Raw genomic sequence first — 144179 nt, 5'->3', positions numbered from 1 at the left:
GGATGAACCCCCAGGACCCCAGCTCGGCTGACCACACACTGCCTGAACAGAATTCCCAACTACTGCGATTAGCCTCGGTGACTCTGGATCAGTCTCGACCTCGAACACTCTCAACCGCTACGACAACTGTATTCATCAACGGGCACGAGACGTCCTGCTTAATCGACTCTGGGAGCACGGAGCGCTTCATACACCCCAACACAGTAAGGCTCTGTTCCCTCCTCACCCACCCTGTTAATCAAAAAATCTCACTGGCCTCCGGTTCCCACTCAGTGGAGATAAAGGGGTTTTGTGTAGCAAACCTCACAGTCCAGGGAAGGGAGTTCAAAAATTTCCGTCTCTACGTCCTTTCCCACCTCTGCGCAGCTACACTCCTGGGTTTAGACTTCCAGTGTAACCTTCAAAGTCTGACCTTCCAATTCGGCGGCCCTATACCCCCCCTAATGTCTGCGGCTCGCGACCCTTAAGGTCGACCCGCCTTCCCTGTTTGCGAACCTCACCCCGGATTGCAAACCTGTCGCCACCAGGAGCAGACGCTACAGTGCCCAGGACCGGATCTTTATTAGGTCAGAGGTCCAAAGGCTACTGAGGGAAGGGTTCATTGAAGCTATTAACAGCCCCTGGAGAGCTCAAGTATTGGTGGTAAAGAAAGGGAAGAAGCATAGGAAGGTCATCGACTACAGTCAGACCATCAACAGGTTTACGCAGCTGGATGCGTATCCCCTCCCCCGCATATCCGACCTGGTAAACAGGATCGCGCATTATAAGGTCTTCTCCACGGTGGATCTCAAGTCCGCCTACCACCAGCTCCCCATCCGCACTAGTGACCGCAAATACACTGCCTTCGAGGCAGACGGGCGGCTCTATCACTTCTTAAGGGCTTCCTTTGGTGTCACTAACGGGGTCTCGGCCTTCCAGCGCGAGATGGACCGAATGGTTGACCGGTACGGTTTACGGACAACATTTCCATATCTCGACAATGTCACCATCTGCGGCCACGACACCAAACTCCGAAAAGTTCTCCAAACCGCTCAAATCCTTAACCTAACATACAATAAGGATAAATGAGTGTTTAGCACCGACCGTCTAGCCATACTCGGCTACATAGTGCGAAATGCAGTTATAGGCCCCAACCCTGAACACATGCGCCCCCTTATGGAGTTCCCCCTCCCTCACTGCTCTAAGGCCCTAAAACGCTGCCTCGGGTTTTTTAGCTACTACGCCCAGTGGGTCCCCAACTATGTGGACAAGGCCCGTCCCCTGATCCGATCCACAGTTTTTCCCCTGTCGATAGAGGCCCGCCAGGCCTTCAGCCGCATCAAAGCAGACATTGCAAAGGCCACGATGCACGCCATCGACGAGTCCCTCCCCTTCCAGGTCGAGAGCGATGTGTCCGATGTAGCTCTGGCTGCCACCCCCAACCAAGCGGGCAGACCCGTGGCCTTCTTCTCACGTACCCTCCATGCTTCCAAAATCCGCCACTCCTCAGTCGAAAAGGAGGCCCAGGCCATAGTAGAAGCTGTGCGACATTGGAGGCATTACCTGGCCGGCAGGAGATTCACTCTCCTCACTGACCAACGGTTGGTTGCTTTCATGTTCGATAATGCACAGCAGGGCAAGATAAAAAACGCCAAGATCTTGCGGTGGAGGATCAAACTCTCCACCTACAACTACGAGATCTTGTATCGTCCCGGGAAGCTAAATGAGCCTCCTGACGCCCTATCCTGCGGCACATGTGCCACCGCACAAGTGGACCGCCCCTGAGCCCTCCACGAGGACCTCTGCCACCCGGGGGTCATTCGCTTTTTCCATTTCGTCAAGACCCGCAATCTGCCCTACTCCATCGAGGAGGTCAGGACTGCCACCAGGGACTGCCAAATCTGCGTGGTGTGCAAATCGCACTTCTACCGGACAGAGAGAGCGCACCTGATAAAGGCTTCCCATCCCTTTGAACGCCTCCGCATGGACTTCAAAGGCCCCCTCCCCTCCACCGACCGCAACACGTACTTCCTGAACATGATTGACGAGTACTCCCGGTTCCCATTCGCCATACCCTGCCCTGACATGACCGCCTCCACCGTCATCAAGGCCCTCCATAGCATCTTTGCACTGTTCGGGTTCCCCGCTTACATACACAGCGATAGGGGGTCCTCCTTCATGAGCAATGAACTGCGTCAATTCCTGCTCAGCAAGGGCATCGCCTCAAGCAGCACGGCCAGTTACAACCCCCGGGGTAACGAACAGGTAGAGAGGGAAAACGGACCGTCCTACTGGCCCTACGGTCCAGGAACCTCCCAGTGTCCCGCTAGCAAGAAGTCCTCCCGGATGCCCTCCACTCCATCCGGTCACTACTTTGTACAGCCACCAATCAGACACCTCACGAACGTCTCCTGGTCTTACCTAGGAAGTTCTCTGGGACCTCGCTCCCGACCTGGCTGGCAGCACCCGGACCCATCCTGCTCCGAAAACACGTGCGGACGCACAAGTCGGACCTGTTGGTCAAGAGGGTCCATCTGCTCCATGCTAACCCCAGTACGCCTGGGCGTACCCCGACGGCCGACAAGATAGACTCCCTACGGGACCTGGCGCCCGCCGGAACTCCACGCACATTCCAGCCACCAGTCCCACCCTCCCCTACACCGCAGCACCTTACAGGAGGCTCGGTCCTTCCGCTGCCCCTGTCTAGGCCCCACCGACGCCCCCCACAGGCGCTCCCTTCCCAGGTCAGCCGTTTTCCCCACCAGCGCCGTCTCGGGGTGACGAAGCTGCCATGGAGATCGAAGCCACGCTCCCAGAGTCACAGATGCCTGAGCCTCCACCGGAGTCACCACCGAGGCTCCGATGATCACAGAGGACGACCAGGGCCCCCGATCGACTGATTGCTTCATTTTAACTGTAATCTGTAAATATAAAACACCAAATGTACATAGCTACCAGACTTGTAAATAGTTACTAAACACTGTACGGAGGTATTGCGGTACCTCCATAACTAATTATACCATGTTATGTTTTGTAGTTTCTGGACACCACCCCCGCCGGACTTTTTTTTAAGAGGGTTGAATGTGGTATTATAGGTATTACAGTACCTGAGAGGCTAAAGTACCATTGGTAGAACCTGTATGCTTTCTATTGGCTAGAGTGTATAATAGCTCCGCCCTGATAGGCGGGGTATAAGAACCCGTGCCGCCCGAGCAGCCCTCATTCTGTACCTGAGCTGCTGGGGGAAACAGCTTATTAAAGCCTTCAGTTGGACTACAACCTCGCTTTAGTGGTCATTGATCGTGCATCAGCAGAGAATCGGCGCCATTGGTGCCAGCTTGGTTGGCGCGGCGCCGGTCAGGGGCCGCTCTACGCGGCCGGCTCGCCGATTCTCGGCCCGGGATGGGCCAAGCGGCCATCGTACAAATGCCGAGTCCCGCCGGTACCATCCACACCTGCTCTCAGCCGGAGGGAACTCGGTGTGGAAGGGTCGGGGGGTGGCCTGGGGGGGGGGGGGGGGGGGTCCGACCCCGGGGGGGCCTCCCATATGGCCTGGCCCACGATCGGGGTCCACCGATCGGCGGACTAGCCTCTCTGGCTGGGGGCCTCCTTTCTTCCGCACTGGCGCCTGTAGTCCTGCGTCATGTTGCGTCGGGGCTGGCGCATTGAAATAAGCCACTGCGCATTGGCGCCGGTGCCACTGAGCATGCACGGATCCTGCGGCGCCCAGTTGATGCCAGGATCAGCAGCTGGAGTGGCGTAAACCTCTCCAGTGCCGTGCTGGCACCCTATAGGGGCCAGAATTGCTGATCCTGAGGCCGTGTTGACACCGTCGAGAAACGCGACGGCGTTTCCGACGTCGTCAACACTTAGCCTCAGGATCACAGAATCCCGCCCTGAATTCCAGCAAAACTTTGCAGATTTAAAAAATTGAAAGATTTGTTAACAAGAAGGAAGGAAGGTTTACGTATACCACATCAATGTTACACTGCTAAAACAGTCATACAAAACATCTCCACCATCACCACATTTCTCCGATCCCCCCCCCAAAAAGAAAACCTGACTCAGTCAGAACACACAAGTTGAAAACACCTACGAGGCAACAGTACCTTATAGATTTTTTACTCTTAAAAATCCAGAAATGTATATCACACAAATTCTTAAACTCACTTCCACTCTGCTGTGGAAATCCCAAGAAAATTCCAGAACAAGATAGCTTTCTGAAATAAAGACCTCTGATTTATGGGTGGCTGCTTCAAATTTTGCACCTTCTCTCAGCATAGGGTTGTTCCCAGGATATCTTCCTCATACAGCCAACACAAGTCAGCACATCATCTTTCCTTAAATATCCTCTTTTCCTTTCATCTTCGGTTCCATTGTCCTCTGCACCTCTTTGAACTAACTTTTCCAAAATATAAAAATATTGTGGCATGACACTGGGAAGTTCTGAGTACTTCCATCCCAGGCATCATCCTGGCAAATTTCCCCTGCATTCCCCACAGTGCAATCACATCTCTCCTATAATGTGACCAGAATTGTACATACAGCTGTGGCCTCACCAAAGTTCTATACAACTCCAACAAGACCTCCCTGCTTTTATAATCTGTGCCTCAATTGATAAGGGCAAATGTCCCATTTACATTTTTCACCGCCCTCTTAGCCTGCCCTCCTGCCTTCAGAGATCTATGGACAAACATGCCTGTACCCCGATGAGCACTTGACACATCATAACATTCAAGTCTATGGGCCAAGTGCTGATAAATGGGATTAGGTAGGCAGGTCAGGTGTTTTTCATGTGTCGGTACAGCCTCGATGGACCAAAGGGCCTCTTCTGGACTGTATTCTATGTTTTCTATGTGATTCTATGTTTTCTTACTGCCTGTACTTTCAGGTCAAAAAAATTTAATGCTCTTCCCTTCTTTTCTTATGAAATCTTTAAATTGTAAAAGTTCCTTACTCCCCTTTGAAATTTAACAGCTGAAAAGATAAGTCCTTGTCTATTTCCTTGGCAGAATTACAAACTTTAAAAAAAAAATTTTTTTAGAGTACCCAATTCGTTTTTTCCAATTAAGGGGCAATTTAACGTGGCCAATGTAACTACCCTGCACATCTTTGGGTTGTGGGGGCGAAACCCATGCAAACACGGGGAGAATGTGCAAACTCCACACGGACAGTGACCCAGAGCCAGGATCGAACCTGGGACCTTGGCGCCGTGAGGCAGCAGGGCTAATCCACTACGCCACCGTGCTGTCCAAATCTAACTTAAACTTAAGTCTATTTCCCCATGGTTCTTATTATAAATGTATACATTTAGTACCTTTCCCCTTTCATCTCTCAACTCTCCCAAACAAGTTGTCTCTATTAAACTTTCTCTCGCTTAATTAAATCATTTCCACAGTCTTCTTTGCAGAATAACACAATATTCCCCCCAAAATATTTTCTAAATACACAGAATAACACAATATTCCCCCCAAATATTTTCTCAGTACAAAGTGCTGACACTTTTATTTCTGCATAGCAAGGTCCTTCTACTCTATTAAGAACCTAACTATTTATGATACACTTAAAAGGAAGACGAGGAAATAAAATATCTTATGTTGGCTCTTGCCTGCAAGTCAAATGTTGAGTTTTAAAGTTTCATGATGGGTTAGCATACATAATTTAGGCTGATTTAAGGGAATGCTGCATTGTTGGAGGTGGAACTTTTGGAATGAGGAGTTAAACTGAAGCCTCTACTGCTTGTTCAGGTGGATTTGAGAAGATTCTACTCTACAAATCAAAACTACAGCAAAACTAAACAGCTGGTCATTGACTTCATGAAATAAGTATCGTACACACCCCTGTCTGCATCAATGGTGCCGAGGTGGAAATGGTTGACAGCTTCAAATTCCTAGGCGTGCATATCACTAACAATCTGTCCTGATCCACCCACGTCGACGCTACGACCAAGAAAGCACAACAGCGCCTATACTTACTCAGGAAACTGAGGAAATTTGGCATGTTCACATTTTACCAATAATAATATTTGATAATAATCTTTATTATTGTCACAAGTAGGCTTACATTAACACCACAATGAAGTTACTGTGAAAAGCCCCTAGTCACCACAATCCGGCATGTGTTCGGGTACACAGTGGGAGAATTCAGAATGCCCAATTCACCTAACAAGCACATCTTTCGGGACTTGTGGGAGGAAACCAGAGCATCTGGAGGAAACCCATGCAGACAGGGGGAGAATGTGTAGACTCCGCACAGACAGTGACCCAAGCGGGAATCGAACCTGGGACCCTGGCACTGTGAAGCAACAGTGCTAACTACTGTGCTACCATGCCGCCCATAATGCACCATAGAAAGCATCCTATCTGGCTGCATCACAGCCAGGTATGGCAACTGCTCGGCCCAAGACTGTAAGAAACTACAGAGAGTCATGAACACAGCCCAGCCCATCACGCGAACCTGCCTATCATCCATTGACTCTGTCTACACCTCTCGCTGCCTTGGGAAAGCAGGCAGATCTCTCACAAGTCCCGAAAGACATGCTTGTTAGGTGAATAGTGGGCAGCATAATCAAAGACCCCTCCCACCTGGTTTATTCTCTCTTCCAGCCTCTTCCATAGGGCAGGAGATATAAAAGTCTGAGAACACGCATTCACGGATTCAAAAACAGCTTCCCCCGTTGCCAGACTCCTGAATGATCCACTTATGGACTGAACTGATCTCTCCCTGCATCTTTTCTACTGAGTAGTACTTCACCCGATGTCTATGTCAATGTGTTTACATTGTGTATTTATCGTATGTCCTATGTTTTTCATGTACGGAATGATCTGTCTGGACTGTACACAGAACAATACTTTTCACAGTATCTCGGTACACGTGACAATAAATCCAAACATTAAGGAATTATTCTCACGTCCTGACCAAAATTTCTTCTTCCCTCAACACACTTTTCCTGTACAATAGGGGAGGAGGCCCAGAATTATTACATCACCTGATGAAGGAACTGCGCTACAAAAGCTTTTTTTTAAATAAATTTAGAGTACTCAATTTATATATTTTTTCCAATTAAAGGGCAATTTAGAGTGGCCAATCCACCTAACCTGCACATCTTTGGGTTCTGGGGGTGAAACCCATGCAGGTTTGGGGAGAATATGCAAATTCCACACGGACAGTGATCCAGGGCCGGGATTCGAACCCGGGTCCTCAGCGCCGCAGTCCCAGTGCTATCCACTGTGCCACATGCTGCCACTTTGCGCAACGAAAGCTAGTGATTCCAAACAAACCTGTTGGACTTTAACCTGGTGTTGTAAGACTTCTTACTGTGCTCACCCCAGTCCAACGCCGGCATCTCCACATCAGAATTATTATGGTGCAGAAGGAGGCCATTTGATTCATCGTGTTTGCACCGGCTCTCCAAATAAGGGTCATGACTTAGTGCCATTTCCCTGCTTTTTCCCTGTGCCCCTGCACATTGTTTCTATTCAAGTAATCATTTAATGTCCTCTTGAATGCCTCAATTAAAACGCCTCCACCACACTTGCAGGAGGTGCATTCCAGACCCAAACCACTCGTCCTGTGAAAAAGCTTTTTCTCCCATCAAATTTGCTGCTTTTGCAAATCTGTGCCTTCTCATTCTTAATCCGTTTACAAGCGGGAACAGTTTCTCCCCATCTATTCTGTCCAGCCCCCTTATGATTTTGAACATCTCTATCAAATCTCCTCTTAGCTTTCTTCAATTCAAGGAGAAAAGTCCCAACCTCTCCACTCTATCCTCATTAATGAAATTTCTCATCTATGGAACCATTCTTATAAATCCCTTCTGTACTCTCCAATGCAGTCACAACTTTCCTATAGTATGGAACCAAGACCTGTACACAATATTCCAGCTGAGATCTAACTAGTGACTTGAATAAGTTCAGCATAAACCTCCATGCCCTTACATTCTATACCAGTGTTTTTCAAACTTTTGTTCCTGGGATCCAATTTTACCAACTGGCTGACCGTCGTGACCCACATTTTTCTCCCCGATACAAAAAGTGTACTCGAGAATAGATTTTTTCATGCTGGGGAAGGTGCTATTGGCTGGGGTTAGGAGGTCAGAGTACTTAGCAGTTGTGATTTTGGACCATGCTCTGCATTGGTTGGAGAAGGGTATGGCTCAGAGGCCAGGGTGGAGAATGGATGTGAGGTTGTTAGCGGACCGGAGTTTTGGTGATGAGATCGGGAAGGTGACTGATGAATACATGGGGTTTAATTGCACGGGGGAAATTCAGCAGTCGGTGGTTTGGGAGGCTCTGAAGGCAGCGGGGAGAGGGGAGATGATTTTGTTCAAGGCTAAGGTGGACAAAGAGGAGAGAGAGAACGACAAATACCGATAGAGGAGATTCTGGAGGTGCTTGGGAGGTACGTGGGAGACCCTTGGCCAAAAGGAAGGAGCTTCAGGCGAGGTTCGACTAGTTTTCCTCAGGGAAGGAGTGCGGCAGTTGCGAACGGTGAGGGGTGTGGTCTACAAGCGCGGGGAGAAGGCAGGGTGGATGCTGGCCGATCAGGATCGGAGGGAGGCTGCGGCGAGAGAGATAGATCAGGTACAGGACAAGATGGGGAAGCTGGTGGTGGCCCCAGAGCAGATCAGTAAATTATTTGAGGAGTTTTATAAGGAGCGAGATTGGTTGGAGCCACTGGGGGAGGAGCGTGAAATGAGGGAGTTCCTGGATGGGTTGGAGTATCCGAGGCTGGATGAGGAGGATAGAGCAGGCTCGGAGGGGCCAGTGGAGGCGAAGGACGCGATTGGGAGGATGCAGGCAGGGAAGGAGGGGCGGCCTGACGGGATCCCAGTTGAATTCTATGAGAAATTTAAGGATAGGTTGGCGCCCCTGAGGGTGGGAATGTTTGAGGATGCAATGGGCAGGGGTGTCTTGCCACAGACGATGGGCCAGGCTTCTATTTCGCTGCTGCTAAAGAAGGATAAGGCACAATGGAATGTGGGTCATATTGGCCCATATCTCTATTGAATGTAGATGCCAAGATATTGGCAAAGGTCCTGGCAGTAAGGTTGGAAGGATGTCTTCTGAAGGTGATTGGGGAGGAGCAGAAGGGAAGGCAGCTAATCGCGATCGTGAAGAGGTTGCTGAATGTGATCCTGTTTACGGCGGTTAGAAAGGAGACTGAGGTGGTGATAGCACTGGACACAGAGAAGGCATTTGATTTAAGTCGAGTGGGGTTACTTGATGGTGGTATTGGAGGGATTTGGAATTGGGCTGAGGTTTGTGGCATGGGTGCGGCTGTTGTACAAGGAGCCTATGGTGAGCGTTCGCACTAATAATATAAATTTGGGGTGCCCTATGTTCCCCCTATTGTTTGCATTGGCTACAGAACCCTTGGCCATTGTGCTGAGGAGCTTGGGGCTGTGAAAGGGGATAGCGAGGGGGTTGGAGCATAAGGTATCCTTATAGGCCGATGATAACGAGGGGGTTGGAGCATAAGGTATCCTTATACCCCCATGATAGCGAGAGGAGGTGGAGCATAAGGTATCCTTATACCCTGATGATAGCGAGGGGGGGGGTGGAGTATAAGGTATCCTTATACGCTGATGATCTGCTATTGTATATCTTGGAACCGAGCGCGTCGGTGGGGAGTATAATGGAGCTGCTTCAGAGATTCAGGATGTTCTCAGGGTATCAATTGAACCTAGGCAATGGCGAGTATTTCATGGTTCATTCGGGGTTGGATAAAGAAGGGTGAGGCCCAATGGGTTAAGATTGAGGAGGGCTCGTGTAGGGGGTCAGGGTTACGGGCGCTGGCAACGGTGCCGCTTCCAATGGCTCCAGGAAGGTACTCGGTGAGTCCGGTGGTGGTGGCCACTTTGATTTTGTGAGGTGCGCCCTATGCACGACTTTCAACTGTATCAGTCTCAGCCTCGCACACAAGCTTGAAGCATTTACCCTCTGCAGACCCTCACACCACAGTCCCTCTTCCAACCCCTCCAGCTGCTCCTCCCACTTTGCCTTAATCCCATCCACAGACACCTGGAAATGGTTCAAGCAACATTTTAAGCTGGGGGCCGGGTCAGTGGGGATGCCGATTAGGGGGAATCATGGGTTTGAGCCAAGGCGGATGGTTGCGAGGTTTCGGAGATGGGATGAGAGGGGGATCAAAGAAATGAAGCATTTGTTCTATGGGGGGCGATTCGTGAATCTGGAGGAGTTGGGAGAGAAGTATGGATTGGCGCAGGGAGAAGGGTTTAGGTACCTGCAGGTTCGAGATTTCGCAAGGAAGGTTTTCCCAACCTTCCAGATAGTGCCGACCTCCTTGTTGCTGGAGGTGATGCTGTCAGTAGGAGAGCTGGAGAGGGGGTGTTGTTTTGGCAATCTATGGGAGGATCCTGGAGGAGGACAGGGTGTCTGTGGATGGGATTAAGGCAAAGTGGGAGGAGCAGCTGGAGGGGTTGGAAGAGGGACTGTGGTGTAAGGGTCTGCAGAGGGTAAATGCTTCAAGCTTGTGTGCGAGGCTGAGACTGATACAGTTGAAAGTCGTGCATAGGACGCACCTCACAAAATCAAGGATAAGCCGGCCGTTCGAAGGGGTGGAGAATGCCTGTGAGTGGTGTGGGAGGGACCTTGCGAACCATGTTCATTTGATTTGGTCCTGCCTGAAGTGGGAAAGGTTTCGGAGGACGGTATTTAGCACAATCTCAGGGGTCTTGCACAGGGATGTGGAGCCAGGTCCCCTAGAAGCCACATTCGGGGTGTCGGACTGGCCTGAGTTGCATGGGGTATGGGTGCGGAGCTTTTAGCCTTTGCCTCGCTGTTCGCTCGGAGGCGGGTCCTGTTGAGCCTTACAGATCCTTACCTATGTTAAGAAATGTCCCTCCAGAACTAATGTGGTCGTGATTCTTTTGTATTTTTGTTGTGTTGGGATTTGTATGGTGTTGCCTAAATCCTGGATTGGTACAGACAGATATTTTATCCAAGAGAAGAATGTTATAAGGATGTTCTGGTGCCTCTGGTGTAACTTGAGATTGGGGAGCTATGTCTTGGCGCATGCCCAATTGTGGCGCGAAAATCCAAACCTATTTTTCTTCTGGTGGTCTGTGCAGTGGCAATAATTAATTTTAAACTATGTTTCTGCAATGAGCAGGGAATTCATCATCCCATCAAAAGGAAGAAGATCCTGGGTTGGATTCTCTGTCGGCGGGATCCTCCGCTCCGCCGGTTTCCGCGGAATTCCCGACAGGTGCCCACAATGGGGAACCCCATTGGCCAGCTGCCAGGACGGGGTAACTCACTGCCGGTGGGGGCACGCTGCACCAGCAATCCCACCACTTATCTTTTCCTAAGAAGGAGAAAGTGGTTTCACAGGTCGGCGCAACATCGAGGGCCGAAGGGCCTGTACTGCGCTGTTATGTTCTATGTTCTATAACTGTTTTACAGGAGACCCATTTGGATGACAAGGAGCACTTAAAGTTACAGTGGGAAAAGGTGGGGCAGATATTTTTTGCCTCGTTTCCGATGCGCTGCAGAGGAGTAGCAAAAATGTTTAATTCAAGGTGGAGAATTGTTATGCCAGAATTGATTATTTCTTTGTGCCAAGGCCAAACCTAGATTTGGTGTCCTCCTGCTCTATAGATAGCATTGTGATCTCTGACCATGCTCCTGTCTTCCTGTAGTTTTTGCTCAAAGTCTTTGTAATGTTCTTGTCGGATGGCCTGATTTATATTACAAGAACACTTGTAGCTAAAGCTATAAATGATTTATTAACATTAACTGTGGGTAAACTATATGCAAAACAACAGATGAATAACAGTAAGATCAAACACAAGCAACCTCTCTCCAGCTTCCTCTAGCCAGTCTGAGGGGTCACCTGACTCTAACATTCACTTATATACGAGTGAAACTCCTAGTGGGCAGTTGGTGAATTACAACACAACCATGATATCACTACAGGCTTGCTCCCTCGATTAGGTCATGGCATTTTGACGCCTCCCTGCTTGGATAAACCCTTTGCTACGTGTTTAAAGAAGGACTTTGAGTTTTTTTACTCAGTCAATTCTGATCTTACCCCCCTGCGAGGCTTATGCTAGGCGGTTGTTTTTCCCTTATCCAGTCAACAAAGGTGCAGAATGCTGGAGAACCAGCGACGGTTGGCATTTAGATTGGCTGATGTGGAGGAGGAATATAGGAGGATGTCTAGCAGACAACTGTTGAGGGAGGTTAATGCAGCTAGGGTGACGTTTGATCCCTTGCTGACATAGCTGGTTGAAAGGAGTATAAAGTTCACAAAGCAAAAATTCTATGAGTTTGGGAATAAACCGAGTAAATACTTGTTTTTTTTTTACTGAGAAGAGGGCTGGCTTTCGGGCTGTCCACTCTGTGCGTAGCTCTTGGGGTAATAGGTTAATGAAAACTGAGGACATTACTTGGGCGTTCAGGGATTTCTATGCTGAATGATATAAATTGGGTCAGTCTGGTGATGTGTTGACATGAATGGAATATGGAGCGCTTGTTTCCTTCATTTGAGCTTCCTGTGGCTTCAGAGGATCAATTTTCGATCCTTAATGCTTCTATCTCTAACAGTGAAGTGGCTGTGGCTATTAGAAAGCTCCAGCCGGGCAAAAATCCTGGGCCAGGTGATTTTGGGCATGGGTTTTACAGGGAATTTAAGGACCTGTTAATAGATCCATTAGTTGGTATGTACTGTCATTCTTTTGAGAGGGGTCTGTTATTACTGACACTCCAAGAAGCAAGTATTTCCCTGATTTTGAAGGCAGGCAAGAAGCCGGAGGAGTGTTCCTCCTGTAGGCCAATCTGACTTTGATTTGTAATTGTTGATTGAGGTATTGGCACAACGGTTACGGGGAATTTTCCTGATAATCATCTGGGAGGACCAGATTGGTTTCATCAGGGGTCGGTTTTCTAGCAATAATGTGAGAAGGTTATTGTGTGATTCAGGTTTTTCAGAAGCGGACATTGGATGGGTTAGTGATTTCCTTGAATGCAGAGAAAGCTTTCGACAGAGTGGAATAGAATTGTTTAAATTATACTTTGTGGAGATTTTGGCCGGGTGGGTGGATATCAGGACATTTGGAAAGCCAAAGCGTATCAGGATATTTGGAAAGCCAAGTACTATCCATCAGATTCAGCATGGCTTTATGAAGGGAAAATCAGGTTTGACTAATTTGCTTGAGTTCTTCGACGATGTAAAGTAGGAGCAAAGTGGATAATGGGATTGGTGTAGATGTAGTATATCTGGACTTCCATTTTTTTAAAAAAATAATTTTTATTGAGGTTTACACAAAATATCAACAACAAAATGAAAAAGGAACCCAATAGAATTAAATACAGAACAAAATCAAACAATCCCCGTGCCCCCCTCCCCTATACATAAATAATAAATAAACACCCCGAATTAACACAAAGCAAACATAGCAAATATATACACCCCCTCAGATCCCCCGTGTAAACAAACAAAAATAAAATAGAACCCCCCCCCCCCCCCCCGGGTTGCTGCTGCTGACCATTGTCTACCGTTCTGCCAGGAAGTCTAAGAACGGTTGCCACCGCCTGAAGAACCCTTGTACCAATCCCCTTAAGGCGAATTTCACCCTTTAAGTTAATAAACCCCGCCATATCGTTGATCCAGGATTCCACGCTTGGGGGCCTCGCATCCTTCCCAGAATCCTTCGCCGGGCTACCAGGGACGCAAAGGCCAGAATTCCGGCCTCTTTCGCCTCCTGCACTCCCGGCTCCTCTGCCACCCCAAATATTGCGAGCCCCCAGCCCGGTTTGACCCTGGATCCTACCACCCCCGACATCGTCCTCGCTACGCCCTTCCAAAATTCCTCCAGCGCTGGGCATGCCCAGAACATATGGGTGTGATTTGCTGGGCTCCCTGAGCACCTAACACACCTGTCCTCACCCCCAAAGAACCGGCTCATCCTTGTCCCGGTCATGTGTGCCCTGTGCAGTACCTTAAACTGTATGAGGCTGAGCCTCGCCCACGAAGAGGAAGAGTTTACCCTCCCAAGGGCATCTGCCCACGTCCCTTCCTCGATCTCCTCTCCCAACTCCTCCTCCCACTTACCTTTCAACTCCACCACCGAGGCCTCCTCCTCCTCCTGCATCACCTGGTAAGTTGCCGAGATCTTCCCCTCTCCAACTCACCCCCCCTTGAGCACTCTGTCCTGTACTGTGCGTGGCAGCAGCCGCAGGAATTCTACCACTTGCCGTCTGGCAAACGCCCTTACCTGTAAATACCTAAAGGTGTTCCCTGGGGGAGCCCATACTTCTCCTCCAGCTCACCCAGGCTCGCAAACTTCCCATCCACAAACAGGTCCCCCAACCTTCTTATCCCTGCCCTGTGCCACCCCAAAAACCCTCCATCCATTCTCCCTGGGACAAACCGGTGGTTCCCCCGTATTGGGGTCCACACCGAGGCCCACACTTCCCCCCCTGTGCCGCCTCTACTGCCCCCAGACTTTGAGGGAAGCCGCCACTACCGGGCTCGTGGTATACCTCATTGGAGGGAGCGGCAGCGGCGCCGTTGCCGCCAACGCCTCCAGACTCGTACCCTCACAAGACGCCGTCTCCAGCCTCTTCCATGCAGCCCCCTCCCCCTCCATCACCCACTTGTGCACCATCGCCACATTGGCGGCCCAGTAGTACCCACAGAGGTTGGGCAGTGCCAGCCCCCCCCCCAACCCTACTCCGCTCCAGGAACACCCTTCTCACTCTCTGAGTCCTTCGCGCCCACACAAACCCCGTTATGCTCCTGTTGACCCGCCTAAAAAAGGCCTTCAGGATAAGAATGGGGAGGCACTGGAACAGGAACAAAAACCTTGGGAGCACCGTCATCTTAACTGACTGCACCCTACCCGCCAGGGACAGCGGCAACACATCCCACCTCTTGAACTTCTCCTCCATTTGCTCCACCAGCCTCGTGAAATTAAGTCTATGCAGGGCCCCGCAGCTCCTGGCCACCTGGACCCCCAAATACCTGAAGCTCCTCTCCGCCCTTTTTAGTGGGAGCTCGCCAATCCCCCTCTCCTGGTCCCCTGGGTGAACCACGAACAACTCGCTCTTCCCCTTGTTGAGCTTGTACCCTGAGAAATCCCCGAACTCCCTGAGGATCCTCATTACCTCTGGCATTCCTCCCACCGGGTCTGCCACATATAGCAGCAAGTCGTCCGCATAGAGTGACACCCTATGCTCCTCCCCACCCCGCACCAACCCCCTTCAGTTCCTCGACTCCCTCAGTGCCATAACCAGGGGTTCAATCACCAGGGACACCCCTGCCTTGCCCTCGATGCAACTGGAAGTACTCAGACCTCCTCTTGTTCATGGCCACACTCGCCATCGGGACCTCGTACAACAGCCTAACCCACCTGACAAACCCCTCCCCAAACCCGAACCTCTTCAGCACCTCGCACATGTACCCCCACTCTACTCTATCGAAGGCCTTTCACACCACTATCTCCCCCTCCCTCGCCGGCATCATAATAACGTTCAGGAGCCTCCGTACATTTGCGTTCAACTGCCTCCCCTTCACAAACCCTGTCTGGTCTTCGTGGATCATGTGCGGCACACAATCCTCAATCTTCGTGGCTAAGACCTTCGCCAGCACCTTGGCATCTACGTTTAACAACGAAATCGGCCTGTAAGACCCACACTGCAGGGGATCCTTGTCCCGCTTCAGGATCAAGGAGATCAGTGCCCGGGACATCGTCAAGGGCAAAGCGCCCCCCCCCCTCCCTTGCCCCATTGAAGGTCCTAACTAGCAACGGGCCCAACAGGTCCACATATGTTTTGTAGAATTTGACCGGGAAACCATCCAGCCCCGGTGCCTTCCCTGCCTGCATGCTCCCTATCCCTTTGGCCAGCTCCTCCAGCCCAATTGGGGCCCCCAAACCCGCCACCAGTCCCTCCTCCACCTTCGGAAACCTCAATTGGTCCAGAAAGCGGCCCATCCCTCCCTCCTCCATTGGGGGCTCGGACCGATACAGTTCCTCATAAAAGTCCCTGAAGACCCCATTGATGCCAACCCCACTCCGCACCACACTCCCTCCCCTATCCTTAACTCCCCCGATCTCCCTAGCTGCGTCCTGCTTCCGAAGCTGATGCGCCAGCATCCGACTTGCCTTTTCCCCATACTCATAAATCACCTCCTGGGCCTTCCTCCACTGCACCTCTACCTTCCTGGTGGTCAACAGGTCGAATTCGGCCTGGAGGCTATGCCTCTCCCTCAACAGTCCCTCCTCAGGCACCTCCGCATACCTCCTGTCTACCCTCACCATCTCCCCCACCAGCCTCTCCCTCTCCCTCTGCTCTCTCCTCTCCTTGTGGGCCCTAATGGAGATCAGCTCTCCCCTAACCACCACCTTCAGCACCTCCCATACCATCCCCACTCGGACCTCTCCGTTATCGTTGGCCTCCAGTGATGCACGATCAATTAAACTCGAAGACGAGGTTGTATCATAACTGAAGGCTTTAATAGACTAGATGTGTTCCCCAGCAGCTTCGGTACAGAATGAGGGCTGCTGGGATGGCATCTGTTCTTATACCCCGCCTGTCAGGATGGAGCCACATACCAACATCCAATGGCAAGCTGCTAGGCTTACCCAATGGTCTACAGCCTCTCAGGTACCGCAATACCTGATACTACCACATTCACCCCCTGTTAAAAAAGAATCCGGCGGGGGTGGTGGCCAGTGGTTGCAATTGCATTTAACATGGTATGATCAGATATGGAGGTATCGTGAGTATTTACAAGTGTGGCAGATATATATATAGTCAGTGTTCATGTACAGTTACAGTTACAGTGTAGCAATCAGTCGGTCGGGTGGTCTGGTCGTTCTCCTGGATCGTCTGAGCCTCTGTGGTGGTACTGGTGGGTCCGGGCATCTGCGACTCCAGGAGCGTGGCTTCGTCGTCCATGGCAGCTTTGTCACCTCTAGGCGGCGCTGGTGGGGAAAATGGTTGACCCTAGAGGGGGGCACCTGTAGGGGGCATCGGTGGGTGGGATGGCCTAGGTAGGAGTGGCGGGAGGACCGACCCCCCAGTGAGGTGCTGTGGGGGGGAGGGGGTGGGGGTAATGGTTCGGGTGCGCGTGGTGTTCCGGTGGGCGCCAGGTCCCGGAGGGAGACTGTATCTTGCCGGCCGTCAGGGAACGCCACGTAGGCGTACTGGGGGTTAGCGTGCAGCAGGTGGACCCTCTCGACCAACAGGTCCGACTTGTGCGCCCGCATGTGCTTCCGAAGCAGGGTGGGGCCGGGTGTCGCTAGCCAGGTTGGGAGCGAGGTCCCGGAGGAGGACTTCCTGGGGAAGACAAGGAGACGTTCATGAGGTATCTGATTGGTAGTTGTACAGAGCAGCGACCGAATGGCGTGGAGGGCCTCCGGGAGGACTTCCTGCCAGCGGGAGACTGGGTGATTCCTGGACCGCAGGGCCAGTAAAACGGTCTTCCAGACCGTTCCGTTCTCCCTCTCTACCTGCCCGTTTCCCCGGGGGTTGTAACTGGTCGTCCTGCTTGAGGCGATGCCCTTGCTGAGCAGGAATTGACGCAGTTCGTCGCTCATGAAGGAGGGCCCTCTATCACTGTGTATGTACGCGGGGAACCCGAACAGAGTAAAGATACCCTGGAGGGCCTTGATGACGGTGGTTGTTGTCATGTCGGGGCAGGGGATGGCGAACGGGAACTGGGAGTACTTGTCAATCATGTTCAGGAAATACGTGTTGCGGTCGGTGGAGGGGAGGGGGCCTTTGAAGTCCATACTGAGGCGCGCGAAGGGACGGGAAGCCTTTATCAGGTGCGCCCTCTCTGGCCGGTAGAAGTGCGGTTTGCACTCCGCGCCGATTTGGCAGTCCCTGGTGACTGACCTGACCTTCTCGATGGAGTAGGGCAGTTTGCGGGCCTTAATGAAGTGGAAAAAGCGAGTGACCCCCGTGTGGCAGAGGTCCTCGTGGAGGGCTCGGAGGCGGTCCACTTGTCCGGTGGCACACGTGCCGCGGAACAGGGCATCGGGAGGTTCGTTTAGCTTCCCAGGACGGTTGTAGGTGGAGAATTCTATCCTCCACCGCAAGATCTTGTCGTTCTTTATCTTGCCCCGCTGTGCATTATCAAACATGAACGCTACCGACTGTTGGTCAGTGAGGAGAGTGAATCTCCTGCCGGCCAGGTAATGCCTCCAGTGTCGCATCGCTTCAACTATGGCTTGTGCCTCCTTTTCGACCGAGGAAAGGCGAATTTCTGAAGCATGGAGGGTACGGGAGAAGAAGGCCACAGGTCTGCCTGCTTGGTTGAGGGGGGCGGCCAGAGCTACGTCGGACGCATCGCTCTCAACCTGGAAGGGGAGGGACTCGTCGATGGCCGCATCGTGGCCTTTGCAATGTCTGCCTTGATGCAGCAGAAGGCCTGGCGGGCCTCCATCGACAGGGGGAAGGTTGTGGACTGGATCAGGGGTCTGGCTTTATCTGCGTAGTTGGGGACCCACTGGGCGTAATAACTGAAAAACCCGAGGCAGCGCTTCAGGGCCTTAGGGCAGTGAGGGAGGGGGAACTCCGCATGCATTCAGGGTCGGGGCCTTATACTCCATTTCGCACTACGTAGCCGAGAATGGCTAGGCGGTCGGTGCTAAAGACGCATTTATCCTTATTATACGTTAAATTAAGGATTTTCGCGGTCTGGAGAAATTTTCGGAGGTTGGTGTCGTGGTCCTGCTGGTCATGGCCGCAGATGGTGACGTTATCAAGATACGGGAACGTTGTGCGTAAGCCGTACCGGTCAACCATTCAGTCCATCTCGCGTTGGAAGACCGAGACCCTATTAGTGACACCAAAGGGAACCCTTAAAAATTGATAGAGCCGCCCATCCGCTTCGAAGGCAGTGTACTTGTGGTCACTAGTGCGGAGGGGTAGCTGATGGTAGATGGACTTGAGATCCACCGTGGAGAAGACCTTGTATTGCGCGATCCGGTTCACCAGGACGGATATGCGGGGGAGAGGGTACGCATCCAGTTGCGTAAACCTGTTGATGGTCTGACTTTAGTCAATGACCATCCTATGCTTCTCCCCGGTCTTTACCACCACTACTTGAGCTCTCCAGGGACTGTTGCTAGCTTCAATTACCCCTTCCCTCAGTAGCCTTTGGACCTCTGACCTGATGAAGGTCCGGTCCTGGGCACTGTACCGTCTGCTACTGGTGGCGACGGGTTTGCAATCCGGGGTGAAGTTCGCAAACAGGGAAGGCGGGTCGACCTTAAGGGTCGCGAGGCCGCAGGCAGTAAGGGGGGCTATAGGGCCATCAAATTTAAAAGTGACACTTTGCAAGTTACATTGGAAGTCCAACCCCAGGAGTGTAGCTGCGCAGAGGTGCGGCAGGACATAAAGGCGGAAATTGTTGAATTTCCTGCCTTGGACAGTGAGGTTTGCTAGGCAAAACCCCTTTATCTCCACCGAGTGTGACCCGAAGGCCAGGATGATTCTTTGGTTTACAGGGTGGGTAACAAGTGAACAGCGCCTTACCATGTCGGGGTGTATAAAGCTCTCCGTGCTCCCAGCGTCGATCAGGCAAGACGTCTCATGGCCATTGATGAAGATCGTCGTCGTTGCTGTTGCAAGTGTCCGAGGTCGATTTTGGTCCAGCGTCACCGAGGCCAGATGGAGCAGTTGTGGGTTGTGATCGGGCAGCATGTAGTCGGCTGTGCTGGGGGCCTGGGGCCCCATCCAAGATGGCGTCTCCCATGGATCGCACATGGTGGTCGGCGATGTACAAAATGGTGGCGGGGATGGACAAAATGGCAGCACCCATCTGTTCAGCGTGGTGTCTGAGGGCAAGATGGCCGCGGCCGTGGGTCGGATGTAGTTCTCAGATAGGGGTGTGGCCGTGAGTGCTGGCCGCCTGGGGCCCGAAGGGAAGGTTGCCGCGGCGGTCTAGAGTCGTTGGAGACCGTGGCCACGGCGCGTGCTTGGCAGACCCCCACAAAATGGCCCTTCTTGCCGCACCCTTTGCAGGTGGAGGTGCAGGCTGGGCAGCACTGGCGGGGGTGTTTCGCCTGCCCGCAGAAGAAGCAACGGGGCCCAACGGAGCTAGCGGGCCGTCTTACAGCGCAGGACTGCGGGGACACGGGGAAGGTCAGTGGGGCTGCCGCTGCGGGATGCCATGCAGCCCAGTGGGCCGCCGCGCGGTCGGGCGCATAGGACTGCGCGTTTCTGGAGGCAACATCCATGGACCCTGCCAGGGCCCGTGCCTCTCTCTGTCCCAGGATGTCCTTTTCTAAAAGTCTTTGTCGGATCTCTGAAGAGCTCATACTTGCTATGAAGGCATCCCGGATTAGAGGTTCCGTGTGCTCACTGCCCGAAACCTGCGGGCAGCCACAGTTTCTGCCTAGCACTAGTAGCGCCCGGTAGAAGTCCTCCAGCGATTCCCCTGGGCTTTGCCGTCTAGTTGCAAGCAGGTGACGTGCGTAGACCTGGTTCACAGGGCATGTATAATGTCCCTTTAACAGTTTGATCGCATCATCATAGTCCTCCGCCTCCTCGATGAGGGAGAAGATTCCAGGGCTTACTCTCAAGTGCAGAAGATGCAGTTTCTGTTCTCCTGAGGGGGTGCCTCCGGCCGTCTCGAGGTAGCCTTTAAAGCACGCCAGCCAGTGCTTAAAAATCGCAGCCGAGTTCTCCACGTGGGGGCTGAGTTGTAGTCACTCCGGCTTGATTCGGAGATCCATTCTTTCAGCTCAAGAGTAGTCTATTAAATTGATGCACGATCAATTAAACTCGAAGACGAGGTTGTATCATAACTGAAGGCTTTAATAGACTAGATCTGTTCCCCAGCAGCTTCGGTACAGAATGAGGGCTGCTGGGACGGCATCTGTTCTTATACCCCGCCTGTCAGGGCGGAGCCACATACCAACATCCAATGGCAAGCTGCTAGGCTTACCCAATGGTCTACAGCCTCTCAGGTACTGCAATACCTGATACTACCACATCCAGGTATCTCTCTATGCTTCCTCGGACCCGCTCACTCACCTCCTCGTCCGCCAACAGCCCCACCTCCAAGCCCCACAACGGGCGCTGGTCCCTCTCCTCCCCAGCTCTAGGTCTACCCAATGTGGGGCATGATCCGAAATGGCTATCGCCGAGTACTCGGTATCCTCTACTCTCGCTATCAGCGCCCTGCTCATAATAAAAAAGTCGATCCGGGAATAAGCCTTATGAACATGCGAGAAAATGAAAATTCCCTAGCCCCCGGCCTTTCAAATCTCCAAGGGTCCACCCCTCCCATCTGGTCCATAAACCCCCTCAGCACTTTAGCCGCCGCCGGCTTCCTACCCGTCCTAGACCTGGAGCGATCCAGTGCCGAATCCAACACCGTGTTAAAGTTTCCCCCCCCCCCATTATCAGGCCCCCCACTTCCAAGTCCGGGATCCAACCCAACATGCACCGCATAAAACCCGCATCGTCCCAGTTCGGGGCATACATGTTGACCAGCACCACCCTCTCCCCTTGCAGCTTACCACTTACCATTACATACCTGCTGCCATTGTCTGTCACAATGCTCGACGCCTCGAACGACACCCTCTTTCCCACCAAGCTCGCCACCCCCCGATTTTTGGCACCCAGCCCCGAATGAAACACCTGACCTAACCACCCCTTCCTCAATCTTACCTGGTCTGCCACCTTCAGGAGTGTCTCCTGGAACATGACCACATCCGCCTTCAGCCCCTTCAGGTGCGCGAACACCCGGGCCCGCTTGACAGGCCCCTTCAGTCCCCTTACATTCCAGGTTATCAGCCGGATCAGGGGGCTACCTGCCCCCCTCCCCCGCCGACTAGCCATAACCCCTCCTCGGCCAGCCACGCGCCCGCAACCCACGCCCGGCCCGTTCCCCACGGCGGCAGACCCCCGTCCCAACCCCCTCTACTCGCTCCAGCTCCCCCTTGACCATACCAGCAGCAACCCGGTTCCCCCCCCCCACCCCCCATTCCCCCCCCACCCCCACCCCCAGCTAGGACCCCTCCTAGCTGCTTTGCTCCCCCCATTGCACTCCCGCAAGTCAGCTGACTCCTGCTGACCCCGGCCACTCCTGCCTCTCCTTCGACTCCTCCCATTGTGGGACGTACCCCCTCCTCCATTACCCGTCAGCAGGCTCTCCGCCTCCCCCTTCCATCCCAAGCGCGGGAAACAACCCTCGCTTCCCCACCCCGGCTCCGCCCCCTCCAGCCTTCAGCGCGGGAAAAAGCCCGCGCTTTCCACCTGCCCGGCCCCGCCACCTCTGATGCAGCTCCTTTTACAGGCCCAGTCCCCTCACCCCCGACGCGGGCCTCACCCTCCCCGCGGGGCCCCATCCCCCCTACCGGCCATCCACCCCTACTCCATTTACTTACCCCCTTCCAAGAGCCCACCCTACAGACCCAACCAAAACAGTGCCCAACCCACCCTAACCACCCACACCGAACCAAAAAGAAACAAGAGCAAAGAACCCCCACTCAAAATGTAACACACCAACAGTAATCCCCGACCACCCATCCCGACCCTCAGTTTGTATCCAGCTTCTCGGCTTGAACAAAGGCCCACGCCTCCTCCGGGGACTCAAAATAATGGTGCCGGTCCTTGTAGGTGACCCACAGTCGCGCCGGCTGCAGGATGCCAAACTTCGCCCCCTTCCTGTGCAGCACCACCTTCGCCCGGTTGTACCCGGCCCTCTTCTTCGCCACCTCCGCACTCCAGTCCTGATATATTCGAACCTCCGCGTTCTCCCACCTGCTGCTCTTCTCTTTCTTGGCCCACCTGAGCATGCACTCCCGATTAGCGAACCGATGAAACCGCACCAGCACCGCCCGCGGCGGCTCGTTAGCCTTGGGCCTCCTCACCAGCACTCTATGGGCCCCTTCCAGCTCCAGGGGCCCCTGGAAGGACCCCGCTCCCATCAGCGAGTTTAACATGGTGACCACATAGGCCCCCACGTCCGACCCCTCCAGCCCCTCCGGGAGGCCCAGGATCCACAAACTCCTCCGCGTCGACCGTTTCCCCATCTTCTTGAACCGTTCCTGCCATTTCTTGTGGAGCGCCTCGTGCTCATTGAGGGTCCCATATAAGCACCTGTGTAGGCTTTGTGAGGCAGTCTTAAGTTGACTGGAATGCTAGCAGCACTGTTTGGAGCTGCTCCTGTATATAAGTTATTGCAAAGGAAGAGTGGTGTGGTGACGGAACCCCTGCCTCCTGTGGATTATTACAGTGGCGATGAGGTAAACAAAGAACCTTGCGGAGACCAGCTGCCGCACTCGGAGGGTAAGCCTTGCTCTTTCGAAAATGCCTCTTTTTGGGAAGTTGGATGCATTCGACCCGACTATTGAGGACTGGTCCCAGTATGTGGAGAGAATGTGTTACTTTTTCCAGGCCAATGAGATAATGGAGGACGGAAGGAAACGGGTTATACTGCTGTCGGTGTGCGGACCCTCAGCCTTCGCCATTATACGTAATCTAACTTATCCCGATACGCCAGACACGATACCTTTCCAAGAATTAACAAAATTGGTGGAAGAGCACTATGACCCAAAACCACCCCTCATTTTGCATAGGTACAGATTCTACACAATGAAGCGTGAAGACAGAGAGTCAGTCACAAATTTCTTGACCCGCCTGAGAAGGCTGGTGGAAAAATGTGAGTTTGGCCCGACGCTAAATGAAATGCTTCGGGACAGGTTAGTGTGAGGCATAAATGACCTCCAAATACAGAAGCGCCTGTTGGCGGAAAGGCAGCTAGACTGCAGGCGGGTGTTACAGTTTGCACTGTCCCTAGAAAAGGCAGCAAGTGGGGTGCAGGAACTACAGGGCACGCCAATGGAGGTAGATACCTGGGAGAGGGACTACCACAATGGGTCCAGCTACCAGATAGTCGCCCTCAGGAAAAGCCTGAGGAACAGAGGGCCAAAGGAAAACCCCAGAACTGCCCCAAGTCTGCTAGGACTAACTGGAGACAGAGGGAACTACCGGCTGAGGCTCCCCCAACAGAGAAGGACTGTTTCTGGCACCAGACAGAGTGGGGTAACAGCGACAGAAACCCTAGAAGGAGGTGGCAAAAGAGGAATAGCAGGTGGGGACGCAGGGAAGTACACAACCTAGATGCCCCATCCTCCTCCGAAGGGGAACAGTTATATAATATTGCGACGAAGAAAGCAGAACCTATTAAGATTACCCCACGGGTGAACGGTCGGCCGACAATAATGGAAATAGACACGGGTGCGGCCGTATCAGTAATGGGAGTGGCAGCATTTTAAAAAATCAAAGATGGACTCCAGCCACTAACCCTAACAAAAACATCAACAAAACTTAAAACCTACACGGGGGAACCCCTGGAAGTTCTAGGCACGACTCATGTACCCGTGGAATATGACAAACAATTGCTCAGATTACCATTGACGATAGTAGAGGGCTCCGGACCGAACTTAATCGGACAGAACTGGCTGAAAGACCTAAACTTAGATTGGATGAAAATTTTCCAGAGTGGAAGTGGGCAGTTGAGTGGAGTACTCCAAAAATACCCGGAGGTCTTCCAAGAAGGTTTGGGGGAAATTATAGGCGCCAAAGCAACTTTGCAAGTGGACCCAGAAGCCCTTCCGAAATTTTGTAAGGCCAGGCCAGTACCTTTTGTATTAAGGAAGAAAGTAGATGTCGAAATAGAAAGGTTACGGCGTGACGGCATTATCAGACCAGTACAGTTCTCGGAATGGGCAGCGCCGGTGTTACCAATTTTGAAGCCAGACGGCTCGATACGTCTCTGTGGAGATTTCAAACAGATGGTAAACAAATACGCACTGCTGGACAAATACCCAATCCCGAAAATAGATGACCTACATGCCAAATTGGCAGGTGGGCTTTTGTTCACGAAACTGGACATGAGCCACTCCTACCTGCAGTTAAAACTGGACAAGGACTCCCAGAAGTTCGCTACAATCAACACCCTGAAGGGACTTTTTCGTTATACTAGGCTACCCTTCGGAGTGTCATCAGCCTGCGCTATATTCCAGCGTACGATGGAAAATATTCTGCAGGGACTACTGCAGGTGGCGATTTATTTGGACGATGTCTTAATCACGGGTAGGACAAACAGGGAACACTTAAGGAACCTGGAGGAAGTGCTCAGGCGTTTCGCAAAGGCAGGCGTACGGCTGAAAAGAGAAAAATGTGTTTTTCTGGCCCCACAAGTGACGTACCTGGGATATAAAGTAGACGAGTCGGGCTTACACCCATTGGAAGACCGAGTAAGGACAATAAAAGAAGCCCCAGCTCCCACCACGGTCCTGGAGCTACGATCATTTCTAGGATTGGTATTATGGCAAATTTATTGAAAATAGGGCGTCCGTCCTAGAACCCCTCCATCAGCTACTAAAAAAGGGACAAGAATGGAAATGGTCCGCCCGCCAAAACCGAGCATTTCGGGACATTAAGGAACAGCTGTCATCCGAAAATGTCCTAGAGCATTATGACCCGAGGAAGGAGTTGGTGGTCACATGTGACGCATCACCTTACGGGGTAGGAGCCGTCTTAGCCCATAGAGGAAGGAATGGGGAAGAACGGCCAATAGCATATGCTTCGAGGACCTTGGCGATGGCTGAGAGAAAGTACGCCCAAATCGAGAAGGAAGGACTGGCGGTGATATTTGCAGTAAAAAAATTTCACCAGTATCTGTACGGGCGGAAATTCACCAAAGTGATGGACCATAAGCCGTTATTAGGGTTATTAAAAGAAGACAAGTCAATACCCCCGATTGCATCAGCTAGAATCCAACGCTGGCCATTGCTACTGGCGGCGTATAGATACGTTCTGGAGCACAGACCGGGAAGGCGAGTAGCAAATGCAGATGCTTTGAGCAGACTTCCCCTCCCAGACTCCCCACCGCTAATACCGAAAGTAGAGGAGACAGTAATGACTCTAAATTTTTGGGACACCCTACCAGTGGACGCACAACATATTCGGTTGTGGACGCAGAAAGACCCAGTTTTAGCCAAGATGAAGCATTTACTGCTAACAGGGGAACTGGGAGACCAGTGGAGCACCAGATGCACCCATACTGGAGCAGAAGGGACCAAATAACGTAGAAGACGGTATCCTATTATGGGGAGCCCGGGTAATAGTCCCAGCTCAGGGTCGTCGGGCAATCTTAACCGAGTTACATCACGGACACCCAGGGGTGTCTAAAATGAAGATGCTAGCTCGAAGCTACGTTTGGTGGCCAGGATTGGACACAGACATAGCAGCCTTGGTACGTTGGTGCCAGGTGTGCCAACAGGGGCAAAGAGTGCCACCAGCTGCGCCATTGCACCCGTGGGAATGGCCAGGCAGACCATGGACCTGCCTGCATATTGACCACACCGGCCCTTTCATGGGCTCAATGTTTTTGGTGATAGTGGACGCCCACTCCAAATGGTTGGACGTCCACAGCATCGACAATTGGCTCAGGGCCTCGTTTGCAACACATGGACATCTGGAGGTATTGGTGTCGGACAACGGAACGGCATTCACAAGTGGGGAATTTGGAAAATTCCTAAAGGGAAACGGAGTCCGCCACATTAAAACGGCCCCTTACCACCCAACGGCCTGGCAGAGAGAGCGGTCCAGACACTAAAAGCGGGACTCAAGAAGCAGCCGGCAGCGTCAATGGACACAAAGCTCTCCCGCTGGCTGTTTCGTTACAGGACCACACCACATTCCACAACGGGCATACCGCCAGCTGAACTCATAATGGGAAGGCGGCTGTGAACGAGGCTGAGTCTCCTTTTCCCAAATTTAACGGGGAAAGTGGAGAAACAACAGGAGGTCCAACGCAGGGGGCATGATAATAGTCAGCAGCAGAGACATTTCCAGGTGGGGGGCACTGGTTTGGGTCAAGAATTATGGGAATGGACCAACATGGGTCAAAGACACAGTAGAGTCCCAAACAGGGCCCATATCATATAAAGTTTCAATAGGAGGTAAGGTGCTGAAGAAACACCGAGACCAAATAAGGGCAGCGGAACCACACCTGGAGGCAGTCAAAGCAGGACCGCCTCAAGCTGGGATAGCTCAGATGGGAAAGATACCCACATCCCCAGCCCCGAGCAATTTCTCCAGACCCCGTCATCCAGTCATCAGTCGGAGATGGACACGTTCGACGAGGCCGCCGCGACACCTCTCCCCGAGGAGGAGGATGTACAACTTCCAAGGAGGTCGTCAAGGAAAAGACGGGCACCTATAATGTACACTCCACCCATGTCGGAGAACGACCCGGCGGACGACACAGAGGTGACAGACCCGGACAGGAGGAGCAGGAAGAAGCTCAGAGGAATGCCAGCTGGCAGGAATTCCTCGGACCTTGGGGGGGAGGGGTGTAATGACATCCAATTGGCATTATTGGTTGGCCAATTGGAGTATGAGCTCTCTCAATGATAGCTCATTTGAGGGGGCCCATATAAGCACCTGTGTAGGCTTTGTGAGGCAGTCTTAAGTTGACTGGAATGCTAGCAGCATTGTTTGGAGCTACTCCTGTATATAAGTTATTGCAAATAAATACTGGTGTGGTGACGGAACCCCTGCCTCCTGTGGATCATTACATGGTCCAAGCCATACACTGTCGGGGGAATATTGCAATCTTCTTCCCACACCGGGAAATGTCGAAAGAATGCCGTTGGGGACCCTGAAAAGAGCCCAAAAGTCCGTTCCAAGCGGGAGCTGCCGAACGTGCGACTTGGCTCTGCATAGCCGCAACCGGAAGTCTCTGGACTTCCATTTGATAAGGCGCTGCACAGAAGGTGGATTCACAAGCTGGGATCACATGGGATTAGGGGTAATTTATTAGCTTGGATAGAAGACTGGCTGATGGATAGGAGACAGAGAGTTGGGGTAAATGGGTCTTTTTCTGGATGACCAGATGTAACTAGTGGGGTGCCACAGGGTTCGGTCCTTGGGCCCCAGCTATTTACATTCTATATTAACGACTTGGATACAGGATAGAAGGTTCTGTAGCCAAATAAGCATGACAGTAAGTTGCAATCCAATTGGTCTTGTGTAGTTAAGGAGCTTGAGAGGATATTTGATAGGGCCTTAGAATTTGATTATTTTTTCCTAACCCTTGGTCTTCCGGATAGGAGAATCATTGACGTTAATGAAAAAAGGCTTTACAACATCCTTACTTTTGTTGCTTGTAAAAATATCCTCTGCTGCAGGATCAGTGACCAGTATCCTTCAATTCAAAACTGACATGAAATAGTCATGGAGTGTATCCCTATAAAATTCCTGACATCTATGCTCTGCTCGAAATCTGTGCATTCCATAAAGCGTGGGACACCCTGTCTCAAATTTATAGGCTCCGCTTTGTCTAACCTGCCCCTACTAGGATTCCCATGAGCCATATTGCAAGTCATAATCTCGCTATATATATATAAAGGTGTGGAGCTTGATATATTCTTTATATGGCCTTATTGTCTTTCACCCCCATTTTCTGATAGATCCGGTGTTAAAATTGGAGGCATTACTTCTTAAGGGTGGCTGTTGTGAATTTATCCTGTTTTGCTTGTTCTTACATTTGCAGAAATGTTTGTCCTGTACCGTGCTGGTTGTGCTTTGAAAATCCCTTGGGCTCCGTGGACCCCCGTCGCGACAAACCCCCCCCCCTCCCCCCCACCCCACAGGCTTGCGCGGTTCAGACGCCAAGTCGTCCTGGGGGAGCCCGCTGCTATTTCTGCGGCCAGGCGAAACACCCCCGGCAGCGCTGCCCGGCCCGCGCAGCGACTTGTAAGAGCTGCGGGAAAAAGGGCCATTTCGCGGCTGTGTGCCGGTCCCGGGAGGTCGCCGCGGTCCCCGGCGAACAAGGATTCCTGCCCGCTTCTTACGCTCCCCAACCCCCCCAGCGCCCCATGTACGACCCGCAGGCGCAACCAGTTTGGGTCCCGGCCACCGTTGTCCAGCGCCCCATGTACGACCCGCAGGCGCAACCAGTTTGGGTCCCGACTACCGCTGTCCCCGGAGAACAAGGCGATCTGCGCGTTTCTGACGCTCCCCAGCCCCCCCAGCGCCCCATGTGCGACCCGCAGGCGCCGCCATTTTGGGTCCCGGCTACCACGAGGGGAGGAGGGGCGCCGCCATCTTGGGATCCCCCAGACCTGTGCGACGCATGGGGACGGCCATTTTGTCCACCCCCGCCACCATCTTGTGACCCCCCAGCCATGTGCGATGCATGGGAGCGCCCATTTTGTTCACCCCCACCGCCATCTTGGACGGCAACAACGGACCCCAGTGTCGACGGCTCCACGGGGTTCGAGAAAGAAGCTCAAACACTACGATCACGTCTGGCCTCAATGACGCTGGACCAAGCACGGCCCCGGACGCTCCAGGCGACGACAACAACGGTGCTGATAAGCGGGCACGAGACACCATGCCTGGTCGACTCCGGGAGCACGGAAAGCTTCATCCACCCCAACACGGTAAGACGCTGTTTTTTGACCATCCGTCCCAGTGCGCAAAAGATTTCCCTAGCTGCAGGATCCCACTCCGTACAGATTAAAGGCTTCTGCATAGTGACCCTAACGGTGCAAGGGAGGGAGTTTAAAAACTACAGGCTCTACGTCCTTCCCCAACTCTGCGCGCCCACATTACTGGGATTAGATTTCCAGTGCAACCTGCAGAGCCTAACGTTTCAATTCGGCGGCCCAATACCCCCACTCACTATCTGCGGCCTCGCAACCCTCAAGGTTGAGCCCTCATCCTTGTTTGCAAACCTCACCCCGGATTGCAAACCCGTCACCACTAGGAGCAGACGGTACAGCGCCCAGGACCGGACATTCATTCGGTCCGAAGTCCAGCGGCTACTGAAGGAAGGCATAATCCAGGCCAGCAACAGTCCCTGGAGAGCACAGGTGGTAGTAGTAAAGACAGGGGAGAAGCAAAGGATGGTCATAGACTATAGCCAGACCATCAACAGGTACACACAACTAGATGCGTACCCTCTCCCCCGCATATCCGACATGGTCAATCGGATTGCCCAATATAAGGTCTTCTCCACCGTGGACCTCAAGTCCGCCTACCATCAGCTCCCCATCCGCCCAAGTGACCGCAAGTACACAGCCTTCGAGGCCGACGGGCGATTGTACCACTTCCTAAGGGTCCCATTTGGCGTCACAAACGGGGTCTCGGTCTTCCAACGAGAGATGGACCGAATGGTTGATCAACACGGGTTGCAGGCCACGTTCCCGTACCTCGACAACGTGACCATCTGCGGCCACGATCAGCAGGACCACGACGCCAACCTCCAAAAATTCCTCCAGACCACTAAAGCCTTGAACCTCACATACAACGAGGACAAGTGCGTGTTTAGCACAAACCGGCTAGCCATCTTGGGATATGTAGTGCGCAATGGGATAATAGGCCCCGACCCCGAACGTATGCGCGCCCTCATGGAATTTTCCCTCCCTCACTGCTCAAAAGCCCTAAAACGCTGCCTGGGGTTTTTTTCATATTACGCCCAGTGGGTCCCCCAGTACGCAGACAAGGCCCGCCCCTTAATACAGACCACCACCTTCCCCCTGTCGACAGAGGCTTGCCAGGCCTTCAGCCGCATCAAAGCGGATATCGCAAAGGCCACGATGCGCCCATCGACGAGTCCCTCCCCTTCCAGGTTGAGAGCAACGCCTCCGATGTAGCTCTAGCGGCCACCCTTAACCAAGCGGGCAGGCCCGTGGCCTTTTTCTCCCGAACCCTCCACGCTTCAGAAATCCGCCACTCCTCAGTGGAAAAGGAAGCCCAAGCCATAGTGGAAGCTGTGCGACATTGGAGGCATTACCTGGCCGGCAGGAGATTAACTCTCCTCACGGACCAACGGTCGGTAGCCTTCATGTTCGATAATGCACAGCGGGGCAAAATTAAGAACGACAAGATCTTAAGGTGGAGGATCGAGCTCTCCACCTTCAACTATGAGATCATGTATCGTCCCGGAAAGCTGAACGAGCCGTCCGACGCCCTATCCCGCGGCACATGTGCCAACGCACAAATTGACCGCCTCCAAACCCTCCACGAGGACCTCTGCCACCCGGGGGTCACTCGGTTCTACCACTTTATAAAGTCCCGCAACCTCCCCTACTCTGTGGAGGAGGTCCGTACAGTCACAAGGAACTGCCACATCTGCGCAGAGTGCAAACCGCACTTTTTCAGGCCGGATGGTGCGCACCTGATCAAGGCTTCCCGTCCCTTTGAACGCCTTGGGCTGGATTTCAAAGGGCCCCTCCCCTCCACCGACCGCAACATATACTTCCTGAACGTGGTGGACGAGTACTCCCGTTTCCCCTTCGCCATCCCCTGCCCTGACATGACAGCGGCCGCAGTCATTAAAGCCCTTAACACCATATTCACACTGTTCGGTTGCCCCGCATACGTCCACAGCGACAGGGGGTCCTCCTTTATGAGTGACGAGCTGCGCCAGTTCCTGCTCAGCAACGGTATAGCCTCGAGCAGGACAACCAGCTACAACCCCTGGGGGAACGGGCAAGTAGAGAGGGAGAACGGCACGGTCTGGAAGACCGTCCTACTGGCCCTACGGTCCAGGGACCTCCCAGTTTCACGGTGGCAGGAGGTCCTCCCGGACGCTCTCCGCTCCATCCGGTCGCTACTGTGTACTAGCACTAACCAAACGCCTCATGAGCGCCTCCTTGTCTTCCCCAGGAAGTCCTCCTCTGGAACGTCGCTGCCGACCTGGCTGGCGTCCCAGGACCCATCCTGCTCCGAAAACATGTGCGGGCGCACAAGTCGGACCCGTTGGTCGAGAGGGTTCGCCTCCTCCACGCAAACCCGCAGTACGCTTACGTGGAGTACCCCGACGGCCGACAGGGCACGGTCTCCCTGCGAGATCTGGCGCCCGCCGGCAACACACACCCCCCCGACACCAATCACCCCCTCCCTGCCACCGGCGCACCCCGCGAGCGCCCCCTTCCCGGGGGGATCGGTCCTCCTCCCAGGTCCGACCAGAAGTGAAGCGGAAGCAGAAACCGTAAGGCTCCCGGAGACGACAACACGGGAACAAGCACCACCACCGGGGCCGAGGCGATCGACGAGGACGACCAGACCGCCCGACCGACTGGTGGCATCAATGTAACACTACTATATTGTGGACTGTAACAAGAACGTTTTCCTTTTCCCCTTTTAATGTAAATAGTTCAAAACAAAAAAAACAACCTCTGTACATGCAAAAGTTTTCCTCCCAGGACCAGCCTTGTAAACCCTTACCACCATACGAAGCACCACCCCGCCGGGTTCATTTTTAACAAGGGGTGAATGTGGTAGTATGCATTAGGGGTCATGTGGGACTGTGAAGCCGTGATGTCATTGGCTGACAGATCCCGGGTCCTGGTTGGCTGTTGACCTCTAGCTCCGCCCTGAAGGTGGAGTATAAGAACCTGGAGTTCTCCCCCGCAGGCCAGTCAGCTACTGAACTGCGGGGAACAAGTCACGCTTAATAAAGCCTCATCGACTTCATCTCTCGTGAGTCTTTGTGCGCTACAATTACATAGGCTTAATTTAACGCGGTTGGTGGAACAGATGGAGGAGGACTTTAAGAGATGGGACATGGTGTCCCTGTCACTGGCAGGTAGGGTGCAGGCGGTTAAAATGGTGCTCCTCCCAAGATTCCTTTTTGTGTTTCAGTGCCTCCCGGTGGTGGTCACGAAGGCTTTTTTCAAAAGAATCGAGAAGAGTATTATGAGTTTTGTGTGGGCCGGGAAGACCCCGAGAGTGAGGAGGGGATTTTTGCAGCGCAGTAGGGACAGGGGGGGGGGGGGGGTGCTGGCACGACCGAGCCTAAGTGAGTACTACTGGGCCGCCAATATTTCAGTGGTGTGTAAGTGGATGGGAGAAGAGGAGGGAGCGGCGTGGAAGAGATTGGAGAGGGCGTCCTGCAGGGGGACTAGCCTACAAGCTATGGTGACGGCACCGTTGCCATTCTCACCGAAGAAATACACCACAAGCCCGGTGGTGGTGGCTACATTGAAAATTTCGGGGCAGTGGAGACGGCATAGGGGAAAGACGGGAGCCTCGGTGCGGTCCCCGATAAGAAATAACCATAGGTTTGTTCCGGGGAGAATGGATGGGGGATTTGGAGCATGGCAAAGAGCAGGGGTAGCACAATTGAGAGATCTGTTCGTAGATGGGACGTTTGCGAGTCTGGGAGCGCTGACGGAAAAATATGGGTTGCCCCAAGGGAATGCATTTCGGTATATGCAACTGAGGGCTTTTGTGAGGCAACAGGTGAGGGAATTCCCGCAGCTCCCTACGCAGGAGGTGCAGGATAGAGTGATCTCAGAGACATGGGTGGGGGATGGTAAGGTGTCGGACATATATAGGGAAATGAGGGACGAGGGGGAGATCATGGTAGATGAGCTGAAAGGGAAATGGGAAGAAGAGCTGGGGGAGGAGATTGAGGAGGAGCTGTGGGCTGATGCCCTACGTAGGATAAACTCATCGTCCTCGTGTGCCAGGCTAAGCCTGATGCAATTTAAAGTGTTACACAGGGCGCATATGACTGGAGCACGGCTCAGTAAATTTTTGGGGATAGAGGATAGGTGTGCGAGATGCTCGAGAAGCCCAGCGAATCACACCCACATGTTCTGGTCATGCCTGGCACTACAGGGGTTTTGGGTGGGGGTGGCAAAGGTGCTTTCGAAGGTGGTGGGGGTCCAGGTCGAACCAAGCTGGGGGTTGGCTATATTTGGGGTTGCAGAAGAGCCGGGAGTGCAGGAGGCAAGAGAGGCTGATGTTTTGGCCTTTGCGTCCCTAGTAGCCCGGCGCAGGATATTGTTAATGTGGAAGGAAGCCAAACCCCCGGGTGTGGAGACCTGGATAAACGACATGGCAGGGTTTATAAACTTAGAACGGATTAAGTTCGTACTAAGGGGTTCGGCTCAAGGGTTCACCAGGCGGTGGCAACCGTTCGTCGACTACCTCACAGAAAGATAGAGGGAATGGAAAAGAAGAAGACAACAGCAGCAACCCGGGGGGGTGGGGGGGGGTGGGGGGGTGGGGGTGGGGTGGGGTGTGGGGGTGGGGGGTGGGGGGGGTGGGGTGGGGGGGGTGGGGGTGGGGTGGGGTGGGGGGGGTGGGGTGGGGGTGGGAGGGGGGGGTGGGGGGGGAATCGGACGGACTCTCAGGGATGTTATTGTATATGTATAGGCACTTGTTTTAGGTAATGTATATTGGACTGTTGGATTGTATCTTTGGAGAGTATTTATTTTTGACAAGGCAGTTGCCATTTAGTTTGGTTTTTGTTTCTGTTCATATATTATTTATTTATTTGTTTAAAACTGGCCACTGTTATTTATATTGCTCTATTGTTGTTTAAAAGAAACACTACGTACTGTTATGTTTGGCCAAAAAATCTTGAATAAAATATATATTTTTTAAAAAATGAAAACCTAGCAACATTGATTTTAAAAAGCTTTATGAATAATAATGCAGAATTATATCAGCTACAAGCTGCTGATATATTTACATTATTTACATTAAATATTTAAAGTTAATATTAAGCAATTTATTATGGATGTCATTAATGTTCATACTTTGTAGAAAATCTTTATGAGATTATGTATCCCGAAGGGATATTGTTCTCACTTCCTGAGAGCTTCTTGGTCCTTGTTGTTTCTCCATTGGAATGATGATTGACAGGATTATTCAGGACTCGGGAAAGGAGCCAAGAAAATCCTTTAAATAGATGATGTAATGTCCATTATTACTGAGTACCGGATTTCCTCTGCAGAGGAAATGAGCATGTCTTGTTAAATTTAATTAATCATTCCATTAATTATAATACAAATACCATTTATCGTTATAGCTACTTGGTTTTTTTTAAATGTCTCCCATTCCCCGTCCAATTTCCCTCCTTTGCTTTGCTGAACGTTGAGGAAGTGCAGTTCCAGAAGTGGCAGTTGCATTTCGTTACCTCATTCAAATGGGCATTTTTCTATGGAACAACCAAGATTATAGGCAGGATTTTCCTTCTGGGACAGGAAATGGAAGATCGAGGAAACGGTCATTGGCCCCGATGTTCACACAGGCTGTAAACTTATTTGGCTGTGATTTGGGTTTGGCAGCCAATTAACAGCTACTGAGTTGGGACAAAGGCAGGACTGTTCAAGCATGAACCGCAAACAGATCATAGTTGTGGCCTCAATTTCACTGCCTCACCTTCAGGTGCAATATCTCAGGGGAGGCAGAGACCCGGAATCTGGTGCAGTTCGCAAGAGAAGTGAAGGGAGGTCCTTTTCCTGGATGGTAGCAGGAAGAAGCTACCCATCCAGATGAATCAAGTCTGAATGGAGGTAGAAGATGGTCAGCAGGAGTGTGGTACATAAAAACTGGATCCGTGTAGGAAAACACCCTGTCTAGGTGAAAGCAACCTGCAGCCCTCAGGACATGTCATTTACTGATGCCTGAGAATGGCTCAGATACATACTGCTGCTGAGTGTCTCTAACCATTGATACATGCAGCATTTAGTGAATCGAAACAGCTGCCATTGGCCATATAGGACACAAGTGCATTATTTCTCTTTTTCCCTACAGGGGAAATGGCCACAAAATGACTGGGAGAGCTGGGCCCAGACTGGAGGAGGAAAGGGGAGATTGTGGCATTGTCAATGGACTAGTAACCCAGAGACCCAGGGCCCATGTTCAGATCCCAACAAGGTAGATGGTCCACGGGCAGCACGGTGGCACAGTGGTTAGCATTGCTGCCTACGGCTTTGAGGACCCGGGTTCAAATCCCGTCCCTGGGTCACTGTCCGTATGGAGTTTGCACGTTCTCCCCGTGCCTGCGTGGGTTTCACCCCCACAACCCAAAGATGTGCAGGTTAAGTGGATTGGCCACGCCAAATTGCCCTTAATTGGAAAAAAATAATTGAGTACACTAAAAAAAAAATTTTTTTAAGTAGATGGTCCACCAAAGGCCTAACAAGCCATTCAGTTCAAGGGCAATTAAGACTGGCCCAACCAGTGACACCCACATTCCAGCACTGAATTTTAAAAAAAGAGATCCCTACCTTCTCATTACTGTCATGGAGGTGGAAACCATGGATATCATCAGGGCGCAGAACAAGAGGAATTTGGGCAAGATGTGTATCTATGGTGCAGATGATAATTAGCGAGTATGAGGTCAGATTGTAAGAGTGTATGCACCACACACCTGCTGACTATCTCCATCCTGCGATGAAACTGAAATCCATTGCCTTTATGCCTATGAGGCCCCAACCATCTGGAATTGAATTTACTATCCATCTCGCTCAAAAAGGGCAATAGTAACCTGCAAAATGAAGTGGTATACTGCTGTTTTCAAAGTGCCACCAAGACCCGCACCTCATCCTTGGAAGGAGCTCAATTGGGTCTTTAGCCAATTACTGTAATCAAAATCACAAGGCAACAAATCCGAATGACTTTAATTAACGTTTAGATGGGGTGTCTGAACCAACAAGCTATTGCAGTGTTTTTCAAACTTTTTTTCCCGGGACTCACTTTTACCAAACTTTGCTGGCCAACCTTCGCAACACACCATTTCCGCTTACCTTCAATGCGAAAGGTGAGCCTGCTTGGTCCTCATGATCTCATTCCAATCAGGTTCACAGAAGGAGAGGGCAACCCAACGAAGAAGGGCAAGTGGGTGAAGTGACAGTTGGTGACCATAGTGATCACAATTCAGTTAGATTTAGTATGGCTATGGAAAAGGACAGTGATCAAGTAGGAGTAAAAATTTTGAATTGGGGAAAGGCAAATTTTCCAGAAATGAGAAGGCACTTGGCGGAGGTGGGCTGGCCAGCACTGCTAGAGAATGAATCTGTGGAAAACCAGTGAGAAGCACTAAAAAGCGGGATCCGAAATATAGAAAGTAGACATGTCCCCTGCAAAAATAAGAGTGGTTTTGCCAAATCTAGATCCCCTGGTTGTCTAGAGGAATACAGGGGAAGATCAAACAGAAAAAGAAAGTGTATGATTGGCACTAAGCACTGCAGATAGCCCAGACAAGCACGGTAGCATTGTGGGACAGCACGGTAGCATTGTGGATAGCACAATTGCTTCACATCTCCAAGGTCCCAGGTTCGATTCCGGCTTGGGTCACTGTCTGTGCGGAGTCTGTACATCCCGTGTCTGCGTGTGTTTCCTCTGGGTGCTCCGGTTTCCTCCCACAGTCCAAACATGTGCAGGTTAGGTGGATTGGCCATGATAAATTGCCCTTCGTGTCCAAAATTGCCCTTAGTGTTGGGTGGGGTTATGGGGATAGGGTGGAGATGTTGACCTTGGGTAGGGTGCTCTTTCCAAGAGCTGGTGCAGACTCGATGGGCCGAATGGCCTCCTTCTGCACTGTACATTCTGTGAAAAAAAAGTATAGAACGTGCAGGGACCAAGTGAAAAAGGAAATCAGGAAATCAAAGAGAGACCGTGAAAAAAGATTAGCAAGTAAAGTTAAAGAAAACCCAAAGATATATTAATGGTAAAAGGTTAGTTGAGGAAAAAGTGGGATCTTTCAGAGGTGAAGAAGGGAACTTGTGTGCAAATGCAAAGGCGGTGGATAAGGTTTTAAGTGAATATTTTGTCTGTGATTACAAAGGAAATGGATGGCAGACATAGTAGTCCAGGAGCAACATTGAGAGATACTAGGTGGGATAATCATAAAGAGAGAGGGAGTACCTGAAGGGTTGGAATACTTGAAAGTTGATAAGCCACCAAGGCCAGATGGATTGTTTCCGAGGCTACTGAAAGAGGTCAGGGAGGACATTGCAGATGCTCTATATATACAGGGGAGGTACTGGAGAAATGCAAATGTGGTTCCATTGTTTAAAAAGGGATTGAAGGAAATGCCGAACAATTATGGGCCAGTAGCCTTATGTCAATGATCGGCAAATTAGAAGATTCAATCCTGAGAGATAGGTTTAACTGTCAAATAGAAAGGCATGGACTAGTCAAGGATAGTCAGCATGGATTTGTTAAAGGAAGGTCTTGTGTCTCAAATTTGATTGAATTGTTTGAGGAAGTGACAAGACCAATTAATGAAGGTAGTGCAGTGGATGTTGTGTACATGGATTTTAGCAAGGTGTTTGACAAAGTCCCACATGGCAAATTAGTCAAAAACGTAAAAGGCCATGGATACAGGGCAATGTGGCAGACTGGATAAAAAGTTAGTAACTTGAAACAAAGGGTAATGATCAATGACTGCCCTGCAAATGGAAAGTTTTTCAAGTGGTGTTCTATAGGGCTCGGTGTTGGGACCCTTACTGTTTGTGTTATATATTACTGAATTGGATAGGAACGCAGGGGGCATGATTGGGAAATTTGCAGACAACACAAAGATTGGCTGAGTGGTGGACAGTGTAGAGGATAACTATAATCTCCAAAATGATATAGCTGGGTTGGTGCAATGGGCGATAAAGTGGCAGATGGAATTCAATGCAAAGAAATGTGAGGTAATGCATATAGGGGGGGTCAGACAGTTATAGGGAATACACAATAAATGGGAATACACTAAGAAGGGTAGATGAAGTGAGAGATCTTGGTTTACACAGGTCCCTAAAGGCGCAGTTCACGGTAGACAAGGTTGTAAAGAAAGCATATGGAATGCGATCCTTATTTGGGAGAGGTGGAGAATATAAAAGTAAGGATATAATTTTAGAATTGAACAAAACACTGGTGAGGCCACAACTGGAATATTGTATGCAGTTCTGGTTACCACATGACAGGAAGGACGTAATTGCTCTCGAGAGAGTGCAGAAGAGGTTTACATGAATGTTTACAATAAAAGTGTAGCTACGAGGAGAGATTGGATAGGTTGGGGCTATTTTTCTTAAACAAAGAAGGCTGAGGGGTGACTTAATTGACATGAGCAAAATTATGAGGGGAAGAGATAGAGTGGACAGGATAAAATTATTTCACTCGGTGGAGAATTCTAGAACTAGGGGACATAGATTCAAGATAAGTGGCAGAAGGTGTAGAGGGGACATGAGGAAGAACGTTTTTATACAGAGGGTGGTGGGAGTCTGGAATTCACTGCCCAGGTTGGTGGTGGAGGCAAGGACCCTAAACTATTTTAAAACGTACCTGGATCTGTACCTTAAGTGCTGTAAGGTACATGGACCGGGTGCAGGAAAGTGGGATTAGAAAGGGCACCTGGTTATCCTCGGGCTGGCATGGGCAAGATGGGCTGAATGGCCCCCTTCTGTGCTGTAATTTTTCTGTGATTCTATGTGCAGATCAGGTGGAGAGTTCAGCTGGTTCCTTTGTGCTGTCTTCATCTTTGTGAGGTCATAAAATACAACGTCACACATGTAGGTCGTTGTGAAGGGCAACAGCAACAAATGCTTGTTTTATCAGCATTGGATGCTCCTTAGAGACTCGACTCCAGAATGCTGACAGCCTCATGGACTTGTGTTTTTAATGTGCTGTCACAGGTGAGGTACAACAGCTGTAAGTTAATAATTGACTCAGGGGTCTCAAACTCAAAAGGATTTTTCACCCACTTCTTCTCTCTGGAAAGTAGCGACACAAACCGTTGATCAGCGCAGCCAGATGTGACTAATGATGCTTGCCTGGCTATATTGACAGTTCCCTTCGTAACATTGTTTTCTTCAATGTGTTGTAGCAGTGTGGGGAGCATGGGGTAGTTTTGGTTTTATACTCGCACTTGCCAAAATTTCAATTACTTTTGGAAAGCATCCATTTCTTCACAGTACCAAAAGCAATCTTCATCCTTCCCTTGTAATTTGTAGTTCAGTTCATTTAGAATTGAAAAGATGGATTTGACTTCCGGCGGCAGAGGGGAGCGGTTGCACATAGAGGAGCTCCGGAGGGGGGAACATAGTCGCGCCCCGTTCTCCCACACGAAGAAAGCGCGCCCGGGTGCGCGAGCCAGGCCGAATTGGCGCCCGCACGGCGGGAGCGAAGGAAGAGGAGCGACCCGGACCCCGAGGTGGAGGGGGGCCGAGAGACCCGGGCGCTCAGGAACGGAGCGAGCGACAGGAGAGGCACGTGGGGAGAGCCCCCCCACCGGGGAGAAGGCCGCAGGGAGCCGGAGTGAGGAAAGGTACGCGGGAGGAGCCCGGGGCCAGAGGCCAGGAAGCGACTGGAGAGAGTCGCCCCCCCCCCCCCCCCCCCCCCCCCCCCCCGGTTAAAGGGACAGAACACTCTCTCCTTTCACGCTTCTCAAAAGAGATAACCAAACTTACCTGAAAGGGGTCTCCTCAGAAGGGAGGGGGGAGAGAAAAAAGGGGAAGGGGAATTAGGGGGAAAAGGAAAAAAAATTGCCAGAAGGGAGCCAAAGCAGAGGGAGAATGGGCACCAAGAGCAAACGGGGCAATACACAAGCCCACTCAGACGAGCTAATTGGCACACAAAGCGGCGGAATGGAAGCATCGCCGCAACTAAAAGAACTGGGCAGACAGGAGCTTCAACCCCCTGGGCCTCAGGGGAACTGGAAGGCAGCCTTAGCCTTAGCCGAGGCGCTGAGGGAACACCGGCAAGAAAGCAAGGCAGGGACCAAAGTAGACGTAGAGGCCGCAGTACAGACAGCAATGGCCAAGGCCCTGGTGGAAGTGCAGCTTGCCCTGGGCAGAGCAGAGAAGAAACTGGAAGCCCAGGAGGAGGAACTGGAAACCCAAAAGGCGACCATTAAGGAGCTGGAGAGGGCTGCGACTGACATGAGCGACCGGATCACGGCTCTGGAGAAGGAGGTGGCGAGACTGGGCACAATGCAGGGGAGCCTGAAGGGCAGGGTGGATGACCAGGAAAACCGCTCAAGAAGACAAAATGTCAGGATAGTGGGCCTACCAGAGGGGATCGAGGGTAGAAACCCCACGGCCTACGTGGCCGAGATGCTGGGCAACTTAGTGGGGAGGGAAACTTTTCCCAACCCACCAGAAATGGACAGAGCGCACCGGTCACTGCGCCCGAAACCCAGGGCGGGGGGACACCCATGGGCAGTAATAGCCGAACTGCACCGGTACAAAGACAGGGAAACAATCCTGCGCTGGACCAGGCAAAACAGAGCCTGCAGATGGGAAGGACACCTCATTAGAGTGTACAAGGACATTGGGGCAGACCTCGCCAGGAGACGGGCCGAAATCAAAAGAGTAAAAGCAGCTCTTCACAGGAACAATGTGCGATTTGGTATGCTGTACCCAGCGAAACTCTGGGTCACATACCAAGAAAGAGAGTAATTCTTCACATCCCCCGCCGACGCAAACAAATTTATTGAAGAACATGGGCTGGAAAACCAACAGCGAGGGTAGACACAGGGCCCCTGGTAAGGGGCAACAACGTGCCGATGGGGAGGGGGGGGATGAGGCAATGCCGGGGCCCCCCCCGCCCACACCCCCAACATGGCAAGCGCACCCTGAACAAAAGGCAAACCGCTACCCAACGAACCGACATAGGTTGGAAACCAGGCCCCAGCACAAGGTTGGAAACCAGGCCCCAGCACAAGGGTATGAGAGTAGCGGAGAAGGGTGAGCAAACAGGGGGAGCGCAGGGTAGGGCGGGGGAAGAGCGGGCAGAAAACCACAGGGGCTGGGCAGGGGAGAACCAAGACAGTAACTCCCATGAGGGGGGTCGCCGCACTAGCAAGAAAGCTAGCACCGGGGTCATGTAAAAAAGCAGGGCCGCAGCGCGCCCCCAACAGAGGGGACGGCGCCAGGCAGAGGGCAGGTGGGACCACTCAACGGGGATGGGAGGGCGAATGTGGTCAGGAGCAGGGGGAAGAGGGACAAAGGAGGAATATACGGGAGAGGGGGAGAAAGGGGGAGGGACTGGGGGGGCACGGGGGGGGTGGAGAACACAGGGACGGAGGGACAAATCAGGCTAGAAAAGGAACAGCAATAGGGCTACAGAATGCTGCAACCAAGGGCTCGGAACAAGGAATCGCTGCAAGCATCCACCCAGTATAGCCTCTGGGCGAAGGGAAATCCCAAAGTGAAGGGGGCTACCCACGTGGCGGCCGCACAGCAAGCGACCATGGCGTGGGCCCACTTGCCGGAGGGAAGCCCCAGAGCGCAGGGGCCCAACCGCATGGAGAGAGCAGAGACAGCGACCATCCAGGACGGCCCCATAACAAAGGGGAACCCCAGAGGGCAGGGGCGCGTCCACCAGGTGAATACGGTTAATCCCACAGGAGCGAGGGGGCAGAAGCCCCCCACCAGGATAGTCACCTGGAACGCAAGGGGACTCAACGGCCCAGTGAAAAGACCCAGAGTCCTCAACCACCTAAAAACATGAAGGCAGACATAATCTTCCTTCAAGAGACGCACCTGAGAGAGCAGGACCGACTACGGGTAAGAAAGGGCTGGGTGGGACAGACCTACCATTCCTGTTACTGGACGAGGGCCAGGGGGGTGGCAATACTGGTCAGCAAATGGACGATGTTTAGGGCGACAAAAGCGGTTGTGGACCCAAGAGGACGGTACGTCATGGTCAGTGGGGCCCTGGATGGGGTACCGGTAGTGCTAGTTAACGTGTACGTGCCCAACTGGGACGACCCGAGCTTCATCAAGAAGACCATGGCAGAAATCCCTGACATAGCGACGCACCGGCTAATCATGGGTACTTCAACTGGGTACAGGACCCAACGACTGACAGATCGAACCCCAAAACGGGGAAAACCTCAAACATGGCAAGGGAACTCGGTCAGTTTATGGAACTGATGGGAGCGGTGGACCCCTGGAGGTTCGCCCACCCAGGGGAGAAGGAATTTTCCTTCTTCTCCCCAGTACACAACGTTTACACCAGAATTGACTTCTTTGTGGTGGGGGAAACGGTGCTTCCGGCGATGGACAAAGTGGAATACTCCGCAATTGTGATATCAGACCTCGCTCCACACTACATGGACATGAGGCTGGAGACGGGCAGGGCCCAACGCCCCACATGGGGAGGTTGGACGTCGCCCTACTAGCTGACAAGGCTTTCAGTGAAAACATATCGCGGGCCATAGCAGAGTGCACGGAGAACAACCAGAACGGGGAGGTCTCACCCTCCACGTTCTGGGAAGCGCTAAAGCCCGTACTAAGAGGGAAATCATCGCTTTCAAAGCGCGAAGAGATAGGGAGGAAAAACGACTAGGGAGCAGCTGGTTGACTCCATACTAGAGGTAGACTGTAAATACTCTGAGGCCCCGACCGTAAAGCTCCTGGCGGAGAGGAAAGAGTTGCAAAGGAACTTCGATCTGCAGTGCTTCAACTCCGCCAAGCACATGAGACCCTATACGAACACGGAGACAAAGCCAACCGTCTCCTACCACACCAGTTGAGAAAGCAGGCAGCCACCAGAGAAATTACGCAAATCAGGGATACCAGAGGCGCATTACAAACAGAGCCAGAAAAGATCAACAAAACATCAAGGCCTTCTACCAAGGGCTGTACACCTCAGAGCCCCAACGGGGGAGGCCGGGATGAAACGGTTCCTTGATGGACTGGATATACCAGTCGTGGGGGAGGGCAGAAAACAGGGCCTAGAAGCACCACTAGCACTGGGAGAGATCATGGACAGCATCCGCTCCATGCAGGCGGGGAAGGCACCGGGACCGGACGGATTCCCGGCGGACTTCTACAAAAAATTCGCGACAGCACTGGCCCCGCACCTGCGGGAGATGTTCAGACTCACTGGCCAAGGGCACACTGCCACCCACGCTAGCACAGGCCTCAACCTCGCTGATACCTAAGAAAGATAAAGACCCAACGGAATGTGGGTCATACAGACCCATCTCGCTACTGAATGCAGATGCCAAAATACTGGCCAAGATTCTAGCCAAAAGGCTAGAAGACTGCGTGCCGGAGGTGGTCGCAGAGGACCAGACGGGCTTTGTCAAAGGTAGACAGTTTACCTCCAACATCAGGCGCCTGCTGAACGTGATAATGACCCCCTCCGGGGAGAGAACACCAGGGGTGATTGTCTCCCTAGACGCAGAGAAGGCCTTCGACAGAGTCGAATGGAAATACCTCAGAGGTACTGGAGCGGTTCGGGTTTGGAACAGGATTCACCTCCTGGGTAAAACTCCTATACAACGCTCCCATGATGAGCGTACGGACAAACGACACCAACTCCCGATACTTCCAGTTGCACAGATGTCCCCGCTGCTGTTCGCCCTAGCCATCGAGCCACTAGCAATTGCGCTCAGAGCGGCAAAAAGCTGGAGGGGGATCTGAAGAGGAGGCAGCGAGCACAGAGTCTCACTCTATGCAGATGACCTGCTCCTCTACATCTCGGACCCACAAAGCAGCATGGACGGAATCAGCGCGCTCCTGAAAGAGTTTGACGCCTTCTCGGGCTACAAACTCAACATGAGCAAAAGCGAGATCTTCCCGGTACACCCACAAGTAGGTGGGGCAGCACTAACAGGACTGCCGTTGATGCTCGATCAATAACTCGTGGGACGAGATTGGAGACAATTAAAGGCTTTATTGCACTAGATGTTTCCCCCAGCAGCGTAGGTACAGAATGCAGCTGCTGGGGAGACTCAGGCTCTTATACTCCGCCTTACTGGGCGGAACCAGCAGGCAGGCTTCACCAATGAGATTAGCAGTCTCAGGTACCTCCCACACCAATGGTTTTACAGCATTATTCAGGGTACCGTAATACCCCTGATACCGCCTACCACATTCACCCCCTGTTAAAAAAAGAGTCCGGCGGGGTTGGTGGTCTTGCGTTATACAGTGGTAGAGGTGTAGGTTATGGGTACCTGGTATACATTAGCACAGTGTTTTTGCCTCATTACATGTCGCAACTATTTACAGTCCGAGTAAAGCAATTCGGCGATCGGGGGCCCTGGTCGTCCTCTGCGATCGTCGTAGCCTCAGCGGTGATGCAGGCGTTGGCTCGGGCATCCGTGGCTCCGGGAGAATGGCTTCGGCTCCTTCAGCAGCTTCATCACCCCTAGATGGGACCAGTGGAAGGACCGATCCACCTGGGAAGGTGGCGGCTGTGGGTGCGCCGGTGGGAGGGAGGATGGGGTTGGTAGTAGAGGTGTGGGTGGAGATCCAGCGGGCGCCAGGTCCTGTAGGGAGACCGAATCCTGTCGGCCGTCGGGGTACGCCACGTAGGCGTATTGAGGGTTAGCGTCCAGAAGGTGGACCCTCTTGACCAATGGGTCCGACATGTGCGCCCGCACATGTTTGCGGAACAGGATGGGTCCAGGAGTTGCCAGCCAGTTTGGGAGCGAGGTCCCGGAGGAGGACTTCCTAGGGCAGACAAGGAGACGTTCGTGAGGGGTTTAGTTGGTCGTGGTACACAGGAGTGATCGGATGGAGTGGAGAGCATCCGGGAGGACTTCCTGCCAACGGGAGACTGGGAAATTCCTGGACCGTACAGCCAGTAGGACGGTCTACCAGACTGTTCCGTTCTCCGTCTCCACCTGTCCGTTTCCCCGGGAGTTGTAACTGGTCGTCCTGCTCGAGGTAATGCCCTTGCTGAGCAGGAATTGATGCAGTTCGTCGCTCATGAAGGAGGACCCCCCCTTTCGCTGTGTATGCAGGCAGGGAAACCAAACAGCGTGAAGATACTGTGGAGGGCTTTTATGACGGTGGCTGCGGTCATGTCAGGGCAGGGGATGGCGAATGGGAACCGGGAGTACTCGTCAATCACGTTGCGGTCGATGGAGGGGAGGGGCCCTTTGAAGTCCATACTGAGACGTTCAAAGGGACGGGAAGCCTTTATCAGGTGAGCTTTCTCTGGCCTGTAGAAGTGCAGCTTGCACTCCATGCAGATTTGGCAATTCCTGGTGGTGGTCCTGACCTCCTCGATGGAGTAGGGCAGGTTTCGGGTCTTAATGAAATGGAAAAATTGAGTGATCCCCGGGTGGCAGAGGTCCTCGTGGAGGGCCTGGAGGCGGTCCATTTATGCATTGGCACATGTGCCGCGGGATAGGGGATCAGGAGGCTCGTTTAGCTTCCCGGGATGATCCAAGATCTCATAGTTGTAGGTGGAGAGCTCGATCCTCCACCATAAGATCTTATCGTTCTTTATCTTGCCCCGCTGTGCATTATCAAACATGAAAGCAACCCACCGTTGGTCAGTGAGGAGAGTGAATCTCCTGCCGGCTAGATAATACCTCCAATGTCGCACAGCTTCTACTATGGCCTGGGCCTCCTTTTCAACTGAGGCGTGGCGGATTTCTGAAGCATGGAGGGTATGAGAGAAGAAGGCCACGGGTCTGCCCGCTTGGTTGAGAGTGGCCGCCAGGGCCACGTCGGACGCGTCGCTCTCGACTTGGAAGGGGAGGGATTAGTTGATTACGTGCATCGTGGCCTTTGCGATGTCCGCTTTGATGCAGCTGAAGGCCTGTCGATCCTCTGCTGACAGGGGAAAAACTGTGGATTTGATTAGTGGGCGGGCCTTGTCCGCATAGTTGGGGACCGACTGGGCATTATATGAAAAAAATCGCAGGCAGCGTTTCAGGGCTTTGGAGCAGTGGGGGAGGGGAAACTCTATGAGGGGGCGCATGCGTTTGGGATCTGGGCCATTAACTCCATCATGCACTACGTAGCCGAGGATGGCTAGGCGGTCGGTGCTGAACACGCGTTTGTCCTTGTTATATGTCGGGTTAAGGATTTTTGCGCGATGGAGGAATTTTCGGAGGTTGGTGTCATGGTCCTGCTGGTCGTGGCCACAGATGGTGACGTTATCGAGGTACGGAAACGTGGCCCGCAAACCGTACCGGTCAACCATTCGGTCCATCTCCCGTTGGAAGACCAAGACTCCATTTGTGACACCGAAGGGAACCCTTAGGAAGTGGTAGAACCGCCCATCTGCTTCGAATGCAGTGTATTTGCAGTCGCTAGGGCGCTTGGGGAGCTGGTGGTAGGCGGATTTTAGATCCACCGTGGAAAAGACCTTGTATTGTGCAATCTGATTGACCATTTCAGATATGCGGGGGAGAGGGTACGCATCGAGCTGCGTATTCCTGTTGATGGTCTGACTATAATCGATGACCATCCTATGCTTCTCCCCGGTCTTTACAACCACTACTTGAGCTCTCCAGGGACTGTTGACAGCTTCAATAATACCTTCCTTCAGTAACCGCTGGACTTCCGACCAATGAAGGTTCGGTCCTGGGCACTGTACCGTCTGCTCCTGGTGGCAACGGATTTGCAATCCGGGGTGAGGTTCGCAAACGGAAGGCGGATCGACTTTGAGGGTCGCGAGGCTGCAGACAGTGAGGGGGGAGTATAGGGCCACCGAATTTAAAAGTTAAGCTCTGGAGGTTACATTGGAAGTCTAACCCTAGGTGCGTGGCAGCGCAGAGGTGAGGAAGGACGTAGAGCCAGTAATTTTTAAACTCCCTTCTCTGGACTGTGAGGCTCGCTATGCAGAACCCTTTGATCTCTACTGAGTGTGACCCGGAGGCCAGGGAGATTTTTTGGTTGACTGGGTGGATGGGAAAATAACAGCGCCTTACTGTATTGGGGTGTATGAAGCTCTCTGTGCTCCCGGAGTCGATCAGGCAGGATGTTTTATGCCCGTTGATGAGCACGGTCGTTGTCGCAGTCGAGAGTGTTCAGGGCCGAGACTGGTCTAGGGTCACTGAGGCAAGTCGTGGCAAAATTTGGGTGTTTTCCTCGAGCGGTGTTTGGTCATCCGAGTCGGGGTCCTGAGAGTCCAGCCAAGATGGCGGCGCCCACTGGTCGCACATGGCTGGAGGTGCACAAGATGGCGGCGCCCATCCGTCGCATGTGGTCCCCGGGGGACTAGATGGCGGCGCCCGAAGGCCGCACGTGGCCCTGGAGAAGGAAGATGGCGGCGCCCGCTGGCCGCATGCAGCTGTTGGAGAGAGTTGTGGTGGCGGTCCCGGTTCACCCCCGGAGACCGCATCGACCGCCCGGGCCTGGCATACTGCCACGAAATGGCCCTTTTTGCCGCACCCTTTGCAGATGGATGAGCGGGCCGGGCAGCACTGCCGGGGTGCTTGGCTTGCCTGCAAAAATAGCAGCGGGGCCACCCGGGGTTGCCTGGCAGTCTCGCAGCGCAAGCTTGTGGGGGGATGGGAGATGCATCGGAGTCGGCCGCGGGAGGTGGGGGGGGGGGTTCCACGCTGCCCAAGGGGCCACCGCGCGGTCAGGGACGTAAGCGCGGGCGTTTCAGGGAGCTAGCAAGGGCCTGTGCCTCCTTGAGGCCTAGTGTCTCTTTCTCCAGCAATGGCTGGCGGATTTGGGAGGACAGCATACCTGCAACGAAAGCGTCCCGGATCAAATGTTGCATGTGGTCGCTGGCCGAAACTTGCGGGCAGTCACAGTTCCTCCCTAACACCAGGAGTGCACGGTAGAACTCCTCCAGCGATTTCCCCGGGGATTTGTCGCCTCGTCGCTAGCAGATGTTGGGCGTAGACCTGATTTACAGGGCAAATATAGTGTACTTTCAGCAGGGTCATTGCGGTCTTGAAATTGTCCGCATCCTCGATGAGGGTGTAGATTTCTGGGCTCACCCTCGAGTGGAGAACTTGCATCTTCTGGTCCTCTGTAGGTTCAGTCGTGGCCGTCCTTAGGTACCCTTTGAAGCACGCCAGCCAGTGTTTGAAGGTTGCCACTGAGTTTGCCGCTTGGGGGCTGAGTTGCAGACACTCCGGCTTGATTCGGAGCTCCATTCTTTGAAATCTAGTGCAATAAATTGATGCTCGATGAATAACTCCCGAGACGAGATTGGAGACAATTGAAGGCTTTATTGCACGAGGTACAGAATGCAGCTGCTGGGGAGACTCAGGCTCTTATACTCCGCCTTACTGGGCGGAACTAGCAGGTAGGCTTCACCAATGAAAATAGCAGTCTCAGGTACCTCCCACACCAATGGTCTTACAGCATGATTCAGGGTACCGTAATACCCCGAAGACCGACTACCACAGCCGTTTAAACAAGCCCGCCTCAAATTCCGCTACCTGGGGATCCACATAGCCCACGACTGGAAAGAGATCCACAAATGGAACCTCACAGTCTGACAGAGGAAGTAAAAAAGGACCTGCAAAGATGGAACACACTCCCACTCTCCCTTGCGGGGAGAGTACAGACGATCAAAATGAACGTGCTGCCCAGTAACCTCTTCCTATTCAGAGCCATCCCGATCTACTTCCCCAAGGCCTTTTTTCCAAGTGGTAGACAAACTAATCATGGTGTTCATATGTGTGTGTGTGTGTGTGTGGGGGGGGGGGGGGGGGGGGGGGGTGAAGAGGGAGGAGAGGGAAAGAGAAGAATGCTAGGATCACAAAGAAGGTCTTAAGAAGGTGCCCGCAGCTCAGAAACCTGCTACGAAAGGAGACAAGGACTTACCCACAACCGCCACGACAGACATTACTGGAAGAGTTACTGGACGCAAGCATATTAGAGAGAGGAAACTGCAGCGACATGTACGGCCGACTGGTAGAAGGGGCCGACACCGTACTGGACGCAACAAGAAGGAAATGGGAGGAGGACCTGGGGATCGAGATAGGGTGGGGACTCTGGAGCGAAGCACTGCATGGGGTCAATTCCACCTCCACCTGCGCAAGGCTCAGCCTGACACAACTAAAAGTGGTACAGAGAGCCCACTTAACAAGAACCCGTATGAGTAGGTTCTTCCCCGAACATAGAACATAGAACATTACAGCGCAGTACAGGCCCTTCGGCCCTCGATGTTGCGCCGACCTGTAAAACCACTCTAAAGCCTATCTACACTATTCCCTTATCGTCCATATGTCTATCCAATGGCCATTTGAATACCCTTAGTGTTGGCGAGTCCACTACTGTTGCAGGCAGGACATTCCACACCCTTACTACTCTCTGAGTAAAGAACCTACCTCTGACATCTGTCTTATATCTATCACCCCTCAATTTAAAGCTATGTCCACTCGTGCTAGACATCACCATCCGAGGAAAAAGGCTCTCACTGTCCACCCTATCCAATCCTCTGATCATATTGTATGCCTCAATTAAGTCACCTCTTAACCTTCTCTCGAACGAAAACAACCTCAAGTCCCTCAGCCTTTCCTCATAAGATCTTCCCTCCATACCAGGCAACATTCTGGTAAATCTCCTCTGCACCCTTTCCAATGCTTCCACATCCTTCCTATAATGTGGCGATCAGAATGCACGCAATACTCCAAATGCGGCCGCACTAGAGTTTTGTACAGCTGCAAAATGACCTCATGGCTCCGAAACTCAATCCCTCTACCAATAAAAGCTAACACACTGTACGCCTTCTTAACAACCCTCTCAACCGGAGTGGCAACTTTCAGGGATCTATGTACATGGACACCGAGATCACTCTGCTCATCCACACTCCCAAGAATCTTACCATTATCCCAGTACTCTATCTTCCTGTTATTCCTTCCAAAATGAATCACCTCACACTTTTCTGCATTAATCTCCATTTGCTACCTCTCAGCCCAGCGCTGCAGCTTATCTATGTCCCTCTGTAACTTGTAACATCCTTCCGCACTGTGCACAACTCCACCGACTTTAGTATCATCTGCACATTTACTCACCCATCCTTCTACGCCCTCCTCCAGGTCATTTATAAAAATGACAAACAACAGTGGCCCCAAAACAGATCCTTGTGGTACACCACTAGTAACTGGACTCCAGTCTGAACACTTCCCATCAACCACCCCCCTTTGTCATCTTCCAGCTAGCCAATTTCTGATCCAAACTGCTAAATCACACTGAATCCCATGCTTCCGTATTTTCTGCAGTAGGCTACCGTGGGGAACCTTATCAAATGCTTTACTGAAATCCATATACACCACATCAACTGCTTTACCCTCATCCACCTATTTGGTCACCTTCTCAAAGAACTCAATAAGGTTTGTGAGGCACGACCTACCCTTCACGAAACCGTGTTGACTATGTCTAATCAAATTATTCCTTTCCAGATGATTATACACCTATCTCTTATAAACCTTTCCAAGATTTTGTCCACACAGAAGTAAGGCTCACTGGTCTATTGTTCTGGGGTTGTCTCTACTCCCCTTCTTGGACAAAGGGACAACGTTTGCTATCCTCCAGTCTTCTGGCACTATTCCTGTAGACAAAGATGACTTAAAGATCAAAGCCAAAGGCTCAGTAATCTCCTCCCTAGCTTCCCAGAGAATCCTAGGATAAATCCCATCCGGCCCAGGGGACTTATCTATTTTCACCCTTTCCAGAATTGTTAACACCTCCTCCTTATGAACCTCAAACCCTTCTAGTCTAGTAGTCTGAATCTCAGTATTCTCCTCGACAACATTGTCTTTTTCCTGTGTGAATACTGATGAGAAATATTCATTTAGCACCTCTCCTATCTCCTCGGACTCCAAGCACAACTTCCCACTACTGTCCTTGACTGAGCCTACTCTTACCCTAGTCATTCTTTTATTCCTGACATATCGATAGAAAGCTTTAGGGTTATCCTTGATTCTACCTGCCAAAGACTTCTCATGTCCCCACCTGGCTCTTCTTAGCTCTCTCTTTAGGTCCTTCCTAGCTAACTTGTAACTCTCGAGCGCCCTTACTGAACCTTCATGTCTCATCTTTACATAAGCCTCCTTCTGCCTCTTGACAAGTGTTTTGACTGCCTTAGTAAACCATGGTTCCCTCACTCGACCACTTCCTCCCTGCCTGACAGGTACATACTTATCAAGGATACGCAGTAGCTGTTCCTTGAGCAAGCTCCACATTTCCATTGTGCCCATCCCCTGCAGTTTTCCTCTCCATCTGATGCATCCTAAGTCTTGCCTCATCGCATCATAATTGCCTTTCCCCCAGATATAACTCTTGCCCTGTGGTATATACCTATCCCTTTCCATCACTAAAGTAAACATAATCGAATTGTGGTCACTATCACCAAAGTGCTCACCTACCTCCAAATCTAACGCCTGTCCTGGTTCATTACCCAGTACCAAATCCAATACGGCCTCGCCTCTCGTTGGCCTATCTACATAGGAGGTGGGGGACAGATGTGAACGGTGCCAAGGAGGCCTGGCCAACCACGCCCACATGTTCTGGTCCTGCCCCAGACTTGTGGAGTACTGGACTGCCTGTTAAGTAATGGGGTGAGAGACATTGCAATTAGTTGTCTCATTTATGTTAAGTAACCATTAATTGACACTGATATGTAAAGGTGCTTCAGGTGGCCTCTGGCAGGTGATGTATAGTTAGAGTTTTGTACAAAGGCTGTTGGAATGAAATAAATGTGTTTGTGAAAAAGGAAGAGAACTTTAGACTCTTCATTTCACAGCAGCTAAAACGTCTAACAATTGGTAGCAGAGGATGGTTGCTGTGTAAATGTGAAGGGTTGAAAGAAAGAACCAGTGAGTGAGAAAAAAAAAAAGGGATATATGGCTGAACCAAGGATAAAGATGGCTGGATATGACTATCCTCCCTTATTTTCTGAAAGGGAATTGTACGACCAATGGAGAAGTGCAGTAGTTATGTGGACTAAGGTAACTGCTTTGGGAAAGAGAAAACAAGGTATGGCATTGGCTCTTTCTTTACCATATGGCAGTAAAATCCGAAACAAAGTGCTTTCTGAGCTGGAATTGGAAGAGTTAGACTCAGAAGAAGGTCTGGAGACTTTATTACATTATATGGATAAGATTTATAAGAAAGATGACTTGTTAAGTGCGTATGAAGCATGGTCGGATCTTGACAAGTTCCGGAAAATGGAGGATATCTCCATGGAAGACTATATAATGGAATTTGGCAGACTATATAAAAGGCTGCAGAAACACAATCTGGAATTTCCACAGTCTGTGTTAGCCTTTAAATTACTTGACTGTGCTAGAGTGAGCAACATGGCTCCTGGTTTTGACAGGAGTTCAGTTTACTGATAAGGATACCTTATTCGAACAGATGACAAAAGCTTTACAAAAGTTTCTGGGGAAACATTCGATTCCGATGGCTCTGATGACCCGAATAGGTCAGCCTGCAATAAGGCAGAATATGGAAGATACACTACTAACAGGATGCCGAAATTGTATGGCTACGAACAGGGCTCAAGACTATAGAAGGAGACCGAGACAAGGAAATTATGAAGACAGAAACCCAGTTAGAACCTACGGAAGATGAACCCCAGAAATGCACGGTGCATGATAAATCAATGTTTTCGATGTGACTCTCAATACCATTATGCTTTCAACTGTCCAACTCGTTATGATAGAGTGTATGAAGCGACACATGACACGGAAGAGTCAGAAGAGGAAAAAGACAGTGACCAGAAAGAAGGCATTGTCCTATTGACAAGCAGTTTTACACCGGTAATGAGGGTGTTGGTTGCAGAATCCTTCTACTGTGCTGTATTGGACAGTGGCTGCACATCTACTGTGTGTGGAATTGACTGGTTAAAATGTTACCTGGACTCTTTGAATGCTGAAAATTGTAACAAGGTTAAGGAATTTGAAAGTTCCACAAGTTTCAGGTTTGGGGATGATAATACTCTGAAGTCGCTGAAAAGAGTGGTGATCCCTTGCAATATTGCCGGAGTGAATCATTTCATTAGCACGGATGTTGTATCAAGTGAGATACCTTTGCTTCTGAGCAGACCGTCGATGAAGAAAGCACACATGAAACTGGATATGGAACAGGATAAGGCAATAGTTTTTGGAAAGACGGTGGACTTACAATTTACACAGTCGGAACACTATTGTATTCCATTACTGACAAATAATATTTCAAGTAGAGTGGTTAAGGATGTGTTAATGGCAGTTGAAAATGGGACTTTCGCTGATAAAAAGCTTGTTGTAAATTTTATTTTTATTTAAAAACATTTTTTTTCCCCCCCCATTCGGAAACAGTGCCCTTTTTATTCTTAACCTTTATACAGAGAATTTCCAATCGAGAATCACAATGGGTACAGGTAGCCCCTGGTAGGTGTTGGGGGAGGGGAGTTCAGGGGGTAGCCCAGGCAGCCTTCCTCCCCCTCCCCACTCCGTCCATCGAATGACCCATAGGCTCCGATTTCATTCTCCTGCTCCGCCCAGTGCCTGGAGAGCAGCTGGACTGATGTGGGTGGGTTTTTTTTGGGGGGAGGGGCTGGTGACAGGGGGGAGAGTGGTGGGGGGGGAAGGGGTTGGTGACAGCGGGGAGAGTGGTGGGGGGGGGGGGGGGGTCATGCACTGCCATTTGTGGTGGGGGCGAGTGCCCCAATCCTCTCGTTGATGTGGCCGTTGGCCCAGTCCCGCCGAATGTCATCCAGGTGGTCGTCAAAGTTCACCAGCCTGCCGTACGCCCGAAGCTCCATCAGCTCGCTGACCAATGCCCGCGTGCCCACTCAGTCCTGCCACATCACCATGTTCTTGGCCTTGGGCGTCCACTTGCCATCCAGCCGCTCGTGCACGATCACCGCTGGCCCACCATACTCGCCCGACAGCTTGGTGTTGTCCAGCTGGTGTCCTTGATGTGACGATTGGCCTGGTAATAGCCGACTATCACCTGGTTATTGGCAGCGCTCCACAGGTCCACCTCCTCCAAAAGCAACCCCCCCCCCAGGAAAGGTTATTTTAAAGATCTTCTTGGCTCTATTAGCCACAAAGGCATGGGAATGCAAATCTAAAGATATAAAAGCTGCCTTTTTGCAGTGGCATCAGCTCCAGAGAGACATGTTTTGCTGTCCTCCTAAAGAATCAGCTAACACAGAAGGGGTACTCTGGAAGTTGAACAAATGTGTATATGGGTTAAATGATGCATCTAGAGTCTGGTATTTTTCAGTCAGGTCAGTTTTGTTAAAGTTTGGCTGTTGCCAGTTGAAAGCAGATCCTGCAATGTTTTACTGGCACTATAAAGGAAATCTTTCTGGCATTTTTATGATGCATGTCGATTTTCTTTGGGGTGGGACTAGTGATTTTGAAGCTATTGTAATCTCTGGTTTGAGGAAAGAATTCAGGGTTGGAAGTCAGGCTTCTGGTGCATTTAAATATATTGGACTGGAAATTGGACAGACTAAGTTAGGGGCAACTTTACGTCAGCAATCTTATTTGGAAAGCATCAGCCCAATAGCAATTAGTCGTGGCCGAGTTTCACAAAAAGACGCAATGGTTTCAAAGATAGAAAAAGAGCAACTGCGAAGTTTAATTGCGCAACTGAACTGGTTAGGTAGACAGACTAGACCGGACGTGAGTTTTGATGTCTTAGAGTTGAGTACAAAAATGAATGATCCCAAAGTGGAAGACATAATAAGAGCTAATAAAGCGTTGGCCAAACTAAAAATGCAGCAGTGTGTTTTGAAGTTCCCGGCTTTAGGTGACCTTAGGCACTTGAAACTCATAGTTTATAGTGATGCGTCCTACACAAATTTATGTGATGGGGTTTCAAGTGCAGGAGGTTTTATAATTTTCCTTTTGGAGAACAATGGTAAATGTTGCCCGCTTGTGTGGGAAACAAAGAAAATAAGGAGAGTGGTAAAAAGCACTTTGGCTGTTGAGACGTTAAGCCTTGTAGAGGCGGTGGATATGGCCTTTTATATAAGTATGATATCGACAGAAATTTTGGGATTAGGGGATTTGGATAATATACCTATTGACAGTCACATTGACAATAAATCCCTGTGGGAAAATGTGCACTCTACAAAAAGTGTCAATGAAAAGAGGTTACGGATAGACATCGCAAGTTTGAAGCAGATGTTGGACAGAGGGGAAATAACAAAAATTAAATGGGTCAACAGGAGCTATCAACTGTCAGACTGTTTTACGAAAAGAGGGGCAAGTTCACAGAAACTTTTGGATATTGTTAATGAAGGGCGCTTGTTTCTGTGACTGTTTTTTATCTTTCTCGTCCAAAAAAAAAGGGGGGGGGAATCATGTGTGTTGTTTTTGAGTTTCTTGAAATTTTGTTTTCACCTAATTATTTTTTTTCTCCAAGGAAGGGGAGACTGTTAAGTAATGGGTTAAGAGACATTGCAATTAGTTGTCTCAATTATGTTAAGTATCCAATAATTGACACTGAGGCTTCAGGTGGCCTCTGGCAGGTGATGTATAGTTAGAGTTTTGTACAAAGGCTGTTGGAATAAAATAAATGTGTGTTTGTGAAAAAGGAACAGAACTTTAGACTCTTCATATCACAGCAACTAAAACCTCTAACACTGCCTTCTCAAGGCAATGTCCAAAATGGTGGGGGTGAGGGTGGAGCCATGACCGAAAGTGGAGGTCTTCGGGGTTTCGGACCAGCCAGATCTGTTTCTGGGGAGGAGGGCAGACGCCCTTGCCTTTGCCTCCCTGATCGCCCGATGGAGAATCCTGTTCGGCTGGCGGTCAGCAGCACCACCTAAAGCTGCAGACTGGCTGTCCGACCTCTCGGAATCCCTCCAAGGGGAGAAAATTAAATTCGCCACCTGAGGGTCAGATGACGGCTTCCACAGAACATGGGAGCTATTCATCCGATTGTTCTGGGACTTGTTTGTGGCCAACAAACAAGCAGAAAAATAGCCAGGTAGCCAGGAACCAGGGGAAAGCAACCAAAGCATGAGAGGGGGAGATAGAACGGGAGGGGGGGGACAACTCACTATAAGAGGAAGGAAAGGCAAACCACAGCGGGGGTGGAGAGAAGAGACAGGGAGCAATGGAGGAGAGCCAGGGAGCTGGTGCGGGGGGGGGGGCGGAGAGAATGTTAACCAACCTGACATCCACAGGAACAGAGAAAAAGGAGAATACAGGCGGAGGACGGGAGGGCCGGCTGAAGCGGAAGCGTGCACGAGAAGACAATGCCGGCGAAATCCAACCGGGAGAAGCGAGGGGCAACACCGGCACCAGACCCACTCGAGGATTGCCGTCCGGAAGTGCCTCACCGGCACGAACAGATGGCTACTTACGTATATATAGATATATCATATCCTGTGTAAATAACGGCAAAATATACTCTATGCAAAAATCCAATAAAAAACATTTTTTAAAAAAAGAATTGAAAAGATGTCTGCAAGGTAAGACATAGTTCTCATCCAACTCTCATTAGCCAGTATTTCCCTGCACATAACATACATGGGCTTTGCATCCTATTTGCATTAGCACAATTAATAAAGCCATACCTCAAGGAATCATCTTTATACTGCTTTGTTCCCAATTTCAGTTTCTTCTTAATGGGTTGTTCATGAGAGGGCCTGGAGCTTTGTATACAGCTCACACCAGCACTGCTTTGTCCTGCAGTGGACTCCCCTGGGCAGCTTTCTCCAGCAGATTCAGTTGTGAGATCCTGGCCTATTTGTGTTTCTGGCATTCTCTTCCTTATTACAAAATGATCCATCTTCAGTTCTTCACAGTCATTTTGCTTGCTTGTAGCTACAAAATGGATTTTGCGGCTACAGCATGGACAGGGAAGGTGATGTCAGTGTACGTGCCGGGCGCGTGGCCTGTTCTTTACCGCTGCTTCTGGTGAGAAGACTCCATTGTTCGTATTTAAAGGGCGATCGTGGCGACATCCTCTATTTGAAAGCTGGTCATGATCGTTGGGTGCTTCGCCCATAATCTGGAATGCTGCCACTGATCACTTTGCGACCATTTCAACAGCGAATGTAGCCACCTAAAATGGCTGATTCCAGATTAATTTGGCCAAAGCCCAATATAAAATGGCTAACCGAAAAGGCTGATGGGAAAAGCAGCCAACAGGGCACAAACGGACAGCTGCAGACAGAATAGCATATTCAGCTCTGGGGAAGTCGGCCCAGATCGATACCTGCGACCATTAGCAGCACACCAACACAGACATCTGCAGTTTAATCGGCTATCCCCGGGAACAATTGCAACATATTAGTAATTGAATGCCGGGCCAGACCTCTCGGCGCCAGCAGTGGCCGAGACAAAGTCAGGTGAATGACCACCCCCCGATCAAGGAATCGCCCCATTATTGGAGCATATCGAACCCAGTGATTGGGAACAAGTCCAATCACTTGGGACTCAGGGTCAAGGTCTGCCCCGAGAGGTGGGCAGCCCCTGGCCCCTATAAAAATGGGGGCCAAGTTCAGATCGGCCCTTCTCTCCCTTCTTCTCCTGCTCGCAACCTTTGCAAGAACCATCGATCAGAAACCGTAAGTTTGACTCCAGCGATCGCTACCCGATAGAGACTCCTAACCATCGACCTGCATCAGCCTTTTGAATCCCGCAGGCCAGACCCAATTCGATAAGCCATTCATTTCCCTGACCTGGTGGGCCATTCCCAAAGTTAAGTATTGGCCAGTAGTGGTAGGTAGTGATACGGAGGGTAGGATTATTGTGTAAGTATTTATTGCTGTACATAATAAATGACCGTTGATTTCAATCTTACTAAGCGGTGTGCTGTCTTATTAATCATAACTCGAGCTTGAACCACGTGGCGGTATCAGAACGATACCTGGCGACTCGTGAGCAAAGGTGACATAATCAGAGCTAATAAAACTAAGGCTAATAAGAGCAACATAATTGGCGACTCCGCCGGGACCCGAGATAGAAGTGGAAAACCACTCCGGGAGAACCCCAGAAATTTGAATAGAATCCAATTGGAAACAAAAACAAACAAAAAAAACCCCACAAGTGTTCAAGCGGTTCTGGTTAATAATTCACAATTCGGAAGTGTGTGTATGCATGCGTAACTAACAGGGTTATAAGGTAAAACTGATAGATTTTGTTGTGTCAAAACTGTCGGAAGCCGGTATTTTCGGAAATTAGCGCAAGCCATACCCGCATCTACGACACCACCTTAGCCCCCTGTTCCAAATTCGAACAAACAAGCAGATAAGAGAGATGGCCATGCAGACAATGCAACGCCTCATGAACCCCGAAGAATTTGCGGTCGCACCGATCAGCAGCTTTAAAGTGGGACAGTGTCACATTTGGGAAGTGGAAATTCGGAAATTTCTACAGGGCAAAGGATGGCCCGTGTGGAGCGGTTTCTGCAATAATGACGACTCAGGTCCCGGAAGTATAGGGCATACTTGGTGGGAGAACATGAGTGAAATCCATAAGAAGAGCTTAGCAAAAGCGCGCAAGCCGATGGCAATTGTGGCCTGTCTGGCACAATTGCGAGGCACAGAGGAGGTCGTCAGGACGCTCCGGAAAGAAATAGAAGGCATACATCGTATGAGTAAAATCGATGTATGCGAGATAGAGAAAGAGAACCTGGAATTGAAAAGGCAGTTAGCGGCAAAGGACGAAGAGGTGGCTGACACCAAATGGGGTCACCAGTCTTGTCTGGCGCATTCAAGCAGTTTTCAATCCCAGTATGAGAAGGCTTATCAGGACACGCAGCGTGCAGTCCTGGTTAAGAAAGAGACAGAGAAGCAGGTGGAGACGCTACAGAAGCAATGTAGTGATCTCAAGGCAGCCTTGAGAGCGCTCCACGCTGCAACCACGGAACAAAGGCAGAGTACCAGAGACCATGCGAAGTGCCGAAAGCAAATTGCAGACCTGCAATCACGGCTTTCTGTCCAAAAAGGATTCCAAGAAACCTTTGGGGAAAGTTTAGAACAGGAAGACGGCCCTGATTGGGAAGAATTACAGGAGACAGCACAGAGATATGTTCAGGGAACATGTGCGCAGGGAAAGCCCCAAAGGAGGAAAGCACCCCCACCCCCCACACAGCAGGTTGTTCAGGCTCCTATGAACCCTGTAACAACCCACCGCACAGCCACAGCAGACGAGGCGGAATTCCTATATTCCACCCCCCTCACAGTGACCCAATTACGGGACGCGTGTGCTAAAATCACACCGTTGTTCCCCGTTTCAGACCCACACCATTTCTTTGCCAGCGTCAAACACCAGGCGACCTTGTATGGCCTGGATGAGAAAGAGCAGGTAAAGCTCATGGTCCTCAGCTTAGACCCATCGGTAGCAGCAGCCCTCCCCTACCCACAGAACGTAGGAGGAGGCACCCTTGCAGAAATGCATACCGCGATCCTAGATGCGATCGGGTATAACCGGGGTGACCACTTGGGACTCAGGGTCAAGGTCCACCCCAAGAGGCGGGAAGCCCCTGGCCCCTATAAAAATGGGGGCCAAGTTCAGATCAGCCCTTCTCTCCCTTCTTCTCCTGCTCGCAACCTTCGCAAGAACCATCGATCAGAAACCGTAAGTTTGACTCCAGCGATCGCTACCCGATCGAGACTCCTAACCATCGACCTGTATCAGCCTTTTGAATCCCGCAGGCCAGACCCAATTCGATAAGCCATTCGTTTCCCTGACCTGGTGGGCCATTCCCAAAGTTAAGTATTGGCCAGTAGTGGTAGGTAGTGATATAGAGAGTAGGATTATTGTGTAAGTATTTATTGCTGTGCATAATAAATGACCGTTGATTTCAATCTTACTAAGCGGTGTGCTGTCTTATTAATCATAACTCGAGCTTGAACCACGTGGCGGTATCAGAAAGATACCTGGCGACTCGTGAGCAAAGGTGACATAATCAGAGCTAATAAAACTAAGGCTAATAAGAGCAACACCACCCACGACACACCTGAAAAACCCTGTGTTATAGTTTGATATTATATAGTGGCCATTCACAATTATTGCCACTGCATGAATTCTACGACTATTCATTACAACTCAGCAAGAGTCATGGCCAACTTAAGATGATGACTCCACTTGCAGAGTGTGGATTGGTGATTGCTGTGGGGTGGGGACAGAGTGTTACCAATTCTACTAACTGCTGACAGTGGAGTTTGGTTTAGTTCAAACGCTATTTTATTTTTAATGAGATTTGTTACAGGCTTGACTATATTCCAATGCTCGGTCAATGCAGCTTGGAAACAAGCAGCTAAACATGCTCGCTATGAGGCTTTGCTCCCATTAGGTTAAATCGTGCCCAGAGTCTCAAGGCCATCCAGACTTGAAACATTAGCTCTGATCTCTCTCCACAGATACTGTCAGGTCCACTGAAATTTGCCAGCATTCTCTACATTTGTTTCAGATTTCAGCATTCGCAGTAATTTGCTTTTATATCCGTCAGTTCACTCTCCCTCCATTCCCAGACACCACCACCCCCTTCCCAGGACAAGAGAAAGGGAACAAAAATTCAGCACTGCCATTTGCGGCGGCCCGGAAGTTGAGCAAGCCGGAGCATTAAACTGACAGGACCGGAAATGACAGCTATCCAGAGGTACCGGGAGTCGAGGCTGGATTTGCTCTGAGGATGAAGCGATGATTTATTCATGACTGAATGTATGGGGTTTCGTCTGGCAGGTCGGCCTCTCTCTCGGGTTAATTTCATTTGTTCTGAGGGGTAATGTCTCGGGTTTTGTTGTGGGACTTCGTGCCGTCCTGTCGCTGGGACCTCACATTCCCGGCCAGCCATGGTGTCTGACTTTGGACAGGGAGAACCCCATTCACCCCCTTTTCCTCCCCTCCAGCGCCTACCCGACTTTGATCCCGCGACCTAATGACCAGGGCAGGAGCCGCGCCTGACCTTGTATTTCCTTCTGCGGCTCAAGTCTGGTGGGATCATTGCACCCAAGGGCAAAAATATATTCGTTACAATACTGATTCAGTCCATAGGTTGGATTGAGTTCATTGACCTGAGCTGCGACATTAAAATCATTCTCAATGGGAGAGTCGAGGGAGGTCAGTCAGGGTTCTTGGTCATGTCAATGGTTTCTGCTGGAAAGTGCGTTTCAGATGATGCTCCCAATGTATGAACAGTGTGCAAGCACTCGCTGTCCCGGCCAACAAATGAAGAAACCCCATTACAAGATGTTCCGCGCCTGTGAAACCAGATTCTTGCATACGTCAGAAGCTCCAAGATCCTAGTGCAGAAAGGGGAAACAATGGAGTTAACATGCTACGTCCTTACTAAGATGATATAGACTTGGGAGCAGGAGTAGACATTTGGTCCTTTCTGCCTGCCCTGCCGTTTGATAAAATTATAGTTGATCTGATTGAGGTTTCAACTCCTTTTCCACTCTGCCAACCACAATAACCCTTGACTTCCTTGCTGATCAAAATCAATTTAACTTGGCCTTGAATAAATTCAATGCCATAGCCTCCAGTCTCTTCCTGGGGAAGAAAATTCTACATTAACAACCGTCTGAGAGAAAAAAAATTCTCATCTCTGCTTTAAAAGGGGGAACCTTTATTATTAAAATGTGTCCCCTGATTCTAGTCACCCCCACAATGGAAAACGTCCTACCAATATCCAACTTGTCAAGTCTCCTCATGATCTTACAAGGTTCAGTAAGGTCACCAATGGGTACAGGCCCAACTTGTTCTTTTTTTAAAACATTTTCAAAAAATGTAATCAAAAATTTAGACTACCCAATTTTCTTTCCACTTAAGGGACAATTTAGAATGGCCAATTCACCTACCCTACACATCTTTTTGGGTTGTGGGATGAGAGCCACGCAGATACAGGGAGAATGCGCAATCTCCACACAGACAGTGACCTGGGATCGAACCCGGGTCCTCGGCGCCGTAGGGCAGCAGTGCTTGCCACTGTGCTGCCCTGGCCCATCTTGTTCAACCTTCATAAGATAAACCCTTCATTCCAGGAATGAGTCAAGTGAACCTCTGAATTACTTCAAAAGCAAGTATATCCTAATGAGAACAAAAATGTCCACAATACTCCAGATGTTGTCTCATCAAGACCCTGAACAGCTGTAGTATAACTTCCTCACTTTGATATTTCATTCTTCTTGCAATAAATGGCAGCATTCCATTTGCCTTCCTAATCACTTGCTGCATACTAACTTTGTGATTCATGTGCCAGGACATCCAGATCTCTTTGTATTGCCCTGAGGCTGTTACCACACCACCACCTTAAACATTTCATTCCCTCTACCATGAAAGCACAGCGGCAACAATGTGTACTATCCATTAGATGCACTGCAAGAACTGACCAAGGCTCCTTTGACAGCAATTTCAAAACCTCTATCACCTCTTGGAACAAGATCAGCAAATATGTGCAAACCCTACCATCTGCAAGATTCCCTCTAAGCCACATACCATTCTGTCTTTGAACTATGTTGTTTGGTCAGAATACTGAAACTCCCTTTGTAACGTATTGTGTGCCTTAACATGACATGGAGTGTAGCAATTCAAGAAGAGAATTCTACCACCTTCTCGAGGGTAATTAATGCTACCCTAGCCAGTGACCCCAGACCCCTTAAAAAACTTTTTTAAAAGAGTACTGCAATCTCTTGCCATTTAAAGATAATTCTGTTTTTCTATTCTGCCTGCCAAAGTGGTCAATTTCCCATTTTTCCACTCCATCTGCCAGATTCCTTCCTACTGACTGAACCTACCCTTTGTGGATTATTATTAACCTCCTCTTGGCAACTTACTTCCCCTCGCCCTGCGCCCGCTGACACTGGTTCACGGTCAAGGTTAATTTAGTCTTCTTAAAATTCTCATCCTTGTTTTCAAATTTCTTCATGGCTTCGTGCCTCCCTATCTCTGTAATTCCTCTCAATGTCACAACTTGACAAGGTGGCACAGTGGTGAGTGGCATGGTAGCATAGTGGTTAACACTGCTGCCTCACAGTTCAGGAACCCGGGTTAAATTCCGGCCTAGGGTGACTGTCAGTGTGGAGTTTACATGCTCTCCCCATGTCTGTGTGCATTTCCTCCGATTTACACCCACAGTCCAAAAATGTGCAGGTTAGGTGGATTGGCCATGCTAAATTGCCGCTTAGTATCCAAAGATGTGCAGGTTAGGTGGGGTTATGGAGATAGGGCGGGGTAGGGGGCTTGGGTAGGGTGCCTCTTTCGGAGGTTGGTGCAGACTCAATGGGCTGAATGGCATCCTTCTGCATGTAAGCATTCTATGATTCTGTTTTGTCAACAAATATTGCTTTGTAGAACATTCAAAATATAGAGTGAGGTTTGTGATGGTAAGTGAGAAATTGGAGGGCACCAGTGGTCCCAGTTAATGTTTATGCTCCAATTTGGGACGATTTGGAGTTTGATGCGAGTATTGGGGAAGGTCCCGGACCTGGACTCGCATCGGCTGATTATGGGGGGGGGGGGGGGGTACTTTAACACGGTCAATGTTCAAGTTCGAGATCGGGGAGGGTTTTGCCGGTGTCGAAGGAGCAGAAGGGGTTTGTGGGGTGCATGGATGGAGTGGACTCGTGAAGGTTTGGGAAGCCGAGGTGGAAGGAGCTTTCATATTTCTCGCGGATTGACTATTTTGTGGTGGGTAAGTGGCTGGTGGAGGTGGTGGACCCCGGGGAATTTGGCGATTGTGGCCTTGGAATTGCAAGTGCATTGGGTGGACTTGCGAGTGGATCGGGGAGGGCCAGCGCCTGCAGTGAAGGTTGGATGTGGGGCTGCTAGCGGAGGAGGTGTGTGAGAGGGTGAGGGCTTCCATCCGTGGGTACGTGGCGGTAAACGACATAGGTGAGGTCTCGGCCACAATGCTGTGGGAGACACTCTAGGCAGTGGTCAGGGGGAGTTTATATCAATTCAGGCTCACAGGGAGAAGGAGGAGCGGGTAGAGATGTCAAGGTTGGTGGACGAGATTAAGCGGGTACATAGAAGGTACGCGGAGGCCCTGGAGGCGGGATTGTTGAAGGAGTGGCCGAAGCTCCAGATGGGGTTTGAGTTGGTGTCCACAGGGAAGGCAGTGGGGCAGTTGTGGAGGGCGAGAGGGGAAGTTTAAGAGTACGGAGAGAAGGTTGGCAGGATGTTGGCCCACCAGTTCAGGAAGCAGGAGGCGGCGAGGGAGATTGTCAGGGTGAAGGATGGCAAAGGTGGAGTGTATTGGATCCGGTAGGGGTGAATGGGGTGTTTGAGTTCTAGAGCAGGCTTTATGAATCCGAACCCCCAGCTGAGGGAGAGGGAATGTAGGATTTCTTGGATGGGCTGGGAGCTCTCATTGGATTGTAGGAGGTGCTGAAGTGTATGGGGGCAATGCAGACAGAGAACGCCGTGGGCCCGGGTGGCTTCCCAGTAGAGTTTTATAAAAAAAGTTTGGGTGACCTGGGGCCCCTGTTGGTGAGGACATTTAATGAGGTGAGGGAGAAGGGTGAGCTCCCCCCTACTTTGATGCAGGCCTCAATATCTCTGATCCTGAAGATATGTAAGGAATTCTTGGACTAGGAGGGCGTCCCGATAGTAGTTAAGTGAAAGTGGGAGGAGAAGCTGGGGGGTGAGTTCGAGGCTGGGTTATGGGAGGAAGCTTTGAGGAGGGTGAATGGGTCCTCTTTGTGCGCCAGGTTGAGTCTCATTTAATTTAAGGTAGTCCATAGGGTGCATATGACGGTGGCTAGAAATAGTAGGTTCTTTGAGGGGGTAGAGGACATGTGGAGGCGGTGAATCATGTTCACATGTTTTGGGCCTGCCCGAAGTTGCAGGGATTTTGATGGGGGTTTGCTGGCACGATGTCGGAGGCACTGGGGGTGAAAGTGGTCTCGAGTCCAGAATTCGCAGTGTTTGGAGTGTCGTAAGACCTGGGAGTCCAGGGGATGAGAGAGGCCAAAGTTCTGGCCTTTGCTTCTCTGATAGCCCAGAGACAGATCCTGTTGTGGTGGAGGGACTCGGCGCCCCTTAGCCGGGGATGTAGGTGAGCGACCTTGCAGATTTCCTTAGGCTGGAGAAAATTAAATTTGCCTTAAGCGGGTCGATGGAAACCATTCATTGACTTCTTCCAGGACAGTTAAGTCGGGGGGGGGGGGGTTAGGATTAACAAGAAAAAGTGGAGGCAGAGAGGGTGGTGGGGGGTATGGTAGGGAGGGTGGGCTGTGGTTGTTGGCTCTTCATTGAGTTATGCTGTGATCTCCTGTTTGTTATCTTTTGATTATCCTTTTTATCTTGATTATGGTTTCATTTGATGTTTATTTATAAATGCACGAATAAAAATATTTTTTTAAAAAGAACATTCAAAATATGAGGTGTCACTGCATCTTTGAGAATTAGTTTCCTCTACAGTTTTTAATAGTTGCCTGTCCTTTTAATATAATATTGGAGATACATTGGGAAATTTTACACTCAGATTTTGATGCCTGCAATGTTTTGGAACTGGGCGAGCCTCTGATTATTGCTGTCGGTTGAGTTGTAATGCCATCAAATGCCAGGTATTAATTTTGACATTCAGATATGGGACCTTCAGTAACTGAAAGTCAGCTTGAAATCAAATATACAAAAGAAAATAAAGTTAATAAAAAATATATAATGAGATAATTAAGACCAAATATGTAGTTTAAGTGATTCGGGAACTACAATAAATTTGTTAATACTTGACCCCATTGTTCAGTCTGGCTCATATGTTACTAAGTGTAATTCTGCATCCATACTTGCCTGTGTAAATTGTAACAGTTTGTGCAGTCTCATAGTCAATAATAAATGCAGCAACAACACAGTTGTGAACTCAAAACAATCAGTATCCCTCCAACCATAACAACTAATGAAAAACAAGTTTCAACCTTGTCCTAATGTTCTGTGGTAAACTGAATTGCAGAGGGTAAGGATATATCAGATTTGGTCTTTGCCCAATTTTAAATGGGCCAATGATTGGATGCTGCAATTGATCATTGCCCTTGGGTGAGGGAGGAGAAAAAATTCCTGCTTAATATTTATTGCAGTGATCATCCTGGCTAGACTGCATGTCGGTGTCATGAGAAAAAGATTAGCCTGAACTGTGATAATTAAGCCGTGCTTGGATCCAGGTTCATTATCCAGACACCTGATTGCTGAGTTAATACAGTACCTGTGACTACTTCAGCACTGATGCACCTTGCTGCATTTGTCTCGGCTATTTCTGGGACCCAAGCAGTGAGTGGAGGAGTTGTGATTGAATGTGGTACTAGTAATAGTGTTAAATTTGTGGTGAAGGAATGAAGGTTTTAATTCAAGATTTGGTTGTGTTTCAGGGCAATGAATGAGCTTTGGACTCCGATTGCAAAGCAGTATAATCCACTAAAAGCTGGAAGCATCGATAGCACGGATGAGGAGCCCCATGACCGAGCTATCTCCAGGGCAATTGCAGCCAAGTATAAACCAAACAAGGGAGTGATAGGAGACCCCCACTTGACACTCTTTGTAGCCAGGTTGAATCCCCAGACATCTGAGGAGAAGCTAAAAGAATTTTTTTCCAGATTTGGGGACATTCGCAGATTGAGGCTCGTGCGTGACATTGTCACTGGGTTTTCCAAATGCTATGGTTTCATCGAATACAAGGACGAGCGCTCATTATTGAAGGCGCATCGGGACAGCAATAAATTAGTGGTAGACCAGCATGAAATATTTGTGGATTTTGAATTGGAGCGCACTTTGAAAGGTTGGGTCCCACGGAGACTTGGGGGGGGATTAGGTGGTAAAAAAGAATCTGGTCAGCTACGGTTTGGTGGGCGAGATCGTCCGTTTAGAAGACCTATAAGTCTCCCAGCACTGAAAGTTGAAATGTATACAGAGGGACAAGCAGACAAACTGGATAGGTCAAGTTCCAGAGAGCTATCAAGGGATAGCCGGCAGTGGGAGAGAGGTCGTGACTGGGAAAGGCGAAGAGAAAGAGAAGAGAGAGGTGAGGAAAGAGAAAAACGTGAGCGAAATCGGGAACGATACAGAAGCAGGGAAAGAGATCATAAACGACAAAGAGATGAAGATCGATATAAAGAGGAAGATAAAAACCAAAGGAGGAACAAGCATAAAACCCGACGATAGAAGCTATAAAAGAGGCTTACCTTCCATGGGAAATGAAAGTTAAAATATCTTGTCAGGCGCTATTTAACCAGTCATTTTTCTGGCATAACAGGAATGTAAAGTCTGTTGTGTATTTTGACTGGAAATAATGTTCACAACGTTCTCATAAGCTGCTACATTTTATTGAGGAGAAAGGATTGTGTTCTATTAAAGTTCTGTGTTTAAAAACAAAAATACGATGGTAATTTTCCTTAGCAGTGTTCTGCCCTCCTTGCTGGGTACTAGCCACCCTCTAGTATCTTTTTAAAATAAATTTGGAGTACCCAATTCATTTTTTCCAATTAAGAGGCAATTTAGCGTGACCAATCCACCTGCCATGGTTGTGGGGGCAAAACCCATGCAACACAGGGAGAATGTGCAAACTCCACACGGACAGTGACCCAAAGCCAGGATCGAACCTTGGTGCCGTATGGCAGCAGTGCCACTGCGCAACCGTGTTGCCCTCCCTAGTATCCCTCGTAACTGGCCACTCTTGAAAGACCCGAGTGAGTAGGATGATCAGTCCTCATCTAGCATCTACACAGCAGGAACTATGTCCAACAGCTGCCTTCCCCACCCAATAATCCAAGAGAAGTGAAGCTAATTGTTACAGGTACCTATCAAGCAGGAAGCATGGACCTTTGTTGTTTATATTGCTCAATGCTTGATTGTATATCCAGTGAATCATTGTGTGGAAATCAATCATTCTTTTCCGACATATTCATGTAATTCTCACTGAAGCTATAGGCTTCTGGCTCTTGTATTCACTTAAAATGCTGATTTTGTTTTACACGCCTACAGATTTTACAGTATTGTTACCTGCCAAATCGGAATATGACACATTTCTGTTTAGCCTGAAGTGAGTGTAGACGTAATTGCAATAAATGGATTTTCTAATTTTCTTTGTGTAAAGTTGAATATGGGTGGTATTTCCATGATGTAGGTGACCACTTCCTTGCTAGATAGATTCTCCATTACCATCTCATTGTATTCCAGCAGTGTTATTTCCCTTCCGTTTTTAGCTTCTAGTTTGTTGGCTAATGCTAAAACATGATTTTGTGGATGCACATAGCCTGTGTACCTGATTTACTGTGTCATAAACTCAAGAGTGTTCTGATAGGCTGGATCTGGAATTCACTACCTCAGAGTGCAGTGGATGCTGGGACAATGGGTAAATTTAATGAGTTCGACAGATTTTTAATTGGTAATGGTTTGAAGGGCTATGGAGAATGGGCAGGATGGTGGAGTTAAGGCCAGGATAAGATCAACTATGATCGAATGGAGAAGACTCGATGGGCCAAATGGCCTAATTCTGCTCCTATAATCTTATGAACACCTCTACCAATCAGCACACTCGTGCAGTTTAAATTGGTATTCCCGTTACTATTTGTTATTCTTGAAAACTGAGTACACGATGAAAAGCTGGATTTTCATCATGGGCTGGATTCTCCGCAGCCCCGCGCCAAATCGGAGAATCGACTTTTGCGCTGAAATCGGGCATGGCACCGCTCTGGCGATTCTCCAGGATCTGAAACTCGGCGATGTCGCGATTTACTCCACACGGCTGGGGGGCCATTGCCAGCGACCCGCCCAGAGATCCTCCACTCCTGACTGGCTGAGTTCTCAACGGTGTGGAACTAACATCCTATGACCGGTCGGGACTCTCGCGTGGTGGCTGCGAACTCAATCCGCAGCCACCCTGGTGGGGGGCGGGGGGATCGGGCACCGATAGGGGGGTGCTTATGGGTGGCCGGGGGAGAGATTGGGCCAGACGGATCCTCGGGCGTGCAGCCGATCGGAGGGGCCGACATCTTCCAGATGCCTCCACGGTCCGAGTCTGCCATGGCGCTCGGCATGGCCATTGGAGGCCGCCACCGTGCGCATGCACGGACTCGAAACCGCAAGTATGGGGGGGGGGGCCCATATCTGCAGCCAAAGCTGCGTGAAGCATCCTGTCTGTTCGCCCCCTGCAGGGCATTGAATCGGCTTGTATTTTCAGGAAATGCAGGAGTGCAACGCCAGCGTTTTTACGCCGGCGTGGGGAACATAGCTCCATTTTGGGAGAATCCAGCCCCCCGTCATTTTCGGCAACATTCCCACACATCCAACACCCGTCAGTGGTGGAGTTTGCGGGTTTGACGAAGTGATAGTAAAGAAATCCTGTAGATATGCACAAGCCATTCATGGTGTGCTGGTAGTAAAGGGCGCCATCATTCAGGCTGAGATACTGATCATGTGGACTGCTTTATCCTGCTATCCACATAACCCTGACATACCTTCACTCCTCCAATTCTGGCCTCCTGCATGTCCCTAGTTTTAATCATACCATTGATGGCTATGCTTTCTGCTGCAAAAAACATCGATTGAAAACATAGAATTCCTGCAGTGCCGAAGTAGGCCATTCAGCCTATCGAGTCTGCACTGACCCTCCAAACAAAGCTCCCATACTCCCCTGCACCATCCCTGTAACCCCAGCTAACCTTTGGACACTTGTGGGAGGAAACCCATGCAGACATGGCGAGAATGTGCAAACTCCACACCACACACAAGGTTGGAATCAAACCCAGGTCCCTGGCACTATGAGGCAGCAGAGTTAACCACTGTGCTACCATGCTGTCCCCTAACTCTGAAATTCCCTCCTAAAACTCTCTGCTTCTTTCCATCTTTAAGATTCTCCTCGTTAAGTACTTTTGATAATCTGGCACAATATCTCCTATGTGGCCCAGTGCCAAATTATGTTTTATGCTGCTCCACTAAAACACTTTGGTATGTGCTACTATATAAAATAGATCTACATAGAAGTTCAAGTTTCTAAACTGCAGCTGTACTCATCTAGGCAAGTGGAAGGTATTCCTTCACAATGCTTCAGTGTGCATGTATAGTTCATTGATGAGGACAAGGCAAGTCTCAGTTGTCATGCACTCTAATCAATTAACCTGCTGAAACAAATTGCTACATTCGTACTTTTAAAATTCTTCCATGGATAGCACGGGTATAGAGGGATACCGCACTAGGAAGCGCTGAGGGTTTTGACCAAGGGTGATACCAAGCTCACAGGCTTGGAGGGCCGAAGACCCTGTTCCTCTGCTGTATTGTTCTTTGTTCATTGAGCTGCTATCACCAAGAAGATTGTTTTTAAAAGTACCAAGCCAGAAAGAAACAGCAGTGTAAATAAATTTCAAACATGGTTGTCACTTGACAAATATTCATATTTTACAGAGCCCTTGAGCCAGTATTATTGTCCTGTTGATAGAGAAAACTGATCTGTTGGTCCTAGGACCAGAATAACCCAAAACATTATTATTGGATGAGAATGGTTTATATAATAGATGAGGTCCAGCTACTCGTCTTTAGAAGTGTGACTGGAGTAATGCCAGATTGTTTGTGCTGAAGTAGAAAAAGTGATGATCACCATGTGCATAGCAATTGTTTTTGAAAGTTATGCAGAAAGCACAAATGGGTTTGTTTAATAAATAAATCCATAGATTAAAAAATCAATTTATATTTTTATTGATACAGGACACTACAAAAACACATAGTATGTACAAGTTATGCAATGACAAACAATACAAAGTTATATACAAACAAATGCACAAACCATGAAATATTTACAGTCAATTTCTCCCATTTAAATAAGACCATTAAAAAAACTGATGCCCTCAAGTTAACAATGAAACATAATCTATTACTGTTTAAATTTTGAGAAAATCATTGAAGAAATCATTAAGTGAACAGCCTATAATGGAAGACACAACTTGATACACAAAATATTCCAAAGAAGCAAAATTGTCATTTGATAATATTTTCTTTGGTCACAATGTAGATATACAAATTCCACCACAAGCACCTTCCTTTTTAACCAGCACATCCACTTTAGTGAAGGCTATATTAAGAGAAATGTAATACCTGTGGTCATTCAAGGTTAGCAATATTAACTTTTCAAATCAGTTTGTGTTCGCTGTTATTTTAAAAAATTGCATTGAAAGGTTTAAACAATGATACATATAATCAAGTATCATTACTTCAGAGTAATGCTGCTCTGGATGAAATATTTCTAAATGAAGGACATCAGATCATGTCATGGTGAATCCTTTGCACAATTGTGTCCTGCATGCTCACTGAATAAAATACAGTCCCTTTCCCACCACAGGTCCACTATTGTGCTAATTCAGTCAAACTATTTCACCCATTTGCTCATTTAATTCACAATATTCTGTTTAAAATATCTATTTTTAACAAGTTATAACTCATCGCTTGGTCACCGTTTGAAGTTTCTGGGTTAGATTTTCAGCTTGCTGTCCAGGCATAAAATTGGCACCACTGATTATCGGCTCATTATGAAGATTCCAAATTTTAATTTCTAATGATTTAACTTGAGCGGATTCTATAACAGTTTTGCAACACCAGTTTCACATTCTGGTAGCAAGCTCAAAATGTACCCCATTCTTTCTCAATTCCCAGCCTTAGACTTGACACTTGAAGAAAACCAACTGCCTCTTCCCCACAAGTCTTTTGGCTGTAAAGTGACAGATAACATTTATAAAATACCAGGACATTTACATAAAAATATAAACAACCAAGCTGGTGTCTCTGCATTCAAAAAATACACTGAAAAACAAGTAACTGTCATATGAAACAGCTCAAATATCCGAGTACCAGCAACAAATTGAAAAGACATTCTCATCAACCCTCTCTCACACAATGTACTATTACGACAGTAAGCATAGTCATGGTAGAGAGAATATAAACTGGATGCAAATACATAAGCCTGGCAGCGAATATTTAGCAAGTTTGTTTCACTGACACCCACATTTTACTTTCCTGTAAAATAGTCATGATATTCCACTATTAATGGTTTAACTAAACAGTAATATCTATACTGGTCGAACCACAAGAATACAGGAGCCAACTTACAGCAAGGAATCCTTCTCCAGGCTGCGGCATGTGATTCATTACTAAGTGGTTGAGATGACACCATTCAGTTTAATAATCCACTTCCATAACAAAACTCCCAACTGTCCCATTTATACTGCAAATCTGATGCACCAAATACCAGATCCACTGGATATTGGATGTACAGTTATTATAAACTTGCTCGGTCAGGTCTTAAACTTTTTTCATAGTGTAAAGCAGTTCCTCGATGGTTTGTAATGTTAAAATTCAATTTGTGTAGGCAGAACGAGAGCTTAGTCACAATCCAGTGTGTTCTGTTTAAATAGGTCATCTTTACAAAAATTGAAAAAAAAAATCTACTGATAAACCCCTGGCCAACAAGTCTTTGAAAAGCATCCCCAGCAATGGACTCCAAGTATAGCTATGTAACAGTGAATCAATGCTGGCCTGAGTGTAATTCTGTTTGTACAGCCCATTTGATAACAGTCTTAATCACTCAAACAGAAGTTTAAAAAAAGACAAATATTAATGAAAACAGCTGGTAAGGAAATGTACATTTTAGCAATGGGAATAGGGATCACTCCGTTCAATTTTTTTCCTTTCATGCTGTTGATACTTCCTTATTTTTTTCCGTAGATAGTAGAGTGCTGAAGTCAAGCATTTTATCCATTTTCTCTTGGCTTGCCAGGTTCACAGGAGTAAAAGAGGATTTCTGGTTCTCAGAGCTGTTCCAAATTCCATAACCAAAGTAAATGACAAAACCTAGAGAAATGAAAAGTTAAATGTAACTTCATACAATAACATTTTCGTAGAACCGGAAGATGTCTCAAAATACTTTATATTAATAGGGAAATATCAAATATTTCAAAAAATATCAAAAAGGTTTAGAACCCATCCGCCACATGCAAATCTTTATGTCAACTTTAAAGATAAATAATTTTCAATCTATAAAGGAACTACACCAGCAACATGAAACACATTACAATAACCTCAGGATTTTACCAAAATCATGTATTTATATTGTGCTCCTGACAAACCGTTAATCATCCTGGAACACCTTACAGGAAGAGGAAATAGATAGAACAAGGGGTACATTTTTAAACTTCCATTCCCAGCAGGAATGGTCCTGGAGGGTGGTGCGGTGGAGGGGGTTCAGATGCCGGAGTCGTCACATTTTCACCCTTCACCATCATAACGTCATAACTCAACTAAGAACAAGCACAGGGGTGCCACCCAGCAGGGCAGTTCACTACATTTATGAGGCCCATGTAGGGTCAAGCTTGATGGCACAATCATGGTGAAAGTCCATGGAGTCCAAAGGAGTTGGAAAGTATTACTTTTGGGTGGAATTCCAATTGAGCACCTGTTTTCCTGGCATCCCTTCCTTGGGCGCCATTCTCCGACCCCCCCCGCCGGGTCGGAGAATCGCCGGGGGCTGGCGTGAATCCCGCCCCCGCCGGTTGCCGAAGTCTCCGGCACCGGAGATTCGTCGGGGGCGGGAATCGCGGCGCGCCGGTTGGCGGGGCCCCCCCCGCTCGATTCTCCGGCCCGGATGGGCCGAAGTCCCGCCGATAAATTGCCTGTCCCGCCGGCGTGGATTAAACCACCTTTTGAACGGCGGGACAAGGCGGCGTGGGCGGGCTCCGGGGTCCTGGGGGGTGCCCCCACGGTGGCCTGGCCCGCGATCGGGGCCCACCGATCCGCGGGCGGCCTGTGCCGTGGGGGCACTCTTTCCCTTCCGCCTCCGCCACGGTCTCCACCATGGCGGAGGCGGAAGAGACTCCCTCCACTGCGCATGCGTGGGAAACTGTCAGCGGCCACTGACGCTCCCGCGCATGCGCCGCCCGGGGATGTCATTTCCGCGCCAGATGGCGGGGCACCAACGGCCGTTTCCGCCAGCTGGCGGGGCGGAAATTCCTCCGGCGCTGGCCTAGCCCCTCAATGTTGGGGCTCGGCCCCCAAAGATGCGGAGCATTCCGCACCTTTGGGCCGGCGCGATGCCCATCTGATTGGCGCCGTTTTGGGCGCCAGTCGGCGGACATCGCGCCGTTTCGGGAGAATTTCGCCCCATATTCCTGATCTGCACCTCAAACCCCCAAACTTAATTTGCTGTTTCTATGCGAGAATCTTGTATAATAAAAGGCATTTGTTTTTACTATTTAAGATCAAAGAAGCAAGAATTTTGGTGTGATTACTGACAATCACTGAAATGCAAAGATATTTTCAACCGAGCTAGTCAAACAATAATGTGCAACTTAAAGGCCCGGTGATTCATTTCAACAAGTTTCTTGGCTTTGGAGTCTTGGATTTATACAAAATGTTTCAAGAGGGCATGATATTCAAGACTGGACTAGTTGTGTATGGTCTGTAGCAAGAGATAGGCTTTGTGTTCTGTGGTTTTACTTATGTTTATCCACTACCTTAAATGGGGTATTAATTGTATATTTATCAGAGTGTTATTTTTCGGCTCAAAATTGTATAAATATATTTACCTATAAGCATCCAAATTCCAAACCGGGCCCAAGTGCCCACATCCATCATCACCATAAGGTAAATGTTCACAAAGATACTGACAATAGGTAGCAAGGGAAGTAGTGGTACCTGCAAAGAAAAATTAATCTAAGTATGTTTTCCACTAAACTGCAAAACATTTTATTTTTGTTCCGACGATCATCCATAACAAAAAAATATAAAATCACAATTTATTCCCTCTTCAATTTTACTAACATAGTAGTTATCACTGTTGCTTCACAGTGCCAGAGTCCCAGGTTCGATTCCCGGTTTGGGTCACTGTCTGTGCGAAGTCTGCACATTCTCCCAGTGTCTGCTCCAGGCACTCCGGTTTCCTCCCACAAGCCCCAAAAGACATGCTTGTTAGGTGAATTGGATTGAATTCTCAGTTCTCAATTCTCCCTCTGTGTACCTGAACAGGCGCCGGAGTGTGGCGACTAGGGGCTTTTCGCAATAACTTCATTGCTGTGTTAATGTAAGCCTACTTGTGACACTAATAAAGATTATTATTAATTTTTGCTATGAGACGGTTAAATAAAGTGGGTAACCATTCCTGCCAGTGACGGGCATTGTCAAGGGCATGATGGGAAAATTTCGAGCAGCTCCTGGTCGCTCTCCAAATTTTTTCGTCCCACATATGATGCCCACCGCTGGCAGGACCGGAAAACTCCGCCATGTGACCATTCGTCATGTGCCATTGCGTGTTGGCAGACTGTCCACCATCTCAGGCGACACAGTTCCAAATATCACCTGAAATCTGCAATTCCAGTCAGAGCTGGTGAAGGGTAATAATTGCAATTGTCTTCTTCCTAATCTGGGGCTACTAAAGTAAACTGTACCAACTGCCACTCTTTCTGAGATATAACCAGAGACTGAACCAAAATAAAAATAAATAAAATGTTGTAAAAACTCAGCAGCATATGTGGAAAGTGAAACAGAGTTAACGGATGAAATGTTCCATTCTGGCTGAGCTCAGAAAACCACATGCAGCTCGTAGGCTGCACAGCTGGCTTTTCTCTCCAGATAATCCAGCACTCTGTGTACAAGAAAATCTGGAGTGGTGGCTCTTTTTAAAGGGACGCCCAATCTCCAATAAAACAAAAACAGGAACCACCCCCTTACAGAAACCCACTTTCCTACGTGGACACAGGGAAACATCCGTCCACCCCCACCCAAAACACACGCACAAGGGGGCCCCACTAATTATATTTACGTTTATTGATACGAGGTTCCCGACCTTCCTGGGCAGGAACCTTGTATGTCACCAGTGAGGGGGAGGAGGGGGGTGGCGGGGAAATCGGAAATGAGATTTTGCCAGCAAGATTCTTGTTCTGACAATCTGGTTATATTTAGCACACGTCACCGTTTTGTGCTCAGGGGAATGCGAGCGAAAAATCGCAGCCAATATTTTGAGTCCATATGACTCTGCTTCAGAACCTGCTAGCTTACTGGAACGTATGGTCAAGTAGACAAATTTAAATAGTGATGCAGAATCCATAATCATTTTAAATGTTGGAGCCTTCTCATGCCCTGCCAATTATAAGGATCTGGACAGTGTTTAGGACAATACATTGACATTCTATACTTGGACAGGTTAGCTGTAGGGTAGGAGTGCAACTCAAGTTGTTTTGAGCTTACTGGTATTCTTTATGTGTCTTTCTCCTCCACCCCAAATAAATAATTAATTACTGCAAAAGAATATTCAAAGTATTAAGCAAAGTGAAGGAGCATTGTAAAATAATGTGTTAATCACAGGATATTACACAACCCTGATGTAGCACATTATTACTGACATACTGAAGAACACCAAGCAGCTATGTAATTGTACCCTTGTAGAAACTAGCTCTTTTAGGAGAAAGAGAAATAGAAGTATCTTCTGCTGTTCCTAATGAGTCAGAAATAAAAGATTTACCTTAAAAGTAAGTGACATTTTGTTCTGTGGCTGTTTCCACATAATGGAAATAATAACAGCAGCAGCCAGGCAGAGCATCACAAGTGGTGCCACACAATAGGCATATCCATTAGATAATTGCTCATAACATTTCGCCAGTATAATGCAAATGCAGGTCAAAATACTCGCTAGAATGGAATAAAAAACAGAAAACTTTCAGAAAATACTTTGACTTCATTTAATGAAAAATAGAAATGGGCCTGGTGTTGAATCCAGGCTGACTGGATTAAAGTTCCCCCTGCAGAGTAAGGTATGTGTTAGACACAGAGCTATATTCCCTCTACTCAAATCCTAATTTAATTTCTAACCACAGTAGTAGGTATAGTATACGCCATTCCAACAGATCTTACGGCTTCAGACTGAAACTGTGAGCAGTAACATGCACAAGCAGCTGTAAATGCCCAACAGGAAATATGGTAATCTCAGAAATCTTTATTGAGCTCCATATCCACTGCACAATTGCCTATTGATGGCTCATAAGTATCAGTTCCAACATGTGCATACCCACAATGAGGCTACATTTATTGTTAGCGTATTTAATAGGACTGCTGCCAACCAAGACACTGAATATTTTTATCAGGCTGAACTATGGCAGGAAGATTTTTTTAAATTATCCCTTCATTCTGCAGCTACACCCTTTGTGCACTTTACCAAACTTCCTGATTAGTTTACTCCTAATGATCCTATCTATGATGGTGTCAAATACTGTTGAAAGTGGACGTCACTGCTTTTCCAAAAAAGCTTCAGCAGTTCATTTTGAAAGGAGGACATGTTGAGCAATGAAGGAATTTATATTCACGTCTCTGACAATTATCCTATTATAAGGTACAGCCTTGCCCACTATCAGAGTAACCATTTACGTAGTGTCTATTGCACACATCACAAAAGTTATGTCATTCATCCCAGGATACTTACAGAGGATTCCAACACTGATATAAATAATTAATCCGGAACATTTAGAGGGAGATTGTTCGTCTGGGTAAAATAGTAGTTTTAAGCTCACTGAGGTATTCTCTTCAGCCTGACAATCTTCACTGTTAATTTGACTCGTCAGGCTGCTTTTGATTTCTGAAAATCGAGTCATTTCGTACAAATCACTATTGAGGTGCTCAGAAGGTTGATATCTGCGAACAAAATACAGCCAAGATTAATTGTTTGTGCAATACAGTGGGGTGGAATGATAAATCAATGCAGTTCTCTATACATGTGGAGAATAAAATTGCTTCCACGAGATGGGGAAGAAATCAAATTGAGGATGTCCTCCTCAGCAGAGCAGTATATTCCAAATTTATAAAGAGACAGAACAGGAAAAAAAAAGCCCAGGGGCGGCACGGTGGCAAGCACTGCTGCATCAGAGCACCAGGGACCCAGGTTCAATTCCGGCCTCAGGTGACTGCATGGAGTTTGCACTTTCTCCCCATGTCTATGTGGGTGCTCCGGTTTCCTCCCACAGTCCAAAGATGTGCAGGTTAGGTGGATTGACCATGTTAAATTGCCCCTTAGTGTCCAAAAGGTTAGGTGGGGTTAGGGGTCTGGGTCGGTGCAGACTTGATTCTGCACTCTAGGAATTCTATGATTCCCATCCAACCAATTATACAACTTCAGTCCGGTTTCTTCTGGACCCAAATTCATGGCGCAGCAACCCGAATATGTTGCCAGCCTGCATTCTTGGCTGGTAAAGAAAGACAATAATAGTCATCAAGATTTTTTGCTCACCTGAGGATAAGAACACAAGCTGCTACCAGGGAATAGGCAAGTAGTGTACCAATAGACATGAGGTCAACCAGAACATCCAGGTCAAACAGGAGCGCCATGATAGCTGGATAAAAAACAAAAAACAAATATACGCACAGGCACATCACACTTCAATTCAAAGTCCAATTAAATTCCAGAAACCAGTTGTCAGTCCACAGGAAAGTTAGTTTTGCTGTTCAATTTATTTATTTCATTCTTTCTCTCCTTCATATAAAACCAAAGAACATTTCCCAAATCTCTGAGTGTACACAAAAAGTATCCCAACTCAATTAATTTCTTTCTTTGGCCCAGAGCAGTTGGAATGATTAGAAGTATTTCTTCTTCAGAATTATTGCCTTTTATGCAAATATATATGAAAATAATAGCGATGAAGAAAGATTGGATAAGCTGTGGTTGTTTTCTTTGGAATAGAGGAAATGGAAGAGAGGTTTGATTTGGGTATAAATTTATGGGGTGCCTAGAGAGAGTGGATAGAAAGGATCTATTTCCCTTAGCAGAGCTGACAATAATCAAGGGTATTGATTAGAGGAGAGTACAGGAGAAACCTTTTTCATCTAGAGGATGTTAGAGGTCTGGAACTCACTGCCTGAAAGAGTGGGAGGTAGAAATGCTCATTGTATTTACAAAAATAGTTGGATGTACACTTAAAGTACCACAACCTTCAAGAGAATGGACCAAAAGCTGGAAAGAGGGATTAGTTGTATAGCTCTATTGGGCTAGCACAAAAATGATAGGCTGAATGGCTTCCTTTTGTGTCATAAGTTTCTATTATTCTATTAATTCAGTGAAAGAATTCAAAGAGACAAATTGACATTAAATCTCAATAAACTATTTACAACATTAGTCATAAAAGATACTCACCAGCAACAATGCCAGAAACAATGGTCGCATGCACTGGCGTCTTGGTTTTTTTGTGGGTGTTCCCCAGAAAACGGAAAAGCAATCCATCCTCAGCCATTGCGTATATGACACGGGGCATAGGGAACATGGAGCCCAGCAGGCTGAATACAAGGGAAGAAAACAACCGATTAGGAGCCCAGCCCACTTAGTTTTACTTTTCTTTGTGTGTTCTTCATGAAGAGTGATTTATGAAACCTGTTGGATTACATTCCACTTGTCCGATCTGAATTACTAATTCCAAATATTCTGCAATCACAGCTATCAGTATTATTTGGCGGCCACCAATATATTGTCCATGTTTACTTGTCTGCTCTGGTTTGTAAATGTAATTTGTAATGCTGTAAAAACAAATTATTTTTGTAGCTTTCCTCCCCATTTGTTCTGAAGGTGCTCAGCCTTGCTGGAGTACAAAGATCTTCAAATAACTGCCCATTATTCACATGCAAGCCTAGTGAGGGCAAGCTACATAACTGGAGAGGAAGTATCAGTCTAGCTCAATCCTATCTTTTCAATAACATGGGCACATTTTCACCAATGGACAGGGGAGCTCTGGATAGTGAATCAGGAGCAGAAACTCTCAGCAGATTGCTGCATAATCTTAGCCTCAGGCGTAGTGTGCCTTTTACCATTCAGCTAAATGCCATCAACTCAGCCCAAAAAAAGTTTGGCTATTTGACCTTTGTCTGTTTGATTTAACTCCTAATTGAGCAGTCTTCACCAGAAGCTTATTTAACATTTTTAAGACTTAACATAAAACATAGAATTTGCTTGAAAAAAAGTCTAAATACCTGGTAGAGAGAGCACAGAGAGAGCCAACAGCCACAATGTAACGCGCAGGTTCCCAGCCAACATACTGGAAGGCCTCGGGCAGTGGGCTTTTCTTGTCCAGTTTATAGTAAGGCATCATGAGTGTCAGAGCAGCAGATACACCAAAGTAGGCCACAAAACAGACCAGCAAGGAAACCACAATCCCAATAGGAATTGACTTCTGAGGATTTTTTGCTTCCTCACCTGAAACCAACAGTAAACACAAATTTATGTTAAAAAAATTGCAGTATTTAAAGTGGAAATTCAGAAATGTTTCAAAATATTATCAGTAAATTAGGTACCCTTGAGGAATGGTACTATTTTATTTCAAGAATTTGGTTTAAAGCACCATCTTTGGTTCACCATTACCTGCCAAACCATGGAGACAAGTAAGCTCCCAGATTCAATTTCTGATCTGGGTTGAGTTAGTTATTCTCAGCTGAGGTAGGGAGGGATAGAAGTGCTACAATTACATCATTGCCTTTGATGTAGGAGGCATAGAAAATCAGCCTGGGGTTCCTGCTTGGATCATTCTTCAGTGTTCCCAGCAGTCAGGTGACTTGTGCGGCTACCAGTAAATACAGTATTAAATTGCAGTTTCCTCCAAGATTAATTAGGTTGCCAACAACTAGGTTCATCGCTATTAAGATAACATAGGTAGAAGTGATAATCACATGGTTCTTGCGCAAACAAACTCTTGTCTCCATTGCAAGGAATCCCTCCGTTTAGATTGTGGTACGACCACTGCGCTAAATGGAAAGGACTAATGACAGATCTAGTAACCCAAATCTGGGCCTTGGTGTGTTGCTGTGGGCCATCAGCAGCCGAATTGTCCACAACCACAATTTGCAATCTCAAGAGTCTAGCATATATCCCACTCCTTGATCACCATGAAACCATGAGGCAAATCCTGGTTCAATGCAGAGTTTAGACGAACATGCTGAAGCAGCACGAAGCACACCTTAAAATGATGTTTCAACATAATGAAGACACTAAAACGAAGCCACCTCAATGCTAATTCCCAAAAGGAGCTAAGTGGTCTCACAACCAAAAGGTCAGAGAATTCTTGGTGGCTTTAACACAACCAGTCAAGGATGGTGAACAACCTAGGCAGCTGACAGGGGCGGGAGGCAAGTCATCAGGGTTATTCTCTTCCCTACAATAGCTACTAACAAAACAGACAAGAACTGCAAAGTTGCAGAAGCACTACCATCTTCAAATACCTCTACAGCACACTATACTGCTTTGGTTATAAATCATTGATCCTTCATCACCATTGGACCAATATCCCAGGTGGCACGGTGGCTCACTGCTGCCGCATGGTTCTGAGGACCCGTGTTCGATCCTGGCCCCGGTCACTGTCTACGTGGAGTTTGCACATTCTCCCCGTGTCTGCATGGGTTTCACCCCCACAACCCAAAGATGTGCAGATTAGCTGAATTAGCCGTGCTGAATTGCCCCTTAGTTGGAAAAAAATAATTGGGTACTCGAAATTTTTTTTAAAAAGCATTGGACCAATATCCTGGGATTCCCTTTCTAACATAATCATGGGGGACATCAGCACCCAGACTGCCTCAGTTCAAGATGGTCCACCAGAATGTTCTCATGGCAACTAGGGATGGGATACTGTATATATATTACCTTTTCATTATTACTCACTTTCTGAAGACAAAAAGAACAATAAACCACATTTGGGTGCTATACCAGAGGCTGACATGCTCCTGTGGAACAATATCGTGAAAAGAATAAGTACCGTCAGGAAAGGCTGAAAATTAAAATTTTGTTTCAAAAAGACTTGTCTCATTACCTGTAGTTGCAATACAATCAAATCCCACAAAGGCATAGAAGCAAGTTGCAGCTCCTGTGAGGACTCCAAAAAATCCAAAAGGAGTGAATCCTCCAGAACCAAATTTTCCTGCTGCAGATTCAGTGCTGAGATAGACATAAACATAATACATGTAAATGAACAATTAACAAATACTATCTACCAAGCAAACAACGTTCAGAGACAAAGGTACACCTTCATACAAACGGAATAAGTTTGACTTCCAAGAAAGGGTTGCTTGGTTCAGATGAGAGTAAACATGTTATAAATTTCAAATCCACTCTGCCCACTTCTGGTTTTAAGAAACACACCGCGTTTCTGATACTATTCTGCATTTAAAGTGTCAAATCCCATTGCTTAACATCTTAATACATACAAATCCATTTTAAATTTAGCCCCTTCACACCAAATGCATATCTGGTGTTAACAAATTTGATAAAACTCAGTTCCTGTGCCAGTGAGGGGGAAAAAATTTGGATTGTATCTAATGCCCCCTGCTAGAAACATCATACATATATAGACATCAGCTACACTCTCTTCTGTTCTACTGCCACTGCACAGTTAAATACTGATATTAGCTTAACAGAATTCACTTAAAATACACATGTTAAAGCCAGAATTAAAATAACATTGACTGGAAACTTTAAATCACATTGTTGAGGGCTTCCGAGTTTACCATTGTCAAAAGCAACTCAGCACTTTCAAACATAAAGGAGGGGGACCGGGTGGAGAGAAAACTCACATACACACCTGTTTAGGTAAGTCTCATTGTAGTCAGACTCTGTTAGCTGCCAGTTCTTTATGTCACCTTTCACGAAGCCAGTTATAATGACAAAACACAGGACCATGAGGTTTACGGCAGTGAAGACTTTATTCACTAGTGCTGACTCACTTACTCCGAATGCCAAAAGACCTTAAATACAAACACAAGACAGTGGTGTTTTATTTATCTGTCCACTTGAAATTGTTTTACATAATTATAATATTGATTTTCTTGTTATTTTCAGTGGGCGTGAACAAATTTGAGAGAGAAGGGCATTGCAATAGAGTATGTTGTTTAGCCAATTTCTCCTCGTGATGCACCATAAGTGTCTGTGGTTTTGGACTTTGCTTGGTTGCCTTATGAAGTCGGGAAAAAATTTCATTTGTTGCTTTTTATCCCCTCCTTTCCCAAGAGTTAGCATTTCTAGCTGTTGAAGAGGGCAGCATACAAGGTAACAGCATACAGTGCTGGGATGCCCAAACTGAGATGCGAGGGTCTATCCAAAGTTGCAGTGAAACAATTTCTATTTGTTTTGAAAAAGTCTGTGCTCAGTACTGCTACCTTTGATGGAAAATTCTAAATCATTATGTAATGAATGAAATGAAAATGAAATGAAATGAAAATCGCTTATTGTCACAAAGTAGGCTTCAAATGAAGCTACTGTGAAAAGCCCCTAGTCGCCACATTCCGGCGCCTGTTCGGGGAGGCTGGTACGGGAAGTAGCTTGTGCGCACCAATTTAATGATGGATGATGGGCCACTGTTTGTGTTGTAATTGCTTATATGATGGTCAGGGGAGATGTGTTTAATTCACTTCCACTCTTACTTTTCTGAATTTTACCTCGTGTTCTTAAGAAGTATGTCTGCAGTAACTGTGACAATTCATATTCTTGCAGACTTCAACTAGGTCACTTGAGAGTTTGTGCTTTCTTACACAAAGCAAGCTCACCATTTAAAAAATTATAATTTCAGGTTCTGAAGCGTTAGAAAGCCAATTAAGAAATGCTGTACCCTAATTTCTTAGCAGCCAACATCAGTGTGTGATTCTGGCAGTGCCAACTGATGCAATGCTGGAACAAAGAGGTATGAAGTTTAAAAGCCTATTTTCCTTGGGCCACAACAGAATAAATGAGGCAAGCTGCAAGCATCAATCAGGTGTGCCGAAGAATATGTTTTTAGTGTGCCAAAGTGGTGTGGGGTAGGTGGAAGAGAGGAGTGAGGTAATGAGGGGAGAATTCAAGAGTTGACTGATACCATTGTCACTTATTTTCTCAATCCTGGAGGAACTCGAAAATATTTCTAAGTTGTTGGGCCTTTTTTGAGCAGCCTTTAGCAGTTCCTTTGGGAACCACTAATTAGGCAAGCCAGGGCCCAGAAATGCCAGCTTGCTCAATTATCATAGAATTTACAGTGCAGAAGGAGGCCATTCGGCCCATCGAGTCTGCACCGGCTCTTGGAAAGAGCACCCTACCCAAGATCAACACCTCCACCCTATCCCCATAACCCAGTAACCCCACACAACACTAAGGGCAATTTTGGACACTAAGAGCAATTTATCATGGCCAATCCACCTAACCTGCACATCTTTGGACTGTGGGAGGAAACCGGAGCACCCGGAGGAAGCCCACGCACACACGGGGAGGATGTGCAGACTCCGCACAGACAGTGACCCAAGCCGGAATCGAACCTGGGACCCTGGAGCTGTGAAGCAATTGTGCTATCCACAATGCTACCGTGCTGCCCAATGTACAGCATGTTCAGACTACAGATTTAAACGTCTGTATTTAAAATAAGCACACTTTTATTTCAGTATTGAAACGAGGTCTGTGCAACAGACTAAAAGATACAGACCAATTTAACAATGGTCCAAACATTTGTGAAGATTGGAAATTGGCCTTTGCATTGCTAAATTGTTAATTTAACTTCATTTTAGGCCCTTAAAATGAGCAAATGTATCTTAAACACAGACTCCATTGATCGGTTAATTTTCACAACCACGATTTATTTACACTGGTAGCTTACCTGTGAGAAGCAAGATTAAGATGACTGCAAATATATCTGGATATTTTGCAAGCACACCAGGGAAATTCATATTCAAGTAGTTTCCAAAGAAAGCAGAAATTCTTTGGTCAATGAGATTGTCAAAGGTAGAACTCCAAGCTCGAGCGACACTTGCTGTGCCTGAGAATTAAAGACCAATGTAAGGTCAGAGAGGTTTCAGTTGGGAGAGAGCACAAATCACTTCCACCCGCTTACCTCCTTACTAATGTTGAACTAAACTTGAGACTGCTTGGTGTGGGCTTGGGTAGGTAACAGAAATGGAAAAGTGATCCATTTGCTAGCACCAATGCTCTTCTTTCTAAATGAATAGCACAATTGTGCTCTAAACCATATTTACTATAATATATTTGACAAAGTTGAACCAGGTGGTATAAAAAAACATGTTCCATTTATCTTTTAAAATAGCACACCATTTCTTTGTTGAACAAGCAAACGTACTGACAGGATTAGACAACCCAGTGTCAAAAATTTGGAACTTTGTACTTATTTCTGTCACTAACTATCCAGCCAGATCTGGCATATTACAACATTATCTGGCTCTACTGTTTTGGGGGGCAATTGGTTGAACATCCACTGCCTCTTATAGAAAGTAATTAAATCTATCTAAATTGTCCACACACCTATCCTCCTCTGACCTAGAGGCCAAATCCTTAGGCCTAGAGTCCAAATCCTTAGGGCTAGATTTGACTGGACGTTGTAATCGCCACCCTGCCCTCCTAGAATATGCATACGTTTGGGACAGCTGCCCTGTTATTAACTAAACAGCCGTTAGCCATTGAATTGAGATGGAATTTCTGCCCACCAAGAACAAGACGTCACAAGGACAGGGCGAGGAGCAGCCTTGGAGGGGTAATAACTTAGGAGAGCCCTCCAATGGTAAGGAGGTACCACCTCCTCCCATCCACCACCAGTCTGCACTGAAAACCTGCCGAGCTGGGCATTTGGCGTAGGCCTCTCCCACTGCCAATTAAATTTCAACAGTGGCAGAGGATGAGGCCCTTAACTGGCCATTATACCAAATGGAGCAAGTCAGTGCTTATTACTGGGACCCCTTATGGTCAGGCTCTCTGGCTATACGTCTTAAAGTAGTATTTGACCTCCATTGATTTGATTATAAATACAAGTTGATTTGTTTTCATTTCATGTTCTCAGGAGGCTTCCAAACAAATTAAATACTTTTAGTTATTGTTGTTTAACAAGCAAAAGTGTCAGCCAGTTTCAAATGACCATGTAACCTGATTTTTGGTGGTGTTAATTAAATGACAAACATTGGGAAGGATGTTGGGAGAGCTCGCCGTTCTTCTTACGGTTTTGCTTTGGGATCTTTTAATATCCATCCAATAAGGCAGACAGGTCCCAGTTTAAAGGTTCATCCAAAATATGACCCCTCAAATAAATATTCCCTCGTTACTGCCCTGAGATTTCACCTAAGCTGTTGTGTAGAATTTCCATTGGGGCTTCTGTTGATTATCTACCATTAACTTTGGCAGAAGCTCGATGAAATTGAATAAGTGGTCATTTATGCAGTTTCTGCTGAAGCTACAGTAATTACAGAAAACTGCCCTGGAAATTCTATTCCTACATGATCTAATATTGGTGCTTGAAGCTATATCTCTGACTCAAGGGGCAAGCCTGCAAAAAAAAACAAAAAAACAATGAACAATGCCAACTTGAAAACTAAGACAAAATTTAACTGATACTTACCTAGTACATATGATAAGATTAAATTCCAGCCGGTTATAAAGGCCCATATTTCGCCCACAGTCACGTAGCTGTAGAGGTAAGCAGATCCAGTCTTGGGAACTCTGGCACCGAATTCAGCATAGCACAGGCCAGCAAGTACAGAGGCAAGCGCAGAGATCAAGAAACAGAGGACGATAGCAGGACCTGCCTTGTCCCTGGCTACTTCACCTGCTAAAACGTACACACCTGCCCCGAGTGTACTGCCAACCCCAAGAGCAATTAGGTCCAATGTTGTCAAGCATCTGACAAACCGAGTTTCATCTGAGTTGCAATCAACAATTCGTCTACGAATCAACTTCTTCCCAAAGGTTTCCATCATCTTACTTGCCATTTTGATTGAAGTGCTGCATTTAAAAGAAAATCAACCATGATAAAAAGTTTAAAATTTACACACCATCCATAATACATTAAAACATCTCAAAGTGTTTCATAATGAAATTAAAATGAAAATCGCTTATTGTCACAAGTAGGCTTCAAATGAAGTTACTGTGAAAAGCCCCTAGTCGCCACATTCCGGCGGCGCCTGTTCGGGGAGGCTGATATGGGAATTGAACCCGCGCTGCTGGCCTTGTTCTGCTTTACAAGCCAGCTATTTAGCCCACTGTGCTAGTGAAACGGAGCTCGTTGAAATGCAAGTGTAACTGGAGAGATGGTGGCAGTGTTCAGCATTGTTGCATCACAGCGCCAGCGACCAGGGTTCAAGTCTGGCCATGGGTGACTGCGCGGCGTTTGTACGTTAATCCCGTGTCTGTGTGGGGTTTCCTCCCACAGTCGGAAGATATGCAGATTAGGTAGATTGGCCATGCTAAATTGCCCCTTAGTGTCCAAAGATGTGGGGTTCAGGGGATTGGGCCTATGTCGGGTACTCTTTCAGTCAGTCTATGCAAACTCGATGGGTCAAATGGCCTCCTTCTGCACTGTAGAGATGTTAGTTGAGATTACTCAAGGGATGATCGAGAAGGCGGATTTAAGAAGTTATTTTTTAGGTGACAAGAGAAGCAGGAAAGTAGAAAGGTAGAGAAGTGTCCAAAACATGAGGTCATGGTGAATAAAGATAAATCCAAAGAAGCAGGTACTTTGGGCTCAAAACAACGGAAATGAGAGCTGTGGAGGGAGTGAAGGAATTTGTGGTGGTTGGTTTGCTGTGGATGTATTTGTAAACGACGGACTCTGCGAGGGAAGGTGAAGCAAAGATGGCCAGGTATTGCAGATTGATAGGGCTGGAAAATGAGACATGAAATATGGCAGGCTGTGGGTGCTAGAGTTCCAGATAAGTTCAAGTTTACATAAGAACCCAGCTGTGATGAAGTTGTAAAAGATTAGACTACAGTGGAAGTGACAAAAGACATGAATGAGTTTTTGTCACAACCATTAATAACGAAGCACGCTTTGAAACCGATATCAAGAAAAACAATGGGGTGGAATAATGCAGAAACTAATCTCTATTTACAGAAAAACTTGCAAGCAGGTAATAAATCTTGTCTGTTTAGGAAGGGGCTGATATCACAACTGCTCGAGAAACAAGGCATGATTACTGATTAAGTTACATTGGATAAAAGATGAGTTGTTTTTTAAATTGGAAAGTCTCATTTAAGAATACATACTCAACGCTAAATTTTAAAATAGAAAAGAATACAAGATAAATCAGAGCTAGCGATTAAGTGACACAAAGGTCGGTTTCTAAATGACTGACGGGAAGAGGAGAAAGATGAGCAACACAGGTCTGATATTTTGTTTCAGTGTGAGAGACCTTGCCTGTGTGACATTGAATGTTCATTAAAACACTTATATTTTAATTCCTTGGGTCACAAAGAGTTCACAGGAATTCCAGTCTATACTGTTTTAATGCAATTGTTAATCTGTTTATTTTCAATATAGCACACAGAGGGAATGCAAGTCTTTAACTACAAACAGCAAGTCAAAATCTTCAGTTACAGACGCACCAACAGCATTGTAGAGTTTCTAATTAATCATTAATGTGTGAAGGATAGAAGATACCAGAACACGGTAACTAGACACTCCAAAGCAAAGACAAATGCTAACGCCCAAAGTTAATTTATTTTCAAATACAGATGTCAACTAACAAGTGGATTTGATATTTACCAGCCCCTTTCTTTGCCTGCTCTTTATAAACTGGGCATCTGACCAGTCTTCCAACTGCACAGTAACCAAGAAACATCTCTGTACAGGCAGTACTCAAGGGCACCTTTCCAATCAAACTACTCACTGCTCCACATTTACATCTTAACCACTGCTCCACATTTACATTTCTACCTAAATTGAAGGGCACAAGTACCGCATCATAACGTTTACAGGGTTGACAAAGCCTTTCTGCAATTCAAACCCTTTTCTTTGCAGAACAGACCAGTTTAAAGAAATAATTTAATGTTGATGCCCTAGAAATCTAATCCCTCTCTGCTCTTCAGTTGCATTCAATTACAAGGCAAGGAACCAGAGATGAAGCCCAACACTTCATCTACATAAGATCCCTTGCTTATTGAATCGTGCCCAGCAACAAATGTCCAAAATATCTTTCAAGAAAATGAGTAAAAGATAAGCTTCTCAAGCTATTATCATCATACAAACAAGAATTTTGCACAGCTGCAATTTGGTGACTGGTAAGAAATATTTAAGAAAATCCATTTTACAAAAGTTACCTCTTCTACATGTGCTTGTCAACTGCAAGTCCGGCAAGAGGAGTTACATTACAGCACACCTCAATAATATAGTCTGCTCTTTCAATTTTCTCACACAACTTCTTTTATTCTGCCACAGGAGAAAAGCTGTCCTTTGGTATACCCTGGTGGCAATGAGTACAATCAGCCCAGTCTTCAAATGCTGGATGCGGAACTCCTTTGCTAATGTGATCAGTTGGTCGCGAGTTACATCTACAAATGTGGCCTTGACCATTGATTGTTTTGGTCTCCTATATACGGTTAATGATTTCAAAAAAATCTACAGCAATCAATTTGATCCTCCTAACAAATATGCATCATCTGCCTATTGAGTTTAACTTCAAAATGAGGAGCCTATTCCTACAGCCTGCATTGACCTTTTGCTTGCCACACAAATAAAGCACAGCTTTGACAAAGAATCATCGGACTCGAAACGTTAGCTCTTTTCTCTCCCTACAGATGCTGCCAGACCTGCTGAGATTTTCCAGCATTTTCGTTTCAGATTCAAACATCCGCAGTAATTTGCTTTTATTAAGAAAGCACACATCACCTGTTTCCAAATCTTAATTCTTACATTCATTTTAAGATCTCATAAACAGCCCACATTTCATATTGCTTTCCATGAGTTTGTTGCTCTTACCTTCACATTCCAAAGTAACAATGATGTGCGAGAGAGGCGTCTCGAGTTTATGTATTTACAGGAGGAGAAGGAAGTGTTGGCTCATTAGAATTCCCCTTTTCCACAATCAGATTGTGACCCAATACACACAAGAACATTGAACTCATTTAAAAACATCTTAAGAGCTTCCTTAATCCTTCAACAGCATACCAGTTAGATCCGATTACAGAGAAACTGCTTTGCCACCAGTCCTTTCAACAAGGAATACACTGTTTTACTAAAAAGATCATGCCACAAACACATGACAACCGGGCACGATCGACTTTTCCATATCGATTTAACCCTATTACTCTAACAGTTACGCCAGACTATGTGTTAGGTTTTATTCAATTATTAACATTAACTTAATCCAACAGGTCAGATAATACCGGTAGGTTATTATTTTGAGGTGGCGCAAGGCAATTGTTTATTTCAATAGGACTCATCAGCAAAATTAATAACTTATTTATGCCAGCATTTTAATATTTCTAACCAAGGTTTTGCCACAGCACAGGGTGTCTCGATTGCCTGCAGCACCAGTTAGAAAAATTGTGAACAGCGCAGCATGCCCACTGGGGTTTTCTGCTATTCGTCTCCGATAGGACAGGCATACTACCAACAGCACATACACTTCGGAAATCTCCATGAAGATCTTGCTGGTAAAATGCTTCTTGCCCTGTGACTGGACAGTCATCACAGGCCTGGGGAAGGCTGCGTGTTTGTTGAGAAGTTACAAGGTTCAGGACTCATCTGAGATGCAATTAATGCATGTCTGTGACAGGATTGCCACAATGAGAGTGGAGTGGAAGATCCTATGGTCACCATCTGTTTGTAAACATAATGACACTACTTCTAATATCAATTATTTCTAGTGAAATCATAAATTATTCTACAAGAATGCATCGACAAATTTGCTAAGGACAGTGGTCACATTTTCTGTGTGGCTGTAATCAGAAAATATTCAGAAAAACAGACAAACAGAGAAATATCTGTGTTGGAGAAAACAGAATATTTTTTGCCAGCACAAATCTACTCAAACAGCCAAGAGTACAGATCAGTGTAGGCTGCATGGAAACAATTTGATACTTCAACTTTCAGTTTTTGTAAGCACAAGTTAAGTAACTGTTGGGCAACACAGTGTAGAAGAATTTCCCAGGTTTCTTATTGTACAAGCAATTAAAACCATAAGTGTTGTAACCACATATTGCTTCATAAACTGTAAGCTTCATTTCTAAGTTGAGTGTCCTTTGCTGATCACATGGATGAAAGTCATCTTTACAGAATTAGATATCTGCACACATATAAAAATGCACCATCATCCTGCGGCAAATGGTGTCAAGCTATCCGACCAACTGAGAATGCAAACAGGATATTTGACTAGGTGGGGATGAATCACAGCTGATCCTCTCCTAATCAGGAATCAATCCACACACACCTTCCAGCGGGTTCACAGGATAGCAACCGTGACCAGGACCCTCCCTCATCCAATGTTAAAGAATTTTAAACTCTCTTTTGTGGTCAACAGCATAGACGTAGCAAACATTTAAATGAGCCTTGGGAGAGCCAAAAAAGAAAGGAAGACTAGATTTGTTGCATGTTTTACATCTTTAGGATGTCTCAAAGTGCTTTACAAACAACTTTTAAATTAAAGTCACTGTTAGAATGTAGGTAAAGTAGTAGCCAACTTGTGCATAGAAATCTCACAAACAGCAAAATGATAATGACCAGATGTTTTTGTGGTATTGATAAAGGGATAAATGTTGGGAAGACAATGTAACAACTCTCCTCACTCTGCTTCAAAATAGTCATGTGATCTATTAGCAGAGAGCAGATGGGACGGGGAGGCTGGGGCTGGTTTAGCACAGTGGGCTAAATAGCTGGCTTGTAATACAGAACAATGCCTGCAGCGCGGGTTCAATTCCCGTGCCAGCCTCCCCGACCAGGTGCCGGAATGTGGCGACTAGGGGCTTTTCACAGTAACTTCATTGAAGCCTACCCATGACAATAAGCTATTATTATTATTATGAGAATAGTATGCAAAACAAATAGGGACAAAATGAACAGCAGAAGCTTTTCTGATTGGACAATTGGTATACTTTTAAAGCTGCTTTGAACACAGCCCTAAACTGTTGATTCCTGACCAGGAAGGTTGTCTTGAATCAGCTCCTGGCAAAACCAGGTAAACAATGGCCACACTAACCCATACACAAGGAACAAAACAGCAGAAGCACTTGAAAGCTCTTGCAAAGCAATGCAAGACTCACGGCAATCATGCACTATTCTGCTTCACTGCAATAGGAGGAGAGGTGCATCACTGCTTCAAAGAGAAAGGTTGAGTTTGCGTTTACTAGTGGCTGTCTCTGCATTATAGTAGACCATCTATCGAGCATGCTACCAACACCCACTTAGAGGAAATGAATGGCTCAGTTTTACATGCACGATCTCCAAATGCTCATTTAATTCTAAATCAAAGCAGTGGCTGGGACATGCTGTGATTTTCCCTGGTTTCGCACTGCTAAATTGCACCATGAGTCATAAAAACATCAGGGAGGTTTAGTCAAATGTTTTGCAACTTTGGAAGAATATTGTAACTCATGAGAACATGCCCCCTCCTCGTGCAGTGGCTATTTCTTTAGGCTAATGACTTCAGAGAAATGAGCCAGTGAATCCCATAGGAACAGAATGTTCAAGCAGCAACATAAACAGATCTTGTAACTTTCAATCACCCATACTGTATACACTTGCTTTGATAATGGTTTTCCCTAATCTCTCTCCCCCAAGGTCAGAAAAGGCAAGGCACGCTGCCTACTGATTTCATCTCTTAGCATGATCCCAAATTCATTCTGGTTGGTGTCAACCATCATTTCTAAGCTGTACTGAGTGATCTGTGACATACTCATTTAACAAGAAACTGGGTGAAACACTTTAGTGTTATTGGTCAAAGGTTATGCAATTCTCTCTTCCCACTAAAACACCTCCCCTCAAGGTGCTAACATTTTCAGTTTCATGTGCAGCCAGCAGCCGCCCCGCCCACCCAAATTCTTCATGTGTGAAGCCAAACAATATATGCGCGGCACGGTAGCACAGTGGTTAGTACTGTGGCTTCACAGCACCAGGGACCCGGGTTCGATTCCAGGCTTGGGTCACTGTCTGTGCAGAGTCTGCACGTTCTCCGTGTCTGGATGGGTTTGCTTTGGGTGCTCCGGTTTCCTCCCACAAGTCCCAAAAGACGTGCTGTTAGGTGAATTGGGCTTCCTGAATTCTCCCTCTATGTACTCAAACGGGTGCTGGAATGTGGCGACTAGGGTCTTTTCACAGTAACTTCATTGCATTGTTAATGTAAGTCTACTTGTGACAATAAAGATCATAATAAATTAGATATATATATAGTCATATATTCTGTATTCTGGTAGCACTTTTTAACCCCTAATCATCTATTGGAACTATGAATCAGCCATGTATCACATTTCGGACCCAATTCAGCCTTCCAAAATTAACATTGTCTTGCCTACACGATGAGTCATTATGCTCATGGCACTGTACAAAACAACATGACAGCAATACAAAAAAGGAAGATTTTTACAGGAAAGAAGAAAAGAAATATTGTGATCAAATCTAAATTTGAAGCACACGCAGGGGTTATTTTTAATCTCAAAATAAACATGGTACTTAACCCTGTATAACACTGAAACACATTTATCCATTTCAAGAGGTGTATTTTCTCACAACCTCTTGTTTCCCTGACAATGAACAGCAGCATTAAAGAGATGGTTTGAAGTGTGTTAGTCCCTGATCAAATCATCTCCCTTCCTGCTTCTCATAACTAACTTACTGATAAGACAGTTTAAGCAATGATAGGTTGATACCATACAGGGAAATGTATCTGGTATTCACCCGTAAGAAATTCAATTCTAATTGGACTTGTACAATAAGGTTCATTCAATTACAGTAAAGACTGTAATCTAAACTTACTTCCCCATCTCTATCCTTTCTCCTCTAGTTTAGGTGACTCATACTGATATACTGGTTTACTAAAATAGTCATTATCAAGATTAGATGAAAAGGGTATCCCATAAAATAAAGGTACTTGTAACTTTTGCTAGCATGTAATATTTAAGTTTATTAGTTATTGAAATGAATTTAAAGGAGCAGTCTGAGATTTCTCCAAAGAAAAACTGGAAAGTTTCAAATTACACAACATTTGCTTTGTTGAGGAAATGATGAAAATATCTGGGGCTGTGACTACAATTACTCAAAGGGACCCAAGAGAAGCAGGAAATACATGTATTAAAAAAACTTGCCGTGAGACTGAATTGTGGGTCACAGGTCCCAGGCTGGCAGGCAGATGGACAGTCACTTATTTTGATAATCTGGGTGGGTTTGTTGCTTAGTTTACTACACTGGACAGGTCTTTTAACTTCAAATAAGGAGCAGTCTGCGATGGAGGGTAAAGGAAAGAGGACACCCCAAAAGGTGCAATTTCTACAACTTTTTTAAAGCGTATACTAAAACACTGATTTTGCAGCCAGACCACCACTGTTGTGGGCTTGTGGAAAGCCCTGCACACAGTAGCCTGCAACTAGTACCTTGGCAGAGAGGGTGGGCTTCAAAGTCTGCCGGTAGTGATGGCACACCTCTCCTATCCAGTCTGTCACCAGGAGGCCACCTCCAAGGACCAACACTGGCACCTGCCGCCTGTGGGAACCTAGAGGAAGACTGGAAAACTTCAGTTAACCTATTTTGATTGGTCTCAAGTGGTCTTTAACAAGTAAATCGACTCCCACCAGTGCTTGTGAACAGCCTTGCCAGCGACCGTGCCCCCTTATCGCACGTCTGCGAAAATAGCTCAGTGGAGAACAATGGAACTGGACAAACAGCATGCTGGCCAGAAGCACTATCCCACCACTGGTGCCTTAAAGTTATGGCTCAAGTGCTAATTGCAAACACCCAAGTTGCCATTTTTAAAACGTACATCTAAACAGTCACTTGGATACACCGCTATTGGTCACCTGCCCTAATGTTTCCTCCTTTGGTTGGTTTCACTTTTTCTGTTTTGATCCTCTGACATGCCTGAAATATTTTACTGTTAAAAAGTGCTGCGTAAATGTAAGTTGCTATTATCACATTAATATTAATCTAGCGCCATAGGAATTTTATATTCTTTTTTATGTGCTAAATCCCATCATAGAGCCATAGAATGGCATTCAGCCTCACATATCCTTGCCAGCTCAGTGAAAGCAACTCAACTAGGCCCACAACTCTGCCTATAGCCCTTTTCTCTTCAATTATCCCATTCCATTGAGATAGCCAAGATTGAATCCATCTCCATCAGCCTCGCAGGGAGTGCATTCCAGATCCTGATCACTCGCTGCATATCACCCGAGATCAATATCCACTTGTTCTCGACTCTTCCACCAGTGGAATGTTTCTTTCAACCTACTCTGTCTAGACCGCTCATGATTTTGAAGACCTCTTCCCTTTATGGTGAACAGCCCGTTTTGCACATCTAGCCATCCTACTGCAGTCTCTCATCTCCAGAACCATCCTCATAAATCTATTCTGCACCTTCTGCAAAACCTTCGAACCATCCTAAAGTTGTGTTGCCCAGAGTAGGGCACAATGCTCCAGTTGAGACTGAACCACAATATTTCATTGGTGGTCATTTTTTCACCTGTGCACCTGCAGATAAAATGTCAACAGGCAACTTGGCCAGGGCAGAGGCGCACGGCGGCACAGCCAAACCGGATTCTATTCTCCCTCAAGGCACTGCGTACCAATCAGGAGCACAGGCTGATATTTCCGGCCCCTGCACCCTCAACCTAGAAACTAAAAGCAAGATCAGCTAACTGGGATTTCAATGAATGACTTCATAGCCTATGCAATTCATTAATGCATTAGGTGGTGAATTAACCTTCTAAGTCATTAGGTGAGCAGTTAGCTTTTTACATTGTTTCTTCCCCAAGGAAGAAAAATTGAGATAAGAATAACAATTTGTCCTATAAAATCGACTCCTTGGTGAAAACAGTTCACGGTATTTTGTAATCTTGGAAGTGCCTGTGTGAAGTCACTCGATAAGGAATGGGAGGAGTGATTTCCAAACAACACTTTGTTCATAAAATGACACATCAAAAGAAACATACTATAAATAGTGGGAACTATTCTTCTAAATAACATAGTTGTGCAACATCAGCTGTTTCCTGTATGGATTCCACATTGCCAGTAACAATTTAACTTCCGTGTAAAGGTTTACCAAAAGTTACTGCAACAAAGCCAGTGTTGAAAGTATTAAAACAGGTATCTCGGCAGTAACTGATCCATAATAAAACTTAATTTTTTATTTTAAAAATATAACCATCTGTTGATTCGCATCGATTTTCATGTCTGCAGCAAATCAATGTGGATCTTTTGTCCTCTTCGCACAAGCTTTTCCAACTCAAACTGTGAGCCACTATCCGGTCCACTGAGCCAATGTTCAAATTACAGGTAAGTGAAGTGGATGATTCTGCAAGTAGCTGCATCTTTAATCACAGGACATTTCTCTCCCGAATTTGTTGTTAGTATCATCGACCCCCTACACGATTCAAGATGGTGGAGCAGTGGTTGCAGCAAAAGCAGAGCCCAGGACAGCTGGAGTGTTAGACAGGATGGAGAGAAAGAGGTCTGTCCCCAACCTTTCCTCACCATTTTAATCTCCAAACCATCTAGGCTCAGCGGGCATGAGTGAATGAGTTACGGTGGCCGTGGTTTTCTGTACCCCCTCCCACAGCATGTTTTCTGGTGGGAGAGGCGGCTTGCGATTGGCCGCCAGCAGGACCTTCCGTTCCTGCTGAAGTCTATGGTGCTTTGTTTGGCTCATCCGCCCTTCCGCCGCATCAGTCGTGGGGTGGGGGGTCATCTTAGGCAAGACCAGAAGATCCCGCCAGCAGGAAGGACCAGATAAATCCAACACTGTCTATGTGTGTGAGGGAGAGTGAGCTCCCTCAGACTAGAGAGGTGTGCCGGTCACACATATTCTCATCCACTCTTACTGTAATTGTCATCTTTATTAATTACTCATTTTTTAAAATTATCAATTTATTACTTGACATTTGGTCAACTATTTGTTTTTTTCCTTTGTATCACAATTTTATTTTGAAATTCATGTTTCTGCAATTTGCTCATTGGCCTCCTGTGTGAGAAAAAAATGGAATTGTGGCCCCTCAGCTGAAAAGGTTGAACAAGCCTGCTGTAACACAATAACCTCAACGCTACGCTGCCCCCCCCCCCCCCCCCCCCCCCCACCATTCACAATCTCTCTGCCAACTGTACCCAGGAACCACCATCTGACCCATCTCAGGCAGTCAGGATCCCCAACCACCATCCGACCCTCCCCCACAATCAGGCCATTGGGCCACCATGGTATCTGCCAAGATCTCTCTCACTTCCCCAGTACATCGACATGCTCTTTTAGACTTCGGCCCTCTGAAGCAGATTTCCCACCAAAAGTCATTCATGTACGACTGTATGTGGGAATCCCACTTAAAGGAGCCTGTTAAATTCTGCAGGGCAATTTGGAAACATTTTCTTCTAGTTTTCAAGAATTCACAACTGCACTCTTTTGCTACTCCTGGGGCAGCATGGTGACACAGTGGTTAGCACTGGTGCCTCACATCTCCAGGGTCCCAGGATCAATTCCGGCCTCGGAGTTTGTCTGTCTGTGTGGAGTTTGCACTTTCTCCCCGTGTCTGCATGGGTTTCCTCCCACAGTCTAAAGCTCCTTCATCTGATGAAGGAGCTGTGCTCCGAAAGCTAGTGATTCGAATCAAACCTGTTGGATTTTAACCTAATGTTGTTAGACTTCTTACTGAGTCCAAAGATGTGCAGGTTAGGTGGATTGGCCATGCTAAATTGCCCCTTTGTGTCCAAAAGGTTAGGTGTGGTTACTGGGATAGGGTGGAGGTGTGGGCTTAAGTAGGGTGCACTTTCCAAGGACCGGTGCAGACTCGATGGGCCAAATGACCTCTTTCTGCACTGTAAATTCTATGTTTCACAGAAAACGGCTCCAGGCTAAAATCCAGGCTGATATTCCGGTTTGCAAATACATGTTGTTGGGCTAATTTTGATCTAAACTACAATCAATGCTTACCAAGCTGATTAAACCATATCTCGATACTGGTATTAAAGAAAACAGTATGGCTGACATTTCAATCCTGTGGGAGATGTTACTGAATTAAATTTAAAAGTAAATTTGTTTATCCATTCTCTGTTCTCTCTTGTCTGTGACTCTGAATAAGTTATCTGTTTAATTGAAGTGCTGCATTTAATTTAAAAATGCCCATAAGCCACTATGCAACAGTAGCTCTCTGCCATAAACACTTTATTTCTTGTTGCAACTAATATCTCATTAGAAAGCAGTAACACGCCTACAGTAATTGAGTGCTCCTGCGAGGAATAGTCAATTGAAGTATCAGAGGCTGACAGTACTTCCATTATGAGTCAGCACCATCAGGGGAGAAGACTTGAAAAGGAGAGAAAACTGGAGGACATAGTTGGCCCGAGTAAGAATTTAGATGGACCAAACCAATTTCCTTTCTTTATTTAGATATAAACCATTTGAGTTCTTACAGATGTTCCACACAAAGTATTGAACTGTCTTTTTCTTTTCAGATGCTGATAAATTCCAACCTGTTTAAGGCTTCCTAACATTTCCTTTTTGTTTACTCCGGCTCCCAACTAAGTCACCCCCTCTCTCCTTTTAAACAACACACATCAGATTACATTCATCCCTCTTTGAGCTGAGCAATATTCCCAATGATTTCTGGAAATGATCAGCTGGTCACAGAGGGATGGCACATTTGTGTGGATAGCCAGTAAATTTCTTTTGCTTTTCTGTGGTTTGCTTCGGAGTCCGTAAGCAAACATGCCCCGGATATGTTTTGTTGTGCTCCCCGCATTGTGGGCCTCCTTCGGCTGTTGGAATGATACCAACAGCCCTTAAATGGACATTAATTGTCCAGTTAAGAGCCTCAATTGGTGGCAGGGCAGGATAGCTGTGCACGAGCATCCCTGCCCTGAACTTAATCAAGGTGGAGGTGGGAAGGTAGTAGATCCTCACTTGTCAGCCTGATTAAATAACCCCTGCCATCAAACTCGCCATATAGCGAGGGCTCAAGAATTCTCCTCATGTGCGGGCAGACTATTCAACTACAAAGTATCACAGCTGAAAACCATTGCTTACTCAGTCAGTGTTCATTTACATGTTTTTCATTGGTAATCATCAGCAGGAATCATGGCTAATTTTCTCTTCCCTGACCAAAGGCACTATGGCAAACTGTTACACCAACAGAAATGACAGACTCGGTGAAAATCCTTACTCGCACTTAGAAACAGGTCAAGAAAATCTGCAGCAGCAACAACAACCAACATTTATGAAAGTGCCTTTGATGTAGTGAAACATCTCAAGGAGCTTCAGGTGAATGGAGTAAGCCACATAAGCAATGTTGGGGACGAAAGGTGCTGCTAGAGGGGAAGGCAGGCAGGGGGTTTGGGTCTTCCGAACCTGATGTACCACTACTGGGCAGCGAATGTGGAGAAGGTGCGGAGTTGGGTCAGAGGGATTGATTCCCAGTGGGTCAGAATGGAGGAGAGTTTGTGCAGGGGGTCGGGGCTGAAGGCACTTGCAACAGCGCCGCTCCCGATAGCTCCGGGAAATACTCAGGGAGCCCGGTAATAATAGCTTCATTGAGAATTTGGTGGCAGTTTTGCCAACACTTCGGGTTGGGGGCAGGGTCAAGGGAAATGCCGATTCAGGGGAACCAGATTTGAGCCAGGGAGGTGGGATGGGAATTTTCGGAAATGGGAAGAGAAGGGGATTAAGACGTGAAAAGATTTGTTTCTTAGAGGTCGGTTTGCAGGATTGAAGGAGCTGGAAGCGAAGTATGGGCTGGAGCAGGGAGAAATGTTTAGATATATGCAGGTTCGGGATTTTGCCGGAAAGGAGATACAGAGCTTCCCGGAGTAACTGGCCTCCACATTGCTGGAGGAGGTGCTGATGACAGGGGGACTGTGACGAGAAGGGGGTAGTGTCAAAGGTGTACGGAGCTAGTTTGGAAGAGGATAAGGCACCACTGGAAGGGATCAAAGCAAAGTGGGAGGAAGAGTTGGGAGAGGTTATAGAGGAGGGGTTCTGGTGTGAGGTGCTCCGGAGAGTAAATGCCTCCACCTCATGTGCAAGGATAAGGCTGATACAGCTGAAGGTGATATACAGAGCACACCTCACGAGGGCGAGGTTGAGCTGATTCTTTGAAGGAGTAGATGTGTGTGAGTGTTGCGGGCGGGGCGGGGCGGGGGCGGGGGGGGGGGCACTAATCACGTTCATATGTTTTGGTCCTGTCCCAAGCTAGAGGATTACTGGAAGGAGGGTTTTCGGATAATTTCCAAGGTGGTGCACGTGAAACTGGACCCGGGTCCCCGGGAGGCCATATTCGGGGTGTCGGACCAGCCAGGGTTGGAAACGGGTGCAGAGACAGATGTTGTAGCCTTCGCCTCGTTGATCGCCCGATGGCGGATCCTGTTGGGATGGAGAGCAGCCTCTCTACCCTGGGCCCTGGCGTGGCGTGGGGACCTGTTGGAATTCTTGACTATTGAGAAGGTTAAGTTTGAACTGAGGGGAAGAACGGAGGGCTTCTACAAGTCATGGGCATTATTCACCTTATGCACTTTCAAGAACTGGATAACATCGAATATTAGTTTGGGGGGGGGGGGTTGGGGGGAGGCGGGCTGTGTATTAAGGGTGACTATGGGTAATCCCTGATTCCTTTTTGTCATTTGTTTATGTAAACATGTGGGCTAATGTTTGGGGTTTGGTGGGAGGAAGGGATCGTTGTTATTGTTATGGGGATTGACATATTTGTTGCTGATTATTGTTTATTGTTGTTAAATTTGAGAGGAAATGTGAAAAAGGAGAATAAAAATATATATTTTTTAAAAATCAATGTTGGGGAGTTTGAGGAGTGTCATAAAGGAGGAAAAAGAGATAGTGAGACAAAGAGTTTTAGGGGCTGAGTTCTAGGGCTTAGGACCATGGAAACTGAAGGTATGGCCGCCAATGATGGAGCAATTCAAATCAGGGATGCTGAAGAGACCAGCCCAATTAGACGAACGAGGCAAGGGAGGAATTTGAGATGTTGCTTAACTGGGAGAGTCATTGTAGGTTAGCAAGCAAAAGGGTGATGATGGGTGAATGCGACTAATTTAGAGTTTGGGCACAGCTAGGTGGCAGAGTTTTGAATAAATTCAACGTGGGAGGCAGCTGGGTAAGAACTGGAATAGTTTAGTCTAGAGCTAACAAAGTTCCAGAAGGCTTTGTGGCTGAGACAGGGGCACAAAGGGATGTCTAAAATTGGGAATTATAGTGGTGGTAATGTGGATATGTCCTGTGGATTTTCTAATATGACATGACTAAATGGAACAGCAACCCACATAATCATATAACAAGCTAATCAAATATTTATTACTCCAAATCAATTACATAGTCATACAATGGCACTTGTAGCAAACTGAATTATCTGATTTAATTAAAAATATAAACATATTTATTCAAAAGCAAACCAAATACCAGGTTTAATCTTGAGGAACAAAACATTTTATGGATTATAATCAACTGTATATCTCTATAGCACTCAATAGCATATTCTATATTTTTTATTCATTAATTAATCCTCTTTGATGTTAGCTCTCAAAGCACATGCTATATTTTTTGTTCACTAATTAGTCCTCTTTGATGTTAAGTACCCAAAAGGTAATGAACAAGCTGTTTACAGCAGAACACCAAGATCAGATAGTACCAAAAACTTGAAATGTATGCATATTAATGGAGATACAGATTTAAATTTCATATATGGGCTCCAAATGCTCAATCGCAAAGATGTGCAGGTTAGGCAGGGGAATGGGCTGAGATATGGTGCTCGTTCAGAGGGTTGTGCACTCGATGGGCCGAATGGCTTTTGCACTGTGGGGATTTTATGATTCTAAATACTTACATATCCCATAAAAATAAAAATCTTTGATACTTAGCATCCATAATAACTACTATTCACTGGTGACCACACCAAATCAGAAGATCCATAATGACAGTGACATCATAGAACAGTTTCAGGTATTTCTTTGGCTTTAAAAAAATGTTTTGTCAATATCACTACCAGGAGAAGGCCGTTCAACATTTTCCCCCATTTATTAGAAAACAAACAATAGAATTGTTAGTACAGGTAAGTAAGCAATACAGTAAGCAGAACTTAAATAAACATGATATAATATGCATATGCCATTTTAAAATTATTTTTATCTGTAATGCGGCAAGAGAACAACTAACATTAAGAAAACTGTTTATACCTTATTCAACCCCAAAGCTTTAACATTCTCCACTTCATCGCATGCTCCCCCACTGCATATCAGAAGTCAAACCTTCATTAATGATGTACTTGCAGTATGAAACTCTCCCTTTGCTACCCCTCATCTTTCTTTCCTCAACCTTTTAAAAAGAGGTCTGGAAATTGCTGAAAACGTACACCAAATAACAGCATTTGTATGGCATAATGTACTGCAAAAGATTGAGAAAAGTCAGGCATTAAGTACCTTTGCTTGTTCTTACTCTACACTCGAATATCCTTTATATTTTGCACTGATTCTACAGAACAAATTGTATGACCCTCTGCCACTTACCAGAATATGGGCAGCATGGTGTGCCTCAGGGGTCTGTGCTGGGACCACAACTTTTCACAATAGACATGAATGATCTGAAAGAAGGAACTAAAGGCACTGTTGCCAAGTTTGCAGATGATACAAAGATCTGTAGAGGGACAGGTAGTATTGAGGAAGCAGGGGGGCTGCAGAAGGATTTGGAGAGGCTACGAGAATGGGCAATGAAGTGGCAGATGAAATATAATGTGGAAAAGTGTGAGGTCCTGCACTTTGGAAGGAGGAATGGAGGCATAGACTATTTTCTAAATGGGGAAATACTTAGGAAATCAGAAGCACAAAGGGACTTGGAAGTCCTTGTTCACGAGTCTCTTAAGGTTAATGTGCAGGTTCAGTCGGCAGTTAGAAGGGCAAATGCAATGTTAACATTCATGTCGAGAGGGCTAGAATTACAGAGATTTACTTCTGAGGCTGTATAATGCTCTGGCCAGACCCCATTTGAGTATTGTGAGCAGTTTTGGGCCCCGTATCTAAGGACGGATGTGCTGGCCTGGGAAAGGGTCCAGAGGAGGTTGACAAGAATGAACAGCTTGTTGTATGAGGAACGGTTGAGGACTCTGGGTCTGTACTCATTGGAGTGTAGAAGGGTGAGGCGGGATCTTATTGAAACTTACTGGATACTGTGAGACCTGGATTGAATTGATGTGGAGAGGATATTTCCACTTGTAGGAAAAACTAGAACCAGAGGACGCAATCTCAGACTAAAGGAACGATCCTTTAAAACAGAGATGAGGAGGAATTTCTTCAGCCAGTGGGTGGTGAATCTGTGGAACTCTTTGCTGCAGACTGCTGTGGAGGCCAAATCACCGAGTGACTTTAAGACAGAGATAGATAGGTTCTTGATCAATAAGGGGATCGAGGGTTATGGGGAGAAGGCAGGAGAATGGGGTTGAGAAAAATAACAGCCATGATTGAATGGTGGAGCAGACTCGATGGGCCAGTGGCCTAATTCTGCTCCCATGTCTTATGGTGGCACAGTGCTTGGCACTGTTATCTCACAGCACCAGGAACCCGGGTTCAATTCTGATCTTTGCGGTGTGGAGTTTGCACATTCTTCCCATGTCTGCATGGGTTTCCTCCAACATTCCAAAGATGTGCAGGTTAGGTGGGGTTACGGGGATTGGGCGGGGGAGTGGGGCCTAGGTAGAGTGCTCTTTCGAGGGTTGGCGCAGGCCCGATTGGCCGAATGGCAATAATGCAGCAGGACCCAAGTCATATTTTTGTTTCTTTGTTGCTTTTTAAAGCAATTTATTAAAAAATATCTTCATGGAGTGAGACTCAAGATATTAAGTACTTGTGACTGCATCTTTATGTGACTGCAATAATTTGCATTAAAAATGGGATTAAAAAATTTCCCACAATTTAAACAAGCCCTGCCTGATGCGCATAAAGTCTGGCTTGGTGGTTCCAAACTTTAAGGTCCATGCATGCCAGGAGAAACGTAGTATACACCCAGCCTTTCACTGGCTTGATTGCTGACTTTGAATTCTTACTCATCTTATGCCAGTTTTTGCATTCCAGCATGCGCTAAAAATTCTCGGACAAACTTCAGCGTAAGAAAGCTTGCCAGGAAGACTGGCACACGCTGCCGACAGATCGGTTGGGCTAAAGGGCATGCCGTTTCTGCGCCGCAGGTCGAGGGCTGTGCACACTTTGGCATCAATTACACCGCAGCAGGTCCTGTTGGGATGGAGAGCAGCCTCTCCACCCTGTGCCCTGGCGTGGCAGGGGGACCTGTTGGAATTCTTGACTCTTGAGAAGGTTAAATTTGAACTGAGGGGAAGGATGGAGGGTTCTACAATTCATGGGTGTTATTCATTATGTAGTTTCGAGAACTGGATAACATCGAACATTAATTTGGGGGGGGGGGGGGGGTCGGACTGTATGTGTTAATGGTGACTATGGGTGATTCCTGATTCCTTTTTGTCATTTGTTTATGTTATGGCTGGTTTAAACACATTGGGCTAAACAGCTGGCTTGTAATGCAGAACAAGACCAGCAGCGTGGGTTCAATCCCCGAACAGGTGCCGGAATGTGGCGAGTAGGGGCATTTCACAGTAACTTCATTGAAGCCTACTTGTGACAATAAGCGATTATTATTCACATGCGGGCTAATGTTTGGTGGGAGGATGGGATTGTTGTTATTGATATGGGGATTGACATAATATCCGTTGCTGTTTAATGTGGGTGGGTGCAAATTTGGGAGAAAATGTGTAAAAGGAGAATAAAAATATATATATATTTTTTAAATTACACCGCAGCAGGAAATTCCAGACTCTCAACTCCAGCAGTGAGCTCAAGCCTTTCCCTTTCCTACTCCCCTCGCGCACGTTGATTTTTGAAAATAGAAAAGCCGTTCCCGCCACCCCCAAACCCCAGCCCCAAGCGGGTCTTTAAAAGGTCGTGCGCGCGCAGAAACGACTCCCATTTTCCTTTCGGTCCGTCGTCGTCTTCTTCTAGCCCCGTTCGTTCCTGGAGAAGCCAGCTGAGCGGTCGGGCCTCGTGTACCAGAAACTGGGATGGTGGTTTGGTGATTGCTCCTCCCACATACCCACACAATCTGTCAACTTTTGTGTGTGTGTGTGTGTTTTGGGGGGGGAGGGGGTTTAATGTGAAGTGATTTTTTTTAAAAAAAGTGTTTGTAAATAAGGGAAGGAGGGGTTTGCTCGGTGTCCCCGCAGACACCGGCGGTTGTTCCTGGCAACGCTGAAAGCGAGCCAAAGTTTTGGCTGATGCAACAGGCACATCGTGGCCGCGCCCCCCACCCAACAACTGAGGAAGAAGAATCCCTCATTCCAATCACACCAGTAACCCCGGCGTCCATTCCGCAATTCATGTTCGAGCCGATATTTATTTACAAACGCGCGTTTAAAAGGCAAACGCCGCAAAAGCGAATGAATTTATTTCGCCTCCCGCTCTCTCCACCCCCTCCCCCCCAATTAAAAGCGCGCGTCTTGGGTTTAATCCTCTTTAATCTCCCGGGCGCGATCCAAGTCGTCCACCCCCCCCCCCCCCCCCCGAACAAAACATACAATTGACTGAACACCGGAGTCCCTGAACTGATAAATAAATTACCAGAATGTAGAAAGAGATCAAAGGAAGGAAGCTTTTAGGCGCCAAACCCCGGGTCACCGAAGCTCGATCCATTCAGATATATATACTTTTTAATCAAATGGAGTGTTTCTGTCACCGGGCGAAGCTCTAATGTTTTAATCGGGCGTCCGGTTTAAGTGTTTCATTACTTATGTTACTGTTTTATCAGCAGAAGCCGACAAACTGCAATCCGGCCACTTAGTCCGGTTAAACTCACTTCACCGCCACATAGTTGAGGGTGGGGGAGAAGATGAAGGAATGGTTCGCATTTACCCGGCCGCAGATTAAGGAATAGAAACTCACTGTTTGCTTTCTTAGGATGAAGTAGCCAGGGACAATGTGGAGAGTAGAGCCCAGTCCGTCCGCTTCTGTCTCTTCTCTCTGATAACTGAGTTTCCTTTCCTCCTCCCCCCCGGTGAAGAGGCATGCGTCATGGGCAAATCCGTCATTTCAAATTTACACATGGTTAAGGGGAAACTTACGCTCCTGTGGGCTGTGCGCACATCAGTCGCAGGAAAGAACCACTGACATCTGTATCACAATTTAAAAAAAAAAAATTACGACCCCCGCACGTCTGAAAGCTCTTTACAGCCAATATTTGAAGTGTTGTGATGTAGGAAAAACAGCTGGGAGCCAATTTGCCAGCAGAAGGCAAATAATGATCAGGTAAACTATTGATTTGAGGGAGAAAATACATGTCAGGACACCCGGGAGAACTTCCCTGGTCCTGTTTGAAATTGTGCGGCGGGATCTTTGCATCCACCCAAGCAGTCGGGCATCCAGGTTAAAATCTCATCCCGAAATATATTGGCCTTAATTTTCATCCTCAAGGCAGGTAGGGGGAGCAGGGAAAATTCCTGGCTCAGCCCCCCACCCCACCCATCTGTGGAATGTGCACGGAAAGGCAGAATCTTCATTGCTGGGTGTTGGGATCATCTGGAAAGAAGCGCAAAGGCAGCCACAGGGGCTGTCAGGTGCAGAGGCAAGCTTTTAAAAGGCCAACCTTGGTGCCTGAGACTTTGTCTCAGTGGAAAAAAAAAGACCCTTGAGCCTTCATCCCTCCCAACCCCCGTGCCATCTCATAGAATCCATGCACCCATGCCCCTCCATGGTCCCTATGTCCAGTTCTGCTTTTCCAACCCATGACCCCAGGCACCTCATGCTCCCTGTGCCAAGCTTTAACCTTCCACCAATCCAGAGAGGTCCCTTATGCCCCATATGTCAAGCTATGACACTTACTTGCTCATTGACCCACTGTTGACCTGCTAGAATCAATTAACCCCATAGTGGTATGTGAAGAAACAGCTTTGAAAAAATATTGTCCATGTTCTTCTAATCGTGAAAAATAACGTTTGGATTGCAAGCTAATAAAAGTGTTACTCATTTAAGCCATTTGAAGCTTCAAAAATCACAAACCCTTAAAACCACAATTTATCTCAACAAATATTGTGAAATTGACTGCAGAGATTAGGGAACCATAGATGTCAAAACAACCTTTCTCTGGGGTGCAGGTGTTCTAGTATTAGAATAGCTATCTGAGTTCTCAGCATCATTGGTTCTCGAAAGTGATGGAGGTGGTGAATGGTGTCACTAGAATGATGCTGGAGCGGTCAAGCCTGGAGATGATGAAAGCATGGACTAGAGTTTTACTCGCAGAGAGGCTAGGATAGTGCCTGGTGGAGACTTCTGTTTAGGTGGAAGAAAGCAGTTTGGGTTGCCCATGTGAAGGAGGAAGCTTAGTTTGGGGTTGTACCAATTCAATACTGTTGAGTTAGTTTGTAACAATCCAGCCCAATAATGTGTATTTTAATTCAATACTGTACTTAATAAGTTTAAAACTCTTAAGTTTAAAACTGAAAGGGGTGGTACAGTGGTTACCACTGCTGCCTCACAGTGCCAGGGACCCAAGTTCGATGTTAACCTTGGGTGACTGTGGAGTTTCACATTCTCCCTGTGTCTGTGTGGTTTTCCTCCTGGTGCTCCGGTTTCCTCCCACACTCCAAAGATGTGCATATTGGGTGAATTGGCCATGCTATACTTCCCCTCATTGTCCAATGATTAGGTGGGGTTAGGGAAATGGGGCGGGGAAGTGGACCTAGGTAGGGTGCTCTTTAAGAGGGTTGGTGCAGACTCGATGGGCTGAATGGCCTCCTTCTGCACTGTAGGAATTCTATGATTGTATGTTTCTAACACAAATAAACCAAATGGACTTGTAAGTTATTGACACCATATCTAATTGAGTTCATGCGACTCTATTGGATTTTCAAAAATTCTATACATAATTTGTATAAAGCCTTCATGTAATTAACAGTAAATATATATATTTGAAGCAATTGTACATAAGGTTCATATTCATATTTATTTCACACGTTCACAATTTTATATATAAATATATGTATATATAATATTTACACTTTTTTTATCAAACCATTATATATTTTGATTGCAAAGTCTTTTCAGGAGGAGTGCATCAATACATCTTGGCATTCTGGCATTCCTGCTTGATCAAATTAATTGATTTTTAGGAGTGTCTTAAAGGAGAGGGATTCGGAAATATGTCCGAATCTAGAGTAAGAAATACAGAGCATATTGCCTTGATAGCTGAAGATTTGGGTGTCAAGGTGTGGTAAAGAAAAGGAATGGGACTAAGAGGGGGCGTTTTTCAACTATGCAGTTAAAGGATTAGAAAGTTTGTGACTATAGGGCTGGTGGAGATTACAGACAGGAAAAACCGAAGCCATGAGGGATTTATATAAGAGGATGACAATCTTGAATTGGAGGCTACAGGGGATGAGAAGCCAATGTTGCTTAAGGATGACAAAGTGGAATTTGGAAAGAGATAAAATATAAGTAGCCCCTTAAGGCTTTCTAAAACTGAAGGGCAATGCAGGAATTGGAGAGCATTGTTGACACCAAAAAATACCATTATGATCGAATTTTATAAGCTTCCCTTGTCTTGTTTTATAATTTGGGTATTTATTGTGCTGTTTTAAAAGGAAAAGAGATATTTCTGATAAATTATTTTTAATTTGGGTGAATGATATTGTTTGAACAAGCATGGTGTATATGCTGAAAATGCATCTGTTCGAGGCTCTTTAGGAGTAGGTGAGAAGTATGAAGTGGGATAGCTCATGCTGAAGTTGCAAAGTATTGCAATATTCTGCATTATAGTGCTTTACCTGAAAACAATGAAATAATTCCTAGTGGAAGTCATAGAATTTTATGTTGGTCGGGGATAATCAGGCGATGATAATTGAACTGATTCTTTTCAATGTGTACAAATGTATGAATGATGATCTGTGCACTGGATTTAGAAGAGCTAGATTCTGGACTCAAATTATAGCCAACAATTAGTGAGCTGGCAACCAGGCCGCAATTACTGGAATCTGGACTTTCCTATAATAGAATATGAAATTAGGCAGGTTGAATGCTATTTTGGGAGCTGGAACCGTTTTGGGCATATTCACAGCAAATTCTCGATACAAAGGTAATTTGATACTTTACCATGCAAGACACTGAAAAGGCAGCAACTTAAATAGATAGATGAAATGGAGGGGGCAGCAAATATTAATTTTTATTGTGTTCATTCTATCTAGGAGTGACATAAACTGGTTATCCCATTCATCAAATATTTGCTTTGAGTTGGGATTCTTCATGGCTGCAGAAGCAGAGGAGAAGGAAAGCAGTTCCATTAAGATGGGGGCTGAATTCTCCGGTCAGTGACGGAGAAATCGCATTTGGTGAATGGCCGCAGAATCCAAATTCTCGACAAAATCGGGGGCGGTGCTGCGTTTGCGATGCTCCGCCCACTCCAAAATGCCGTACTCTCCAAGTACGCCGCCCCCCCCCCCCGTCCCCCCGGATGCTCAGCCTCCGACCGACTGAGTTCCCGATGGCGTGGGACATGTGTGGTCTCCTCTGTTGGAAACTCAGCGTGGCAGCTGCAGACTCAGTCCACCGCCGTCACAGTTGGGGGGAGGGCCAATCCGCGGGCAGGGGGGAGACATTATTCGGGGCTGGGTGAACTGTGGTGGGGCAGGGGTATGCAAGCCGGCCGAAGGGGGGGGGGGGGACTATTTCACGGGCTGGGTCTGCGAGCAATTCTCTGGGCCATTTCAGCAGCTAGAGTCGGGTGCTCTACACTGCTGTCCTGCTAGCCCCCAGCAACATGGGTAATCGGTGGTTGTTTTGCGCCAGTTTTCCTGGCGTAAACCGCCACCGTTCCCACTCCGGCGTGGGGACGTAGCCCCAGAATTGGAGAATCCAGCCCAGGATTTTTGTTAGGATGAAGAGCCTGACTCGGATCTAGGTGCACCTGTTAAATAACGGGAGAGGCCAAAACTGGGTTCCGTGCTGGGCGTGAATCGGTTCACTTTTTCTTTTTTTAAAAAAATGTTTTTAAACTCCTTTTTCACATTTTCCCCCAAATTTACACCCGCCAACAATAAACAAGAAGCAGTAACGAATATATTGTCAATCCCCATATCAACAACAATAATCCCATCCTCCCACCAATCCCAAACAACTGCCCGCATGTTAACATAAACAAATGACAAAAAGGAATCGGGAATCACCCATGGTCACCATTAACACATACAGCCGCGCCCCCCCCCTCCTCCAACTAATGTTCAATGTTATCCAATTCTTGAAAGTGCATTATGAATAACGCCCATGAATTGTAGAACTACATATTCTTCCCCTCAGTTCAAACTTAACCTTCACAGGTTAAAAATGTGTCAAGAATTCCAACAGGTCCCCCCGCCACGCCAGGGCACATGGTGGAGAGGTTGCGCTCCATCCCAACAGGATCCGCTTTCGGGCGATCAACGAGGCAAAGGCTACAACATTTGGCTCCGCTCCCGTTTCCGACCCCAGCTGGTCCAACACCCCGAATATGGCCTCCCGAGGACCTGGATCCAGTTTCAGGTGCAACATTTTAGAGATTACCTCAAAGAGCCGGCTCATCCTCGCCCTTGTGTGGTGTGCTCTATATACCACCTTCAGCTGTATCAGCCCCAACCTCGTGCATGAAGTGGAGGCGTTCACTCTCTGGAGCACTTCACACCACAACCCCTCCTCCATACCCTTTCCCAACTCTTCCTCCCACTTTTCTTTGAATCGGTTCACTTTCTAACCAGCCCGCTCCCGGTGGTGGGTTCCAGATCCCACCCAAAAGATTTTTTTTTCCCCAATTAAATTACAATTTAGCATGGCCAATCCACCTACTCTGCACATCTTTGAGTTGTGGGGGTGAGACTCATGCATGCATGGGGAGAGTGGTGAGAAGATCATTGTGACCAATTAAGATCAATCGCCATCTCATTAGCGATATGGAAGTCCAATCTAACAGCCTCCAGGGAACTAACCTGCTCCCCAGCGAGAGATCACACAAGCGTTGTTTAATACTCCTTTTTAAAAATATAAAGCTGGTGCAGTGGCTGCTGAGGGAATCTGAGGAGGTAAGTAACCATTTCCGTTCCCCGGCAGGTAGCCCAGGGGCACTGCCCCAATGCCGGGGGGGGTGGTGTCTGGGTCTGGTCATAGGTCGGAGAACTGAGGGGCTTAGTGTCTGTGGGACCTACAAACTAACTTCCGATATTGTGCATACCCAAAGCATAGGCAACTACAGCTGTTGCCTGCCTGTGCCACCAAACACTTCCAGGATATAGTCTTGTTCGTGGTTATATGGTGAAGGTCACTTTAACTCCCTTTAGCTGCACAGCTGAAGTTTATTTCTGATAAGGAATTGGCATTGTTAGTTATGTGAGCACATAACCCTGGGGGCATCATCATCACCGAGGCAGCAGCCAATAATCAAATACCCAAAGGCTGGGCTTCAACACTGGCGATATCCCCAAGACCAGAGGGTGAGTGCGGAATAGGGGAGGGTACCTGAGCTCGATCCCCCTAATGTTCTCAGCAGGGGTTCTGGGGTCTTAGGTCTAGGGGCTCCTACTGTAGGTGAGTGTGCAAAGCAGGGTTCTCCAGCATAACTGGCTCGCTGGAAGGCACTTTGAGAGAACAGCGGACATGCAAGGATGGGAGTGGCTTGGGGGATATGAGGGTCCTGGGGTGGAAGCCCCAACTGATTGTCAGTTTCTCTCCTCCAATTCCTTACTGCTATCACAATGGATGGTGTTGTTGACCCCGCAGCGGCAGCCTTTATGATCCTGGTGGCAGCCCAGGCCGCCGGATGCCTGAGCAGGCAGCAGCAGCGTTGATGCAGGCTAGAGTTTGCACTCCATGTGCAGGAGGCCGAAGCAGACCCTGCCCTCTCCATCAGGCCAGGAGGGACACAGAGGGGGGTGATGGTGACGGCCCAAGGTATACAGGTGTCATTGATCATACAAGGAGATGACAGACAGCATGTGCCACAGGAGGCTCCATCTGAACAAGGAGCTGGTGAGGCACCTGTGCCATGTCCTTGTGGACTTGGCACCCCATGGAGGAGGAGGACGCCCACTCCCTGTGTCCGTGAAGGTCACCGCAGACCTGAAATTTTATGCCACTGGATTATTCCAGTGCTTGAGCGGCATATCACAAGCTACACCCCACACGTGCATCCGTGAAGTCACGGATGCCCTGTAAGCCCGAGCTGCTGACTATATCCACTGAGCTGAACTAAGTCCATCAAAATGTCCGAGCAGGATTCTCTGACATTGCCAGGATGCCCCAAGTCCAGGGGCTAATAGATGGCATGCATGTTGCCTTCTGTGCACTGGGGCATCAGAGAGTGCCCTCCACTCCCTGATGTTCAACTTGTGTACGACCACCATCGCCGGATCATGCACGTGTGTACATGCTTCCCACAGAGCGTGCATGACAGTTACATCCTGGGACACCTGTGAGATCTTCGAGGACCACCCCAGGATGATTGGTTGTCTCTTGGGGGATAAGAGGTCCCTGCTGAGGTCCTGGCTGATGACATGGTGTGGAGGCTGGAGACCGAGGCACAGATCAGATACAACGAGGCCCATGTTACCACCTGTGCTGTCATTGAGCAGTGCATTGGACTGCTAAAAATGCAGTTCCAATTCCTGGATCGCTCTGGTGGTGCACTACAGTACACCCCCGAGGATCTCCCTCTTTGTGGTGGTTTTCTGCGCCCTTCACAATCTGGCACAGCAGCGCGGCTGTGTGCTGGAGGAGGAGGGACGTGCAGCTTCTGAGTGGCCGGACCAGCAGGGGCTGGAGGACAAGCCCAGGGAGGACCCGCGGGATCAGTCGGAGGATGGAGGACAGGCAGTGGTGACAGTCTGGCATGCCCAGAGGGCCACGGACAACCTTATCCTCAAGCGCTTCTCACAGGAAAAGTCAGCTCACCCCTTCTCGCACCACCCCCGACAATCCCTTCTTAACTGCTGATCGGCAATCAGTGGCACTCACAGACATCAATGGTGAATGAATGTGCATAATTAGCTCAGCTGTCAAAACAAAGGAATGTTAATAGATTAGTGGCACAATAATCTAGTAGGAATTGATTATTCGATTCATCCAAAATTGGAATAATCTGGTAGGCAAATGTTTGCTCATTGATGTCATGCCTCTCTATCACAGTTAACATGCTCAGCCATGAACTCACTTAATAGATCCTTCAGGTCTTGTCTACTGCACACCTACCCAACCCAACAGCCCAGGGCCAGGGTCCTTCAGGAAGGCAAAGGCCCATTTGCTGAATCAGGATGGGTGAAGTTTTAAAATTGACTTCCTTTATTTTCTTTCTCGCTCTCTCTCGCTCTCTCTCGCTCTCTCTCGCTCTCGCTCTCGCTCCCCCCCCCCCCCCCCCCCCCACCCACTTTGAAATGCAGACCATTCCCCATTCTCCAGATTAGGCCATTGCCCTTCTGGGCCCCCCCCCCCCCCCCACCCATGCCTCTGCCCCTCACACTCGCTGATGCACTTCTTCCCCACCTCGGGACAGCCCTGGTGCCCCAGTTCCTCCACATCTAACGAATCCCCTAACAACCCAACGTATTATCATACAGCCCAGGGCCCAAGTGCCTGTTTCCTTCCCCCCACCCCAAATCACAAGCCCTGTAGCTGACTCTCACTAACACCCCAGTGCCCGAACAGCTGCAGCCTTGTGAGCCTACCCAACCTCCAGCCCTGACCACCCCCCCCCCTTCCCCCAGCAGTTCCCGTGAACTGCAAGCCCTGTAGCTGGTTCTCCCCCGAGCTCTACATTGTCCCCCTCTCCCCCCTGAAGAAGCGATGGCCCATGGCAAGGTGTGCATTTACCTCCAAATTCCCCTCAGAAGTGAACTTGTCAGTTTCCCACATTTAACAAGCTGTTGTGGGGGAGCGGTTGCATTTTCACGAGCTCCGGTTGTGCTTGCCTTTTAATCCGTCGTTTTATCCTGGTGCATATTTCATACTTGTCTTTTCTTGGGTGAACATGGCTTGCACCATACCCCTGGAAGTTTCTGATTGGTCTTTTTGTGAGTAAGAGCTGTGATAAAATGCTAAAATTCTCGTTTGTTCGTGGCGGTTGGAGGGGGCTTGAGTGGGGCCCAGCTGGGAGTGGCACAGTTGCTGCTGAGCGGGCTCTTGCCTTGGCCGTGCTGTATGCATCGGATGATGGCCGCCTTCAAAGATGTTGCCATGTCTGAGAATTTCAGCTCTGCAGTGCAGGCTGTTGGAGCTCACTTCGAGGGATTGCGGAGTATCTTTAGAAGAGCAGTGGAGGCGCATGAGGGGGTTCTTGCAATTGAAAAAACACTGTATCTGGGCAAGGGCTGTCTTCGTGTCATCAAAATCCTGTTGCATGGTGTGTCAGAAATCCTGGCTGGTTTGGGAGACTGGGGCCGGGAAGGATGTCCCCCTGAGCCCGGTCCCTGGTGAGAGATGGGAGATGAATTCCCGATTGGGTTTGAGAATTGCCTGCCATGCTTTGGTATTCTTGATTTGGAGGTTCAGTGCATTAGATTCGACGGAGCACAATGTATCCTGTCTGTGAGGCCAGGGTCTGGGAGGGCCCACCGATCACTGGTCCTGTTTCGTCCTTTTCTCGATGCTCATCATGAGAAACTGGAGGCGGCTGAGGGGATAGAGTAATTCGCCCTGGCCGCTGTGGACCACCTGGGGGTCAGAGAGATGGCGTGGTGATGTCTCGTGCTTCGATCGATGGAATCCTTGCGAAATTCTGAAGGGTGCTCATTGATTTTGCCTTATCTCTACCCTTCTCATGCAACATGGAAGATATCTTTATCTTGCAATTTTCCTCGTAGCGTGACCAGACATGGACGATGAATGTGCCAGTACAGTCTTTGGATGCCTGAGGAACAGAGTATTTAAAGACCGAGACCTAAGAGCGCGAGGAGAGCGGCGGGGACACAGTGAAAGAATGCGAGGAGAGCGGCGGAGACACAGGATAAAAGAGCGCAAGGAGAGCGGCGGAGACACAGTGAAAGAGCGCGAGGAGAGCGGCGGAGACGCAGGATAAAAGAGCACGAGGAGAGCGGCGGGGACACACTGAACAAGCGCGAGGAGAGCGGCGGGGACACAGGAAAGAGCGCGAGGAGAGCGGCGGGGACACAGTGAAAGAGCGCGAGGAGAACGGCAAGGACACAGGATAAAAGAGCGGGAGGAGAACGGCAGGGACACAACTGCAGGAGAAGCGACCTTCAGATCTTCGGCGGGAGCAGGGGTCTGTCGGGAAGTTAAGTTTACCTCTTTAAAAATTTACCTTGCAGGAGAAGTGACCTTCAAATTTTCGGTGGGGGCAGTGGCCAGGGGTCTGTCGGGAAGATACGTTTACCTCTTTAAAAACTTTAAAAACTTACCTTGAAGAGTGACATCACAGCAAAGCAGTGACCTGATTGGCTGGTAAGGAAAGTGCTCCAATTAGCAGTAGCTGCACGAAATCTAACTCTTCGTGTGTTGGTAAGTAAGGCACGATCAATTTGACTGGAGACAAAGTTGAATCCAAACTGAGGCTTTATTAGTATCAGATGTGTGGCCTCCCACAGCAGCTGGTGAAATGGCTGCGAGCTGGAGGCCACGCATATTTATAACCTGCCTCCTGGGCGGAGCTAGCATGCAGGGGTCACAGGTGAACCTGTAGTGCAGGTTCTACCGTACAACCTCTAATATCAGAATACAGAGGTTTACCACATTCACCCCCTGTTAAAATTGAGTCCGACGGGAGTGGTGGATAACTATATACAATTATAAATTTTTATATTTACAAAGCAGTAAAAAAAATGTTTCCGGTCATCCGTCGGGCGGGTCAGAGGTTCAGCCGGTCAGGTGCCTTGATGGTTCTTTGAGATCGACGAAGTGGTGACGGCGATGTTGGCGCTGTCGTGGTCGAAGTTGACTCCGGGAGCATGCCAAAATCCTCTTCTTCAACGGGGGGGGGGGCAGGGAGAGGACGGACTGTCCTGGGGGGGGTGATGGGGGTGGCAGGGGAGGGGAGGGTGGCGACAGGGGTGGTGTGGGGTTGGAACCTGCTGGTGCCAGGTCCCTGGGGGAGATGGTATCCTGGCGGCCGTCGGGGAACGCCACATAGGTGTACTGTGGGTTTGCGTGGAGCAGGTGCACCCTTTCCACCAACGGATCCGCCTTGTGGAGCCACACATGTTTACGGAGAATCACGGTTCCCGGAGTTGTGAGCCAAGTTGGGTGTGATACTTCAGATGTGGACTTCCTGGCGAAGGCAAAAAGACATTCATGCAGTGTACTGTTAGTAGCACTGCAGAATAATGAGCAAACGGAATGTCGTGCATCAGGGAGGTCCTCTTGCCAGCGGGAGGCCGGGAACTTTCTGGACCGTAGGGCCTGCTGGACGGCCCTCCATACCGTCCCATTCTCCCTTTCTACCTGTCCGTTTCTCTGGGGGTTGTAGCTCGTCGTTCTCCTGGAGGTGATGCCCAAGCTGAGCAGAAACTGACGTAGCTCATCACTCGTGAATGAGTATCCCCTGTCACTGTGGATGTAGGCAGGGAAGCCAAACAGAGTGAAGATAGAATTAAGGGCTTTAATGACGATGGCAGACGTCATGTCGGGGCATGGGATGGCGAAGGGAAACCAGGAGTATTCATCGATCACACTGAGGAAATATGTGTCGATCAGAGGAGGGGAGGGGGCCTTTGAAATCCATGCTGAGGCATTCAAAGGGGTGGGAGGCCTTCATCAGGCGCGCGCGGTCCGGCCGGTAGAAGTGTGGCTTGCACTCCGCACAGACCTGGCAGTCCTTGGTGATGGTCCTTACTTCCTCGACTTTATTAGTATCCGATGTGTGGCCTCCCACAGCAGCTGGCGAAATGGCTGCGAGCTGGAGGCCAGGCATATTTATAATGCGCCTCCTGGGGAGTGCAGGTTCTACCGTACAACCTCTAATATCAGAACACAGTGGTTTACTGCAGTAAGTATTGTGATTGGTAAGTAAAATCTTTATTCCTTTCACTTATTCGTTATTTGATACATTTGTAATCAGTTAAGGTAAAGTGTAAAAATGGCAGGAGATCCCAGACCCGTGTTATGCTCCTCATGCTCAATGTGGGAGTTCAGGGACGCGGCCGATGCCCCTGAATCCTTCATGTGCGGGAAGTGTGTCCAGCTGCAGCTCCTGTTAGATCGCATGACGGCTCTGGAGCTGCAGATGGACTCACTTTGGCGCATCTGCGATGCTGAGGAAGTCGTGGATAGCATGTTCAGTGAGTTGGTCACACCGCAGATTAGGATTGGTGAGGGAGACAAGGAATGGGTGACCAAAAGGCAGAGAAAGAGCAGGAAGGCAGTGCAGGTGTCCCCTGCAGTCATCTCCCTCCAAAACAGGTGTACCCTTTTGGAGACTGTGGGGGGAGATGACTCACCAGGGGAAGGCAGTAGTAGCCAGGCTCATGGCACCATGGCTGGCTCTGCTGCACAGAAGGGTGGGAAAAAGACTGGCAGGCCTATAGTCATAGGGGATTCAATCGTAAGGGGAGTAGACAGGCGTTTCTGTGGTCAAAAATGAGACTCCCGAATGATATGTTGCCTCCTGGGTGCACGGGTCAGGGACGTCTCCGTTCAGCTGCATGACATACTGAATGGGGAGTGTGAACAGCCAGTTGTTGTGGTGCATATAGGCACCAACGATATAGGTAAAAAACGGGATGAGGTCCTACAATCAGAATTTAGGGAGTTAGGAGATAAGTTTAAAAAGTAGGACCTCAAAGGTAGTAATCTCAGGATTGCTACCAGTGCCACGAGACAGTCAGAGTAGAAATTCAAGAATAGTCAAAATGAATATGTGGCTTGAGAGAAGGTGCAGGAGGGAAGGGTTCAGATTTTTGGGACATTGGATCCGGTTCTGGGGGCGGTGGGACCATTACAAATCGGATGGTCTACACCTGGGCAGGACTGGAACCAATGTCCATGGAGTTGCTTTTGCTAACCCTGTTGGGGAGGTTTTAAACTAATGTGGCAGGGGATAGGAACCAGATTAGGAAGTTAGAGATCAGTAAAGAGGCAGCAACTAAAGCCAGTAAGGTACTAGATAATAAACTCAATGTGACTAAGGGGAAGAGTAGACAGGGAAGAGATGATGAATGCAAAGGGACAGGTGGTCTGAGGTGCATTTGTTTTAATGCGAGAAGTGTAGCAGGTAAGGCAGATGAATTTAGGGCTTGGATTAGTACCTGGGAATATGATGTTATTGGTATTACTGAGATTTGGTTGAGGGAAGGGCAAGACTGGCAACTAAATATTCCAGGGTATAGATGCGTCAGGAGGGATAGAGAGGTAGGTAAAAGGGGTGGAGGAGTTGCATTACTGGTCAGAGATGATATCACAGCTGTGATTAAGGAGGGCACGATGGAGGATTCGAGCACTGAGGCAATATGGTTAGAGCTTAAAAAATATGAAGGGTGCAGTAACATTGTTGGGACTTTACTACAGGCCTCCCAAAAGCGAGCGTGAAGTAGAGGTACAAATATGTAGACAGATTATAGAAAAATGTAGGAGCAATAGGGTGGTTGTGATGGGAGATTTTAACTTCCCCAACATTGAATGGGACTCATGTAGTGTTGGAGGCGTAGGTGGAGCAGAATTTGTAAGGAGCATCCAGGAGAGTTTTTTAGAGCAGGATGTAAATAGTCCAACTCGGGAAGGGGCCATACTGGACCTGGTATTGGGGAATGATCCCGGCCAGGTGGTTGAAATTTCAGTCGGTGATTACTTTGAGAATAGCGATCACAATTTTGTAAGTTTTAGAATAATCATGGACAAAGACGAGAGTGGTACTAAAGGAAGAGTGCTAAATTGGGAAAGGCCAAGTGTAACAAAATTCGGCAGGAGCTAGGGAATGTGGATTGGGAGCAGCTGTTTCAGGGTAAATCCACATTTGAAATGTGGGAGTCTTTTAAGGAAAGGTTGATTTGAGTGCAGGACCGACATGTCCCTGTGAAAATGAGGGATAGAGATGGCAAGATTAGGGAACCATGGATGACGGTGGAATTGTGAGACTAGCTAAGATGAAAAAAGAAGCATACATAAGATCTAGGCGACTTAAAACTGATCAAGCTTTGGAGGAATAACGAGAAAGTAGGACAAATCTCAAACACGCAATAAAGAGGGCTAAAAGGGGTCATGAAATATCTTTGGCTAACAGGGTTAAGGAAAATCCCAAAGCCTTTTATTCGTATATAAGGAGCAAGAGGGTAACTGGAGAAAGGATTGGCCCACTCAAAGACAAAAGAGGGAATTTATGCGTGGAGTCAGAGGAAATGGGTGAGATTCTTAATGAGTACTTTGCATCGGTATTCACCAAGGAGAGGGGCATGACGGGTGTTGAGGCTAGGGATGGATGTTTAAATACTCTAGGTCAAGTCGGCATAAGGAAGGCATTAAGGTGGACAAGTCCCCAGGTCCGGATGGGATCTATCCCAAGTTACTGAGGGAAGAGAGGGACGAAATAGCTGGGGCCTTAACAGATATCTTTGCAGCATCCTTGAGCACGGGTGAGGTCCCGGAGGACTGGAGAATTGCTAATGTTGTCCCTTTGTTTAAGAAGGGTAGCAGGGATAATCCAGGGAATTATAGACCTGTGAGCTTGACGTCAGTGGTAGGCAAACTGTTGGAGAAGATACTGATGGATAGGATCTATTCACATTTGGAACAAAATAGACTTATCAGTGATAGGCAGCATGGTTTTGTGCAGGGAAGGTCATGTTTTACAAACCTAATAGAATTCTTTGAGGAAGTGACAAAGTTAATTGATGAGGGAAGGGCTGTAGATGTCATCTACATGGACTTCAGTGAGGCGTTTGATAAAGTTTCCCATGGCAGGTTGATGGAAAAAGTGAAGTCGTTTGGGGTTCGGGGTGTACTAGCTAGATGGATAAAGAACTGGCTAGGCAACAGGAGACAGAGAGTAGTGGTGGAAGGGAGTGCCTCAAAATGGAGAAAGGTGACTAGTGGTGTTCCACAGGGTTCCCTGCTCAGACCACTGTTGTTTGTGATGTACATAAATGATCTGGACAAAGGTATAGGTGGTCTGATTAGCAAGTTTGCAGATGATACTAAAATTGGTGGAGTTGCAGATGGCGAAGAGGACTGTCCGAGAATACAGCAAAATATAGACAGATTGGAGAGTTGGGCAGAGAAATGGCAGATGGAGTTCAATCCAGGCAAATGCGAGATGATGCATTTTGGAAGATCTAATTCAAGAGCGGACTATACGGTCAATGGAAGAGTCCTGGGGAAAATTGAGATCTGGGAGTTCAGGTCCATTGTACCCTGAAGGTGGCAACGCAAGTTGATAGTGGTCAAGAAGGCATGCAGCATGCTTGCCTTCATTTTGGAAGGAATAACAGGAAGACAGAATACTGGGCTAATGGTAAGATTCTTGGCAGTGTGGATGAGCAGAGAGATCCCGGTGTCCATGTACATAGATCCCTGAAAGTTGCCACCCAGGTTGAGAGGGTTGTTAAGAAGGCGTATGGTGTGTTAGCTTTTATTGGTAGAGGGATTGAGTTTTGGAGCCATGATGTCATGTGCAGCTGTACAAAACTCTGGTGCGGCCGCATTTGGAGTATTGCGTGCAATTCTGGTCGCCGCATTTTAGGAAGGATGTGGAAGCATTGGAAAGGGTGCAGAGGAGATTTACCAGAATGTTGCCTGGTATGGAGGGAAGATCTTATGAGGGAAGTCTGAGGGACTTGAGGCTGTTTTTGTTAGAGAGAAGAAGGTTAAGAGGTGACTTAATTGAGGCATACAAGATGATCAGAGGATTGGATAGGGTGGACAGTGAGAGCCTTCTTCCTCGGATGGTGATGTCTAGCACGAGGGGATATAGCTTTAAGTTGAGGGGAGATAGATATAAGACAGATGTCAGAGGTAGGTTCTTTACTCAGAGAGTAGTAAGGGCGTGGAATGCCACGCCTGCAACAGTAGTGGACTCGCCAACACTAAGGGCATTCAAATGGTCATTGGATAGACATATGGACGATAAGGGAATAGTGTAGATGGGCTTTAGAGTGGTTTCACAGGTCGGCGCAACATTGAGGGCCGAAGGCCCTGTACTGCGCTGCAATGTTCTATGTTACAGTTGTATAGAACTTTGGTTAGGCCACATTTGGAATACTGCGTGCAGTTTTGGTCGCCACATTACCAGAAGGATGTGGATGCTTTAGAGAGGGTGCAGAGGAGGTTCACCAGGATGTTGCCTGGTATGGAGGGTGCTAGCTATGAAGAAAGGTTGAGTAGATTAGGATTGTTTTCGTTGGAAACACGGCGGTTGAGGGGGGACCAGGTCTAGAAAATTGAGAGGTATGGACAGGGTGGACAGCAGCAAGCTTTTTCCAAGAGTGGGGGTGTCAATTACAAGGGGTCACGATTTCAAGGTGAGAGGGGGAAAGTTTAAGGGAGATGTGCGTGGAAAGCTTTTTACGCAGAGGGTGGTGGGTGCCTGGAACGCATTGCCAGCGGAGGTGGTAGAGGCGGGCACGATAGCATCATTCAAGATGAATTTAGACAGCTTTATAAACGGGCGGGGAACAGAGGGAAGTAGATCCTTGGAAAATAGGCAACAGGTTTAGATAAAGGATCTGCATCGGCGCAGGCTGGGTGGGCCGAAGGGCCTGTTCCTGTGATGTAATTTTCTTTGTTCTTTGTTTTGTTCTAAAATCCAGCACCAAGCTCGTGGTCTACAGAGCAGCCATGGTCCCCGCCCTCCTGTCTGCATCAGAAACATGGATAATGTACAGCAGACAACTCAAATCCCTGGTGAGATATCACCAATGTTGCCTCCTCAAAATCCTTCAGATCCACTGGCAGGATAGTCGTAACAACATGAGCTAATATCCCAAGCTAATATCCCCAGGATCGAGACACTGGTCACACTCGACCAGCTGCGATGTGTGGGCCACATTGACCGCATGCCCAAAACAAGACTACCAAAACAAGTGCTCTACTCCAAGCTCCGCAATGTCAAGAGATCACTAGGAGGACAGAGGAAACACTACAAGGACACTCTTAAAGCCTCCCAAAAATAAATGAAACATGCAAATGGGGTTAGCTTAGATGGGCTTTCTGGTTGGCATGGACCAGTTTGGGCCAAAGGGCCTGTCTCCGTGCCATAGAGTCTATGATTCTGTGATCCCCGTCGACACGGCTTGCCCCAGAAAGCACAAACTGGAGAAGAAGCATCCGCAAAGGCGCGAATCACCTCTAGCATCACAGGGAGGCCAAGCATGAAAAGAGCGGACAGCATCCTGAGCATCCCACCCACCTCATCCAGCACCACCTGCCAAACCTATTGCAGCGTCTGAGGATCCAGGATTAGACTATTTGGTCACCGCAGAACCCACCTCCCCAGAGTGGAGCAAGTCATCCTCGACCCTGAAGTACTGCCCAAGACCCCCTGCAGTTCTTCGATAATCCTGATTGTTAATCCTCGTTGATCATGTTGTTGATTTTTTTTATTGCTGTCTTTTTTCCTGTAGGGGAGTGCGAAATGTGAGTGTGATGGCCTGTGCCGCTGATTATCCTTATCCTGTTAGCCTGTGTTAACAAGATCATTTTGAGTCAATTGTGGGAAGTGTGATTTGTACACAGTTCCTTTTGGATATTGTGGCCTACAATCCTTATGGCTCTGGGAAGGGTGTGCTTTTTCTCACCCCAAGACTTATTTATGAAGACGATAAATGCCACAGTAGGGTGAAGGGTGGGTGAGTATGGTTGGTAGGATTAATTCAGTCCTCACTGAGATTGAGGATAGCTCCCCCTAGTTGGAGCTAATCTGTTTGGGGGTTTTCTTTCAAATATGTATATTCTTTGAATTAAGAAACTCTGTGTCTTCATCCTTCTTTGTCCTGGGCAGAGTTTGTATCTTGGGGAGGACTGGGTTTCTTCTGCCTCGTTCTTGAGGTTGAGTTTCTTCCTCCCTCTGTTTGGGTCTCTCTTCGTGTTCCTCTCCTGGGCTATTTTGGTGGTTGGTTTGTTGAGGAGGGAGGATGCTTTGGATATGCTTTTTGCGATGGTGGTCGCCTTGAGCTAAGCTGGATGTCGCCTCTCTGGGGGTTCCCATCTCCCTTTCTTCTTTTTATTCGGGTGAGCATTTTGTTGGTTCTTATCCTTATCTGCCCGGTGGTTTTGTGGGGGAAGGGTTTCTGTGTTAGCGCTGGGAGGAGAGAACCGATCCTCCCTCCCAGGGTGTCCAATTATTGGGTGTCTTGACAATTATTGGGTGTCTCTTCTTCTCTGGCTGGGGCCCCTCTTGGCTGGGGCTGGAATATTCATCCTCTTGTGGTACGTTGCTCTGGATGGGGTTGGAAAGGTACAGGCTCGACTAGGGTGCAGGTTTATTTTGGGGTGTGCTGGAGGCTCGCCTGGTATAGTTAATTATGTGCTTATTGGTGCTGGGCTAGACCAGGCCCGGTGCTGTGGCTATTATTCTGTTATCCCCAAAGGCTCGGGATGTCCCTCTCTGAGGGTGTGAGAAGGGTTTTTTTGGAAGGCTTGTCGCTAACTTTTGCCTTCGTTTAATTGCTCTGTTTTATCACCTTTGCTCTTGAGTCGCCAGGTATCTTTCTGATACTGCCACGTGGTTCAAGTCCGAGTAATGATCAATAATCCAATACACCGCTTAGTAAGATTTAAATCAAAGCACATTTATTATACACCATAATCGCTACTCATGCATAAAGTCTACGTCTAAGCTACTTCTACGACTAACAGGCCAATACTTAACTCTGAACTGGCCCACCAGGTCAGGGATATGAATGGCCTTTCGTTCGGGTTCTGAGCCTGCAGGATTCGAAGTTGGTACAGATTGGTAGCTAGGAGCGCCTATCTCGTAGCGAGCGTTGAAGTAAGACTTACTCGATTTCAGCGATGGCTGGACCAGTCACTGTCAAGGGTTGGTTTGTGTTGCTGAGTGACCCGGTCAAGAAGAAGAAGCAGCAGGGTGCGGAAGGGTGGCAGAAGGGTCGATTTGAACTTGGACTCTATTCTTATAGTCCCCAGGTGCTTCCCGCCTTTTGGGGCGGACCCTGTACCTGTTTCCAAGTGATTGGACTTTGTCCCAATCACTTGGTTCGATTTTCTCCAATGCTGGAGCAATTCCTTGATCGATGGGCGGTCTTGAGGTGATTGTTCACCTCCCTTGTGTAGGCTTCTGCTGGCGCCGATGAGTCTGGGTTGGCTTTGTGTGTCTAAAATGTTGCACATTGTTCCCGGGGATTGCTCATTAGTATGCTGATGTTTTGTTGTGCTGATGGTTACTGGTATCGATCTTGTCTGGCCTTCTCAGAGGTGAATACACAGTCTACCTGTAGCAGCTTGATTTAGTCCTGTTGGCTGATTTTCCCATCCGCCTTCGCTGTTCGCCATTTTAAATTGGGGTTAGCCATTCTAAATCAGGAGTTAGCCATTTTAACTGGCTACAGGCTCAGTTTTGTTTCCTTGTCTCTCTGGGGCCTGGGAATGGGTTGAGTTCTGTGGATAACCTGATGTTCTCCGGGAGGGGGGGGGCTTTTGTTGATTGAATGGGTCACCCTTTTGTTGATCGAATGTCCTGTTCTCCTCTTCATTGGTGGGTGTGGTCTTCTGGTGGAACAGCTCGGATAGATTTTTTTTTTTGTCACTCCCTTTCTTTTCTATCTTGGGAGGTCCTGCAGGTTTGAACATTGTCTGAAAATGTTGTTGCTGTTGCCAGTCCTCTTTTCTTCTCCTTTCTTTATAATTGTGGTTCTGCCTTGGGCCTGTGTTCGGGGTTTAGTTACATTGTGTAGTATGTATGTACCTCCCTGTACATCTGGGGTTCCTGTGCATTTGTTTTTGTTCTTGTAAGTGTGGGTATGGCAAATACGTTCCTGGCTCCTACTTGGGCGCAGGTGGTCTGGAATCTGGAAAGATAAGTGTGATGAACGGTTACTGTATTACTGTACCCTTATCATCATGTACGGTGATGTCCCCTTTAAGACCGGGCTTGGTACCCTGGGGACTCCGCCTCCGGCTCCGCCCACCTGGGAGCCATATATAAGGGGCCGCTATGTGGGCGGCACCCAGTTAGCACCCGTCTCGGCACCAGGCTAGTTCTTAGCTTATTGAAGTCTTCTTTACCGTTTACTCTCTAAGCGTCGTTATTGAGGGTACAACAAGAAGGCTGTGTTGGGCTCAGTTGTGGTGTTCTCCTGTTCCACACTGTATTCATGTCGGTTCAGCTGTTTCTATTTTTTCCCTCCCTTGCTTTGGTGCTGAATTATTTTGTAACTTTTTTGAATTATTTTGTAAAATGTAAAATACACTTGTATTTAAAAAAAAACTGTTGTGGAGTGCGGCAACATGATGTCACGCTGCTGGGGTGGACTTTCCAATGTTGGAGGAGGATTACTGCGAGGAAGCCCACTAATGATATAGTAATGAATGCAAAAAGGTTCCTGACATTACATGGCCACTGATGTTTTAGCATGGTTAATCCACCTAACCTGCGCATCTTTGGAGTGTGGGAGGAAACCCTCACAGACACGAGGAGAATATGCAAATCCCACAGACAGTTACCAAGGTCAGAATTGAACCCGGGTCCACAGCAGCAGTGCTTGCCACCATGCTTTTAATGAGATTCACGGTAGAACTCCTTTATTTATTGTCCACCAATTCCCGATTGGTGAGTTGTGAACTAGTGCTCACATAAGGACAAGATTACATTTGATTCTCTCCCAAATTTGATTTACAAATGACCAACAGCCACTCTTGAAGGCATGACAGCACTTGTTCCATTATGAGTCAACCTTTTCTGAGGGGATGAAAATATTCTCTGTAAAGTGTTGGCATGGATCAGTAACTTTGCATTGCTAAATTTGTCAAACTTGTTATGCGGAATTATTTCGTTGCTTTGATCTAATGTTTCAGTTATGAGAACAGGGTGAGAATCTAGTAGCTAATTCCTGTTCATTTTTTTGGACACTAAGGGCAATTTAGCATAGCCAATCCACCTAACCTGCACATCTTTGGATTGTGGGAGGAAATTGGAGCACCCGGAGGAAACCCACGGAGACACGGGAAGAAAGTGCAGACTCTGTACAGACAGTGACCAACCTGGAGTTTTCTATAAAAGGTCCACGTGCATTTCCATGGAATTGTAGATCTGATGGTGAAAAGTTACAGCAGGGTTTGTGAAGACACAATGTCTGAGAAGTTGGTTTCACATCAGACACCAGCATGAAATGCGCAGTGCATCTGGAATATCTATCCACTGGCAGATCCTGTTGGGTGGTGATAATGAAAGGAGGGAAGGCAAACAGGAAGGAAAGACCCATGATTAATTACTTACATTTCATCAGTGTCTGTCGCAGCCCTTTCAGGAACTGATGATTAGGCCTGGAGTAGACCTGGAAAAACTGAGTGGAGCATGCATGGTCTCGGATTATCATCTTAAAGGTGTCCAAAGCTTATGGGCACCTACTACAGTTTTGTGGGGGAGCAGCTGTGGGATTCTGGTGCCTGAAATTCATCTCCCAAGCACTGATTTGGCACCCAGAACTTGGGAATAATGCAGGTCAATTTCTACTCATCTATCTTTCAGGCACAGTGATGTCTGCATCAGTTAGATCTTTCACAAATCTAGAGCACCGGAAAAGGCTGCTGGGCTCATATTAAGGCAATCCAGTCAATATTGTTCCTCTAGTCCATCCCATAGTTCTGCAAGTGCCCATCCGATTACCTTTTGAACGCAATAATTGTCGTCACTTCCACCATTCGTAGACAGCAAGTTTCAGGTCATTCCAATTCCTTGCGCAAGTTCTTCCTCCTTTTCCCTCTGTCTCCTGCCCAAAACCTTAAATCTGTGTCCCCTTGTCCTTACACTATCAGCTAATGGAAACCACTTTTCTTTGTTTCTCTTATCTAAACTTGTGATAATCTTGTACACCAAAACAAAACTGTCCTTAATTAACTAATTCAAAATAAATACTTAATCATTATTAGATTAAGTTACAATTAACTATATGGTCCCTGCCACTAGACTTTGACTGTAAAATTAAATGCTAAATACTAATCTCTGCCCTCTGGTTTAGTTACTCCTCTGCCTAGTTAAGTAATTAGTTTTTTTCAATGTTTTGTTCCAAATTTAACACTGATTCCCTCCCAGCCAAACAGGTCACAACTTGACTCTGAAATCACTTCACAGTTCTTTTACCCCCACACAGAGAGAGACACAGACACAAAATACCACTTACCTTCCCAGACTGCACTCCAGATTCCTCCCGCTCAAAGACACCGAGAGAGACACAGACACAAAATACCACTTCCCTTCCCAGACTGCACTCCGGATTCCTCCCACGACGCAGACACAAAATGCCACTTACCTTCTCAGACTGCACTCCAGATTCCTCCCGCTCAGAGACACAGAGAGAGACGCAGACCCAAAATACCATTTTGCTTCCCAGACTGCACTCCGGATTCCTCCCGCTCAGAGACACAGAGAGAGACGCAGACCCAAAATACCACTTACCTTCCCAGACTGCACTCCGGATTCCTCCCGCGACGCAGACACAAAATGCCACTTACCTTCCCAGACTGCACTCTGGATTCCTCCCACTGAGAGACACAGACACAAAGTACCACTTACCTTCCCATACTGCACTCTGGATTCCTCCCGTGACGCAGACATAAAATACCACTTAGCTTCCCAGACTGCACTCCCAGATTTCTCCTGCTCAGCTCTGCTCCCAATATGAAGCATTTACCTGCTGCTCATCAATCAGCTCTCTCCCTTGAAGTCAGGCACGGTAGCATTGTGGATAGCACAATTGCTTCACAGCTCCAGGGTCCCAGGTTCGATTCCGGCTTGGGTCACTGTCTGTGCGGAGTCTGCACATCCTCCCCGTGTGTGCGTGGGTTTCCTCCGGGTGTTCCGGTTTCCTCCCACAGTCCAAAGATGTGCAGGTTAGGTGGATTGGCCATGATAAATTGCCCTTAGTGTTCAAAATTGCCCTTAGTGTTGGGCGGGGTTACTGGGTTATGGGGATAGGGTGGAAGTGTGGGCTTGGGTAGGGTGCTCTTTCCAAGAGCCGGTGTAGACTCGATGGGCCGAATGGCCTCCTTCTGCACTGTAAATTCTATGATTCTATGATAAGTCACCTGCAGCAGAGTGAGGCCACTCACTGGAAATGTGAGTGTAACAAATCAAGGGATAAAAAGCCCTCCTCCCACCCAGCCTTGAATTCCCACTTAGCTTCAAATTCCCAGCTCCCAAACTCACTCTTCCATGTGTCTCACTCTAGGTGCGTCTGCTGGCTCACCGGGAGTGATAGGGGACAACCAGATGGGATTCGTTAAGCTGAATCATCTGTCGGCCAACATCAGGAAGTTACTGAACGTTATAATGATGCCTCCGGGGGAGACGAAGTGTGAGGTGGTGGTCGCCATGGATGCGGAGAAGGCCGTTGATTGGGTGGATTGAGATTATTTGTGGGAGGTTTTGGGGGTGGGGGGTTGGGTTCAGTCAGGTGTTTGTGGTCTGGGTTTGGTATTGTACCAGGCACCGGTGGCGAGTGTGCGGACGAACCATGTGATCTCTTAATACTTCAGGCTGCGCCGAGGGACGTCCAATCTCCCCACTGCTCCTTGCCTTGGCTATAGATATTGGCAATGCAATGGCGCTGATGCACGATCAATCACTACTGCAGCGAGATTGTAGTCCAATTGAAGGCTTTAATGAACAAGTAGTGACCCCAGCAGCTCCGGTACAGAATGACTGCTGTGGGTGAAACACAGACTCTTATGCTCCGCCTGCTGGGTGGAACCAGCAGGCAAGTTCCACCATTCATACTACAGTATAAGGTACATCCCATCCAGGTACCGCAGTACCCCTAATGTAGCCTACCACATTCACCCCCTGTTTAAAAAAGAGTCCGGCGGGGGTGGTGGCCTTGCTTTTACAGTGGTAGAGGTTATAGCGGTACCCTTCGGTGCCTTTACATGCAATACACATATTTACAGACAATTATTTACAAGTTCATTTTACAATGAATCTATCAGCCGGCCGGGGGCCCTGGTCGTCCTCTGCGATCGTCGCAGTCCCGGTGGTGATGCTGGAATCGGCTCAGGCATCCATAGCTCTGGGAGCATGTTGTCTTCAGCTTCATCGCATCCGGATGGGGCCAGTGGGAGGTCGGATCCTCCTGGGAAGGGGGCTGCGGTGGTGTGCGCCGGTGCAAAAAATGGTTGTGGTTGGTGGGGGGAGGGGGAGATCCAGCGGGGCAAGATCCCGGAGGGAGACCATGTTTTGTCGGCTGTCTGTGTACGCTACATAGGCGTACTGGGGGTTAGCATGGAGGGGATGTACCCTCTCGACCAGTGGATCCGACTTGTGGGCCCGTACGTGTTTGCGGAGTAGGATGGGTCCGGGGGCTGCCAGCCATGTTGGGAGCGAGGTCCCCGAGGAGGACTTCCGAGGGAAGGCAAGGAGACGTTCATGAGGTGTTTCGTTAGTAGTAGTGCACAGTAGTGATTGGATGGAGTGAATTGCATCGGGGAGGACCTCTTGCCCATCGGGACACTGGGAGATTCTTGGACCGTAGGGCCAGTAGGACGGCCTTCCAGACCGTCCGGTTCTCCCTCTCTACCTGCCCGTTTCCCCGGGGGTTGTAACTGGTCGTTCTGCTGGAGGCAATGCCCTTGCTGAGCAGGAATTGACGCAGCTCATCACTCATGAAGGAGGACCCCCTATCGCTATGGATGTAGGCGGGGAAACCGAACAGGATAAAGATGCTGTGGAGGGCTTTAATGATGGTGGCAGCCGTCATGTCGGGATGGGATGGCGAAAGGGAACCGGGAGTACTCATCAATTAAGTTTAACAAATACGTGTTGCGGTCGGTGGAGAGAAGGGGCGCTGAGGCGTTCAAAGGGGCGGGAAGCCTTCACCAGGTGCGCATTCTCTGGCCTGCAGAATTGCGGCTTGCACTCCGTGCAGATTTGGCAGTTTCTGGTTACGGCCCTGACCTCCTCGATGGAATAGGGCAGATTGTGGGTTTTAACAAATGGAAGAACCGGGTGACCCCGGTGGCAGAGGTTGTCGTGGAGGGTCCGGAGTCGGTCTACTTGTACACTGGCACAATTGCCACGGGACAGGGCATCAGGAGGCTCGTTGAGCTTCCCGGGACAATACAAGATCTCGTAATTATAGGTGGAGAGCTCGATCTTCCACCGTACGATCTTATCATTCTTAATTTTGCCCCGCAGTGCATTGGCAAACATGAAGGCTACCGACCGTTGATCAGTGAGGAGAGTGAATCTTCTGCCGGCTAGGTAATGCCTCCATTGCCGCACAGCTTCTACGATGGCTTGGGCCTCCTTCTCGATGGAGGGATGGCGGATTTCTGAGGCGTGGAGGGTGCGTGAAAAGAAGGCCACGGGTCTGCCCGCCTGATTGAGGGTGCCAGCCAGAGCTATGTCTGATGCGTCGCTCTGGACCTGGAAGGGGAGGAACTCATCGATTGCATGCATCGTCGCGCTGGCGATGTCTGCTTTGATGCGACTGAAAGCCTGGCGGGCCTCTGCCAATGAGGGAAAATCACGTGGACTGGATTAGTGGGTGGGCACGGTAGCATTGTGAATAGCACAATTGCTTCACAGCTTCAGGGTCCCAGGTTCGATTCCGACTTGGGTCACTGTCTGTGCGGAGTCTGCACATCCTCCCCGTGTGTGCGTGGGTATCCTCCGGGTGCTCCGGTTTCCTCCCACAGTCCAAAGATGTGCAGTTAGGTGGATTGGCCATGATAAATTGCCTTAGTGTCCAAAATTGCCCTTAGTGTTGCGTGGGGTTACTGGGTTATGGGGATAGGGTGGAGGTGTTGACCTTGGGTAGGGTGCTCTTTCCAAGAGCCGGTGCAGACTCGATGGGCTGAATGGCCTCCTTCTGCACTGTAAATTCTATGATAATCTGGGCCTATGACTCCATCATGCACTACGTAGCCGAGGATGGCTAGGCGATCGGTGCTAAACACGCATTTGTCCTTGTTATAGGTTAAGTTAAGGATTTTATGCAGTATGGAGGAATTTGCGGAGGTTGGTGTCGTGGTCCTGCTGGTCGTGGCCGCAGATGGTGACATTGTCGAGGTACGGGAATGTGGCCTGCAGACCGTACTGGTCAACCATTCGGTCCATCTCCCGTTGGAAGCCCGAGACCCCATTTGTGATACCAAAGGGAACCCTTAGAAAGTGGTAGAGCCGCCCATCTGCTTCGAATGCAGTGTACCTGCGGTCATCCGGGTGAATGGGGAGCTGGTGGTAGGCTGATTTAAGGTCTGCTGTGGAGAAAAACTTGTATTGCGCTATCTGGTTGACCATTTCAGATATGCTGGGGAGAAGGTATGCGTCGAGCTGCGTGTAGCACAATCAATCACGAGGCGAGAAGAGATGAAGTCAATCAAAGGCTTTATTACGCAGACTTGTTCCCCAGCAGCTCGGTTACAGAATGCGGCTGCTGGGAGAACCCGGGTTCTTATACTCCGCCTTACTGGGTGGAACCAGCAGGCGGCAGATCCAATCATGACCCAGTGTCTGTCCACCAATAGCCTCTCGGCATCACTGGGTACCGTACTACCCCTAATACATACCACCACACTGCGTATACCTGTTGATGGTCTGACTGTAGTCTATGTCCATCCTATGTTTCTCCCGGTCTTTACAACCACCACTTGAGCTCTCCAGGGGCTGTTTCTGGCCTCGATAATGCCTTCCTTCAGTAACTGTTGGACTTCCGACCTAATGAAGATCCGGTCCTGGGCACTATACCATCTGCTCCTGGTGGTGACAGGTTTGCAATCGGGGGCAAGGTTTGCAAACAGGGAAGGCGGGTCTACCTTGAGAGTCGCGAGGCCACAGACTGAGGTGGGGTATGGGGCCGCCGAACTTGAATGTTAAACTTTGCAGGTTACACTGGAAGTCCAGTCCCAGGAGTGTGGCAGCGCAGAGATGGGGAGGATGTAGAATTGGAAGTTATTGAACTCGTTGATGAGTACCGACGTCATAGCGGTTGAAAGCTTTTGGGGCCGAGACTGGTCCAGTGTCACTGAGGCAAGTTGTGGCAGAAGCTGAGGGATCTCGCCGGCGATACACGGCCACCCGAGTCGGGTCCTGAGACGTCATCCAAGATGGCTGCCCCCATGAATCGCACTTGGCCGGCTCGGAGATCTCATCAGGCGATACATGGCCAGCCGAGTTGGGGTCCTGAGACATCATCCAAGATGGCTGCCCTCATGAATCGCACATGGCCTGTGAGGAAAGGAATGGCAGCAGGCCCGGTTCGCTTGTGGAGACAGTGGCGGACGACCGGGCCTGGCTTACTGCCACAAGGTGCCCCTTCTTCCCGCAGCATTTGCAGATTGCGGATCGGGCCGGGCGGCGTTGCCGGGGATGTTCTGCCCGCAAAAATAGCATCGGCCACCCCCCCACCCGGGGTTTCCTGGCTGCCGCACTGCACAAGCTTGTGGGTAATTTAGGGGTGCTTTGGAATCGGCCGCCGGTGGGGTCCACCCTGTCCATGCGGGTACCGCGCGGTCGGGAACGTAGGCCTGGTTGTTGCGGGAGGTTACATCTAGGGAGTGCGCAAGTTTCCGTGTCTCTTTAAGCCCTAGCGTGACATTTTCCAGCAGTCGCTGGTGGATTTTAGAGGACAGCATGCCCGCAACAAAAGCATCCCATATTAAGAGTTCAGTGTGGTCATTAGCTGAGACTTGTGGACAGTTACAGTTTCTACTTAACACTAACAATGCGCGGTAAAAATAGTCCAGCGATTTCCCCTGGGATCTGCCATCTGGTCGCTAAAAGGTGCCGAGCATATACCTGATTCACAGTGCGGATGTAGTGCTCTTTTAACAAAGTCATTGCGTCCTCAAAACCGTCCGCGTCTTCGATAAGCGTGTAGATTTCTGGGCTCACTCTTGAGTGGAGGACTTGCATTTTCTATTCCTCCGTGGGGATAGTCGGGGCCGTCCTGATGTACCGTTGAAACATGCCAGCCACCGTTGAAACGTGCCAGCCAATGTTTAAAAGTTGCTGCTGCATTTGCCGCGTGAGGATTGATTTGTAGACACTCTGGATTGATGCAGAGAGCAGCCAGTCTTCAATTTTGTTCATTAAATTGATGCACGATCAATCACTAGTGAAGCGAGATTGTAGTCCAATTGAAGGCTTTAATGAACAAGTAGTTACCACAGCAGCTCCGGTACAGAATGACTGCTGTGGGTGATACACAGACTCTTATGCTCCGCCTGCTGGGCGGAACCAGCAGGCAGGTTCCACCACTCATACTACAGTATAAGGTACATCCCACCTAGGTACCGCGATACCCCTAATATAGCCGACCACAGGCGCTTAGAGTGTCAAGGGATTCGCAGGGGATAATACGGGGGGGGGGGGGGGGGGGGGGTGTAGAACATAGGATCTAGCTGAACGTGAATGACTTGCTGCTTTATATTTCGGACACGTTGGAAGGTATTGGGGGGAATTATGTGGATTTTGGAGGAATTTAGCCGGTTCTCGGAGTATAAATTTAACATGGGGAAGAGCGAGGATTTTCCGATCCAAGCAAGGGAACAGGAGAAGAGGCTGGGGGAGTTGTTGTTTAGAGTAGTAGCGGAGAACTTTTGGTACTTGGGTATTTAGGTGGTGTGGAAGGGGGGGGGGGGCAGTTGCACAAGCAGAACATGCTGAACAGTCCAAAGATGTGCAGGTTAGGTGGATTGACCATGCTAAATTGCCCTTAGTGTCCAAAATTGCCCTTAGTGTTGGGTGGGGTTACTGGGTTATCGGGATAGGGTAGAGGTGTGGGCTTGGGTCGGATGGTCTTTTCAAGAGTCGGTGCAGACTCGATGGGCCTAATGGCCTCCTTCTGCACCGTAGATTCTATTGCTCAGCTGGTTGAACGGGGAATTGAGGAGGTGGGATGTGCTCCCACTGATTGACGGGACAGGTGCAATCGGTGAAGATGACAGCCCTCCCCAGGTTCTTGTTTGTGTTCCAGAACCTCACGATTTTTATTCCGAAGGCTTTTTTTTTTAGGAGGGTGACGCGGTGATTTCAGGGTTTGTTTGGGTGAGTAAATGCACGATCAATTGCACAAAGACGAGAGTTGAATACAACTGAGGCTTTATTGCTCTAAGATGTGTGACCTCCCACAGCAGCTGGCGAAATGACTGCTGCGCGGAGGACGCACACATTTATACTCCGCCTAATGGGCGGAGCCAGCAGGTAGGGACTACCGTCGTACCTGTAATACAGGTCCTACCATACATCACCTAATATAAGTTTACTACAGTGACGCGGTGATTTCAGGATTTGTTTGGGTGGGTAAAGCCCCACAGGTGAACAAGTTGCTGCTGTAGTGGGGCCGGAGGAGGGCGGGGGTTGGCGCTCCTTAAATTCATGAATTATTACTGGGCAGCGAACATAGCTATGGTTCCGAAGTGGATAGTGGGGGAGGGGTCGGTATGGGAGCAGATGGACGCAGCCTCTTGTAAAGACATGAGTTTGGGAACATGGGAACACTGTTAATGGCGCCTTTGCCGTTCTCTCCGACCAGATACTCCTCAAGCCCGGTGGTGGTGACTGCCCTCAGGGTGTGGGGATTGTGGCGGCAGCATCTGGGGCTGAAGGGGCCTCAGAGCACCGTTTTGCAGGAATCATTGGAGGGGTGGGGTTTGGGGGCTGGATGGGGGGTTTCGGGGGTGGCATCAGGCAGGAATTAAGTGGTTTGGAGATCTGTTCATTGACGGTGGCTTTACGAACCTGGAGGAGTTGGAGGAGGAATTTGAACTGCCCGGCAGTAATGGGTTCCGGTATTTGCAGGTGAGGGACTTGGTTCGGAGGCAGATGGGGAAAGGACGGTACCTAAAGACGGGACTAGTAGGACAAGATGGTGCCAAGAACAGGGGTAGGGAAGCGGAAGATGTCAGAAATTTACAAGAAACTGATGGACTGGGCAGGAGCCCCGATAGGGGCAGTGAAGTGCAAGTGGGAGGAAAAGTTGGGTAGGGAGTTGGAGGCTGGGTTGTGGCAGGATGCCCTGAGGATAGTGAATGCATCGTTGTTGTGTGCTAGGCTTAGGCCTTATCCACTTTAAGGTACATAGAACATACAGTGCAGAAGGAGGCCATTCGGCCCATCGAGTCTGCACCGACCCACTTAATCTCTCACTTCAACCTTATCCCGTAACCCAATAACCCCATCTCACCTTTTGGATACTTAAGGGCAGTTTAGCATGGCCAATCCACCTAACCTGCACGCCTTTTGACTGTGGAAGGAAACCGGAGCACCCGGAGGAAACCCATGCAGATACGGGAAGAACATGCAGACTCCACATGACAGTGACCGTGCAGGGAATCGAACTTGGGACCCTGCCGCTGTGAAGCCACAGTGTTAGTCCCTTGTGCTACCGTTCTACCGTACATAGTACAGAGGGCACATATGATTGTGGCCAGGGTGAGCAGGTTTTTTGAAGGGGTGGAGGACAGGTGTGTGCGGGTGGGCCCGCGAATCATGTCCACATATTTTGGGTGTGTGCGAAGCATGGGGGATTCTGCCAGGAGTTCGCCAAAGTTATATTGGAGGTCCTGAGGTGAAGGTGGTCCTTCAGGGGGGGGCCCAAAACCAGGGTGAGTGACCTGGCAGCATTTCTCAGGTTACAAAAAATAAAGTTCGCCTTGAGGAGCTCTGGGAGGGCTTTGCCCGGAGGTCGCAGCCGTTTATCGACTTCTTCGAGAAAAGTTAAGGGGCTGGATTCTCCGCCCCGCCACGCTGGCCGGTCAATGGGGTTTCCCATCGTGGGGCTTCCCCACGCCATCGGGAAACCCCCATGCTGCCTGCAAAACGGAGCATCCCGCCGGCGGTGAATTCAGCCCAAGATGTCAGCAGTTGGGGGGGAGGGGGGTTAAAATGGGGAGGCAGGGGAGTTGGGAAGTGGAGGACGAGTTGGTGGGGTATTTTGTGGAGCAGGTTATTTGCAGACCTGTTGGCCTGATTTGATTTGTGATTGTTTTTTGTGTTAATATATAAATGTATTTATAAAATATTTTCCCCCCCAAAAATGTTGCTTGTTCCAAGGAGAAGCACAGTTTCTCCAAACTAACCTTGTAGCTAAAAACCCTTATGCCTGGAACCATTTTGGGAAATCTCCTTTGCACCCACTCAAGAACCCTCACCTCAAGTGACCAGAACTGAATGCAGCCCTCTCGTTGTAGCCTAACCAGGGCGAAAATATGTAATGGAAAGTGTCATGAACCTATTTAACGATTCATTGAAAATCAATGCTCTAAGCCAAGTAAAATGTTTCTCCCTGACACTCGTGATTAATATGGTTGAATTAAATGTTAATTAAACAAACAACCACAAATGCTTCTTTGGGAGGCAGTGGCATAAATATCATCGCTGGACGAGCAATAGGGTAACGCTCTGAGGACCAGGGTTCAAATCCCACCACAGCAGATGCTGAAATTTGAAATCAATAAAAGTCTGGAACTTGAAAGTCTAAAGATGAAACCACTGTCATAAAGACTCAGCTGGTACACTAATTGTCATGATATTCAAACACACAGATCATGATAGACAGACCAACAGACAAATCAGCACACACAACACGACAACCAATCACAGACAAGGACAGAGACAGTATAAGAGAAGAAACACGACACCTGGTGGGGGGTCCATCTAGAGACCAGGACAAGGACAGGACCTGATTAACAACACACTCAGGGAGTCTCCACGTGCAGAGTATCAAGACAGAACTGTAAATAGCATGTTAGAATAAAACAGCGTTGTACCAAATGCAACCGTGTTGGCTCAAAGAACAAAGAACAAAGAAATGTACAGCTCAGGAACAGGCCCTTCGGCCCTCCAAGCCCGTGCCGACCATGCTGCCCGACTAAACTACAATCTTTTACACTTCCTGGGTCCGTATCCTTCTATTCCCATCCTATTCATATATTTGTCAAGATGCCCTTTAAATGTCCCTATCATCCCTGCTTCCACTACCTCCTCCGGTAGCGAGTTCCAGGCACCCACTACCCTCTGCGTAAAAAAACTTGCCTCGTACATCTACTCTAAACCTTGCCCCTCTCACCTTAAACCGATGCCCCCTAGTAATTGACCCCTCTACCCTGGGGAAAAGCCTCTGACTATCCACTCTGTCTATGCCCCTCATAATTTTGTATACCTCTATCAGGTCTCCCCTCAACCTCCTTCGTTCCAGTGAGAACAAACTGAGTTTATTCAATCGCTCCTCATAGCTAATGCCCTCCATACCAGGCAACATTCTGGTAAATCTCTTCTGCACCCTCTCTAAAGCCTCCACATCCTTCTGGTAGTGTGGCGACCAGAATTGAACACTATACTCCAAGTGTGGCCTAACTAAGGTTCTATACAGCTGCAACATGACTTGCCAATTCTTATACTCAATGCCCCGGCCAATGAAGGCAAGCATGCCGTATGCCTTCTTGACTACCTTCTCCACCTGTGTTGCCCCTTTCAATGACCTGTGGACCTGTACTCCTAGATCTTTTTGACTTTCAATACTCTTGAGGGTTCTACCATTCCCTGTATATTCCCTACCTGCATTAGACCTTCCAAAATGCATTACCTCACATTTGTCCGGATTAAACTCCATCTGCCATCTCTCCGCCCAAGTCTCCAGACAATCTAAATCCTGCTGTATCCTCCGACAGTCCTCATCGCTATCCGCAATTCCACCAACCTTTGTGTCGTCTGCAAACTTACTAATCAGACCAGTTACATTTTCCTCCAAATCATTTATATATACTACAAAGAGCAAAGGTCCCAGCACTGATCCCTGTGGAACACCACTGGTCACAGCCCTCCAATTAGAAAAGCATCCCTCCATTGCTACTCTCTACCTTCTATGGCCTAGCCAGTTCTGTATCCACCTTGCCAGCTCACCCCTGATCCCGTGTGACTTCACCTTTTGTACAAGTCTACCATGAGGGACCTTGTCAAAGGCCTTACTGAAGTCCATATAGACAACATCTACTGCCCTACCTGCATCAATCATCTTAGTGACCTCCTCGAAAAACTCTATCAAGTTAGTGAGACACGACCTCCCCTTCACAAAACCGTGCTGCCTCTCACTAATACGTCCATTTGCTTCCAAATGGGAGTAGATCCTGTCTCGAAGAATTCTCTCCAGTAATTTCCCTACCACTGAAGTAAGGCTCACCGGCCTGTAGTTCCCGGGATTATCCTTGCTACCCTTCTTAAACAGAGGAACAACATTGGCTATTCTCCAGTCCTCCGGGACATCCCCTGAAGACAGCGAGGATCCAAAGATTTCTGTCAAGGGCTCAGCAATTTCCTCTCCAGCCTCCTTCAGTATTCTGGGGTAGATCCCATCAGGCCCTGGGGACTTATCTACCTTAATATTTTTTAAGACACCCAACACCTCGTCTTTTTGGATCACAATGTGACCCAGGCTATCTACACCCCCTTCTCCAGACTCAACATCTACCAATTCCTTCTCTTTGGTGAATACTGATGCAAAGTATTCATTTAGTACCTCGCCCATTTCCTCTGGCTCCACACATAGATTCCCTTGCCTATCCTTCAGTGGGCCAACCCTTTCCCTGGCTACCCTCTTGCTTTTTATGTACGTGTAAAAAGCCTTGGGATTTTCCTTAACCCTATTTGCCAATGGCTTTTCTTGACCCCTTCTAGCCCTCCTGACTTCTTGCTTAAGTTCCTTCCTACTTTCCTTATATTCCACGCAGGCTTCGTCTGTTCCCAGCCTTTTAGCCCTGACAAATGCCTCCTTTTTCTTTTTGACGAGGCCTACAATATCACTCGTCATCCAAGGTTCCCGAAAATTGCCGTATTTATCTTTCTTCCTCACAGGAACATGCCGGTCCTGTATTCCTTTCAACTGCCACTTGAAAGCCTCCCACAAACCAGATGTTGATTTGCCCTCAAACATCCGCCCCCAATCTATGTTCTTCAGTTCCCGCCTAATATTGTTATAATTAGCCTTCCCCCAATTTAGCACATTCATCCTCGGACCACTCTTATCCTTGTCCACCAGTACTTTAAAACTTACTGAATTGTGGTCACTGTTACCGAAATGCTCCCCTACTGAAACATCTACCACCTGGCCGGGCTCATTCCCCAATACCAGGTCCAGTACCGCCCCTTCCCTAGTTGGACTGTCTACATATTGTTTTAAGAAGCCCTCCTGGATGCTCCTTACAAACTCCGCCCCGTCTAAGCCCCTGGCACTAAGTGAGTCCCAGTCAATATTGGGGAAGTTGAAGTCTCCCATCACCACAACCCTGTTGTTTTTACTCTTTTCCAAAATCTGTCTACCTATCTGCTCCTCTATCTCCCGCTGGCTGTTGGGAGGCCTGTAGTATACCCCCAACATTGTGACTGCACCCTTCTTATTCCTGATCTCTACCCATATAGCCTCACTGCCCTCTGAGGTGTCCGCTCGCAGTACAGCTGTGATATTCTCCCGAACAAGTGGCGCAACTCCGCCTCCCCTTTTACATCCCCCTCTATCCCGCCTGAAACATCTAAATCCTGGAACGTTTAGCTGCCAATCCTGCCCTTCCCTCAACCAGGTCTCTGTAATGGCATCAACATCATAGTTCCAAGTACTAATCCAAGCTCTAAGTTCATCTGCCTTACCCGTAATGCTCCTTGCATTAAAATATATGCACTTCAGGCCACCAGACCCGCTGTGTTCAGCAACTTCTCCCCGTCTGCTCTGCCTCAGAGCCACACTGTCCCTATTCCCTAGTTCTCCCTCAATGCTCTCACCTTCTGACCTATCGCTCCCGTGCCCACCCCCCTGCCATACTAGTTTATACAGGCTCATCTGTACATCAGAACACCCAACACCACACTAATGTCCTGCCATCGTTTCTGGTTCGGCCTCCATGTGAGTCCAGATCCACAGCAATGTGGTTAACTCTAAGATGCAAAAACAATTTCTTCTCAGCCTGCAAAGGAGATCTTGTATGTCAAAGGTTAATTCAGAGTATAGTTAAGTTGTGGGAATGAGCTCAGGAGGCAACAGATTTAAACGAGCAGAAGATTAATTGGGATTGATATCAGGAATTTCTTCAAACACAGAAAGAGATCAACACTTGGGACAGCCTACCAGTTAGAATGGATGTAATGAATTTGATACAGATGATTTTAGGTGGTTGAGCAAACAACCATCATTTTTGGGAACCATAATGACCTTGTGATTATGCATGAATAATTCTCTTCCGGTGGCGGCCATGCGAGAGTAGGTCATGAATTCGGCAGCTCCCGCCGCGAACGGACATACGGGCCCTTTTTTGGAGTTTCAGCGGCACCTCCTCGATGAAATTTGGCAGGGCAAGCAACGTTGGAAAGGTTCCCCGCATCGGTTTATGGAGGGGACCAGGAGTAGGGCGGCGAAGCAAGCGAGTGCCGAGAAGCGGGTGGAAGGGGCGCGGGAACACAGAATGGCGGCCGGCTCGGATCAGGCAGCGTGGGCCCAGTGGTCGCGGGAACAGCAGGACTTCCTCAGAAGCTGTTTTGCGGACCTAAAAACGGAGATGCTGGCCCCGATGAAGGCCTCAATGGAGAAGATGATTGAGACCTAGAAGATGCAGGAGAAGGCGATCAAGGAGATGGAGAAAAAGGTCTCGGATAACAAAGGTGAGATACTTGGTCTGACCATCAGGGTGGAGGCGCATGATGCCTTGCATAAGAGATGGCAGGAGAGATTGGAAGACCTTGAAAACAGGTCCAGGAGACAAAACCTGCAAATTCTGGGCCTCACTGAGGGTGCGGAGGGGTCGGATGGGAGTGCATTTGTGACCACGTTGCTGGGGACTCTGATGGGAACGGGGGCATTTCCTCGGCCCCTGGAACTGGACGGGGCACACAGAGTCCTCGCAAGGAAGCCCAAGACTAATGAACCGCCGAGGGCTATGGTGGTACGATTTCACCGCTTCTCAGACAAGGAACGTGTCTTGTGATGGGCCAAAAAAGAGCTGAGCAGCAGGTGGGAGAACAGTGTAATTCGCATATACCAGGACCTGGGAGCAGAACTGGCCAAGAGGCGCGCTGGATTCAACCGTGCTAAGACGGCCCTCCACAACAAAGGGGTGAAGTTCGGGCTGCTGCATCCGGCGAGGCTTTAGGTCACGTATCAAGACCGGCACCACTACTTTGATACAACGGACAAGGCGTGGACATTTATCAAACAGGAAAAGTTGGACTCGAGCTAAAGGACAGCCACACTTTGATGATACACTCTGGTGGGGATGTGTAACATGATGCTGTCCTAACATAAGATTGGGAGTAATGTTAATTGTTTGAGGGGGCTGGGGAGGTGGTTGGAGGGAGCTATGTTATGTTGTTTCCCTTTTTTGTTCCCTGTTTCTCTGGCCATGCTCTTTGCTTTTGCGGAGTTCAGCCGCAGAGGGGGGAGAGGGGCCCTAAACTTAGGGCTGCTCTTCAGGCATCTGGAGCCGTTTCTTTTGTGGGGCCGGGTTAGCGCCCAGGGTTTGTTTCTTGTTTCACTGGGGAGGGGGGAAAAAATATTCTTTGGGGGCTGTAAAGGCGGTTAAATTGGGCATTCCATCGGAAGAGAGGGGCCCAAATAACGAGGCAACAGGATAATCGGAGACAGAGGCGGGTGCGTCCGGGGTCAGTATGGGTCAGCTGACTCACGGAAGCGTAATGGGAAGAGAGTTAGTGTTAAGCTGCTGCTTGACTTGGGGGATTGGGATCGTGTGGGGCTGCTGGGGGGGAGAGGATGCTGCTTTGCTGACAGAAGAGGAGCCAACTTTGGGGAACAGATGGAGAGTCGTGGCGGGGGGGGGGGGGCTCCAGTAGGAGGGCTCGAGTAAGTGGGGGATGTGGGCTTGTGGCTGGCCAAAACAGGGGGGTGGCTTGTCGGCAGGGGAGGGGAGGGGGGGGGGGCGGTTAACCCCCATTCAGGCTGATCACGTGGAACGTGAGGCATCTGAATGGGCCGGTCAAGAGGGCTCACGTGTTCTTGCACCTAAAGGGGTTAAAGGCAGACGTAGCCATGCTACAGGAGACTCATCTAAAACTTGCAGATCAAACAAGATTGAGAAAGGGGTGGGTGGGCCAGGTGTTCCGTTCGGGGCTAGATTCAAAGACCAGAGGGGTGGCAATTCTGGTCAGTAAACGGGTGGCATTCGAGGCAGGCTGATAAAGGGGAAGATACATATGGTGAGTGGGAAGCTGCAGGGGACCCGGGTGGTGCTCGTGATCGTCTACGCCCCTGATGCACTATCAATTACCACAAAGGTGAGAGTAGTGGAATAATCGAGGCTTTATTGAGCAAAGATGTTGTGCCTCCTGTAGCTGCCACCAGAATGACTGCAGCACCGGCGAGCACACACATTTATACACCGCCTACTGGACGGAGCCAGCAGGCAGGGATTTACCCATGTACCTCTACTATATGTGTCTTACCGTAATACATATAATACTGCTCGTGGTGACTACTACATTCACCCCCTGTTAAAAAAAAAGAGTTTGGCAGTGGTGGTGGAAAATAAATTACAAGTTCAGTCTGTCGGGGGCCTTGACCCTCCTCTGCGATCGCCTCAGTCCCGGTGGTGATGTGGGCGCCGACTTGGTCACCTGTGACTCCGGGAGTGTGTTGTCCTCGTCTTCGTCACTCCTGAGTGGAACCAGTGGGAGAATGGAACCTCCTGGGGTGGGGGCTGCGGTGAGGTTCGCTGAAGGGAGGGTGAGTGGCGCAGGGGTGAATGAGGCAACCGGGGGGGGGGGGGCGGGGGTGGTGGTGTCAGGTCGGGGTCCGTGGGTGGGGATCCAGTGGGTGCCAGCTCCCGAAGGGAGAATGTGTCCTGGTGTCCGTTTGGATGTGCCACGTAGGCGTACTGCGGGCTCGCGTGTAGGAGGTGGACTCTTTCGACCAAAGTGTCCGACTTATGGGTCCGCACATGCTTGCGAAGGAGGACGGGTCCAGGAACTGTCAGCCATGTTGGGAACGAGACCCCGGAGGTGGACTTCCTGGGGAAGGCAAACACATGTTCATGAGGGGTCTCGTTAGTCGTGATGCAGAGGAGCAATTGACTGGATTGGACCGCATCGGGGAGGACCTGCTGCCAGCGGGAGACCAGGAGATGTTTAGACTGCAGGGCCAGCAGGACCTCCTTCCAGACCGTGCCGTTCTCCCTCTCTACCTGCCCGTTTCCCTGGGGGTTGTAGCTGGTCGTCCTGCTCGAGGCAATGCCCTTGCTGAGCAGGAACTGGCGCAGCTCATCACTCATGAAAGAGGATCCCCGATCGCTGTGGCTATTGTAGCCACTTAAAATGGCCAACTCCCGATTCAAAATGGCGAACGGCAAAGGCTGATGGGAAAGAGGGGCTGTTTAGCACAGGGCTAAATCGCTGGCTTTGAAAGCAGACCAAGTCAGGCCAGCAGCACGGTTCAATTCCTGTAACAGCCTCCCCGAACAGGCGCCAGAATGTGGCGACTAGGGGCTTTTCACAGTAACTTCATTTGAAGCCTACTTGTGACAACAAGTGATTTTCACTTCCTTTCATTTCTTTTCAAGTCAGCCAACAAGACTAAAACCAGCAGCTGCAGGTTGGCTGTGCATTTACCTCTGAAAGGCCAGACTATAGCGATACCAGCAACCATCAGCATAACAAAGCAACAGCCATCTGCATACTAATGAGCAATCCCTGGGAACAATAAGCAACATTTGGACACACAAAGCAAAACCAGACTCTTCGGCGCCAGCAGGAGCCTACACAAAAGGAGGTGAACGAGCACCTCAAGACCGCCCATCGATCAGGGAACCGCTCCAGTATTGGAGAAAATCGAACCAAGTGAT

At 48.3% G+C, this 144179-nt stretch overlaps 2 protein-coding genes across 5 annotated transcripts; one reads left to right on the top strand and one right to left on the bottom strand.

Moving 5' to 3' along the window:
• The first annotated feature begins 39388 nt into the window (after positions 1–39388).
• Positions 39389–68400, top strand: snrnp35 (small nuclear ribonucleoprotein 35 (U11/U12)). 3 transcript variants are annotated; one of them, XM_072505528.1, is made up of 2 exons: positions 39389–39409; positions 66693–68400. In XM_072505528.1, exons 1-2 carry the CDS (start codon positions 39396–39398, stop codon positions 67480–67482), a joined length of 804 nt encoding a protein of 267 aa, XP_072361629.1. In that variant the 5' UTR covers positions 39389–39395; the 3' UTR covers positions 67483–68400. The 3 variants fall into 3 exon arrangements, with proteins under 3 accessions (XP_072361629.1, XP_072361630.1, XP_072361628.1); XM_072505529.1 differs by lacking the exon at positions 39389–39409 and adding an exon at positions 60958–61050; XM_072505527.1 differs by lacking the exon at positions 39389–39409 and adding an exon at positions 60961–61071.
• A 2594-nt stretch (positions 68401–70994) lies between these two features.
• LOC140421119 (high affinity cationic amino acid transporter 1-like) lies at positions 70995–106306 on the bottom strand. 2 transcript variants are annotated; one of them, XM_072505525.1, is made up of 12 exons: positions 106173–106306; positions 86670–87052; positions 84927–85085; positions 82893–83055; positions 82125–82249; positions 80299–80521; positions 79472–79611; positions 78572–78674; positions 77771–77979; positions 76817–76983; positions 74886–74994; positions 70995–73155 (listed from the first exon to the last, which is right to left on the bottom strand). In XM_072505525.1, exons 2-12 carry the CDS (start codon positions 87037–87039, stop codon positions 72995–72997), a joined length of 1929 nt encoding a protein of 642 aa, XP_072361626.1. In that variant the 5' UTR covers positions 87040–87052; positions 106173–106306; the 3' UTR covers positions 70995–72994. The 2 variants fall into 2 exon arrangements, with proteins under 2 accessions (XP_072361626.1, XP_072361627.1); XM_072505526.1 differs by lacking the exon at positions 106173–106306 and adding an exon at positions 102411–102429.
• Positions 106307–144179: the final 37873 nt, after the last annotated feature.

The sequence above is a fragment of the Scyliorhinus torazame genome, chromosome 5 (genome assembly GCF_047496885.1).
Source record: "Scyliorhinus torazame isolate Kashiwa2021f chromosome 5, sScyTor2.1, whole genome shotgun sequence".
In the NCBI taxonomy this organism is placed as follows: domain Eukaryota; kingdom Metazoa; phylum Chordata; class Chondrichthyes; order Carcharhiniformes; family Scyliorhinidae; genus Scyliorhinus; species Scyliorhinus torazame.
The sequence above is the reverse complement of the archived record's forward strand: the minus strand, read 5'-3'. Positions and strand labels throughout refer to the sequence as shown.

Bases quoted from the DNA above. Each gene is read 5' to 3' on its own strand.
- snrnp35 (XM_072505527.1), top strand. From the start codon at position 61,049: ATGTATGGGGTTTCGTCTGGCAG. The intron at 61,072-66,692 runs GTCGGCCTCTCT...GTTGTGTTTCAG, and splicing joins TATGGGGTTTCGTCTGGCAG to GGCAATGAATGAGCTTTGGA.
- LOC140421119 (XM_072505525.1), bottom strand. From the start codon at position 87,039: ATGGCAAGTAAGATGATGGAAACCTTTGGGAAGAAGTTGATTCGTAGA. The intron at 82,250-82,892 runs GTGTGTATGTGA...TGTCTATCTCAG, and splicing joins AATGAGACTTACCTAAACAG to CACTGAATCTGCAGCAGGAA. The intron at 80,522-82,124 runs GTAATGAGACAA...TGTTGGTTTCAG, and splicing joins TGATTGTATTGCAACTACAG to GTGAGGAAGCAAAAAATCCT.